The 110,047-nt window shown below is 42.5% G+C and overlaps 1 protein-coding gene across 1 annotated transcript; it reads right to left on the reverse strand.

Annotated features, from left to right (window-relative positions):
• Positions 1–6,181: 6,181 nt before the first annotated feature.
• Positions 6,182–54,340, reverse strand: LOC120051130 (nuclear receptor-binding protein 2-like). The gene is made up of 17 exons (XM_038997818.1): positions 53,800–54,340; positions 23,277–23,399; positions 22,527–22,628; positions 22,244–22,333; positions 21,914–21,954; positions 21,472–21,566; positions 21,195–21,218; positions 20,998–21,084; positions 18,548–18,603; positions 10,786–10,881; positions 10,460–10,592; positions 9,961–10,114; positions 9,637–9,772; positions 7,718–7,771; positions 7,455–7,518; positions 7,295–7,350; positions 6,182–7,190 (listed from the first exon to the last, which is right to left on the reverse strand). Exons 1-17 carry the CDS (start codon positions 53,917–53,919, stop codon positions 7,104–7,106), a joined length of 1,518 nt encoding a protein of 505 aa, XP_038853746.1. The 5' UTR covers positions 53,920–54,340; the 3' UTR covers positions 6,182–7,103.
• Between the last annotated feature and the right edge of the window lie 55,707 nt (positions 54,341–110,047).

Below are 110,047 nucleotides of genomic sequence, written 5' to 3' on the forward strand. Positions count from 1 at the left end.
AATACTTATGCACGCACCACTTTTGTTTAAAAAAAAATTGAAACAAGTAATTTTTTTCCATTTCACTTCACCAATTTAAACTATTTTGTGTATGTCCATTACATTAAATCCAAATAAAAATGTATTTAAAATACAGGTTGTAATGCAACAAAATAGGAAAAATGCCAAGGGGGATGAATACTTTTGCAATGCACTGTGAGTATTGGCCAACAATGATGGCAACCCTTTTTCACAATAGCTAAATTGTAAAAAAAAATTACTGATCTACAAAATTAAAATGAGTGCTTATTTATGATGCAAGGTTTTTTGTAGATAAGTCAATTGGCAGTTGCCTGCACTGTCATTGGCTGCAATGAATAGAATTGAACTATGCTCCTACGAAGGTTCTAACAATAAACTAAAGCGCTTTTCAGACAGCCAGCCGAATATTGCCATGTACAGTACACCACTTGTCCCTCTAGTCAAAGCGGCTAGTGCCTTCACACACAAGAGTGACAGCCACTGAGGTATAATAACAATTGGAGACTGCATTCAAGATGTCCGACTGTTGTTTTCAAGGTAATCTACTCAAGTTCGCATATGACGATTCATGGACCTTCTAAATCCGGGTTGCATCCAGTTTATATGGACCAACATCACAGGTGCACTAGCACTCAGTAAGCACAGGGAGCAGAGCGATCAGTGACTTTGTCATCACATCATCCAAAAACATTACAGACTTTAACTTTGGAAAGTATTCAGACCCCTTGACTTTTCCCACATTTTGTTACATTACAGCCTTATTCTAAAATGTATTTTAAAAATCCTCAGCAATCTGCACACAATACCCCATAATGAAAAAGCGAAAACAGGTTTTTAGAAATGTTTGCAAATGGATTAAAATTAAAAAACATAATATTACATTTACAGGGGGGGGGGGTTTCACAGGGTTTCAGCGGCAGGGACTGCGGGACTAGTCACAATCGAGGCAAAGATGAATGGAGCAAAGTACAGAGAGATCCTGGATGAAAACCTGCTCCAGAGCGCTCAGGACCTCAGACTAGGGCCAAGGTTCACCTTCCAACAGGACAACGACCCTAAGCACACAGCCAAGACAATGTAGGAGTGGCTTCGGGATAAGTCTCTGAATGTCCTTGAGTGGCCCAGCCAGAGCCCGGACTTGAACCCGATCGAACATCTCTGAAAATAGCTGTGCAGCAACACTCCCCATCCAACCTGACAGAGCTTGAGAGGATCTGCAGAGAAGAATGGGAGAAACTCCCCAAATGAAGGTGTGCTAAGCTTGTAGCGTCATACCCAAGAAGGTTTGAGGCTATAATTGCTACCAAAGGTCCTTCAACAAAGTACTGAGTAAAGGATCTGAATAACCTAACAAAATGTGGAAAAAGCCAAGGGGGTCTGAATACTTTCCGAAGGCACTGTATATGAAAATGTTATGTCTTCGGCTGTGAGTAATGGGGGAAAAATTGGCTTCTGACACATTTGAATAAATCAATAGATGTTTTGTGCACGATGGTGATAACTAAAGTGTCTTATTAAGAATTTTCAAATCTGACTTCTCTATGTGGCCATGTATGGACATTGTCTTTCTGGGCGGGGCGTCAGTTAAACTGCAGTACCGAAGCAAAACTGTAGGAGCAGGAGAAACCGTGCTTCTAAACCAGAACCCTGGCCCCTTGGTGAAAGCCCACAGTCCATGTGACAGCCACTGGTGAGCATAGCAATGAAATTAACAAACATTATTGACGTGCGAAAAAATAGTCGCTAGCATGCATAAAAATGTGTTTACATGCAACAGAATTTTTATAATCCAATTTTATAATTAAATGTGACTGTAAACTGATAGGGTTAGACTCTAGGCAGTGGTGTAAAGTACTTAAGTAAAAATACTTTAAAGTACTACTTAAGTCGTTTTTTGGGGTATCTGTACTTTATCATTTATATTTTTGACAACTTTTACTTTTACTTCACTACATTCCTAAAAAAAAACAAGTGTTACATTTTGAATGCTTAGCAGGACAGAAAAATGGTCCAATTCATGCACTTATCAAGAGAACATGTGGTCATCCATACTGCCTCTGATCTGGTGAACTAACTAAACACATGCATCATTTGTAAATGATGTCTGAGTGCTGGAGCGTGCCCCTGGCTATCCATACATATTCAAAACAAGACAATGGTGCAGTCTGCTTTGCTTAATAGAAGGAATTTGAAATGATGATTCTACTTTTACTTTTGATACTTAAGTATATTTTAGCAATTACATTTACTTTTGATAAGTATATTTAGAACCAAATACTTTTAGACTTTTACTCAAGTAGTATTTTCCTGGGTGACTTTTACTTGAGAAACGTTCTATTAAGGTATCTAGACTTTTACTCAAGTATGACTTTGGGTACTTTTTTCCACCACTGCCACTAGGCATATGAAATGTCACTTGAACGTGGCATAAGTTCCTAGGATAGTGGGCAAGTTAGCTGGTCCTGCTGTTGGATGTACATTCTGATGTCTCACCACGCAGGCTACGTTTTCTAATATGATTGGTCAACAATGGGCTTGAAAAATAGAGCAGAATCCTATTTTCTCTGCCTCGGCTGGCTAGGCAGCTTCCACTGAGCACCGCTGACCATCCCGCCTGAATAGAGGCCTAGGCTTCATTGAAAATGAATGGGCCACCCTGTCCGCAGGTGCTGTCTGTCAGAGGGTTTGGCCTTAAGATGCTTTTGGGGAACCGGATGTTCATCCACAGTTCAGGGTAGCCAGGTTTTGTTTAATTTTTATTTTGCCCATTTTCTTTGACAAAAGTAGCCAGGTGCTTTGAATTACGCAGTGTAGTGCTGCTGAATTTTTGTTGTTGTTGTCATATTCAAGACAGATTAAAGCTAGAATCCGTAGTTGAAACAATAACAAAGCATTGACCCCACCTCAGTTTTGCTAAAAAACTGAGGGATGGGCCTGAAGAAATACTAACTCTCAAATTCATAGACAGAGGTATGGATGCCTCTGTCTGACCATCCATGATATAAAAAATGTGAGTTTTAACCGGAGCCAAATATATATGGCTATGGTTTTAACCATGTTTTGAGGCTATACAGTATTTGTTTACATTTACATTGTTTATTAATATTGGAGTAAAATACGCTTGTATTTTGGGTTCTGATGGGGTACGACAGTTGAACTAAGCTCACACGGCATTTAAGTTATATTCTTCAAGAATCAATGTGTATATATCATTAATTTATAAGTTCAAAAATTGAGCAACAAGGATTCTAACTTTAAGTGAAACTGTTTTAATAAGTAAGGACCCCAAGATTCAATAACGTTAAAAAAAAACTCTGTAAACCCAGTCTCACCATGATGTGACATCACATTGTTTTATTGTCATTCATTGCAGTACAATATTTTACAGAAGGATGAGTAGAACACGTCCAGTACAATACAGAGCCGAAATACAACAGAATCCAGACTCGGGAGAAAGAAGTGATAGCTACGGAAAAAGACTAATGGATGAATGGGCTTTGCTTAGTCTGAACATTCATTTTTCTTGATCAGGTCCCCCCGGAGTCAGTCAATGGAGCTCCGTCAATGACTAAGGCAATCTTGGAAAATAAGTGTCTGAACAGTTTGGAGCTATTATTAAGACATGCATTGCAGACTACTAGACAACAGTAGCACCACTCCGAGCATTCATACTTCTGTTCAAGGGAAACACCTTTGAACAGACACAGACATATTTATGTACACCATATCCTACAGATAAATGACCGGGAGAAGCGCTTTCCCCAAGAGACTAGCTGATAAAAGGCTTGACATTTTAAGAGCAATGAGCATATTATGCAACATCTATACAGGAGTGTAATTGTAATAGGACCAGTGTTTTACAGATAGCATAAGAACCAAAACGTCATATTGTTAACAGATGCAGATACTGAAGAATATACACTGAGTGTAGAAAACAATAGGAACACCATGACAGACTGACCAGGTGAATCCAGATGAAAGTTATGATCCTTTATTGATGTCACCTGTTAAATCCACTTCAATCAGTGTAGATAAAGGGGAGGAGACAGGTTAAAGAAGGATTTTTAAGCCTTGAGACAACTGAGACATGGATTGTGTATGTGGGCCTGCCATTCAGAGGGTGAATGGGCAAGAGAAAATATTTAAGTGCCTTTGAACGGGGTATGGTAGTATGTGCCAGGTGCACTGGTTTAAGTGTGTTAAGAACTGCAACACTGCTGTGTTTTTCATACTCAACAGCTTCCCATGTGTATCAAGAATGGTCCACCACCCAAGGGAGATCCAGCCAACTTGACACAACTGTGGGAAGCTTTGGAGTCAACATGGGCCAGCATCCCTGTGGAACGCTTTCGACACCTTGTAGAATCCATGCCCCAACGAATTGAGGCAGTTCTAAGGGGCAAAAGGGGGTGCAAATCAATATTAGGAAGGTGCTCCTATTGTTTTGTACACTCAGTGTATACTGTTCGAGATTGATTAAGAAAAGTTGTTTTCCATTTAAAAAAAATAACTTTAAAGCAATCGATAAATTACTAAATCCCACTGCAATAGATCTATTATTGACTTTTGCTTGCTTTAGAATGCATCGGACATCTGTGGACACTTACGCAGAATTCAGCTTCAACCTCCAGAAGTATACAATGCTTTTTTTGTGTTGTGTACTGTAGTAGTTATATCGTTCAGTAGAAGAGTAATTAATTGCTTTCCCCAAAAAATATTCTGAGCTTTATTTATTTGAAAACCCTTCACTATTCAACAAAACCCTCCATTCATAATCGCGTTCTCAAATGGCTCAATCGGAGTGGACTATATTCTATGTGTTTAGCTGATCCATGTTCTAGAATGGATTTAGACATTCCCAGGGTTCAAGCTGTGGCCCCTCAACACATTCACAAGCTGGTTTTCAGAATAAATGAAAAGTATAGCATTCTGTTGACACCAACCCAATAGACTGAATCGTTGACTGTCAGGAGTTTTTGTCATTTCTGAAGTTGCATTATGTTGCTGTGGCGTTTTGTATTATGGGTTTTGTACATAGTGGGTTGCCATCACAGGCACTTTGCAAGTTTTTGGCTTACAGAACACTTTCACAGGGAAAACCCTTAAGAGCACTACAGGCTAAAAGAGAGGCATCATCTCATTGCTCGTTACTACTAATGCACGGAGAGTCATTCAAGCTAGCAAAGCACTGTTAGAATGCACTGCGAGTGTGTTTTGAAGACCATTATACACCATTAAAACGTCAACAGAAAAAGGTCGGTGCAACGCTAATGCTGTTCATAGAACTAAGCAAAAATAATGAAGTTAACTTAAGTGTTAGCATGTTAACCATGCATGTTGGACGGTTCTCATCTTTGTCATCAAATTTGCTCTCTAAGAGCTAGACATTTCTATGGTAGGTATTGCTGGGGCTTATAAAACTAGGGAGCCTTTTTATTTAAAAAAAAAATACGTTTTATAGATTATTTTCCAAAAACAACTTCCAAATGTACATTTCTGGAGTTATCAACTATTAATTAAAAGACTGTAAAATAACATAAAAACATAGCTGTTTTATTGGTTTGTCTTGAATGCACTACATCCATCCATCATTGGAAACATCTCTACTGGCAGTACAGTATAGTAGTGGCATTATGGATGATTACATCTTAAGGCGTTACAGCCCTTTTAGGCAGAGGACTTATCAATCTTCCACTGCATTGTGGGATAGCTGAACACAGCCGGGTAAATCCATTTGAATTCAATCACTTTTTGACAGCATCTCTTTTGATTTAAACAAAACTTTACATACATGTTTGCCCATGGAAGAAGTGGTCAGAAAGAACAGATTTTTGGAAAGATTTAAAACAACAAATATTCCCATTCAAGTCAACATTCTCTGATGATCTTTGTGGTACCATTTGAAAGTTGACATTTTCATTTTATTCCCATTTTAGTACATTTTTCTGCCAAAACATGACACTCACCCTGTATGCAACCCTTTACCTTAGAGGCTTCTGCCCTATGTACATAGACATGGAATCACTGGTCACTTTATTAATGGCACACTAGTCACTTTAATCATGTTTACATACCGTTTTACTCATTTCATATGTATATACTGTATTCTATTCTACTGTATTTTAGTTAATGCCACTCTAATATTTATATATTACTTAATTCCATCTACTGTATTTTAGTTAATGCCACTCTAATATTTATATATTACTTAATTCCATCTACTGTATTTTAGTTAATGCCACTCTAATATTTATATATTACTTAATTCCATTCTTCTACTTTTAGATCTGTGTGCATTGTTGTGAATTGTTAGATACTACTGCACTGTTGGAGCTAGGTATACAAGCATTTCACTACACCCGCAATAACATCTGCTAAATATGTGTATATGATTTAGATTTATTCAAGAGCATGTTGTTTCTCAACCGATGGCGGGCATAACACAAAACCTTAGATGATGTCAAATAGGGTCTAAGTTACAACATATGCGAAAAGATAATTGACGTTCGTTAAAAGGTTAAAAAAAAAGGACATTTGTATAAAGTTTTTATATTATTGCCAGAAATGATAAAATATTTGACAACCCTGTTTGTATGCATTTAAATGATATCAATCTCAACTGACTATATTTTCCAGTGATGAAGATATGGAAGTCTCATGGTATGGTGGAGTTTGCAAAATCAGTCAACTTTGAGCACCTTTATCACTTGAATGTCACATTCGGAGCCTTCTACAATGGGAAAATATGTATGGCAGATTTTGTTCAAATCAAAAGGGGTGTTGTCAAAAAGTGATTGAATTCAAATGGATTTAACAAGCCATGATGCCTCTGAGTCATCCAACCGGAGATGCTTTCAGTCCCTCTCAGTCCTGGCCTATCCTAGCCCTCTTTGGGATGATCCACCAATCATCAGGCCCAGTCCCAATCACCACTCATCAGGCTCAATCCTTCAAACCCTCACTGGAGCCAGCCCCTCTGATCCTGGCTGAGTCATCCTGCCTTCTAGCCCCTGTCTTGCTCTGTTTGAGTGGTCAATGCCCGAGGCCCCTCTCTGTGGGCCAGCTTCCGTAGCGGCCCCTTCTCACTGTGTGATCCCAGAGGCCAGCGCTTTGCCCTTGTGTCTGGTGAGCGCGTCCTCAAGGAATCCTGCCAGCTTCCCACAGTCCTCCTGCATGGGGTTACACAGGGTTTGAGGTTAGAAGTTAGATCATTACAGGTTATTGCAAATGACTATGGCTGTTTGCAATAACATTAGGCGACAAGGATACCTACCTCACTTATGAAGGCGTAGTGAACAAGTTCATTGGCAAGGTCTTTGGAGCTGTCAGCTGAAAGATTCATACAAAATAGTTCAGCCTCATACCACAATATGTAAAAAAATAAAATAAAATAAAAACATAATAATGGACATGAAAGTGTCCATTAGACTCACTCGGAAGGATGTCACAGCTAAGTTGTCGATGGAGCTTGTCGTCCATCTTAAGAAACAGAGAGAGCTAAGGAGAGGACAGGATAGAGGAATATATTTTATCAACACAGAACATGCTTATCCCCCAAATGCAATGAGGATCAGAATGGATTAAAAAAAAAGTACCGATGTTATGTCATGTTATGATAACTCCAAAAGGCCACGTGACCTGGGGGGGTTGTACACATTGACACCATTATTTAAAAGAAGACGATAGTCAAACTCACATGAGTTTTGGTCCCTTCTTCATTTGACTCCAAGTTACAGTGCATCTGAATCACCTGCAACACACCATCAGACCAACCATCAGTTAGAGTGATAAGCGTACTTTAACATGCACTATTCTCTTTAAAGCCCTATTCAGACGGGACTAGTATTATTACAGACGTCGGTTATGTAATCATTATCTCAGCATGTGCATTATTTTAGAGGAAGATTGCACAGGATTCTTTTTTTCCTTCTTTTTTTCAATTGAGTCTACGACGGAAGCCTGGAGTGGAGACTTTTATATTCTAGACATGAAGATATTTCAACATCATGTCTAGACGATAATAAACTGCAATTATAACTTGTGCTTAGCTGCCAAATATATACAGTAACAGTCAAAAGTTTGGACAAACCCACTCATACCAGGGTTTTTCAAGAATGTGCAAATCTGTCATCAAGGCTAACAGTGGCTACTTTGAAGAATCTAAAATATACAATATATTTTGATTTGTTTAACACTTTTATAGTTAATACATGATTCCATATGTGTTATTTCATAGTTTTGATGTCTTCCCTATTATTCTACAATGTAGAACATAGTAAAAAATAAAGAAAAACTCTTGAATGAGTAGGAGTGTCCAAACTTTTGACCGGAACTGTAGGTGTCCCCATAATATTTAAAGTGTAATTATAATGATTATTTTAGCGATCCACGGTAGACGTCCCTCTGAATAAAAATTTGAGCGTCTGGACAGTATTTGCTTGAGATGATTTTATGGATGATAAACTTGCTATTTCCTAAAAGTTTAGCTCAGTGGGGAATCCGGGAATGCCCTGCTTTGTCATCTGTTGCCTAATTCATCAACAGCCAGGGTTTAATTAATTAAGATTATAGGCACTTTTTTTTTTTTATTCCACAGTTAGGCCTACTTAAACTGACACATTTGGCGATGTTCAATTTTAATTCTATGGCACAAAACGTATAGACACAAGAATTCACTGTGAAAGTTGCTAAATGCAGGTCATTCATATGAAATAAATGCAGCACTTTGTTTAAGCATTAATTCTATGTTTTCTTGCTCAAACTTCCAGCAGTACCTGTCAAACGCTGTAATGTCTCGGTAAACACAGAGATGTCGATACGCACGGAAACTAGTATTATGAGAGGACCGTGGAGTTTGCTGAAAAACAGTAGGCTATTCTGTCTGGAATTGTATATTGGCACGAGACTAGTATTACGTTGAGAGAACGTTGATTATGTAATTATTACCCCAGAACGTCCGTTATTCCAGAGTACGATTCAGACAGGATTCGTTTTTTCCAAACATGCCCCCTGTAATTCGTTATTTTTTTCTAGGCGTGATAATATTTCAACAAGTCCAGGCGATAACAGGTCTACACTGACAACTCAAACCATACCAAACCATCTTTGATATCATGTCGGCATAATATTTGAATTGAGGAAGTGTGATCATAAATGAATTCCACAATAGACGTACTAAATGCCCCCCATCATTCAGATGTGAGCTAAACAGGGCACTTGCACTTGAGATGCGTTTTAAGGCGTTGAATGAGAAAGTGAACTTATCATTTCCAAAAGTTTAGGTAAGCTGTATGCTGCTTTGCCATCTATTAACAGCAAGGGTTACATAAAATGTAAACTTTTTTTTTTTACTTCGGCAATATTAAATTAATATGCACAAAACATATAAATAAAAGCATTCACTGTGAAGGTATATAGGCTATGCGCAGCACTTCGTTCAATTTATTGAATCACATTGTTTTCTTGCTCAAATCATGAGCAACACCTTTTTTGTAATTATTATGTAATTACATAATTACGTTACCCGACCTCCACCAGTAAAATTAATCCTGTCCAAATAGGGCTTAACACACACAAACAAATAGAAAGACAGACAGACAGACACCTAACCCTCACCTTTCTGCTCTCTGTCTCTTGGGGCTCAGGGGTGGGGGACTTCGCCGTCTCCACCTGTTCGTGGGACAGGGATAGGGCACGGGGTACGGGGTGGGGCCGCGACGATGCAAAGTTCATGAGGGGGTATATCCCATTCCTGAAGAGGGATGAGTCAGAATGATGTCAGGGGTCACAAGGCCATCTCTTAATGACACCCTACACAAAGCCCATAAGAGGCAATGACCAAGGCAGCTCTTTAAGGCTGCATCCTAAATTGCACCGTATTCCCTATATAGTGCACTACTTTTGACCAGAGTCCAATGGGTGAATGGAATTAGCCCTTACTTGACGTCCTCCAGGAACTTGTCCAGCTCCAAAGGAGACACATGGGAATACTTGAGCTGAACGCCAGGCCGGTTGCCATGTTTGATTTCTGCCATGAGACCGTTGGGGTCAAAGGACTTGGTCTTCTCCTCCACACAGTTCTCTGGCAGCAGGTCTGCAAAGAGAGATGGGTAAGGGAGTGTTACATGGATGCCATACCAGTTTGGCATATAGCAAATCAAATCAAAAAACGTTGTAACAACAGACGTTCAAAGAAATCCCACAAAATCCAATAAAGGATTTCAGTATTTTTCAGCTGTCCCATAACAAAAAGGAAATAAGACGTGGAAACATTTTCTCTCTCCCACACAAATGGCTAGCCTGGTTTGCATTTTGTTTGTGCCATCATGCCACTCCTTGTCATGCCAAACAGACTGGTGCCCAGGCAAAAAATTGGCAGTTGTCAATCCACAGATTGCATGCCATGTGCATTGGGGACTTCAGAGATGGAGACACTCACACTGGTTGCTGATGAGGCAGTGGGCAGCCAGTAGCTTGAGGGAGTGAACCTCAAACAGCACGCGGTGGAAGAGCAGGTCGTGGGCTGTGGGACGCTGCTTGGCCTCGTGACGCACACACGACTGAGTAAACTCCTGCAAGAGGGAGTGGAGGTCAAAGGTCAAAGCTATGTAGTGTATTAGTTAGGGTTTAATTAGTGTGTTGGGATCCTTTAAAATGTACATTCAATAAACTTGATTTCATAAGGTGTGGGTTTTAATCAAATGTGTTTTTGCTGTGATGCTTTGCTATATTTGGGCCATGGATGGAAACATGAGTGAGACTGACTCTCATGAGGGGATCCTCCAGAGACTGGCCTGCGTTGGTGATGGCCTCCTTGGACACAACAGCATCTCCATTAGCCTGGATTTCCAGGACAGCCATCTATAAATAAATACAGAGATTCCATTAAGAAATGAACATGGGTGTATTAATGGGGCCTCTGGGTGTGTGCTGGTATACAGTCTGTGTGATCTATTAGACTGAGATAGGACGTGAACATATGAACACAACTTGTACGTCATTTTTTTACTTTAGTTTATTTAGGAAATATTTTTCTTAAAACTGCATTGTTGGTTAAGGGCTTGTAAGTAAGCATTTCACTGTAAGGTATTCGGCGCATGTGACAAATACATTTTGATTTGATTTGATACAAAGAGGACAATGCAATTAGGGCTGTGGCGGTCATGAAATGTCAGCTGGTTGTTGTCACGCAAAAGACTGCCGGTCTCATGGTAATTGGCCGTTAATGAACATAAACACGTTAAGCATCTCCAGCCCTCCACACATACAAGCCGCTGATGTGCGCCTTTGGAACATCTATATTTTAAAAAAAAAGTAGAATAAATCAATTTAATATACACCATCACAATAAATTCATTATTAATTTTAGGAAGGTATATAGAAACATTATGATATTAGTATTTATTATGCATCCCCATTAGCTGCTGTCAAGGCAGCAGTGTCACGCCCTGGCCTTAGTTATCTTTGTTTTCTTTATTATTTTAGTTAGGTCAGGGTGTGACATGGGGGATGTTTGTGTGTTTTTGTCTAGTCGAGGGTGTTTGTATTGTCTAGGGGGTTTTGGTAGAGTTTATGGGGTTGTGTTGAGTGTAGGTGTTTAGGTATGTTTATGGTTGCCTGAGTGGTTCTCAATCAGAGACAGCTGTCTATCGTTGTCTCTGATTGGGAGCCATATTTAAGGCAGCCATAGGCATTAGGCAGGTTGTGGGTAATTGTCTATGTGTATGTTGCATGTGTGCACATAGTTTGTATAGCTTCACGATCGTTTGTTGTTTTTGTATTAGTTTGTAAAAGTGTTTGTTTCGTCTTCGTTATAATTAAAGAAGATGTATTCGTATCACGCTGCGCCTTGGTCCTCTCTTCCACATAAAGACGATCGTGACAAGCAGCTAGTTTTCCTGGGGTCCAGCAAAATTAAGGCAGTTATACAATTTATAAAACATTACAATACATTCAGATTTCACAACACATTAAGCGTGTGCCCTCAGGCCACTACTCTACTACCACATATCTACAACACAAAATGAATGTGTATGTGTGTGTATAGTGCGTATGTTATCATGTGTGTGTATGCATGTGTCTGTGCCTGTGTCTCTTCACAGTCCCCACTGTTCCATAAGGTGTATTTTATCTGTTTTTTACATATAATTTTAAAGCTTGCATGAGTTGCTTGATGTAGAATAGAGTTCCATGTAGTCATGGCTCTATGTAGTACTCTGCGCCTCCCATAGTCTGCTCTGGACTTGGGGACTGTGAAGAGACCTCTGGTGGCATATCTTGTGGGGTATGCATGGGTGCCGGAGCTGTGTGCCAGTAGTTCAAACAGACAGCTCGGTGCAACATGTCAATACCTCTCACAAATACAAGTAATGATAAAGTCAATCTGTCCTCCACTTTGAGCCAGGTGAGATTGACATGCATATTATTAATGTTAGCTCTCTGTGTACATCCAAGGGCCAGCCGTGCTACCCTGTTCTGAGCCAATTGCAATTTTCCTAAGTCCCTCTTTGTGGCACCTGACCACATGACTGAACAGTAGTCCAGGTGCAACAAAACTAGCGCCTGTAGGACCTGCCTTGTTGATAGTGCTGTTAAGGTAGAGCAGCACTTTATTGTGGAGAGACTTCTCCCCATCTTAGCTACCGAGTGGCGCAGCGCTCTAAGGCACTGCATCTCATCCGGCTGTGATTGGGAGTCCCATAGGGCGGCGCACAATTGGCCCAGCGTTGTAGGCCGTAATTGTAAATAGGAATTTGTTCTTAACTGACTTGCGCAGTTAAATAAAGGTTAAATAAAATTTAAGAAATACTCTTGTATCATGTTTTGTAGATGTATATGCTTTGACCATGACAGTTTACAATCCAGGGTTATTCCAAGCAGTTTAGTCACCTCAACTTGCTCAATATCCACATTATTCATTACAAAACTTAGTTGAGGTTTAGGGTTTAGTGAATGATTTGTTCCAAATACAATGCTTTTAGTTTTTTTATATTTAGGCCTAACTTAATTCCTTGCCACCCATTCTGAAACTAACTGCAGCTCTTTGTTAAGTGTTTCAGTCATTTCCGTCGCTGTAGTAGCTGACGTGTATAGTGTTGAGTCATCTGCATACATAGACACACTGGCTTTACTCAAAAAGTAAGGGGCCTAGACAGCTGCCCTGGGGAATTCCTGATCCTACCTGGATTATGTTGGAGATGCTTCCATTAAAGAACACCCTTTGTGTTCTGATGGACAGGTAACTCTTTATCCACAATATAGCAGGGGGTGTAAAGCCATAACACATACGTTTTTCCATCAGCAGACTATTATCGATAAAGTCTAACAAAACAGCCCACACAATCTTTTTATCATACATTTCTCTCAGCCAATCATCAGTCATTTGTGTAAGTGCTGTGCTGGTTGAGTGTCCTTCCCTAAAAGCGTGCTGAAAGTCTGTTGTCAATTTGTTTACTGTAAATTAGCATTGTATCTGGTCAAACACAATTTTTACCAAAAGTTTACAAAGGGTTGGTAACAGGCTGATTGGATGGCTATTTGAGCCAGGAAAGGGTGCTTTACTATTCTTAGGTAGCGGGATTGACTTTTGCTTCCCAATTTCTAGTAGGCTTTAATTGAAGATATGGCAAATAGGAGTGGCAATATCGTCCACTATTATCCATCCAAGTTGTCAGACCCCGGGGGCTTGTCATTGTTGATAGACAATAATTTTTTACCTCTTCCACTCGCATTTTATGGAATTCAAAATTAAAATGCATGTCTTTCATAATTTTGTCAGATATACTTGGATGTGTAGTGTCAAAGTTTGTTGCTGGCATGTCATGCCTAAGTTTGCTAATCTTGCCAGTGAAAAAATAATTTAAGTAGTTTGCAATATCAGTGGGTTTTGTGATGAATGAGCCATCTGATTCAATGAATGATGGAGCGGAGTTTTCCTTTTTGCCCAAAATGTAATTTAAAGTGCTCCAAAGATTTTTACTGTCATTCCTTATATCATTTATTTTTGTTTCGTAGTGTAGTTTCTTATTTTTATTCAGTTTAGTCACATGATTTCTCAATTTGCAGTACGTTTGCCAATCGGTTGCGCTGCCAGACTTATTTGCCATACCCTTTGCCTCATCTCTCTCAACCATACCATTTTTCAATTCCTCATCAATCCAAGGGGATTTAAGTTTTTACAGTCATTAGCTAAATAAAATAGAAAATATATTTGTTCCATTCTGGAGTGAGTGTGCATATGAAGTGGCTATGATGAGCATTTGAAACAGGTCCTATACGCAAGATTTTTAATTATTTGTCAACTTTAGTTGTGAATGATACAAACCTTAGAATATCTTAGAAATGAAAACATATATGACCTACATGATGCGACTACAGGCTATTGATGACTTGAGAAAGTAGCAAAAAAAGCGTGCGCTCTGTTCCTTGCCTCAAGAACAGCGTGTGTAGCCTATCTCAATTTAATCTTGTCTTTACTAATATGTAAAATTACTTGAGATTTAGGATGGCCTATTATCAAATGGGCAGGAACAGGGGCAGGGGAAAAATACATGTCATCCGTATGCACTCGGATAGCGAATGGAGGCTGCTTTCCCGCTGGTCGTTTTTCAATCTGGCTGTTTGGCTTCTCCGGTTATTTCACTCCATGCATAAACCACTGTTTGAGGAGCATGCAGCCTCTCACTGCATGACAGGTGATATTATGCCCAAACTCTGTATGCCATGGTCTCTCCAACCCTGTTCCTGCAGCTACCCAGTGCTTAATTTGGAAAACCAAGTGAAATCTGTTCGGGAACATTGATAGCAACATGTTTTCACAACGAAACATATTTCATTAAATTGTTGACCTCCTCTCTCTCTGCACGCTGGAGAAAGGAATGAAGGAGAGAGGGGAGATTGAAATACATGGTGGTGAGATATTCTGTAGCTAAAGGTAATTTGTCAGCCTATTAATTATGACAATATAAAAAATGCCCTATTAGGCCCTACTATACTTTTATAATGAAGTGCTTTGTAACACCAAAACTAGTGGCAACTGAACTGCCACCAACTTCAAGGAGATGAAACCTTAACTTTCCTGGAGTATTGAAACACATCATCCTGAGATGTTTTGAAACATTACATGGTGTGTTGTAACGCCACTTAATCAAGTGTTGTGTGCCAGGGACTGGGAGCACTACCCAAAAAGATTGAAAACACTATTATGGTGTTTCAAGTCCTGTCTAGTTGTAATGTCTGCTTCCAACTCACACACTCAAACACATAGATCCCGTGAACGCAGCTCACTCTCCAGATCCCAATCACCTGAACTCTGATCACCTGTTCACACACCTGTATGTCATTATCACACACTATTTAGTTCAGTTCTTTGCACCCCATCATTGTGAGGTATTGTTTGTTTTGTGACACACTTCTATTCGGAGCTCTGTTTTTCCCCATAATTTACTCCTCCCGTGTATGATTGTTTTTTCCTGCCTCCCTAACGACGCCTTTTGCCTATTCCCTGCCTGTACTTTAGCCTATCGGATTTCCTGTTATCAACCTATTGCCTGATCTCCCGGACGACGTTAGTAGCATTTTCCCTGTCTGTACTATTTCCTTTTTGGACCCCTGTGTATGACCTTCTTCCTGCCCCTGGATCCAGCTTCATGTTAACATCAGAAGCCTCCTCCTTAAGTTTGTTTTACTCACTGCCTTAGCACATTCCGCCAACCCCGATGTCCTTGCCATGTCTGAATCCTGGCTTAGGCAGGCCACCAAAAATTCTGAGATTTCCATACCCAACTACAACATTTTCTGTCAAGATAGAACTGCCGAAGGGGGAGGAGTTGCAATCTACTGCAAAGATAGCTTGCAAAGTTCTGTCATACTTTCCAGGTCTATGCCCAAACAGTTCGAGCTTCTAATTAAAAAAATGAATCTCTCCAGAAATAAGTCTCTCACTGTTGCCGCCTGACCCCCCTCAGCTCCCAGCTGTGCCCTGGACACCAGATGTGAATTGATTGCCCCCCATCTATCATCAGAGTTCATTCTGTTAGGTGACCTAAACTGGGATATGCTTAACACCCCAGCAGTCCTACAATCTAAGCTAGATGCCCTCAATCTCACACAAATTATCAAGGAAACCACCAGGTACAACCCTAAATCCGTAAACATGGGCACCCTCATAGATATTATCCTGACCAACTTGCCCTCCAAATACACCTCTGCTGTTTTCAATCAGGATCTCAGTAATCACTGCCTCATTGCCTGCATCCGCTATGGGTCCGCGGTCAAACGACCACCACCCATCACTGTCAAACGCTCCCTAAAAGACTTCTGCGAGCAGGCCTTTCTAATCGACCTGGCCCGGGTATCCTGGAAGGATATTGACCTCATCCCGTCAGTCGAGGATGCCTGGTCGTTCTTTAAAGGTTTTTTTTCGGGCTTGGGCTCATAGGCCTATGCGTAAGCTCTAATATGCGTATGGGGGGTTTGAATTAATTATCACCTTAGAAAGCGCTGCCCATTTAGTTATGTTAGGCTTTGAAACAACATTTGAAGCTGTTGTTGAACTTCTTTCTTCAAATTGATCAATCACAGTGACGTGAGTTTTAAAAGCACGTTATTGTTTTGATAATGTGTTTGATGTGCTTTTCGATTGGATTTCTATTGATGTCAGAGTGGTTTGAGGGACAATAGAGCCCTGAGTACCAGGCCATTAGGGTAGTTAGCGAGTTGGGTACTGCCAACGCATGTAAAGAGTAGGGCTGTTGCGGTGACCGTATTACCGCCACACTGGCGGTCACTAGTCATGAAGGTAGTCAAATTCCACGTGACTGTTTAGTCACAGTAGTTAGGCTTCTCCAAGCTCTGATGCTGCTGATGGTCATTAGTAGCCTACCAAACTTGGTAACTCCCTGGAACTCAGCACTCTATTGTCCCTCTAATCACTCTGACATCAATGCAAATGTGATCAAAAATCTAATCAAACACTTCATGAGAGCCCGTGAGCTCATGTTGCGCTACATTTCTATAGGCTATGCAATTGCGCAAGAAAGCTTGATGGCCTCTATTAAAAAGAGGAGGCTCCCATCAGCTTTCTATAGGCTAGGCCTACTATATTTATTTCTCAACTTCATAATATTAAGCACATTGCTTATCTTTACAACAGCAGTATAGCCTACCTGGCTGGCATGAAAATTAACCATGGGAAAAGCGTTCTCCATTCGCTATTTAAGTGCATAGATGACATGTATTATTTCCCGCTGCCCCTGTTTCAAGACAGATGCATGATAATGGTCCATTCTAAATCAAAACAAATTTCCCACATATATTATTTAGTATATGTAAAGACAAGATTAAATCAAGAATAGTCTGATGGGTGATAATATTAGCCTATCACTTGTGAATGGGGTCCAGCATAAGGCAAGAAACAATGCATTATTTTGCGACTTTTTCAAATCATAGTCGCACACCTGATGTAGCCTAGCCAATGTAGCCTAGTCAATATTTTGATAAGGATCTATCAAATCTATCTATTTGGGATCTATTGCATCCTACAACTGTCCCAGACTATGTTTGGAATATTTATTTCTCGCACAGAATAGGTCAACTTTTGTACTATGGAGGATGGTAGATTGACATAGGCTAGTGCTTTTGCTGTTCGTTAGGGCTACTCATCTTTTTGGCAGATTAAAAGTAAATGTGGACAGTTCTTCCAATATCTTCAATATGCACCTCGGAATTGGATAAGGACACACGCAGTTGCATCCCCGATATGTCGGACTTCACTTGTAGCCTGTGAGAAAGACCCGATCACGTTATGGAGAGCCATGTGAGTGAGAGGGGCTTTGGAGCATGCAGCACTCAGGGAGAAGGGCACAACGCAACACTCCGGGCCAAGGGCACAACGGTCACTGGCGGCAAAAGGCATGGATTTTTTTAGGGTGCATTATGGCCACACAAAGGGGATGCCACTGTGAAATTCGAGGCATTATCAAGTGCTTGTCAAATTGTGAATGAGAGGCTGATAAAGTGTGTACAGCCTGCGCAAAAAAAAGAAAGCAGAGCTCATGCCTTTCAAGCAACTTGGAGTCGCATCATGTAGCCTTACAATGTATTAAAAATCAAAACATATAGCCCAACGTTTGTAGAACAACTAAACTTACATTAACTCTAAATTAAGCATATAGGAGTACCTATTTATTTTTGAACACCTAAACACAGAATAGCCGCATGTGTGCACTCCCTCAAATCGTTTGGATAAAATATCCATTCAATTTTATTCAGATTTGTTCAATTGTATTCTTCATCAAATAAAATAATATAAAATAATGCCACGCAATTCTAAGTTATTTCGTGACCGCCACAGCCCTAGTCCAGAGTGCATAAAAGGAGATTACCGTAACTCAACGGTCACGTGGAATTTTACTGTGGTCATGACTCATGACTGCATGTGTGGCGGTAATAAGGTCACTGCAACAGTCCTAAATGCAACACATAAGGTTTATAATACATTTATAAACCATGGCAGCTGGATTCTCACCTCCAGAGCACAGATCCCGAAGGAGAAGATGTCAATAGCATAGTCATCCTCAGCCACTAGACATAAGAGAAGAGTTGGAATCAATATGTAAGATAATGACTGTCTAGTCACAGCATGTTGAGAAATTCCATAGATGCGGTAAAGAGGTCAATGGAACTCAGACCATGGGGGATAGAAGGACGCTGTATTAGCACACATTCAACAAATCTGACCGAAGAAAGTGGATATTCGTCAAATCCGTCATGATTGATGTATTGTAACAGGTCCGCAATGGGGTTACTAAAGTCCGATTTGGATATATTTGGCTGTTTTACAGAAATCGGTGGTGGTAGTCAATGCCTTTTTTTTTTTTTTACCTATAATGCAGTTGATTGATGACGATGACATGAACATGTATTGGGGTTGACATCCAAACAAGCATTATACACAGATTTTCACCTCAACATAGTGGGAAATACATACAGTGGGGCAAAAAAGTATTTAGTCAGCCACCAATTGTGCAAGTTCTCCCACTTAAAAAGATGAGAGAGGCCTGTAATTTTCATCATAGGTACACTTCAACTATGACAGACAAAATGAGGGGAAAAAATCCAGAAAATCACATTGTAGGATTTTTAATGAATTTATTTGCAAATTATGGTGGAAAATAAGTATTTGGTCAATAACAAAAGTTTATCTCAATACTTTGTTATATACCCTTTGTTGGCAATGACAGAGGTCAAACGTTTTCTGTAAGTCTTCACAAGGTTTTCACACACTGTTGCTGGTATTTTGGCCCATTCCTCCATGCAGATCTCCTCTAGAGCAGTGATGTTTTGGGGCTGTTGCTGGGCAACACGGACTTTCAACTCCCTCCAAAGATTTTCTATGGGGTTGAGATCTGGAGACTGGCTAGGCCACTCCAGGACCTTGAAATGCTTCTTACGAAGCCACTCCTTCGTTGCCCGGGCGGTGTGTTTGGGATCATTGTCATGCTGAAAGACCCAGCCACGTTTCATCTTCAATGCCCTTGCTGATGGAAGGAGGTTTTCACTCAAAATCTCACGATACATGGCCCCATTCATTCTTTCCTTTACATGGATCAGTCGTCCTGGTCCCTTTGCAGAAAAACAGCCCCAAAGCATGATGTTTCCACCCCCATGATTCACAGTAGGTATGGTGTTCTTTGGATGCAACTCAGCATTCTTTGTCCTCCAAACACGACGAGTTGAGTTTTTACCAAAAAGTTCTATTTTGGTTTCATCTGACCATATGACATTCTCCCAATCTTCTTCTGGATCATCCAAATGCTCTCTAGCAAACTTCAGACGGGCCTGGACATGTACTGGCTTAAGCAGGGGGACACGTCTGGCACTGCAGGATTTGAGTCCCTGGCGGCGTAGTGTGTTACTGATGGTAGGCTTTGTTACTTTGGTCCCAGCTCTCTGCAGGTCATTCACTAGGTCCCCCCGTGTGGTTCTGGGATTTTTGCTCACCGTTCTTGTGATCATTTTGACCCCACGGGGTGAGATCTTGTGTGGAGCCCCAGATCGAGAGGGAGATTATCAGTAGTCTTGTATGTCTTCCATTTCCTAATAATTGCTCCCACAGTTGATTTCTTCAAACCAAGCTGCTTACCTATTGCAGATTCAGTCTTCCCAGCCTGGTGCAGGTCTACAATTTTGTTTCTGGTGTCCTTTGACAGCTCTTTGGTCTTGGCCATAGTGGAGTTTGGAGTGTGACTGTTTGAGGTTGTGGACAGGTGTCTTTTATACTGATAACAAGTTCAAACAGGTGCCATTAATACAGGTAACGAGTGGAGGACAGAGGAGCCTCTTAAAGAAGAAGTTACAGGTCTGTGAGAGCCAGAAATCTTGCTTGTTTGTAGGTGACCAAATACTTATTTTCCACCATAATTTGCAAATAAATTCATTAAAAATCCTACAATGTGATTTTCTGGATTTTTTTCCTTCTCATTTTGTCTGTCATATTTGAAGTGATGAAAATTACAGGCCTCTCTCTTCTTTTTAAGTGGGAGAACTTGCACAATTGGTGGCTGACTAAATACTTTCTTGCCCCACTGTATATGTAACCTTTATTTAACTAGGCAAGTAGCCTAAATGTAGGCTTAACTATAAACAATAGCTTAAATGTAGGCTTATTTTGCTGGGGGGCAATGAGGAGATTTGGGATCTTTCCCCAACGCGTTTCCATGGCATTTCTATTGTTTTGGAGTTCCAATGACCTCTTTTCCCGCATCTATAGTGAAACTGGCAACCCATAAAAGCAAGAAAGGCCCATATTCATTCAAGCGCCTAGGATCAGTTTAGCCTCTTAGATGATAATGAATAAGATTACATGAATAAAAAGGACCTGATCCTAGAACAGCACCCCTACTCTGAGATGCTTTATGAATACGGGCCCAGACATAATAGATATAGAAATAGAGGAAGGATCAGTAAAACACTCACAGCCATATTCAGGAGAGAAGAAGTGCAGGTTCCTCTGTTCGTCTCGGTTGGGGCGGACTTTACCATGAACACTGGCCTCCGGAAACACTAGGAGGGCAAGATAGACAGATACAATTTTATAACCCAGACACCCGACTACACAGAATATTGTGACATTCACTGAGAATAAGATATGCAGCATGTTATATGGTTCTTACCATTCACAAACAGCCGGTGCCATACTGTGGATAGAAAAGAGCAGAGTATCCAGTATTAACTTCAGTGGCATAGAACGACAACAACAATGACAATACACCTTCGGGTAATTGTATTACACACAATGTAGAGGAGTTTGCTAGCATGCAATGCTAACTGTTATTACTACCATTTATTCAGATAAAGCTGTCAAGTCACAATTGAGTTGTTCCTAAAGGCCATGCTACGACAGGGTTAGGTATATGTTAGGTTAGGTAGAAAGTCTTTACTGTATCAGACCTGAGCCAATCTTGATGAGGCCATTGTGTTGGATAAAGATGGTGTCACAGGTCAGGTTGCCATGGATAATGGGCGGTTCACAGGAGTGCAGGTAACTGGTGGTAAATAACATGGCAATCAAATGACTGGACACTTTGGGTCTCTAATTCCAACTCTTGCCTCCGGAAAACTACTGGACAATGATTAGTAGAATCCCGGGACCATCCATATGTAAAAAAATGTATGCACGCATGACTGTAAGTCACTTTGGCTAAAGGTGTCTGCTAAATGGCATATATTATTATTATTATTATTATTATATTAATCAGATGTGTTACTGCTGGACTGGAACAAAAGTCTGCATACCCATTAGCTCTCCACGACAAGAGATCCCCAGTACTAGAGTAATAGTTTACGCTGTCACTGAAAATAATAGTGGGGACGAGAATGTTATTGGTCTTACCTGAGGGCAGAGAGAATTTGGGTACACCATCGCTTCCAAGCCTGGAATACATAACAGTGAACTGCAGACACTTAAAAAGTGGGATATGATTGAAGTTTTGCGAAGGATAGAAAACGACTTAAGTATAATCCCCTAACGTCTGACCAGGGACGGGTTCAGTACAAGGTAGCAAAACATTTTGGAATGTACAAAGAAAATGTGTGTTTTTAGTGGAAATATAGTGTTCATGTAGTACCTCCCTGTTTTAAGTGTTTCAAAACGTATAACTCACTGACTCGTGTCACAGCCAGCGGTCAGAAGTTATTTCCCCAATAGGAGAAAGACACTGACCTTGACGTTCATGGTCTTATGGTTTTTCTTGGTTTTCTTGAGAAACTGCTTGAGGCTGCCTGAGGACATGTACTCTGTGATAAAGATGACCTGTCCAGCAGATAGCAGAAAGAGATACTATCAGGGTGCAGACCAAAGCAATCGATCCCAGTTCAGAGATACTGTCAGTGTGCAGACCAAACCAATAGATTCGGGTTCCAGAGATAAAGAGAGAGAGAGACATTTCCTAAGAGAATGAGTGAGAATGACAGGCCATAGAGATTGATCTAGATAGCAGACTTACCCGAGCTCGACTCTCTTTCATGTCCAGCCAGTACTTATGGAACTTGACTATGTTTGGGTGCTCAACCTGCATCAGGTTCTCAAACATCTCTTTAATCTTCTCCTGAAAAAGAGATGGAGTGGGGAGAGGTTTGAGTACTTACGAGTAGCACAGATGGTTCGCCAAAATACGCACTTTTAAACCATTGACTCGTACTTCCATTTGTGTGCTCGCTCTGGAGAATGGAAGTACATCGAATGGAACATACAGCCAGTGACAATAGAAACTCTGTCTGTGTCCCAAATGGCACCCTATTCCCTATATACACTGAGTATACCAAACATTAGGAACATCTTCCTAATATTGAGGTGCACCCCCTTTGGGTGGTGGACCATTCTTGATACACGTGGGAAACGGTTTAGCGTGAAAAACCCAGCAGCATTGCAGTTCTTGACACAAACCGGGTGAATGGCAAACATACACAATCCATGTCTCAATTGTCTCAAGGCTTAAAAATCCTTCTTTAACCTGTCTCCTCCCCTTTATCTACACTGATTGAAGTGGATTTAACAGGTGACATCAATAAAGGATCATAACTTTCACCGGGATACATCTGGTCAGTCTATGTGATGGAAAGACAGTGTTCTTAATGTTTTGTATACTCAGTGTAGTGCACTACTTTGACCAGAGTCCTATGAGCCCTGGTCAATAGTGCACTATATAGGGAATAGGGTGCTATTTGTGACACCCCCATGTCTAACTTTGCCGTACCTCCTGTGCCTTGAAGACCTTCCTGTCATTGAAAAGCACCTCATTCCACACCACCTCGACTCCCTCCTCTGTGTCCATGGCCAGCGACGCACTCTCAACACCGGGGACATTACCTTGACTGATCTGCAGGGGGAGACAAACACACATGAGAGATCTCACAAGCACCGCAGATGCTATAACTGAAGAGGAACAACCATAAATATGGCATGTGTGTTGTTGCAGACACAATTTACTACATGTAGCCGCTATCATGAATAATTTAGATGTTTCCGAATCAGCTCTGTATGGCCGCAAAACCTCACAGGAGATCTAGAATGACCCTGCATGGGTAAGATTCCCATCTATTTTGAAAAGCTATAGATCCCGATTTCAAATCCTAAATGGAGGTTTTCATTCATTAAATGGACGGACATGGATCTTATGTAAAAAGCACTGATAACGTCTGACTACTAAAAACCTTATGCCCTGACCATCTGTGTCAGGATGATGTAAAAAGACAAGGGGGTGAGGATCAGAGATTCTGTCAGAGTGAAGAGATGGATTAATGAAAGAGCGAGACAAGGGGGGGATGGGACAGAGAGCAAAAGGCAGAGATTGGGAGTAGGGGATTGGGAGATGAGCGATAGAGAGAAAGAGAAATTGGGAGTGAGGGATTGGGAGAGGGTGAGCCAGAGGATGAGATAAAGACAGAGGCAGAGAGTGAGGGAGGGAAAGATTTGTGAGAGATGGAGGGGGAGGGCAGCCGGCTGCCGGGAGCATGTGCTGCTATCAGACTTATGAGGACACTGAGTCAGGGAAAAGGCCAGACTGACTCGGAGCGGAAACAGCGCCAGCACTGTTTGCGGCTGTGTTCCAGAGTCTGGCAGAGCTGACAGAGACAGACAAGCCCTGGGCTCCCATTCATTCCCCCTCAGATTAGCAGGGAGTACGCATTGACACAGCACTGAGATGACTGCTCAACCCAGAATACAACCAAAGAACAGTTAGTCACACACCGCAGCTCAAAGCCTGAGCTAAACACACACAAGCTAACTTATCCCAATCTTTTTCCCCCTGATGGACAGATAACACCAAAGAGGCAAAAGAACATAGGTATTGGTCAAACCTGTTCTTTACAGATACTGGTGGGCATCCTGCTCGTCTCTACAGAGACCGAAGAATTCCGAGCAGTAGAAAGAACATCCGTTACTATGACACCAAACAGCTACACATCTGGTGTAGCATTCATTTTGGGTGTCCTGTATTAAAGTTACTAGTTAAGTGTTCATAAGCAGTCAAGTTATGATTGAATGAACTATTAACGTATTGTTAAATAGTAATTACATAGTAGTAGCGCATTAGACATTTTCATAGGCGCATTTTCACGAAATGAAAAAGCTCACACAGTTATAAATGGACTAAAAATGGCCTCTTTTCAACTGCCAAAAATAAACAGCCCAGATGACAGCAGCCTGCCACATTGGTATCCTTCCAGGCTGCTTCGGCCCAAGTGAGGTTGCAACACAGTGTGACCACACAATGCGCTTTTAATATCACTGTTATGTTCCTGGCTAGAGCAAACCATTATCTGAGGTGTACTGTACTATCCATTTCATAGTTAAAACATTATTGTAAACACTGTTGGCTTTGTCCACAACACAACCAGCTGTGAGGTTCCAATACTCTCCTACTCGAAGTACGGAGAGGCCTAATCGAGAGGGGCTGCAGTGGGGAGATCTCTCTCTCTTTGTTCTACTCCTACTCAGTGAGGTATGATAAACTGATTATGGGGCAATACAGGGCAGGAAGTAGGAACACAGTGCTCTGACATAGTGACCCTAATGGAGAGCCAGGGCTGGCTGGGAATTCTCAGCTAAACCATGTCTACTGGGGCTACACAGGGACTCATGTTTGGGAGCTGTTGTATATTTTCTCTGGGTGTTACGAAACAGTTAGGCCCCTGTGCTGGACTTGGCTCCCGGAGTGTTTGGTGGGGTGGAGGGGCTGGGTGTTCAGTCATGGTAGGGTGAAACTAGTAAACAGCCTGTGATTGGCTGCCGAAGGGAGGTGGGTTAAGCGTGGGGAAGAGGTCGGTGGGTTCACGTCAAAACAACACAAACATCTACGTTGATGTTTTGCTGATCAGACAGATTATCAGATAACAGAGGTAATTTCGGTAAATCTGTCTGGAAGGCTTTCTGTTGTTTGGAATATCTATTTAGTCTGATAGATTTACTACATGCTTGTTTATTTACATTATCCGTACCAGTCCATTTCCTGACACTAATAAACAAGGAAACTGGTCAGCTACATTTTAGACAGCTTTCAGTTATGTTAGTATGGATAAAAAAATAGATCATGATCTCTCGCAAGTTGATAAAGAAAAGACGATGTCGATAACAACATGAATTTTTACATTGCTTGCAGTTCAGGAGGAGTAGATCCTACCTCTATCTACAGGAATCCACAGACAGTCAGCCACAGGTAAGCCTTGCGAGTGACTGTCTGAGCTCAAGTGATCAGCACAGATTACCCGCAATCCTCCGGCCCGGGGCGTTACCCCTAGGCCACACCGTTAATACACACTGTCCGTATGAGGTCAGGGGCTGTGCGTCCCCCGCGGACGTTGGTCTCCGACCCGCAGAGCTATGTCACAACGGGACACAGACTATCGCGTCTCAGGACTATGATTTATACATTATAGTAGGCATAAATAGGCTTGTGGAGGCCCATCTCCGGCTCCACTCCAAACCCTACGTGAGGGCTGCCTCCCAAATGACAATCTAGTCCCTATAGCGCATTACTTTTGACCAGAACCATATGGCTATGGGCCCTGGTCAATAGTAGTGCACCAAAAGGGAAGCGGGTGCCATTTGGGACGAAGTCCGGTTGACTAAAGATCTGATCTCAGACCTCCCTGGACATAACCTGATTACAGATACACTCCCTGGGAAACCCACCACTAGAACCATCCCCAGTACACACAGAACGAGGAGGAGTAAAAGCTCATTCACATGTGGCACAAGGCCAGCATATTGTCTCTGTGTGTGTGTTAGAGACAGGGTGCTAGAATTAGTGGGCTGAGTCAGACAGAGAGGAGATAATGGAGGGAGGCTTAGGGGAGAGTTGGAAGGGAGGATGTTAAGGCCCTCTACAATGTGTCAGCTCGTCACTATCCCTGGCCCTGCAGTGGGCGTCTCTGTCTCTGTACTGACCTGTAGTCTCACTGTAGCAGAGAACAAATGAAAGAGTGCCGTTGTCTGAGGGAGAAACAATGTAAGCGTGTGGGTCCTGACAATAACAAAGCACTCAGTCTCCCCACTCATGTTTCTCTTGCTCTCCGCCTCCTCCTACACCAATTTGAATACCAGATGACGAATCAGAGTAGGCCTACCGCACGACTACATTTAGTTACGTCAACTTAACATTAATGGTAGACTTGATACAGACCATTGAGACTGCTGCAGCCAGAGAATCTGCATTACACCACACTGTGTGGCGCTGCCGTACAGTAGAGTATGTACATGAGGGAGTCTGTTTCCATGGTTTTCTGCCTTCACTCTCTGAAGGTTGGCTGGGACCAAAGCAGAGCACGCATCAAAGAAGTGCCTCGACTCCTTTGCTACGGAGATGACTGTTGATGTGTGGCACACAGAACAGTGATTCCCAACGCCCTGGCAATGCAGATATAGAAGAACGGGTGGAGAGGTAGAGGAAGTTTGGCACTCTTTTTGTTCTGTGATTCACTGGTTTTCCAACTAACAATTCCAGTGATATTCTTTACTTTGAACAAATATACAATAGTTTGTAATAATACAAAATGACTTCCATCACAACACTGCAAACCAAGGAATAACTTGAATGACATATGGAAAGTAAAACCATTTCCTAACATTGAATTTGTCATCGCTTAGCTCAGTCTCATTGTAAAGCTCATGTTCCTTCAAGAGAAAAGGCCCATTGCCAGGACCCACTACCAATTACCAAGACCCCCTGCCTTACTCGGTGACCTTCACAATCTGGACAGGTCACTGCGAATTTAGTCTAATGGCCCCGTCCAAATAGAAGACTCTGTCCCTTTCAACTTCACGAAGAGATGTTATGGAGATAAGCTGACATCAAGTTTCACTTGTTCATTTCCTTAGAGGCCATGTCAAGAATGGAATGTAGGAGAGCAAGGCAGGCTGGGAGATCTTAAGTCCTGAGTCAGTAGTACCAAAGCTGTACCAAAACACAGAGCCGTTATTACACTCAAAACACACTGTATGACGGAGGAAGCCTTGTTGATGTTGCCTGGAGAGCTTGAGTGGGAAGTGGAGACCATAAGATTCCTAATCATTCCCCAAATGGAAAACGGTCTATTTGTAACACCACTCAAATCAACTATTTGAAAACACACAACTTCATATGTGCTTGGACTTGCAATAACATGTTGCAAGAATGTTGACAGAACAGCCTTTCTGAGTTCTTTAAAAGGTTCCCAGAACATTTTATTAAGTTGTGGGTACATTACAAGAGATAGGTTCCCAAAACACAAAATATGCACAGTTGTGATGACATTCATACAATGTTTAAATTAGGTTGCACAGGACATTCCCTTAATGTTGTAAGAATGAAATATGTTCGTTTTTAGGACTGACATATTTCCATATTTGTTTTAGGTTGAAAAAATATTCCATTGATGTTCACGCAATATACATTTGAACTTGTCTTGGAGGTCTTCAGAACAAAATATATTTAACAACATTTTCAGCATGCAAATTTGTAGTTCTTTAAAGTATAAGAAAGCAGATTGGAAAACACCCCCATTATGTTTCTCTCAAGATTTGAGGACTGTATTGTAGGTGATATAGAGACACAATGCATTTTTATTTCATTCACAGGACATTTAATCATACAAACACAACCATAATTTTGACACGTCATATGTTGACAATCTGCACGTGGGGTTTGAACCTGCAACATTTGGTTCCCAAGCCAGGTCTTTAATCCTCTGCACCACTAGGGAAGCTCTTGTATATCTTCTTTTTTCAGTATATAGCCATGGCATTATGGTCAATCAGGAATTCCATGCTTCCTTTTTTAACCTTCTTAGACATAAGTAACCCAGGACAATACTGGTAACTGGGTTATTCACCATCACTTCCCCCATCCTCTTTATATACTGCATACTTCCGGGTCCATATTTACAAAGTATCCAAGACTATGAGTGCCGATCTAGGATCAGTTTTGCTTTTCTGATCATGACCATATAAAGTGTCTCAAAGTAAGAATTATATTGGGAGCATTTGACAGTCGAGAGTTTTTGTGTTTTGGGAACATATCTTTTGCGATGTCCCCACAATGTTCCCACCAGACTCTTCCCTAAACCCTAATGAAACATTCTGGGAACCATTAAAGAACAGACGAAATGTGCTCTGGGAACGTTCTCGTAACATCAGGTGAATGTTTCTTTGCACCCTAAAAGAAACATTGTGGAATCATCTGCATCATTCCCTCTCTTTGTCCGCTGTCTCCAGTGTGTTGCGCTTCCTTCAGTACCAGGGTGACAAGATTACACTAGCCACATTGTCCTTGTTCCCCTTGTCTGCCTTGTGACAAAGCTCCGTATTTAGAGCGCCAGTGGGGAGAGAGATGACTAAAACACAATCACATTCTAGAAGTTAAAAGTCATCTGGTCTATGATGTGATAAGCATTAGAACGAGTGTTGAACAGCCTCTTTATATAAGCTAATCTGCTCAGTCTGGTGAAAAGGAGTCTTTGATCTCATCTCCACCTCTAAAAGAGATGTGGGTGTCTTCGTTTTCGCATATGATGTGTGTGCTTGTGTGTGTGTGTGTGTCTGAACATACCCGTGTGTGTGTGCTATTGCCTCTCACCTCTGGTTTATTCATGCGAAGGCCTTCCTTTCCATTCTAACACTGTAACCTCAGTGCTCTACTGCTCACTAGACACATCCAGAACAGAGCACACCAATCTACGCAGCTTTTACTGCGGCCAAGAGGAAAATACTCAATAAAAAGAAGGGTTGTAATCTAGTTGATTCCTTTTCAGGGTAGACCTCTTGAGTTTGGACTGAAGAGATCAGGTGCTCTTAATTGATTGCAATCATCTAGGCCGACAAAAAGAGCATGGACCTAAACACAAACACTCTCGCACTCACAAACAGTCTGGCTAGAGTAGACTGCCAGTACAGTATATGGATTTGCGAATCATGTTCACAATTGATGATTGTGTCTGATGTGGCATACACATTAACCCCTTATCTGATGAAGTTATTAGAATTTTTTGATTTATAGTCTCTATGTTGCTCTGAGATCCATCCTTCCCTGTGACTCGACCATATTGGGCATGATGAATTGGTGGTACCAGATAAGCACCTTAGTCACCAGCACCAGGGCATGTGATAGAAACACAACTGTCATCAAGAGACAATTTACAGAGAATAGGCTATAGGCATAACCTACTACAGACAGAAAACACCCTGCCTTATCACAGAGAAAACCTATAACCATGCTTGGATTTCTTTGTGGAAGGCCATCGTGATAGGGACATTGCTCTTTTGTACAAGGGAGAAATACCGGTTGGCCTATGTACTATTACGACTAAACTAGGTATTGATAATGAGGCCTAGGCTATGTGCTCGAAGAGGCGACGCGAGAGGGATAACTGGGCCCAAAATCTGTCTTCTCCAGCAGGTGGCGTTAATTTATTTATTTTTCACTCACCAAAGAAGGAGTTTTTGTATGGAGGCCAATGAGAGAGTGTCGAATTTGGTCGACAAAACATGTAATGGCTTATTTACTACGTGTGATTTATTGGATCAAATAGAAGTTTAGTAATGCTTAGGTTGTTATTAGTGTACTGACATAAGTAGGCCACCTGACATCCCGGCAACTTTTAGAAAAAACACTTTATATCGGAAATTGTGCCTGTTGTTCACACGCATATCTGCCCTTCCATTGGCTTGAATGGTCCCACCTGATCTTGCCTCCTCCCGACTGCCTTCCATTTTTAAAGCGGCCACTTGAGTATCTGGTCAATTTAATGGATAATCTGTGGTGCTCGTCAAGACTCCAAAATGGAGGTTTCGGTTATCCTATGTGCTTTAATCAAGGATTCCATTTAGATTCCACAGACAAAACGAGGTGTTGATGATGATTAGGCTTCTGTTTGTGCTCGTCAAGTCTCAAAAATGGAGGTTTAGATTGTTGCTCCTGCTGTGACAACTCAAGGGTAATGAGCCTGACTCTTTGAGCACATGTCGTTTTTAATGAAGCAAACATTTCCCAAATCAAAGGGGTTTCATCGTTCCAGCCCCCACAGGATTCCCATATACCAAGTAATAGTGATAGTCATTCCGAGTCTTTTCGTTGAGCCGGATCTTTTGGCTCTATTCACCTAAAAGAGACGTTTATTAGGCTCCCAAATGGCTCTTTGTTCAGAAGTCCTTAAATATATGAAAAACAGTACATTTCTAATGTAATGCCGAAAAAAGTTGGCTATTACATTTAAGTCATTTAGCAGACGCTCTTATCCAGAGCGACTTACAAATTGGTGCATTCACCTTATGATATCCAGTGGAACAACCACTTTACAATAGTGCATCTAACTCTTTTAAGGGGGGGGGGGGGGTTAGAAGGATTACTTTATCCTATCCTAGGTATTCCTTAAAGAGGTGGGGTTTCAGGTGTCTCCGGAAGGTGGTGATTGACTCCGCTGACCTGGCGTCGTGAGGGAGTTTGTTCCACCATTGGGGTGCCAGAGCAGCGAACAGTTTTGACTGGGCTGAGCGGGAACTGTACTTCCTCAGAGGTAGGGAGGCGAGCAGGCCAGAGGTGGATGAACGCAGTGCCCTTGTTTGGGTGTAGGGCCTGATCAGAGCCTGAAGGTACGGAGGTGCCGTTCCCCTCACAGCTCCGTAGGCAAGCACCATGGTCTTGTAGCGGATGCGAGCTTCAACTGGAAGCCAGTGGAGAGAGCGGAGGAGCGGGGTGACGTGAGAGAACTTGGGAAAGTTGAACACCAGACGGGCTGCGGCGTTCTGGATGAGTTGTAGGGGTTTAATGGCACAGGCAGGGAGCCCAGCCAACAGCGAGTTGCAGTAATCCAGACGGGAGATGACAAGTGCCTGGATTAGGACCTGCGCCGCTTCCTGCGTGAGGCAGGGTCGTACTCTGCGAATGTTGTAGAGCATGAACCTACAGGAACGGGTCACCGCCTTGATGTTAGTTGAGAACGACAGGGTGTTGTCCAGGATCACGCCATATCATTATGAAGGATTGTGAAATGTGATATCTGACGATTGTGAAAAACGTCCCTGACGAAATTAAATTGCTTGCAAAAAATAAAATCTGATTTTGTTTTTACACATAGCAAAAGAGCGTGGATAGAATGAGGCTCTCTCCCCACTAGCTACTGTTCCCGCAGTGAAGAATGACCATCTCCAGAGAATCTTTTATAACTGATCTACAGATAATCGTTATCTGGAGCAACAAAAAAAGACTGTATGCAAATCAGGGTGCCAAATGAAAGGCTCTTTCACAGATGCGATTCAGTTCTCGATGTTCACCAAAAAGGTCTGTTCAAAAAAAGCTGTTCGCGAACGACCCATCACTTCCAAGCACAATGGGAGATCTAAATATACGAAGTCTGGAGTGGATTATTGCACACAAAATCAAAGTTTATTGGTCGCATACACAGATTTGCAGATTTTATCGCAGGTGCAGCGAAATGCTTACATTTCTGTGTCACCAGAGGATTTTAGCTCCACATAAATTATTAGACTGTATTAGTGATTTAAATACTTGGATGGCTCACAACTTCCTCCAGCTAAAGAGACAAGATCGAGGTACTTATTATTGGAACCAAAGCACAGAGAGAGAATCGGGCAGTACATTTTAATTCACGGTTAAAGATACAACACCAGGTAAAAAACCTTGGTGTCATTTTAGATTCTGAACTAAATTTCAAATCACTCATTAGGAATGTGACCAAAATAGCTTTTTACCAGCTGAGGAACATTAACATGGTGCAGCCGTTTCTATCTCAGGCTGATACAGAGTCTCATCCATGCTTTTATTACAATCAGGCTTGGTTACTGTAATGCTCTCCTGTCTGGTCTACCCAAGAAAGCCATTGGTCAATTCCAAAACATGCAGAATTATGCAGCAAGGGGACTGACCAAGACCAGACGGAGAGCACACATTACACCAGCTTTAAGGTCTCTGCACTGGCTTCCTGTGAGTTTTAGAATTCATTTTAAGGTTCTTCTATTGGTTTTTAAATCAATCAATGATTGTGCACCCCAATACATATCAGACATGCTTTTAAGTTAAGTACCCAGTAAGTCCCTCCAGTCCTCTGTCACTGGCCTTTTAACTATCCCAAAGCCTAGGACCAAGAGGCATGGAGAGGCAGCCTTTAGTTACTATGACCCCTGCCTCTGGAATAGCCTGCGAGAGAAACTCAGGGGGGCCGAAACACACCTTTTAGCTTTGCTGTTCCTTAGGGTGCTTTTAAAAAAATGTTATCCTCTTATGTTTGTTGTGCAGTATATATTCCTGTTTTTATTTTCACCGTTTTTTATTTATATTTCTTCCTACAAAGCGCATTGCGTTGCATTCATGTCTAAAATGTGCTATGTAAATAAAGCTGGATTTGAGCAGTGCAGTAATACCTTGCAATACAAAACAATATCCCGAAATATAAAAAATATAAAAATAAATATCAGAACGAGCAATGTCAGAGTCTGGAATATATATGAACTCAGCAAAAAAAGAAAAGTCCCTTTTTCAGGACCCTGTTTTTCAAAGATAATGAGTAAAAATCCAAATAACTTCACAGATCTTCATTGTAAAGGGTTTAAACACTGTTTCCCATGCTTGTTCAATGAACCATAAACAATTAATGAACATGCACCTGTGGAATGGTTGTTAAGACACTAACAGCTTACAGACGGTAGACAATTAAGGTCACAGTTATGAAAACTTAGGACACTAAAGAGGCCTTTCTACTGACAAACACCAAAAGAAAGATGCCCAGGGCCCCTGCTCATCTGCGTGAATGTGCCTTAGGCATGCTGCAGATGTGGCCAGGGCAATAAATTGCAATGTCCGTACTGTGAGACGCCTAAGACAGCGCTACAGGGAGACAGGAAGGACAGCTGATCGTCCTCGCATTGGCAGACCAAGTGTAACAACACCTGCACAGAATCGGTACATCTGAACATCACACCTGCGGGACAGGTACAGGATGGCAACAACAACTGCCCAAGTTACACCAGGAACGCACAATCTCTCCATCAGTGCTCAGACTGTCCGCAATAGGCTGAGAAAGGCTGGACTGAGGGCTTGTAGGCCTGTTGTAAGGCTGTTCCTCACCAGACATCACCGGCAATGCTATGCGCACAAAACCACCGTTGCTGGACCAGACAGGACTGGCAAAAAGTGCTCTTCACTGACGAGTCGCGGTTTTGTCTCACCAGGGGTGATGGTCGGATTCGCGTTTATCGTTGAAGGAATGAGCGTTACACCAAGGCCTGTACTCTGGAGCGGGATCGATTTGGAGGTGGAGGGTCTGTCATGGTCTGGGGGTGATCTCAACGCTGTGCGTTACAGGGAAGACATCCTCCTCCCTCATGTGGTACCCTTCCTGCAGGCTCATCCTGACATGACCCTCCAGCAGGACAATGCCACCAGCCATACTGCTCGTTCTGTGCGTGATTTCCTGCAAGACAGGAATGTCAGTGTTCTGCCGTGGCCAGCGAAGAGCCCGGATCTCAATCCCATTGAGCACGTCTGGGACCTTTTGGATCAGAGGGTGAGGGCTAGGGCCATTCCCCCCAGAAATGTCTGGGAACTTGCAGGTGCCTTGGTGGAAGAGTGGGGTAACATCTCACAGCAAGAACTGGCAAATCTGGTGCAGTCCATGAGGAGATGCACTGCTGTACTTAATGCAGCTGGTGGCCACACCAGATACTGACTGTTACTGTTGATTTTGAACCCCCCTTTGTTCAGGGACACATGATTCCATTTCTGTTAGTCACATGTCTGTGGAACTTGTTCAGTTTATGTCTCAGTTGTTGAATCTTATGTTCATACAAATATTTACACATGTTAAGTTTGCTGAAAATAAACACAGTTGACAGTGAGAGGATGTTTCTTTTTTTGCTGAGTTTATATATATATATATATATATATATATATATATATATATATATATATATACACAGTGCAATCGGAAAGTATTCAGACCCCTTGTCTTTTTCCCCAAAAATGTATGTTACAGTTTTATTATAAAATTGATTAAATTGTTTATTTCCCTCAATCTACACACAATACCCCAGGATTACAAAGCAAAAACAGGTTTTTAGACATTTTTAGACATAAGTATTCAGACTCTTTACTCAGTACTTTGTTGAAGCACCTTTGGCAGAGATTACAGCCTGAGTCTTCTTGGGTATGACACTACAAGCTTGGCACACCTGTCATTGGGGAGTTTCTCACATTTTTCTCTGCAGATCCTCTTAAGATCTGTCAGGTTGGCTGGGGAGCATCGCTTCACAGGGATTTTCCGGTCTCTCCAGAGATGTTCGATCGGGTTCAAGTCCAGGCTCTGGCTGGGACACTCTAGGACATTCTCGGATTTGTCCTGAAGCCACTCCTGCGTTGTCTTGGCTGCGTGCTTAGGGTTGTTGTCCTGTTGGAAAGTGAACCTTTGCCCCAGTCTGAGGCCCTGAGCGCTCTGGAGCAGGTTTTCATCAAGGATCTCTCTGTACTTTGCTCCCTTCATCTTTCCCTTGATCCTGACTAGTCTCCCAGTCCCTGCCGCTGAAAAACATCCCCACTGCATGATGCTGCCACCACCACGCTTCACCGTAGGGATGGTGCCAGTTTTCCTCCAGACATGACACTTGGCATTCAGGCCAAAGAGTTCAATCTTGGTTTCATCAGACCAGAGAATCTTGTTTCTCATGGTGTGAGAGTCCTTTAGGTGCCTTTTGGCAAACTCCAAGCAGGCTGTCATGTGCCTTTTACTGAGGAGTGGCTTCCATCTGGTCACTCTACCATAAAGGCCTGAGTGCTGCCGAGATGGCTGTCCTTCTGGAAGGTTCTTCTATCTCCACAGAGGAACTCTGAAGCTCTGTCAGAGTGACTATTGGGTTCTTGGTCACCTCCCTGACCAAGGCCCTTCTCCCCTGATTGCTCAGTTTGGCCATGCGGCCAGCTCTAAGAAGAGTCTTGGTGGTTCCAAACTTCTTTAATTTAAGAATGATGGAGGCCACTGTGTTCTTGGGGACTTTCAAAGCTGCTGACGTTTTTTGGTACCCTTCCCCAGATCTGTGCAGACATTTTTTGGTACCCTTCCCCAGATCTCTGCCTCGACACAGTCCTGTCTCGGAGCTCTACGGACAATTCCTTCGACCTCAAGGCTTGATTTTTGCTCTGACATGCACTGTCAACTATACACTACCGTTCAAAAGTTTGTGGTCACTTAGACATGTCCTTGTTTTTGAAAGAAAAGCACATTGTTTTGTCCATTAAAATAACATAACATTTATCAGAAATACAGCGTAGATATTGTTAATGTTGTAAATGTCTACATAGGTGTTCAGACCATCCTTTCAAAGCACTTCATGGCTACAGACGTGTAGTCATTTAGGCAGGTTATCTTGGTGTTCTTGGGTACAGGGACTATGGTGGTCTGACTATGGTGGTCTATTAAAGACTCGGCCAGAGACAGGTTGAAAATGTCAGTGAAGACACTTTTAATGGGCTTACTCACATCGGCTACAACGAGCGTGATCACACAGTCATCCGGAACAGCTGGTGCTCTCATGCATGCTTCAGTGTTGCTTGCCTCGAAGCGCAAATAGAAGTAATTTAGCTCGCCTAGTAGGCTTGTGTCATTGGGCAGCTCGCAGCTGGGCTTCCCTTTGTAGTCCGTAATAGTTTGCAAGCCCTGCAACATCTGATGTGCATCGGAGCCGGTGTAGTAGGATTCAATCTTAGTCCTGTATTTATGCTTTGCCTGTTTGATGGTTCGTCTGAGGGCATAGCGGGATTTCTTATAAGCATCTGGGATAGAGTCCCGCTCCTTGAAAGCAGCAGCTCAACCCTTAGCTCAGTGTGGATGTTGCCTGTAATCCATGGCTCCTCTGGATGAGCATTTTCTTGTTTGCTTATGGCTTTATACAGCTCGTTGAGTGTGGTCTTAGTGCCAGCATTGGTTTGTGTTGGTAATTAGACAGCTACGAAAAATATAGATGAAAACTCTCTTGGTAAATAGTGTGGTCTATACCTTATCATGAGATACTCTACCTCAGGTGACCAAAACCTTGAGACTTCCTGAATATTTGATTTTGCGCACCAGCTGTTATTGACAAATAGACACAGACCACCATCCCTTGTCTTGAACGGAGCTCATAGTCTTGAACGGAGCTTATCCATTTTATTCTCCAGCGATTAGACGTTACCCACTCGCCAACGAATTCTCACAAGGCAACCGGACCTGCGTCCCCTGTATCGGCGTATTTTCTTCATGCGAGCGATGGGGATTTGGGCCTGGTCTGGTATCTGGAGTAAATCCTTTGTGTACGACTCATTAAATAAAAAATCTTTGCCCAGTTGGAGGTGAGTAATCGCTGTTCTGATATCCAGAAGTTATTTTCGGTCATAAGAGACGGTGGCAGAAACATTATGTACAAAATAAATGACAAACAACACGATAAAACGCACAATAGCACAATTGGTTAGGAGCGCGTAAAACGGCAGCCATCTCCTCCGGCACCATTCTTCTCTCATGGTCAGTCTATGTCAGGGTGCACTTTCATTTTTTGGCCCTACCACTACACAGCTGATTCAAATAACCAACTCATCAAGCTTTGATTATTTGAATCAGCTGTGTAGTGCTAGGGCAAAAACCAAAATGTGCACCCAGTGGGGTCCCGGGAAAGAGTTTGGGAAACCCTGGTCTATGTCATGGAAAGAGCAAGTGCTCTTAATGGTTTCCATACTCAGCGTATATTTAAGCACAAAGGCCCGAGGGGGTGTGGTGCTGTGATGTGGTTGGACCCAGTTGCAGAGAAGGGACCAGACGAGGAATCGTTAAGGATAGACATAAATACTTTACTGATAAACAGTAGCCGCAGGATCACAGTACACTGGGGAAAAACAACAAACAAAAAGTCTCAAAAACTCTCGCAGGACGGACGCACGCACGCACGCACGCACGCACGCGCACACACGCACGCACGCACGCACAGTAGACAATTTAAGCTCCTGCAAAGGAAACCAGAAAACACATCTCTTTTAACAGGGAACTCATGAGTAATAAGACACACCTGAGTGTCATTAATGTCTCTAGGACGGTGTCTGCCGCCCTCTGGTGACAGGTGGAACCATGACAGGTACAGTATATGGCCAATATACCATGGCTAAGGGCTGTTCTTAGGCACGATGCAACGCGGTGTACCTGAATACAGCCCTTAGCCGTGGTATATTGGCAATGTACCACAAACACCCGAGGTGCCTTATTGCTGTCATAAACTGGTTATCAATGTAATGAGAGCAGTAAAAATAAATGTTTTGTCATACCCGTGGTATACGGTCTGATATATAACGGCTTCCGGCCAATCAGCATTCAGGGCTCGAACCACCCGGTTTATAATAGCTGTTATACAGCTCGTTTCACACATACTTCAACGAGCATGACTCCAATGATTAAAGAATGTCATGCATGGGGGATTTATGAAGATCAATGTGACTGTTATCCTCTAACAGGCCAGTTGCAACGCAACATTATGGTGATCATGTGTACGGCATACCACTTTTAGCTGTATTTCCAAATCACCACTTAAAGTGAGGAACTAGATCTTCCACTAATGCAGACAACAACACTAAATCAAATGGATGTTTATAGCTTCCAAGACCATAAACATAATTTCATGAGAGAATCAGAAGCAGGGCCTCCATTTTAATTATTATCTTTGGGTGGAAATCTGGTCCTGCTTTGCTCAGCAGCTGGAGCCCTTTCAGGCAAATACATTCATTTGCACCTCTACAATGCTGGCAGCAGCCAGTCGTGAGAATAAAAAACATTACAATGGCAGGTTTACAAAACAAAGATGGAGAGTGTTAAAAAATGTGTCATTTTTGGTGAACAAAAACAGTCCAATTCCAGGAAGAAGGATTAGAACTGGGTGAGACTTTTTCACAACACAGTCAGTCAGTCGGTCGGGCAGCTGGGCTAATGGGATATGTGTTTGCTTTGACCTGAATCTGGCACCTGTCCCACTCCTTCAAAACATCTGGGATTGACTTGGTTCCCGGAGAGGCTTATTAGAGCCTGGCAAAGTCCACCCATGTATTAAAGTTCTCCATAAAGAGGGGTAATTGCTGCCCACTGGATTACCCAATTCATGCTTGTAATCACACATACTGCTTGTTTAAAGGGCTACGGCAGAACCAGAGAGAAGGAACAACAGGGTCTCAGTCTGAACCTCCTGCAAAACCTCAGAGGTCGAACAAGTTCAGCACTGTGCCAGGAAGAGTAAGTAAGAGGTAACACGGGGTGAAAGCGAACAGCTTGGCTTGATTTGGCCAGTTTAGCGAAGACATAGTTTGCACTAGTTGACACATAAAGGCTTGTTTCGTTTTGACTAGCGCCTAGTGCCCGCATACTCCCTTAAAAGGCCTTTGCCTGAAAAATGAGAAAAAGCAGCAATAGTGCTGTTTGTCCATCTTAAGATGCCGTAGGCAGTATACACTTCAACAAAATAGTCAGAACTGAATGTCGGACACATCCAATGGGCATTATCTCACACCTAGAGAAGATTGTAAAAGGTCAGCACAATATCTGGTAAGGGATGGAATGCACTTAACTCTTATTCTCTTCATGAATTCAATTAAAGATTAACAAAAGGTGAGCACTTAATTTCTCTTAACACGTCTTAATAGACCACAAATATCTGAGTGTGTCTAGGACAATAGTTAACTTGACATATTGTCATTTTTTTATAAGGTTGTAATTAGTTAAGTGGTTGGTGTTGAGCTTGTTAAGTTGACCCCATGCAGAGAAAGAGGGAGAAGAAAAGGGAGGGGGACAACGAGGGAGCGAAAGAGAGACACAGTTTTAAGGGAGAGAGTGTCCTTTGGCAGTGTAGTGTTTGTGCTCATGATTGACAGGTATCTGTTGTATCTCTCTTACCCAGGGACTCCAGGGAGGCAGTGTGATGACTGAGTGACACACTGGACTGACAGCTGGGAGTCTGACTGGCTCTTTGGCAACGTGTTAACATCTGCATGTTGGCTGAAGAGCACCATTACTTCAGACTGTGTGACAGAGGAATGTCCATTCAATTAGGGTTATGAAAGACAAAGCAGGATCGAAGTGTCTGTGCAAGCACGGGCCAAGGTACACTACATGACCAAAAGTATGTGGACACCTGCTCGTCGATCTCATTCCAAAATTATGGGCATTAATATGGAGTTGGTCCCCACTTTGCTGCTATAACAGCCCTCTTTAGGGAAGGCTTCCCACTAGATGTTGGAACGTTGCTATGAGGACTTGTTTCCATTCAGCCACAAGAGCATTAGTGAGGTCCGGCACTGATGTTGGGCGATTAGGCCTGGCTCGCAGTCGGCGTTCCAATTCATCCCAAAGGTGTTCGATGGGGTTGAGGTCAGGGCTACTGTGCAGGCCAGTCAAGTTCGTCCACACCGATCTCAACAAACCATTTCTGTATGGACCTCGCTTTGTGCACATGGGCATTGTCATGCTGAAACAGCAAAGGGCCTTCCCCAAACTGTTGCCACAAAGTTGGAAGCACAGAATTTTCTAGAACGTCATTGCATGCTGTAGCGTTAAGATTTCCCTTCACTGGAACTAAGGGGCCCAGCCCGAACCATGAAAAACAGACAGCACCAGACCATTATTCCTCCTCCAAACTGGTGGTAAAGCGTGATTCATCACTCCAGAGAACGCGTTTCCACTGCTCCAGTGTCCAATGGCGGCGAGCATTACACCACTCCAGCCAAAGCTTGGCATTGGACATGGTGATCTTAGGCTTGTGTGTGGCTGCTCGGCCATGGAAACCCATTTCATGAAGCTCCCAAAAAACAGTTACTGTGCTGACGTTGCTTCCAGAGGCAGTTTGGAACTCAGTAGTGAGTGTTGCAATCGAGGACAGACAATTTTTACGCGCTCCTCGCTTCAGCGGTCCCGTTCTGTGAGCTTGTGTGGCCTACCACTTCACGGCTGAGCCGTTGTTGCTCCTAGACGTTTCGACTTAACAGCACTTACAGTTGACCGGGGCAGCTCTAACAGGGCAGAAATTTAATGAACTGACTTGTTGGAAAGGTCGCATCCTATGACGGTGCCACGTTGAAAGTCACTGAGCTCTTCAGTATGGCCATTCTATTGCCAATGTTTGTATATGGAGATTGCATAGCTGTGTGTTCGATTTTCTACACCTGTCAGCAAAGGGTGTGGCTGAAATAGCCAAATCCACTAATTTGAAGGGGTGTCCACATACTTTTGTATATATAGTGTATTTACTACAATCACTCTTTAATAAATATCCAATGCCACTTCCCCTGAGCTGTCCACAAAGACAGCCTACTGCACTAGTAAAGCTATGTCTCATAAGCTCATAGCAGGAGGCCATTCACAGAAGCCAGAGCCATGTTAAATTCATGAAGAGTCGATCGGTGTTGAGTCACATTTTATTCTTCTCTGGCCCCTGCATGCAAAAGACCTGCTCACTTCTTGCCAGGCTGCTGAAACAAGAATGAGATGCATTCAAATTTGAAAATGCAAATCTCCTATAATCCCTTAAGCATGGAGGACAGGAGTTATTTTTATTGAGGCGGTGGTGAGATTTCTTCCGCCATGGTAATGATTATGGACAATAATGCGAGAGAGGATATGAACTTGGAGGGATCTGAGGGATTGACAGGTAAATAATAAGGTTAGATGTTCATTGATCACATCCCTGACCTAAAACTCTTCTGGTAGTTTCACATTTGCCTTGCTTTGGGGTTTAGGTAAAGAAGCCTAAACCTCTAACAAAATGCCTCTTGGGTTAAGGTTGCATGACATCTCTAGTTTTTGGAAAGTCTGGTTTTAGTCTGAGGGGAAAAGTATTTGAAGTAGGAATGTTAATGTTTTGTTGGCCTCATGACCTTGCTCCTTCCTGTCGGCCCCTTAATCCTCTCATGCTGCTGGTTGGGGGGAGGGGGATGACCTTTGGGTTCAATAATGAGACTGCAAGGCTGTTATTCTTCGGGCTTGTAATAGTTTTGACCCTGTTGCTATGCTTTGAGGCATCTTGGCAATACAATTGCACATACTGTATCTTCAGTTTATAGAGCACTGATAGGTGAATACAGTATATCCTAGACTGTCACCCCACCGCTATACGTCAAATGCGACTGAGAGCGTCCAACACAGCGAAGCAGAACACATCGAGCACTCCTCGCGTTTGCCCAACACTGTGAGTCAAAACCTGAATTTCACAAAGGGACTCATACAGCGGTGAATCAGCTGCGAGCTGTTGCTCAGAACCAGAATACCTCATAAAACTACAGGAGTAAATGCCTTACATGAGTCATGACATTTATTCTCTCAGACACTGCGCAGATTACTAAAAGCAACTTTTAAAGAGAGCGGCGCCATCTCCTTTGCATCGAACAAGATGGATATTAATATTTAATGCAGAATAGGAAAATGGAGGCCAATTGAAAAAGCTCTACTTCTCCCTACTGTCAATGAGAAATGGATCGGCGGATGCCTTATGCTTTAAATTATGCAAATCTTAATGGCTCTGTCAGTAGTAATATGCACTTTTCAGATGTATCTCTAGTACTCAAAATTAGCATGTCAGAATGAAGGAAGAAGTAGGAAGAATGTTAATCAAACCAACCATACAAAACAGGGCTAAAATCAACATTTTGCCACTCAAACGGCTGTAGGCCAAAGAGTAACGCTTGAGTTTTGACATTGAGAATTACACACCGGTGGCACTCTCAAACTGCGTAGTGACACTGCGGCATGGATCCAAGGTGGCAGGGAAGTCATGACATTTAGACAACGGTAACATCTACGGAGGAGGCTTGCAGGAGCCATTCCTCGAAGATTTCGTCCCATGCCAGCTCCCTTGTCAGAGGGAGCGCGAGAATGAGAAGACTCAAGTGGAAAACGGTGATGGATACCGCACTGTATACGATGGCCCTAAAGGGCCTCATCAATGAACGCTCTCACATGTTGTCAATGGCTTAATAAAGTCCTCCGTTACCATACAAATGTCCATACTCATGACCTACCAAGGTAATATAGGCCTAATCAGTTCAGAGATTACACTAGCACAAAGGCAGTATCCATCAGTGCAACATATCAAGCATTACAAGTGAAAACGGTTTAAAATTGCAGCACTTTTTTCAAACAAGAGGATCGAGAGGATCGCCGCCCCTGTTAACGACAGACTCGAATTGGTTGTGTTGGACCCCATCTGGTCTGTTGTTTGCTTTCACGGAGCTCCTGCCTCGTTCAGATCTCAGCCCCATGACACTGGGCGATATGGGTTCACACCGTGTCCTGGCAACATGATCTATCCACACTACTGCACCTGACAGACACTATTCTTAGCCCAGGCCAGGAAGACCTTTCTCTTTCTCCCGTTGCACTCCTCTTGGTACTCCGGGGCCATGTTCATTCGGCAACCAACGGGGGGGGGGGGGGGAGAGACTGAACCAGGGTGAGACTACATGGACTTGTCCAATGAGAAATGCTCATTTGCGTTTTCCATTGCAAAACATTTTACATTGTGTGCCCTAATGTACACAACCAGGCTGCAGTGGAGAGAGACTGGGCTGAGGCCGTTAGTGGACTTGGTTTAGGCACAGCAGGCAGCCAGCCACTCCAAGTCTTCCCTACCAGGTGGCCAGAGGGTAAATAATACCTGGAAATGCCATGTGCTGTGCTGTGTGAAAGGCTGACAGCCCAATGTAGACACGGACTGGCAGTTGTTTGGATTACATCCTTTGTTTCTGCTCCCGGACATCAGACAGTAATAGGCCACTTAAGAAGATTGATCACCAATGTCAGTTATTTCATTAACGCTTTTGTAGCGTTTATTAACACCTCTGAACTATCCATCTGTGTTTGCTAGAGTAGGAATGTGCATGTCAGCATATCTTCTATATGTTTGTTTCAAAGGCAAACACACCGTCATTTCGTGAACGTTTATGACAAATGGCTGAGATAAACTGATTTGTGTGGCAACAATGTTTTATTATTAGTTAGGAGAACGTTTAAAAGCCAACGACAGATCAACTCGATACTCGATATCTGGAGTGATGTGAATATTAACTAGTGTGGTAAAATGCAGAGTTGGAAATAGGATTACTGTACAGTCGTACTAGCATACTAGCTGCTGGTGTAACAAACTACTCTCATGTCTGGCAGACCCATAAAAGGAGGGCCATAAAACATGTCTTCACAACCAATAAAGGTCAATTACAGTGGGGTGTGAAATTATTGACACCCTTAATAAAGATGAGCAAAAATGACTATATCAAATAAATAATTAAATTACTGAGCTATATTGTATGCTCCAAAGAACTAGGAAATTATATTATTTTACACTAATACAATTGCTCAGAGGAAGAGATTTTGTTTAACAAGTACTACATTTTTTTCTTTCATTTAGGTAGGGGTCAAAATGATTGACACCCCTGTTTTCAATACCTTTCAATACCTCACCGTGCGAGGATTGGACTGAGATTGAGACTAATGTTGATTTTGTGGCCAATTAACCATTTATTTGTGGATTTTGATGTGTGCTTGAGGTTATTATCTCGCTTTAAGATCCTCTTATGATCAAGTTTCGGCCTCATGGCAGAGGCAACCAGGTTTTTGGAAAAAATATCCTGTTACTGGGTAAAGTTCATGATGCCGTTGACCTTAACAAGGATGCCAGGACCAGTAGGTATGGGGTTCTTTTCTGCTGATGCATTCTCATTTCGACACCAAACCCACCACTGGTGTATGTGGCCAAAGAGCTCTATTTTCATGGCATCTGACCAAAGCACCGGTTCCAATCCAAGTGCCAATGCCATTTAACATACTCTGCCCAAGCCTAAACAGTGCTGTCAATAATTTTGACACCTACTTTTTTGAGAGAAAAAAAGTATTACATGTTGAACAAAATCTCTTTCTCTGAGCAATTGTATTCGTTTAAAAGAATATCATTTCCCATTTTTTTGGGAGCATATAATAAACTCAGTATTTATTTTATACAGTCATTTTTGCTAATCTTTATCAAGGGTGTCAATCATTTCAGACCCCACTGTACATTTGTAAAGGATGAGAAAGTACAGTACCCCTTCGGTTTGGACTGTGGATTATGCCCAAGGCAAGATTCCCGTGCCATCTGAACTCCTCTGCTTTTCAGTGATACAGGACACTGTCTGCCTGCCACAATGTCATAAAACCATTCATTCATAAATCTTCTGATGCGCCCAAAGGAGGAGGGACATTATATCACTACTTCATACAAACAGTGGCCATCATTCCAGGTGAGAAAACCTCCTGTCGACGCACAGATATGAAGCCAATTCTGAGACCAGGTCTTGTGGTAACGGTAGCCAGGTGTGCTACACTTTAGTAAAGTATGTTGGGTCAATGGGTTGTTATGATGAATCAGGTTTAACTGCAGTCTTATTCTATATCTTCATTAAGGAGGTCCTCCCTTAAAGGCAAGATATTCCAACACGAACATTGGCCATGCGCAGAGGGTGACCATCCTATCGCCTCTGGCCACAGAACATCGGACGTAATTTCCCAACGATTCTACATTGAATCGTTATCATTTGTCGACACCCAGCAGGTGATCTACCTCGCATGGCTGATGTTCGTGTGGGTCTGTCTTGTTTTTTGGAATTATATCCAACAGGCCTTACCAGATAGATTCGTAAGCAATTCTTGAAGACTAACGTAATACTTTTTTGCTATTTTCATCTTGATGCTTGCTTTTTTATTTTGTCTGAAGTCTATGTGTTCCACAATGACAGATAATCCAACAGACTCTCCATGAAAGTGTACATGTAATTCAGTCTGATTGGATATCATCCATGGCCATTGTTATATCTTAACACCCCTGGACTCCAACGATGTGATGAGGGGGGATTCATTTCTGTTAAGTACTTTTGCATAACAGCGAGTGTTTATTTAAGACAAGACATGACATGACCGCTTCCCATGCAGGGGACATCGCGGTGGGTGTCATTCCACATGGAGCAGCTGTTACCCAGGCCCGGCGAGAAAGTCTGCATCAGGAAGCCTGATCATCAGGAAGCAGCGGTCATTAGAGAGATCTCTTTAAGCAAGGCAGCACTTACACCCAGCCGGGACATGACAGGGGCTTACAAGGGCTAGCTATGCCTGTGTCTTGGACTGAGCTGAGGGCTTGGTGGCCATTAGGATAATTGTTTGCTTGAGGACGTGTGTCAGTTACAGTAACCGCATGAATTTGATCACTGTAATATCATGTAGGCCTACTGTAAAGTACTGGAACTGTAAAGTTAAACTATTCTTGTTTTTTAAGATACATCAACGTTCTCCATGACGGGCATGTCAAGCATGCACCTTGTAATAAGTTGCCATGGAGAAGCAAACATGTGCGTAAAGCCGTAGGTGCACATTGGTGGCCCCTGTTCCCCCCTTCTGTCTCACAACAAAGACTTGGAAGTGCAACAGTGAGCAGTGACACCTGTACAAAACTATGCAAATATATGTGCCTGTCAATCATCATTCTCACACAGACCCTCAACAGTCATGAATTTACATTGAAACAACAAGAGATAAGATGTACTTTATTGTCCATTAATTTACAGAGAACGGAAATGTGTCTTTATGCTCACAACCCCCAACCCCCGAGACACACACCCACATACCACGAGGGGCTGGAAGCAAAGGGTCAGCCGCAGTGCAGTGCCCCTGGAGCAATTATAGGGGGTTAAGTGCCTTGCTCATGGGCACAACGACAGGCGATGGTATCTAGCATGATGCCAGCAACCCTCTGGTTGCCAGGTCACTTCGCACAAGATAATCTGGTCTGAGCTGGGATTGAAACCAGCAACCCTCCAGTTACTTTCCCGCTTGTCTAACTACTGTCATTCCATCCCTGTAGTCCCATCTTCACCGCTACTACTATTGCTGTAATAGTGGATACAAGCATGATATGATGGAAAATGTGTCTCTCTAGGGAGGATTATTTTGGCAAAGATCTCTCCCCTGCCCCCCTGGGGTTAAGTGGTGAAGGGGCGTTGGGCTGCAGGGGGCGGAGGGCTCACTCATCGATGGGCTTCTTTCATTATCCGCTGCTCCCTGGACTATTGATTATCTCCCCAGCTAGGCAACAGATAAAAGGTCCCACTCTTACAGGTCAGGGTAGAGTAGAGTCGCTTCACCAGGGCCCTTGGGGAAGAATAGAACTCCAAAGGGCATGGAATGGAATGTACACTCCTTCCGAATAGGATGATAAGAAACCAAGGATGGGCAAGAGTATTCATTTTTGACGGGGGGGGGGGGGGGGGGGGGCTTTGTCTCAATTAAATAAAATGATCTATGTGGCATTGGTACACACAAGGATATACCACAACATTTGAAATTCTTAATTTCATAAAACGACAAACTTTTGAATGTAGTTTTTAATGATGTACACACGTTTCATGCTTGTAGATTGTTATTTTCTGCCAATAAAAGTGGCGCGCACTATAGTCAGAGTCCCCATGTGTAGCAACGTGAAGTGGGAGATCTCAAATCAATGAAAAATGTAAATCAAATTACGTAATTAAGTTAGCTAAAAGTGAAGGAGTAGGCTACAATGAGCAACTGACAGGTAGGCTGTTGTTTAATCTGAATGGAGTTGTTGTAGACAAGGATAGGGAGCACAGCAAAATAGCCTCAACTAGCTGGCTATCTTAGCTAGCTTCTTTACATCAATTTGATCCAGTAAAGACCGGCACTGTCAGATGGGATGACAGGTAACGTATGGTATTTACAAGTTTGTCTAACTAGCGCGCAAATCAGTGGCTACTTTCTCTCTCCCCTCCCTCCCGTGTCATACACACCAGCCCCCGCCCATCACCCGCCCTGCTGCAACGCACAAGTCTCTCCAGAGTCGCGCAGGCTGTGCAGCAAGTAATTGTCTAAGTTTAAACAAAAGTTACCAAAAAATACATGTATTTCAACTGTTTTTCAAAACATTCATGAGATTATTTGAATAGTGAAATTATTTCAAATGCCTATCCGTGTTTTATCTTAAAAAGGGATGGAATTTTGTGATGACTCAACACATTGCTTTGGTCATGCTTTCTGAGGTCCAACTGGCTGCACAAACACCCAAACCAGACACTAAGATTGCCCCAAATAAGCAGTGCACTAGAAAGCTTTGAAATCAAGTAGCCGAGTTGGCGACTACTTAGCCTGGGTGCCAGTCTGTTTCTGCTTTCTTGCCAACTCCTTATGGAATTGCCGTGTTTGGCATGACAATGAGTGACAAGGAGTTGGAAAAGTAAGATAACACAAACAGACCTGGGACCAGGCTAGTCACTGCTAGCTAGGGTTTTTGCAATGATGTATAAATTGACAGCGATTGCTAATAAAAACATGACACACAATTGACAAAGAGGAAACAAGGCCTGGAAAAACCAACATGAGCCAATTTAGTACAAATCTGCTCCTCGTTCACTCAGCCTATCCCCATCACACAGAACTACCCTACGTCTTGACCTCTTTCTCCCCTCTCTATCCATATGAAATCCTGCGACTAGTGAGGACCGGCCGCCTGACAACTTGCCCGCTCGACTCCATCCCCTCATCCCTTCTCCAGACCATCTCTAGAGACCTTCTCCCATTCCTCACTTCCCTCATCAACTCATCCCTGATCACTGGCTGCTTCCCGTCTGACTTCAAAATGGTCCGAGTCGCTCCTCTCCTCAAGAAACCAACACTAGACTCGTCTGACGTCAAAAACTACAGACCAGTATCCCTTCTTTATTATCTTTCCAAAACACTTGATTGTGCTGTCTCTGACCAACTCTCTCGCTATCTCGCTCATAACAATCTTTTTGACCCTAACCAGTCAGGCTTCAAGATGGGTCACTCAACCGAGAGTGCTCTTCTCTGTGTCACAGAGGCTCTCCGCACTGTCAAAGCTGACTCTCTCTCCTTTGTTCTCATCCTCCTAGATCTATCCGCTGCAATGGACACCGTGAACCATAAGATCCTCCTCTCCACCCTTTCAGGGCTGGGCGTCTCAGGCTCTGCACACTCTTGGATTGCATCCTACCTGGCAGGCCGCTCTGACCAAGTGATGTAGAGAGGATCTGTGTCTGCACCACGTACTCTCACTACTGGTGTCCCCCAGGGCTTGGTTCTAGGCCCTCTCCTCTTCTCTCTATACACCAAGTCATTCCGCTCCATCATATCCTCACATGGTCTTGCCTATCATTGCTATGCGGATGGCACTTAACAACTTTCTCCAGGTGGCGACACGCATCTCTGCGTGCCTGGCAGATATCTCAGCTTGACCTCGACAAGACTGAGCTGCTCTTCCTCCCAGGGAAGGCCTGCCCACTCCAAGACCTCTCCGTCACGGTTGACAACTCCACAGTGTCCCCCTCCCAGAGTGCAAAGAACATTGGCGTGACCCTGGACAACACCCTGTCGTTCTCTGCAAACATCAAAGCAGTGACTCGCTCCTGCAGGTTCATGCTCTACAACACTCTTAGAGTACGACCCTACCTCACACAGGACGCGGCGCAGGTCCTAATCCAGGCATTTGTCTTCTCCCGTCTGGACTACTGCAACTCACTGTTGGCTGGGCTCCCCGCTTGTGCCGTCAAACCCCTACAACTTATCCAGAACGCTGCAGCCCGCCTGGTGTTCAACCTTCCAAAGTTCTCCCATATCATCCCGCTCCCCCACACACTCCACTGGCTTCCAGTTGAAGCTCGCATCCACTACAACACCATAGTACTTGCCTACAGAGCAACAAGAGGAACTGCCCCTCCCTACCTTCAGGCTATGCTCAAACCCTACATCCCAACCCGAGAACTCCGCTCTGCCACCTCTGGTCTTTTGGCTCTCTCACCCCTACGGGAGGGCAGCTCCCGCTCAGCCCAGTCCAAGCTCTTCTCAGTCCTGGCACCCCATGGTGGAACCAGCTTCCCGCTGAAGATAAGAAAGCAAAGTCCCGGCCCATCTTCAGAAAACATCTGAAACCCTACCTCTTCAAAAAAGTATCTTAAATAATCCCCCCGTGATATGTGGTTGTCCCACCTAGCTATCTTCAGATGAATTCACTAACTGTAAGTCGCTCTGCATAAGAGCGTCTACTAAATGACTCATATGTAAATGTAAAATAGATTACATCAAAAGCGTGTCTCTGCCTGCCACAGAATTACTGTCTTCCTAATGCCCACATTGATTTCTTCCCATGTCTAGGTGAAGGGGCAAGGTAGGTTTAACCTAATCAGTCACTCCAACAAGCAGGATTGATCTGGCTTCCGACAGACACCAAATTGTTTCTGCCTGCTTGAGACACATGACAAAAGCTTCGGCTTAACGTCTTGTTCTGCCTTTCACATGGATGTCAATGGAAAACAACACATGGATATCGGATGTAATTGATGACAGAAAATGTCTTCCTTTGGCTAGTATTTCAACCTCTGGAGCCCTGCTTACCTAGTCTGTCTCTGAAAGCAATCAAACCACTGTTTGATAAGGTCTGAGGAGTAATATTGGCCAACTAACTCCTAAGGATATAAAACCAATATACTTAACATTGCCTATAGCTTGTTCTGCTTAGGACAGAAACAAACTCTTATAAGCATTTGGTTCACCATGAGTAAAGACAACAATAATACCATGTGCTGGAATAGAAAGATGTGTGTCCAGCCAGACTAACCTTTCCCCTATTGACTTCTTTATTGACCATCTAAATGCACTCAGTATGCTGCTAGCCTGGACACACCTAGGGCTGCAGAATGGTGCAACAGGAATTCTAAACAACGTGACTCCGTGGATAGCAATGTGACTCAGTGGATAGCACTGAGCACTTACTCAAAACAGTCCAGTTTTTTTATTGTATCAATGAGCTCATTGTCCTATAATTTATGATTCAGCTCGAGCTCATAAAAAAAAAATCACACAATAGAACAAAAGCACTCATGTAGCTTGATAAGTGTTCTGTATTATAACCATGTAATAGGCCAATCATCATTCATACATATTAGAGAAGCAGTCAACAGTAAAGGTAATAGCGTGATTCCATGGAAAGGTCAACCTGAGCATGTACAGATAAAGTTAGTCATTTCCAAATGAAACCACGCTCTTAAGGTTTACACACTGTATTTGTGCCATTTAGAGGTTGAATGTAAAAGACAAAAGATTTAAGTGCCTTTGAATGGGTAGGTGTCGGTTTGTGTCAAGAACTGCAACGCTGCTGGGGTTTTCACACTCAACAGTTTCCCCTGTGTATCAAGAACGGTCCACCACCCAAAGGACATCCAGCCAACTTGACACAACTGTGGGAGGCATTGGAATCAACACTGGCCAGCATCCTTGTGGAACACTTTCAACACCTTGTAGAGTCCATGCCCCAATGAATTGATGCTGTTCTGAGCGCAAAGGGGGGGGGGGGGGGGTACAACTCAATATTAGGAAGGTGTTCCTAATGTTTGGTATACTCAGTGTATGTTGGAGTTCAGGCTTTATTTGACAAGTTTAATTAGGAAATTGCATTAATTTGGTTGGACAATTACAGAGTGGGAGGCCAAGTCTCAAAAAAGGTTTATCAGACAACCAAATTTCATGGCTTTTAGAAAGCTGTTCCACGGTGCTAGATATGACGATGAGATGTTATGAAGCAATACAGACCAAATTGAAGGGTCTTGAGTTTTGTTTGCATGTTCTGCTATCTTGTAAAGAATGGGGGTGACTGGGACAGGCAATGTAACATCCATAATGTTTTTTAGGAAAGGTTTTTGTAAAACAATCACCTTACATGTTACACCTTAAACCTCACCGTGCACCTTATTGTTCTGGATTATGTGTGTATATTGTTTTGAGTTTGTATTGATCGGTATTACTACACTGTCGGAGCTAGAAACACAAGCATTTTGCTGCACCTGCGAAAACATCTGCAAATCTATGAACGCGACCAATAAACTTTGATTTGATTTTACATTGGATCATCTTGAAACTTCCTCTGTAAAGCCAACTTTCAGCAAGGTTTTATATGGTCTATAATTGGTTTCTCTCTTTTCATTGTCAGTATCCTTGTTCAGCGTTATGATATGCGTAACATCCATAAAGGCTGTGGATGTGATGGATTTTGATGTATCGTGACTTAGCTTCAGCAGCTTGCGCATCGACAGAATTTTGTTCTGAGAAGTATTCTTCAGACTTTTCCTGAAGCAATTGTTGATATCTCTAAAATCATGTGTTCTAGCTAAGATTCTCTTGGAAAATATATGCTGAAATGCATGTGTCAAACATGGCAGTACTGTTTTTTAGATAGAAAGATGAGAAGAGTATTTATCAACTATCTGTGAATAGATGGTGTTTATTAAGTCACACGCACAGGGTCGCAGATGTAGTTGCAGTGTATGGTGAAATACAGTGCAGGTGTGAATGAAACATTAATACAAAATGAAATAATAATATATACATATTTACAACTGTGAATGATAAATAGTCCTGGAGTGTATATTGTAAATGAAAAGCCTCCCAAAATATACTGACTTCATTCAGGGTCCAGAAAAGTGGATTAGCAATAAAGGCACATGTATAGTCTAATTTACATATTTTGTTACAATATTTCAGAAAAATGTTGAAACGAAAACATCTCATATTTGTGTCTACATTCAACTGGTAAAGGTTATTTGTTATATACACTACCACAAAAGTTTTAGAACACATTCAAGGGTTTATCTTTATTTTTAAAATGTTCTACATTGTAGAATAATAGTGAAGACATCAAAACTATGAAATAACACATATGGAATCATGTAGTATCCAAAAAAGTGTTAAATAAATCAACATATATTTGAGATTCTTCAAATAGCCACCCTTTGCCTTGATGACAGCTTTGCACAGACTTACAAACTCACAGACTTTTGCTAATATGTTCAGTCTCCCCAAAAAGCTTGTCCATTTCATGTACAATCCATATCTTTATTTCGCATACATGCCAATATTTAGAAGTTCCGTTTTTGGGGGTACTATAGACACACACATCTATATTTAGTTTTTCTATTCTGTGAGACATTAAAATTGTGATTTTGCATGCAAATGTAATGTCCATAACGCTGGAATCGCCCAGTAAAAGGTGAGATGCTACATGCTACACATGAATGAAAGTCTCATTCATGAATTGTTGCATCCTATCGATGTGCCCTCCCTCTCCTCTCCTAGAAGCATTAGTACCATTTTGAAATGAGAACATCGTCAGAGTGTCACTTTCGGGTTTATGGTAATGTATGACAGACAAAGTGACCCAGAAACCAGCAAACACACTGATGTGTAATCAATGAGTGGAAAAACACTGGGAGCGACGGTGGGAGGTGGTGTGTGTATGTGAGTGTTGTTGGCCAACCGTGTCTGTCATGTGAAGTACGCTGTGTTGGAGAGAGATAGGAGGGAGGTCAGGCAGTTGTGGGAAGCACGGTGGAAGCTACGGGTGTTCCACAGAGATAACCTTCACTTTCAATGCTGAAGCCTTATCTTCTCTAGAACTATTAGAAGCGGCACTTGCTACTCACTAGGCAGGGCCATTCTGTTCTGATGCAGTTGTTGATGATGGAGTTGGTTTTTCTAACTGTCTTCCAGACAGGTCTGATGAACTACATTGTATTGTATTAACCATATTGGGCACACCATTGTGGTCAGCATTGCCTCTGTGTTGCCCTTATCATTAGTGAGACAGATTGTATCTGCAATGTGGCTAAATATCATATTCATACAATTTTATTACTGTATAATACAGCAAGTGCAATTTCTTAATAGTCTAAAAATCATAGATCAACACAGATCATTTGGAAAAATATAATAATTGTCAAACCATTGCCAGTATAAGCTCTTAATGATATGAGGGCTCGGTTCAATAAGTAGTCCATCACTCCACAATAATTGTGTGTTCCATGCTATTAATTTGATAAGGGCCCACGCCCTTTTCTGTTAAAGAATAGAACTGAGGGGCGGTTTAAAGACTACTGTAGGGGTTGCACCTGCTGCTGCTACAACAATACAGACATCCAGGCACCACCATCCAACCCCCAATAATAGGTTATTAGATACATTACGACTGATAGGCCTAGCAGACGTCTCATGTTCCATACGGACTGATGTTTTTTTCTTGTCTCTTTAGCTGTTAATATGTGTAGCCTACAAGGCAGCAATGGAAATGCCTACAAGGCAGCAATGGAAATGCCTGCAGCAGTTGATTCACCGGCGTAACCAAATAGATAAACCAACCTGCTCCTTTCGCTTTTGCCAGCGACCGCATGGGCTTTCTTCGAGGATTTCACTCTCATCTTCACTCTCCTCCTCCTTCCCCTCGGACCCTGAATTCCTCTCCGGGACGGACATAGTCATTGTATTCCGTGTTTTATGTTATTCCCCGTTGGTTTCACTCGAATGTAGCGCAGACGTCGCGCGCGAATAAAGGTTTCACAAAACACCTTAGAAATGTACGCCGTATAAAGTTCAAATAAAAAGCTTCAATAAATTATGTAATATTCATGTTATTATGTTAAACAAGGAAAAAGGTTCCAGTCTAGTGCGCGCACTCAACTGTATGCAAAATAGATTGCGAAATGTTGCCCCTACTATCCGTATTCACAGATGAAGAGCAAAACCACTCGTATAGAAAAAGCCTGTATGGGAAAGACGAAGTTGTTTTCCGATGCCTCCCTTTGTTTCGTTATTTACTTTTACCATTTACGGTATGAAGTATTTGTTTTTTACATATTTCACCACCATGCGTCATGTCGGTGTTGTTGGTTCAGTTGCTTCACCTATGTGAAGCTAGACACTAACGATTAGCCACAAAAGTGGAATTGTCGGTTTGCCTTCAAAATAAAAGTCTCTCATTGAAAGTGCTGCAAACGGATATAAATCAGTCTACTCAGTGACACCCACACAGAACACAACCGTGAAGAGCTTACACAAATATTAGCGTCATAGCTCTTATTGTGGAACTTTAACTATGCGGAATCAACTCACTATCCAGGCTATTGGACCCTGAACATCTACCTCCAGCTCGCTGTTTGGTTAACTGCGCATTGACCCACCTTTGCACTCTCTTTAGACTCATCACATTGCAGTGCATTCGGAAAGTATTCAGACCCCTTCACTTTTTCCATATTTTGTTATGTTAAAATTGATTAAATAGTTTCCCCCCTCATCAATCTACACACAATACCCCATAATGACAAAGCAAAAACAGTACAGCACATGTATTATTATTTTTTACCCGGAAATATCACATTTACATAAGTATTCAGACCCTTTACTCAGTACTTTGTTGAAGCACCTTCTGCAGCAATTACCGCCTCAAGTCTTCTTGAGTATGACGCTACAAACTTGGCACACCTGTATTTTGAGAGTTTCTCCCATTCTTCTCTGCAGATCCTCTCAAGCTCTGTCAGGTTGGATGGGGAGCGTTGCTACACAGCTATTCTCAGGTCTCTCCAGAGATGTTCGATCGGGTTCAAGTCCAGGCTCTGGCTAGGCCACTCAAGGATATTCAGAGACTTGTCCTGAAACCACTCCTGCGTTGTCTTGGCTGTGTGCATAGGTTCATTGTCCTGTTGGAAGGTGAACTTTCGCCCCAGTCTGAGGTCCTGAGCGCTCTGGAGCAGGTTTTCATCAAGGATCTCTCTGTACTTTGCTCTGTTCATCTTTGCCTCGATCCTGACTAGTTTCCCAGTCCCTGCCGCTGAAAAACATCCCCACTGCATGATGCTGGCACCACCATGCTTCACCGTAGCTTCACCGTAGCTTCATCCCCACTGCATGATGCTTCACCACCATGCTTCACCGGTGCCAGGTTTCCTCCAGACGTGACACTTTGCACTCTCCTTTTACCAAGATGGCGTAGCAGTGGGGATGTCTGTTTTGATTGTCTTGTCCCTTGTATATATCGTTTTAATTCGAATATATTCAGTATATATATTTGTATTATTTTTTAAATCTCATTTTCCATATACGGACTGAACATACTCTCTTGCAACCCGCCTCACCCAATGTGGTAAGGATCTGCTATTTTTACACTTTTGAACCGGAACCCCGTTCAGAAGCTAGCCAGCTAACTAGCTACTAGCTAGTAGTCAGTTAGCCACTGCTAGTGGTCATCACCGTTAACCCGGACTGCCAACCTCAGCCCAGGCAACTCCTGCCAGCCTGCACAGCGCGATATCTACCCAGAGCATGTCAAACTGCTTTTCTCTACCACATCCCCGGATTCCTACCGCAAGCTCTGAACCTTTACTCCGGATCATCACAGCTAGCTAGCTGCTATCCGAGTGGCTACTCCTGTCTAACGTCTCTGTCCCGAAGCAAGCACCAGTTAGCCTGGAGCTAGCCTCGAACTAGGCCCATCTCCCGGCTAGCCGAAGAGATTCCATCAAGCTATCCCTGGGCTTCAATTACCTCTTTTGCCAATTGACCTGGACCCTTTGCTGCCGAAACGGAGCCCAACCGATCCATCACGACTGGTCTACCGACGTAACCGTCCGAGGGGGTTTCTGTCCCGAAGCAAGCACCAGTTAGCCTTGAGCTAGTCTCGAGCTCTTCTCCCGGCTAGCCGAAGAATTCCATCAGATAATTCCTGGGCTTCAATACCTCTTCTGCAAATTGGCCTGGACCCTTTGCTGCCGACACGGAGCCCCGCCGATGCATCACGACTGGTCTGCCTACGTAACCGTCTGAGGGGGTTTCAACAGACTCTCCCATTGCAACGTTCCCCTGAGGCCCATCTGCTAGCCTGCTGCTAGCCCCAGCCTACTAGCTGTCTGAATCGCCGTGCCTCCAGCTCACCTAGCTACTCACTGGACTATGATCAGTCGGCTACACATGCCTCTCCTTATTGTCAATATGCCTTGTCTATTGCTGTTTTGGTTAGTCATTTTTTTATTATTTCCCTGCTCAATATGCCTTAGCTAGCCCTTATGTTCCACCCCCCACACATGCAGTGACTGCACCTGGCTTAAATGGTGCCTCAAGAGACAAAACCTCTCTCATCGTCACTCAATGCCTAGGCTTACCTCCACTGTACTCACATCCTACCATACCCTTGTCTGTACATTATGCCTTGAATCTATTATTCCGCGCCCAGAAACCTGCTCCTTTACCCCTTCTGTTCCGAACGCACTAGACGACCAAATCTTTTAGCCGTACTCTTATCCTACTCCTCCTTTGTTCCTCTGGTGATGTAGAGGTTAACCCAGGCCCTGCAGCCCCCAGCATTACTCCCATTCCCCAGGCGCTCTCATTTGTTGACTTCTGTAACCGTAAAAGCATTGGTTTCAAGCATGTTAACATTAGAAGCCTCCTCCCAAAGTTTGTTTTATTCACTGCTTTAGCACAGTCTGCCAACCCGAATGTCCTAGCCGTGTCTGAATTCTGGCTTAGGAAGGCCACCAAAAATCCTGAAATTTCCATCCCTAACTATAACATTTTCCGACAAGATAGAACTGCCAAAGGGGGCGTAGTTGCAATCTACTGCAGAGATAGCTTGCAGAGTTCTGTCATACTATCCAGGTCTGTGCCCAAATAATTTAAGCTTCACCTTTTAAAAATCCACCTTTCCAGAAACAAGTCTCTCACCGTTGCCGCTTGTTATAGACACTCCTCGGCCCCCAGCTGTGCCCTGGACACCATATGTGAATTGATCGCCTTCCATCTATCTTCAGAGTTTGTACTGTTAGGTGACCTAAACTGGGACATGCTTAACACCCCGGCCGTCCTACAATCTAAGCTAGATGCCCTCAATCTCACACAAATCATCAAGGAACCTACCAGGTACAAACCTAAATCCGTAACCATGGGCACCCTCTTAGATATCATCCTGACCAACCTGCCCTCTAAATACATCTCTGCTGTCTTCAACCAGGATCTCAGCGATCACTACCTCATTGCCTGCGTGTGTATTGGGTCCGCGGTCAAACTACCACCCCTCATCACTGTCAAGTGCTCCCTAAAACACTTCAGCGAGCAGGCCTTTCTAATCGACCTGGTCCGGGTAGAGGATGCCTTGTTGCTCTTCAAAAGTGCTTTCCTCTCCATCTTAAATAAGCATGCCCTATTCAAAAAATGTAGAACTAAGAACAGATATAGCCCTTGGTTCAGCCCAGACTTGACTGCCCTTGACCAGCACAAAAACATCCTGTGGCGTTCTGCATTAGCATCGAATAGCCCCCGCGATATGCAACTTTTCAGGGAAGTCAGGAACCAATATACTCAGTCAGTTAGCAAAGCAAAGGCTATCTTTTTCAAACAGAAAATTGCATCCTGTAGCACTAATTCCAAAAAGTTTTGGGACACTGTAAAGTACATGAAAATAAAACCACTTCCTCCCAGCTGCCCACTGCACTTACGATAATCAATCATTTCAATAAGCATTTTTCCACGGCTGGCCATGCTTTCGACCTGGCTACCCCTACCCTCGCCAACATCTCAGCACCCCCTGCAGCAACTTGCCCAAACCCACCCCACTTCTCCTTCACCCAAATCCAGACAGCTGATGTTCTGAAAGAACTGCAAAATCTGGATCCCTACAAATCAGCTGTGCTCGACAATCCGGACACCCTCTTTCTAAAATTATACGCTAAAATTGTTACAACCCCTATTACTAGACTATTCAACCTCTCTTTCGTATCATCTGAGATCCCCAAAGATTGGAAAGCTGCCGCGGTCATCCCCCTCTTCAAAGGGGGAGACACTCTAGACCCAAACTGTAATAAACCTACAGTTGAAGTCGGAAGTTTACATACACCTTAGCCAAATGCATTTAAAATCAGTTTATCACAAATCCTGACATTTAATTAGAGTAAAAATTCCCTGTCTTAGGTCAGTTAGGATCACCACTTTATTTTAAGAATGTGAAATGTCTGAATAATAATAGAGAGAATGATCTATTTCAGCTTTTATTTCTTTCATCACATTCCCAGTGGCTCAATTAGTACTTGGGAGCATTGCCTTTAAATTGTTTAACTTGGGTCAAACGTTTTGGGTAGCCTTCCACAAGCTTCCCATAATAAGCCCATTCCTCCTGACAGAGCTGGTGTAACTGAGTCAGGTTTCTATAGGATTAAGGTCAGGGCTTTGTGATGGCCACTCCAATACCTTGACTGTTGTCCTTAAGCCATTTTGCCACAACTTTGGAAGTATGCATGGGGTCATTGTCCATTTGGAAGCTTTAACTTCCTGACTGATGTCTTGAGATGTTGCTTCAATATATCCACAATTTTCCTCCTCATGATGCCATCTATTTTGTGAAGTGCACCAGCCCCTCCTGCAGCAAAGAAGCCCCACAACATGATACTGCCACCCCCGTGCTTCACGGTTGGGATGGTGTTCTTCAGCTTGCACGCCTGTTTCATCAGACCAGAGAACATTTCTCCAAAAAGTACGATCTTTGTCCCCATGTGCAGTTGCAAACCGTAGTCTGGCTTTTTAATGCCGGTTTTGGAGCAGTGGCTTCTTCCTTGCTGAGCGGCCTTTCAGGTTATGTCGATATAGGACTTGTTTTACTGTGGATATTGATACTTTTGTACCTGTTTTCTTCAGCATCTTCACAAGGTCCTTTGCTGTTGTTCTGGGATTGATTTGCACTTTTCGCACCAAAGTACGTTCATCTCTAGGAGATAGAACGCGTCTTCTTTCTGAGCGGTATGATGGCTGCGTGGTCCTGTGGTGTTTATATTTGCGTACTATTGTTTCTACAGATGAACGTGGTACCTTCAGGCGTTTGTACGCCATACAACACTCCTTCCGTGGCCTCCAACTGCTTTTAAATGCTAGTGAAACTAAATGCATGCTCTTCAACCGATTGCTGCCCGCACCCTCCCGCCCGACTAGCATCCCTACTCTGGATGGTTCTGACCTAGAATATGTGGACAACTACGAATACCTAAGTGTCTGGTTAGACTGTAAACTCTCCTTCCAGACTCACATTAAGCATCTCCAATCCAAAATTAAATCTAGAATCCGCTTCCTATTTTGCAACAAAGCATCCTTCACTCATGCTGCCAAACTTACCCTCGTAAAACTGACTATCCTACTGATCCTTGACTTCGGCGATGTCATTTACAAAATAGCCTCCAACACTCTACTCAACAAACTGGATGTAGTCTATCACAGTGCCATCCGTTTTATCACCAAAGCCCCATATACTACCCACAACTGCGACCTGTATGCTCTCGTTGGCTGGCCCTCACTACATATCCGTCGCCAGACCCACTGGCTCCAGGTCATCTATAAGTCTTTGCTAGGTAAAGCCCCGCCTTATCTCAGTTTTCTGGTCACCATAGCAACACCCACCCGTAGCACGCGCTCCAGCAGGTATATTGCACTGGTCATCCCCAAAGCCAACACTTCCTTTGGCCGCCTTTCCTTCCAGTTCTCTGCTGCCAATGACTGGAACGAATTGCAAAAATCTCTGAAGCTGGACTCTTATATCTCCCTCTCTAACTTTAAGCATCAGCTGTCTGAGCAGCTTACCGATCACTGTACCTGTACACAGCCAATCTGTAAATAGCACACCCGACTACCTCATCCCCATATTATGACTTACTCTCTTGCTCTTTCGCACACAGTATCTCTACTTGCACATCATCATCTTCACATCTATCACTCCAGTATTAATGCTAAATTGTAATTATTTTCACCTCTAGGGCCTATTTATTACCTACCTCCCTACTCTTCTACATTTGCACACACTGTACATATTTTCATTTTCTTTTGTGTTATTGACTGTATGTTTGTTAATGTGTAACTCTGTGTTGTTGTTTTTGTCGCACTGCTTTGCTTTATCTTGGCCAGGTCGCAGTTGTAAATGAGAACTTGTTCTCAACTGGCCTACCTGGTTAAATAAAGGTGAAATAAAAAAATAAAAACAATTCAGGCCAAAGAGTTCAATCTTGGTTTCATCAGACCAGAGAATCTTGTTTCTCATGGTCTTAGAGTCTTTATGTGCCTTTTGGCAAACTCCAAGCAGGCTGTCATGTGCCTTTTACTGAGCAATGGCTCTGTCTGGCCACTCTACCATAAAGGCCTGATTGGTGGAGTGCTGCAGAGATGATTGTCCTTCTGGAAGGTTCTCCCATCTCCACAAAGGAACTCTAGAGCTCTGTCAGAGTGACCATCGGGTTCTTGGTCACCTCCCTGACCATGGCCCTTCTCCCCCGATTGCTCAGTTTGGCCGGGCGGCCAGCTGTAGTAAGAGTCTTGGTGGTTCCAAACTTCTTCCATTTATGAATGATGTAGGCCACCGTGTTCTTGGGGACCTTCAAAGCTGCAAAATTGTATTTGTACCCTTCCCCAGATCTTTGCCTCGACACAACCCTGTCTCAAAGCTCTACAGACAATTCCTTAAACCTCATGGCTTGGTCAACCTCATGCACTGTCAACTGTGGGACCTTATGTAGACAGGTGTGTGCCTTTCCAAATCATGTCCAATCAATTGAATTTACCACAGGTGGACTCCAATCAAGTTGTAGAAACATCTCAAGGATTATCAATGGAAACAGGATGTAGCTGGGCTCAATTTTTGAGTCTCATCGCAAAGGGTTTGAATACCTATGTAAATAAGGTATTTCTGTTTTTTAATTAGCAAGAACTTTGAAAAACCTGTTTTCGCTTTGTCATTATGGGGTATTGTGTGTAAACTGCTGAAGTTTTTTTTATTTAATAAATTTTCGAATAAGGCTGTAACATAACAAAATGTGGAAAAGCTCAAGGGGTCTGAATACTTTCCAAAGGCACTATATGCTGCTGCTACTGTTAATTATCTATTCCGTTGCCTAGGCACTTTACCCCTCCCTATACTGTATGTATATCCACCTCAATTACCTCGTACCCCTGCACATCAACTAAATACTGGTCCCACGTGTATATAGCCAAGTTATCGTTACTCATTTTGTATTTATTCCTTGCATTATTATCTTACTATTATTGTTATGTCTCTCTCTGCATTGTTGGGAAGGTCATGTAAGTAAGCAATTCACTGTTAGTCTACACCTGTGACAAATACAATTTGATTAGATTTTTTATTAGATTGAATATTGTGCACATTGACATTCATGTTGCAATGTACAGCCTTACCTATGGATTGTGGATCCATATACTGGGGTATTAGTCGGCTCCGTGACACCCACAGAACACAACTGTCAAGAGTTCCCACAAGTATTAGCATTGTAGCTCTTATTGCAGGACTTTGACTATGGGAAATCACCTTCCCAGTTAGCCTATTGTGCGTTTGTACAGTCTTACCTATGGATTGTGGATCCATGAAATTGGGTATCAGCCTACTCATTGTCACCCAAAGAACACAACTATGTAGAGTTAGGTGTTATCCAACAATTATTTAGGGCAAATATAACATGACTCCATTATTTGTAGCCGTTCAATGAAGGACTTTTATTTGGAAATTAAACCGACAAATTACACTATTGTGGCTAATCGTTATTGTGGCTAGCTTCACATAGGTATCTGCTTCAACCATGCATGGGCTTCAGCATTGTGAACGTAACAGCAATAAAGGTCACATAAACATACTTTTTAAAATATAAGTCCCCCTGTAAAACCTTTTTACTTAACCGTTACAGAACGTTTGTCTGATTTAAAATCAGAAAAATTATAGTTTAAAGTTACTTAAACATACATTTATCAAAAAATTCAAACAATATTACATTTACATAATTTAGCAGAGCTCTTATCCAGAGTGATTTACAAGAGCAATTAAGATTAAGTGCCTTGCTCAAGGGCACATTGACAGATTTTCACCTAGTCGGCTCGGGGATTCAAAATAGCGACCTTTCGGTTAGCTCGCCCAATGCTCTTACTTGCTAACTGCATATTATTGAAATCAAAGATCGATTTACTGTTCTTTTTTTTTTACTATTATGATGATGTTTTTTGTTATAGTCCCGTGTAAAAAAAACAACAACAACACAATAATGGAAGTATTAGTGTTTTTTTAACTGCTGTCAACTCGTAACAGAACAGGATTTAATCATATTTTGAAGAGATCATTTTCAAATTGGCCCTGTCAATGGGTAACAATGTCCCCTGAACCCCCCTGTCTTAGACCCCAGTATCTATGCTACATTAGCCTATATTCTGGGGGGCCTTGGGTCAGTCTGTCTTATCTGGTGTACTGTTTGATCTTAGGAACGCTCTCTCTAATTCCCCTCTATCTCTCTTTCTCCACTCCTGGAGGACCTGAACCCTAGGACCAAGCCTCAGGACTACCTGGGCTGACGACTCCTGGTTGTCCCTGTACCCAGTCCACCCGGTTGTGCTGGCGATCCAGTTCTGAATGTAGCCTTGGACCTCTGACCTGATTAACCGGTCGTGCTACTTTGTCCCGAACCAGCTGTTTTGGTTTTGACTCTGACTCTGACACTCTCTGACTCTCTCTCTAAACCTCTCTCTACCTCTGAATGCCTGGCTATGAATAGCCAACTGACATTGATTCCTTTATAGCCACCATGGTTACTACTTGACCCTGCTGGTCATCTATGAATGTTTGAAAGTCTTGAATAACGTATTTATTAGGATCCCCATTAGGATCCCCACAAGGCAGCAGCAACTCTTCCTGGGTCCAAACAGGAATATAACAATACATCATAGGCCTCCCGAGTGGCGCAGTGGTCTAAGGCACTGCATCGCAGTGTTGCGGCGTCACTACTACCTGGGGTTCAATCCCAGGCTATGTCACAACCGACCGTGACCGATAGGGCGATGCACAATTGGTCCAGCGTTGTCCGGGTTATGGGAGGGTTTGGCCGGGTGAGCGTAACTTGGCTCATCATGTTCTAGCGACTCTTTGTGGTGGGCGGGCGCCTGCAAGCTGACTCAGATCGTCAGTTGAACAGTGTTTCCTCCGACACATTGGTGCAGCTGGCTTCAGGGTTAAGCGAGCGGGTGTTAAGAAGCGTGGCTTGGTGGGTCATGTTTCGGAGGACAGATAGCTTCTCCAGAGCCCGTTGGGGAGTTGCAGCGATGAGACAAGATTGTAATCACGAAAATGCAGAAAAAGGGGTTAAAAAATATTGGTTAAAATTACAACAACAAAAAAACAATAGTAATCTCAGCAAAAAAAGAAACGTCCCTTTTTCAGGACCCTGTCGTTCAAAGATAATTCCTAAAAATCCAAATAACTTCATATATCTTCATTGTAAAGGGTTAAAACACTGTTTCCCATGCTTGTTCAATGAACCATAAACAATTAATGAACATGCACCTGTGGAACGGTCATTAAGACACTAACAGCTTACAGATGGTAGGCAATTAAGGTCACAGTTATGAACATGTAGGACACTTTCTACTGACTCCTTTCTACTGACTCTGAAAAACACCAAAAGAAAGATGCCCAGGGTCCCTGCTCATCTGCGTGAATGTGCCTTAGGCATGCTGCAAGGAGGCATGAGGACTGCAGATGTGGCCAGGGAAATAAATTGCAATGTCTGTACTGTGAGACGCCTAAGACAGCGCTACAGGGAGACAGGATGGACAGCTGATCATCCTCGCAGTGGCAGACCACGTGTAACAATACCTCCGAACATCACACCTGCGGGACAGGTACAGGATGGCAACAACTGTTCGAGTTACACCAGGAATGCACAATCCCTCCATCAGTGCTCAGACTGTCCGCAATAGGCTGAGAGAGGCTGGACTGAGGGCTTGTAGACCTGTTGTAAGGCAGGTCCTCACCAGACATCACCGGCAACAACGTCGCCTATGGGCACAAACCCACCATCGCTGGACCAGACAGGACTGGCAAAAAGTGCTCTTCACTGATGAGTCGCGGTTTTGTCTCACCAGGGGTGATGGTCGGATTGGCATTTATCGTCGAAGGAACGAGCGTTACACCGAGGCCTGTACTCTGGAGCGGGATCGATTTGGAGGTGGAGGGTCTGTCATGGTCTGGGGGTGATCTCAACGCTGTGCGTTACAGGGAAGACATCCTCCTCCCTCATGTGGTACCCTTCCTGCAGGCTCATCCTGACATGACCCTCCAGCAGGACAATGCCACCAGCCATACTGCTCGTTCTGTGCATGATTTCCTGCAAGACAGGAATGTCAGTGTTCTGCCATGGCCAGCGAAGAGCCCGGATCTGAATCCCATTGAGCACGTCTGGGACCTGTTCAATCGGAGGGTGAGGGCTAGGGCCATTCCCCCCAGAAATGTCCGGGAACTGGCAGGTGCCTTGGTGGAAGAGTGGGGTAACATCTCACAGCAAGAACTGGCAAATGCAGTCCATGAGGAGGAGATGCACTGCAGTACTTAATGCAGCTGGTGGCCACACTAAATACTGACTGTTACTTTTGATTTTGACCCCCCCCCCCTTTGTTCAGGGACACATGATTCCATTTCTGATAGTCACATGTCTGTGGAACGTGTTCAGTTTATGCCTCAGTTGTTGAATCTTGTTGTTCATACAAATATTTACACATGTTAAGTTTGCTGAAAATAAACGCAGTTGACAGTGAGAGTACGTTTCTTTTTTGCTGAGTTTATATATCATAAATGAAACAGTACATCATACTAGGCATTGTGCATTATACTCCATTGCTTTATGGCATGCATGTTATTGATATCAGCCCTCCGTGTACATTTAAGGGCCAGCTGTAATTTCAAATCAAATTGTATTTGTCACATGCACCGAATACAACAGGTGTAGACCTTACAGCGACATGCTTAACCAGTTTTAAGAAAAAGGAAAATAAATAGTTAAGTAAAAAATAGATCAGTAAAAAATGTAAATAACAAATATGCTCTGTTCGGTCATAAGAGACGGTGGCAGAAACATTACGTACAAAATAAGTTACAAATAACACGAAGAAACACACACAATAGCACAATTGGTTAGGAGACAGGAAAACGGCAGCCATCTCCTCTGGCGCCATTGATAACCATGATAGTCCTTCTTTGTGGCACTTGACCATATAACTGGGCAGTTGTCCAGGTGTAACAAAACTAGGGCATGTAGGACTTGTTTTGTGGATTGTGATGTCAAGAAAGCAGAGCAGCACATTATCATGGACAGACCTCTCCCCATCTTAGCTACAGTTGCATCAATATGTTTCCACCATGTCAGTTTACAATCTAGGGTTACACTAAGCAGTTCAGGATACTCAACTTCTTTCTCAATTGCCACATTATTTATTACAAGATTTAGATGAGGTTTAGGGTTTAGCGAATGATTTGTCCCAAATAGAATGCTTTTAGTTTTTGATATATAGTATTTGGGACTAGCTTATTATTAGCCACCCTTTCTAAAACTGACTGCAGCTCTTTGTTAAGGGATGCAGGGATTTCACTTGCTGTGGTAGCTGACGTGTATAATGATGAGTCATCAGCATACATAGACACACGGGTTTTACTCAAGGCTTGTGGTAAGTTAATAGTCAAATTTGAAAAAAGGGGCCAAAACAGCTTCCTTGAGGTATGCTAAACTCTACCTGGTTTATGTTAGAGAGGCTTCCATTAAAGAACACCCTCAGTGCAGACTTGCAGACTTGTTTACGTGCTGCTGTGCGTTTTGTTGCCAACCTTACTTTGCTACCTGACAACTTTACGGTTTTTACTTTTTAATTACCGTTTATATTTTTAGTTTTTCCCCTCACTCAACTTTTTTTCATTCAACTTTTTCACTCCGGATGTTTTATCTGGACATGGTTTGTCAGGACTTCCAACAGCCGAAGCTAAGTAGTAACATTAACATGATGCCTTCTAATTGCAGTCGCTGTACTCATAATATACAGGAGAACGATCGCCTTATGGCGAGGATAGCTGTGCTGCAAACCCAGCTTCAGACGCAATCGTTAGGTAAGGGTAATTTCAGTGTAGGAAAGGATGAAACAGCGTAGTAAGTTTACAGATAGTAACGTTAGTATAAATCCCCTCGCATGGGCCCCGCAGCCGGACAACTTTCTCATGGCTTCTGGAGGGAAATGCTGTAGGAATGCTCAACCGGTGTCGCTCATTCAGCCGACAGAAACTTTCAACCGGTTCTCCCCATTAAGCAGCGAGTCGGAGTCAGAGGCCGAGCCTTCTCTGGTCTCTACTCCTCCCTTTACGGGGTCTGAGACGCCGAAGGCTCCCACCATTAGCTCTGACAAATTGAAAACCCTAGTCATTATCCGCAGTATTAGACTTAAAACGAATCATCCAGCACTGTTTACATGCACTGTTTACCAGGGGGCAGGGCTACCGACGTTAAGGCTAATCTGAAGATGGTGCTGGCTAAAGCTAAAACTGGCAAGTGTAGAGAGTATAGAGATATTGTTAACCACGTCGGCACCAACGATGTTAGGATGAAACAGTCAGAGGTCACCAAGCGCAACATAGCTTCAGCGTGTAAATCAGCTAGAAAGATGTGTCGGCATCGAGTAATTGTCTCTGGCCCCCTCCCAGTTAGGGGGAGTGATGAGCTCTACAGCAGAGTCTCACAACTCAATCGCTGGTTGAAAACTGTTTTCTGCCCCTCCCAAAAGATAGAATTTGTAGATAATTGGCCCTCTTTCTGGGACTCACCCACAAACAGGACCAAGCCTGGCCTGCTGAGGAGTGACGGACTCCATCCTAGCTGGAGGGGTGCTCTCATCTTATCTACCAACATAGACAGGGCTCTAACTCCTCTAGCTCCACAATGAAATAGGGTGCAGGCCAGGCAGCAGGCTGTTAGCCAGCCTGCCAGCTTAGTGGAGTCTGCCACTAGCACAGTCAGTGTAGTCAGCTCAGCTATCCCCATTGAGACCGTGTCTGTGCCTCAACCTAGGTTGGGCAAAACTAAACATGGCGGTGTTCGCCTTAGCAATCTCACTAGAATAAAGACCTCCTCCATTCCTGCCATTATTGAAAGAGATCGTGATACCTCACATCTCAAATTAGGGCTACTTAATGCTAGATCCCTCACTTCAAAGGCAGTTATAGTCAATGAACTAATCACTGATCATAATCTTGATGTGATTGGTCTGACTGAAACATGGCTTAAGCCTGATGAATTTACTGTGTTAAATGAGGCCTCATCTCCTTGTTACACTAGTGACCATATCCCCCGTGCATCCCGCAAATGCGGAGGTGTTGCTAACATTTACGATAGCAAATTAAAATAGCTCTAAAAATAGCCCTAAGATCCAAATTAGAGCATGACAGACATAGGTTTACCATGTTGAGAAATAAGGTGATGAAAGAAATCAGACAGGCCATGGCAAACTTTTTTATTAACATAATTGGTGAAGCAAAGGGAAATTCTAAATTGATCTGGGGGAATCTAAAAAAGTTAATAGGGAAAGACCATAGTAACATTGCAAAAAGACTAGAAATCATGGTGAATAACAATCTAACACAGGATGCAGTCGAAATAGCAATCGCCTTCAATTCCTACTTTATTGACTCTGTCAGGGTACTGACACAGAACCCCTCCACTGGTTTCTTGGACTCAGTGCTAGTGAATGACGCTCAACCTGTCTTCATCATAAGGGAGGTTTCTGAGTCAAAGGTGAAGGTGATTAGCTCACTAAAGAACTCTAAAGCCAAAGATGTGTTTGGGCTGAACTCTACCTTTCTTAAAAACTACAAAGGGTCACTCATTGGCCCCATTACTAAGGTCACCAACACATCTATTGTTCTCGGGGTGTTTCTAAGGGTATGGAAGTCGGCCATAATAGCGGCCATCTTTAAATCGGGCGACCCTGCTGACGTGAGTAACTACAGGCCCATTAGTATACTACCTGTGGTGTCAAAGGTTGTTGAAAAGTGTGTAGCAGAACAACTGATTGCCCACCTCAACAACAGCCCCTTCACATTACAAGCCATGCAGTTTGGCTTCAGAGTGAAACACTCCACAGAAACGGCCAACTGCTTTCTCCTGGAAAATGTGAAGTCCAAGATGGACAAAGGGGACGTTGTTGGGGCTGTGTTTCTGGACCTAAGGAAGGCTTTTGATACTGTTAACTATGAGATTCTCATCACAAAATTGTCCAAGTTCAACTTTTCCCCCGATGCCTTGATATGGTTGAAATCATACCTTGAAGGCAGAACTCAGTGTGTCAGAGTGAGCAATGAGCTGTCGCCCACTCTTAGCTATGATGTGGGCGTGCCCCAAGGGTCAATACTGGGGCCCCTCCTGTTCAGCCTGTACATTAATGATCTGCCTTCTGTCTGTACTGGGTCTGAAGTTCAAATGTATGCAGATGATACAGGGATATATGTGCATGCAAAGAGCAAACAACAAGCTGCACAAGAACTCACTACTGTAATGGTCCAGGTTACAAAGTGGCTCAGTGACTCGTGTTTGCATCTCAATGTGAAAAAAACTGTTTGCATGTTCTTCACAAAGAGGGCAACAGATGCTACTGAGCCAGATGTCTATGTGTCAGAGGAGAAGCTCCAGGTGGTATCTAATTTTAAGTACCTTGGCATCATACTTGATTCCAACCTCTTTTAAAAAGCATGTGAAAAAGGTAATTCAGATAACCAAATTCAACCTAGCTAATTTCTGATTTATACGAAACTGTTTGACTACAGAGGTAGCAAAACTGTACTTCAAATCTATGATACTCCCCCACTTAACATACTGCTTGACTAGTTGGGCCCAAGCTTGCTGTACAACATTAAAACCTATTCAGTCTGTCTACAAACAGGCTCTCAAAGTGTGGGTATTCATTCAAGCCTCCTTTTTCCTCCAAACATAACAATGGTCATTATGGCCAAACAGTTCTATTTCTGTTTCATCAGACCAGAGAACATTTTTCCAAAAAGTACGATCTTTGTCCCCATGTGCAGTTGCAAACCGTAGTCTGGCTTTTTTTATGCCGGTTTTGGAGCAGTGGCTTCTTCCTTGCTGAGAGGCCTTTCAGGTTATGTCGATATAGGACTCGTTTTACTGTGAATATAGATACTTTTGTACCTGTTTCCTCCAGCATCTTCACAAGGTCCTTTGCTATTGTTCTGGGATTGATTTGCACTTTTCTCACCAAATTACGTTCATTTCTAGGAGACAGAATGCATCTCCTTCCTGAGCGGTATGACGGCTGCATGGTCCCATGATGTTTATACGTGGTACCTTCAGGCATTTGGAAATTGCTCCCAAGGATGAACCAGACTTGTGGAGGTCTTGGCTGATTTCTTTTGATTTCCCCATGATGTCAAGCAAAGAGGCACTGAATTTGAAGGTAGGCCTTGAAATACATCCACAGGTGCACCTCCAATTGACTAAAATGATGTCAATTAGCCTATCAGATGCTTCTAAAGCCATGACATAATTTTCCGGAATTTCCCAAGCTGTTTAAAGGCACAGTCAACTTAGTGTATGTAAACTTCTGACTAGAGGTCGACCGACTATGATTTTTCAACGACGATACCGATACCGATTATTGGAGGACCAAAAAAGCCGATACCGATTAAATCGGCCGAGTTTCTTAATTTATTTGTAATAATGACAATTCCAACAATACTGAATGAACACTTATTTTAACTTAATATAATACATCAATAAAATCAATTTAGCCTCAAATAAATAATGAAACATTTGGTTTAAATAATGCAAAAACAAAATGTTGGAGAAGAAAGTAAAAGTGCGATATGTGCCATGTAAGAAAGCTAACGTTTAAGTTCCTTGCTCAGAACATGAGAACATATGAAAGCTGGTGGTTCCTTTTAACACGAGTCTTCAATATTCCCAGGTAAGAAGTTTTAGGTTGTAGTTATTATAGGAATTATAGGAGTATTTCTCTATACGATTTGTATTTCATATACCTTTGACTATTGGATGTTCTTATAGGCACTTTAATATTGCCAGTGTAACAGTATAGCTTCCATCCCTCTCCTCGCCGCTACCTGGGCTCGAACCAGGAACACATCGACAACAGCCACCCTCGAAGTAGCGTTACCCATGCAGAGCAAGGGGAACAACTACTCCAAGTCTCAGAGCGAGTGACGTTTGAAACGCTATTAGCGCGCACCCCGCTAACTAGCTAGCCATTTCACATCGGTTACACCATCCTAATCTCGGGAGTTGATAGGCTTGAAGTCATAAACAGCTTGCTTGAAGCATTGCGAAGAGCTGCTGGCAAAACGCACGAAAGTGCTGTTTGAATGAATGCTTACGAGCCTGCTGGTGCCTGCCATCGCTCAGTCAGACTGCTCTATCAAATCATAGACTTAATTATAACATAATAACAAACAGAAATACGAGCCTTAGGTCATTAATATGGTCGAATCCGGAAACTATCATCTCGAAAACAAAACGTTTATTCTTTCAGTGAAATACGGAACCGTTCCGTATTTTATCTAACGGGTGGCATCCATAAGTCTAAATATTCCTGTTACATTGCACAACCTTCAATGTTATGTCATAATTACGTAAAATTCTGGCAAATTAGTTCGCAATGAGCCAGGCGGCCCAAACTGTTGCATATACCCTGACTCTGCGTCCAATGAACGCAAGAGAAGTGACAATTTCACCTGGTTAATATTGCCTGCTAACCTGAATTTTTTTTAGCTAAATATGCAGGTTTAAAAATACAGTATATACTTCTGTGTATTGATTTTAAGAAATAAATTGATGTTTATGGTTAGGTACACGTTGGAGCAACGAAAGTCCTTTTTCACGAATGCGCACCGCATCGATTATATGCAACGCAGGACACGCTAGATAAACTAGTAATATCATCAACCATGTGTAGTTATAACTAGTGATTATGATTGATTGATTGTTTTTTATAAGATAAGTTTAATGCTAGCTAGCAACTTACCTTGGCTTCTTACTGCATTCGCGTAACAGGCGGGCTCTACTTGAGGCAGGTGGTTAGAGCGTTGGACTAGTTAACCGTAAGGTTGCAAGATTGAATCCCTGAGCTGACAAGGTAAAAATCTGTCGGTCTGCCCCTGAACAAGGCAGTTAACCCACCGTTCCTAGGCCGTCATTGAAAATAAGAATGTGTTCTTAACTGACTTGCCTAGTTAAATAAAGGTGTAAAAATATAAAAATATAAAAATGTTTTAAAAATCGGCGAAATCGGCGTCCAAAAATACCGATTTCCGATTGTTATGAAAACTTGAAATCGGCCCTAATCGGCCATTCCGATTAATCGGTCGACCTCTACTTCTGACCCACTGGAATTGTGATACAGTGAATTATAAGTGAAAAAATCTGTCTGTATACAATTGTTGGAAAAAGTATTTGTGCACAAAGTAGACGTCCTAACCGACTTGCCAAAACTATAGTTTGTTAACAAGAAATTTGTGGAGTGGTTGAAAAACGAGTTTTAATGACTCCAACCTAAGTGTATGTAAACTTTTGACTTCAACTGTAAGTATTCAGACCCTTTACTCAGTACTTTGTTGAAGCACCTTTGGCAGTGATTACAGCCTCGAGTCTCCTTGGGTATGACGCTACAAGCTTGGCACACCTGTATTTGGGGAGTTTCTCCCATTCTTCTCTGCAGATCTTCTCAAGCTCTGTCAGGTTGGATGTGGAGCGTCGCTGCACATCTATTTTCAGGTCTCTCCAGAGATGTACAATTGGGTTCAAGTCCAGGCCCTTGCTGGGCCACTCAAGGACATTCAGTGACTTGTCCCAAAGCCACTCCTGTGTTGTCTTGGCTGTTTGCTTAGAGTCATTGTCCTTTTGGAAGGTGAACCTTCACCCCTGTCTGAGGTCCTGAGCGCTCTGGAGCAGATTTTCATCAAGGCTCTCTCTGTACTTTGCTCGGTTCATCTTTCCCTCGATCCTGACTATTCTCCAAGTCCCTGCCACTGAAAAACATCCCCACAGCATGATGAAGCCACCACCATGCTTCACCGTAGGGATGGTGCCAGGTTTCCTCCAGACGTGAGGCTTGGCATTCAGGCCAAATTTTTCAATCTTGGTTTTATCAGACTAGAGAATCTTGTTTCTCATGGTCTGAGAGTCTTTAGGTTACTTTTTTCAAACTCCAAGCAGGCTGTCATGTTCCTTTTACTGATGACTGGCCACTTTACCATAAAGGCCTGATGGTGGAGTGCTGCAGAGATGGTTGTCCTTCTGGAAGGTTCTCCCATCTCCACAGAGGAACTCTGGAGCTCTGTCAGAGTGACCATCGGGTTCTTGGTCACCTCCCTGGCCCTTCTCCCCCGATTGCTCCGTTTGGCCGGGTGGCCAGCTTAAGGAAGAGTGTTGGTTGTTCCAAACTTCTTCCATTTAAGAATGACTGAGGCCACTGTGTTCTTGGGGACCTTCAATGCTGCAGAATGTTTTGGTACCCTTCCCCAGATCTGTGACTCGACACAATCCTGTCTCAGAGCGATAGGACAATTCCTTCAACGTCATTTAATGTAACTAAACATGGCCATTAATAATACAAGGCAACAACAACAACAAACTGAAGTTATAGGATATTTATTGAATCTGTTTGCCAGCCCCAGGTAGGCTACACAAGTGGCACAAATTGATTTTCAATAACTCCAGCAATATCTTCATTTCAACATTCAACAGCCTATTTGTTGTATCAAATGGCAGGCTACATTAGCCTACAATGGCATATAAATGAATAGCCTACTTGATGGCCAACAGATGCAAATGTTTAATTCTCCACATTTCATGTCAGTTTCCTCGTGGAATTTTTCCCATAACAGAAGCACTTGAGGGAGTTAAATAACTTCCATTTCAAATTTCTGCTCGTGCAGCGCGCTCGGAGATCCAATAATTGAGTAAAACCTTTCCCTCGATATGGTTTTCCATAAGAAAGTCAACATTAGAATGCAGTTCACTTTGAACCACCTCTGAGCGAATTTATCTAAAGCACTCTGGTGCGCCTTAAGTCATTTTCCAAAGCTTTGTCGTGTTAATGTTTTATGGAAAAGGGGTTGGAAATAGGTATCTCCATAATGACAATCTAAATAGCCTAGTTACAGCTGCTCTGTCTCCGTGACTCAGCTGCCTACTGCAGTGCTCTCTCAACACACACACACACTAACCCCCTCCCCACCACTCACTCAGTAACAACAGCCTGCTCACTGCCTGATAGTCAGCAGCAGCAGGGCACATAAAAAAAAAAATATACATATATTTAAGACAAAAATATATATATTTTTTGAGAGAAATGCCAGCCGTGGTGCAATTTAGAAGTAGCCCCCCAAAAACGCAACCCGCGAACAATACATTTTCACCCGCGACATCGTTTTCAAAGTAGCCCAAATTCAGGAAAACCACGGACATGGCAACCCTGACAATGAGTCCTAAAACAGGATTAAAACACCCGACTACCAGCTGTCTGTCATATGGGGGCAGGAAAATAGATAATGAGTTTAGAGAAGAAAAATACATGTTTAGAACTTAGAATTGATGCCATGGTGCAAGAATGACTACAATTGATTGATTTATTGAATTTTATGGGCACAGCCTCTGCTCAACAAACTCGAACTCGAGAACGAATCATTTGAGGGGCTGCAGTTCGCCAACGACTGCTTATCACATTGCCTGTCTACGCCACGCCCACTGATGTTAGTTGAGGTTAGTTTCCACAATGAGAAATATTCTATGTAGCGAACGACAGAGCAGTGGAAGAATAGTGTGTCGTCAGACTACTTATTACCCTCACGGCAGTCAAGCAATGCATTCCGCCAAGAGTCGTTCACAATCTCTAGTCTGATTCCGGCCACAACTAGACCTCGTTTCAAATGTATCAAGAAATCGTCTAATTTGTATGCCTAACAATCAACAAATGTACATTGTTTAAAACACACGTTTTACAAGTCTCAGTCACAAATGACAGCTCCAATAAGCTCCTATGGTGAACGACATGTGAAGGAGAGGCTCATAGAATCATGACTATTTTGAGTTTGAAGTTAATTGTTCGCCGGTAGGGTGTCTGTCGTGCCAAATAATGTCCCCCTGTCTGCTACTACTGAGGTAAAACAGCCAAACAATCAGCATAGCAACGGAGGCTTTGGTTTATTAAGGGTGTGTTCCTAAATTCAATCTGGAGTGCCAGACTGCGCTCATTGCGCTCTGGGCTTCGTAAATTCAGAGCGTTGTCAGATTGTCCTTTAGTAAATTCAGAGCATTTCGCTCTTGGAGCATTTTGGCTGAGGAGTAGGGTTGATCCGAGCGTTTTGACCTCACAAGGGCAGTCAGGTACCCAAGCTAACTGGCTAACGTTGGCTAACTTGCTAGCTACAGTTGGAGTCGGAAGTTTACATACACTTAGGTTGGAGTCATTAAAACTCGTTTTTCAACCACTCCACAAATGTCTTGTTAACAAACTATAGTTTTGGCAAGTTGGTTAGGACATCTCCTTTGTGCATGACATAAGTAATTTTTTACAACAATTGAGATTATTTCACTGTATCACAATTCGAGTGGGTCAGAAGTTTACATACACTAAATTGAATGTGCCTTTAAACAGCTTGGAAAATTCCAGAAAATGATGTCATGGCTTTAGAAGCTTCTGATAGGCTAATTGACACCATTTGAGTCAATCGGAGGTGTACCTGTGGATGTATTTCAATGCCTACCTTCAAACTCAGTGCCTCTTTGCTTGACAGCATGGGAAAATCAAAAGAAATCAGCAAAGACCTCAGAAAAAAAATTGTAGACCTCCACAAGTCTGGTTCATCTATGGGAGCAATTTCCAAATGCCTGAAGGTACCACGTTCATCTGTACAAACAATAGTACGCAAGTATAAACACCATGGGACCATGCAGCCATCATACCGCTCAGGAAGGAGATGCGTTCTGTCTCCTAGAGATTAACGTACTTTGGTGAGAAAAGTGCAAATCAATCCCAGAACAACAGCAAAGGACCTTGTGAAGATGCTGGAGGAAACAGGTACAAAAGTATCTAAATCCACAGTAAAACGAGTCCTATATCGACATAACCTGAAAGGCCTCTCAGCAAGGAAGAAGCCACTGCTCCAAAACCGGCATTAAAAAGCCAGACTACGGTTTGCAACTGCACATGGGGACAAAGATCGTACTTTTTGGAGAAATGTCCTCTGGTCTGATGGAACAGAAATAGAACTGTTTGGCCATAATGACCATCGTCATATTTGGAGGCAAAAGGGGGAGCCTTGCAAGCCGAAGAAAACCATCCCAACCGTGAAGCTTGGGGGTGGCAGCATCATGTTGTGGAGGGTGCTTTGCAACAGGAGGGACTGGTGCTTTTCACAAAATAGATGGCATCATGAGGATGGAAAATTATGTGTATGTATTGAAGCAACATCTCAAGACATCAGTCAGGAAGTTAAAGCTTGGTTGCAAATGGGTCTTCCAAATGGACAATGACCCCAAGCATACTTCCAAAGTTGTGGCAAAATGGCTTCAGGACAACAAAGTCAAGGTATTGGAGTGGCTATCACAAAGCCCTGACCTCAATCCTATAGAAAATGTGTGGGCGTAATTGAAAAAGCGTGTGCGAGCAAGGAGGCCTAGAAGCCTGACTCAGTTACACCAGCTCTGTCAGGAGGAATGAGTCAAAATTCACCCAACTTATTGTGGGAATCTTGTGGAAGGCTACCCGAAACGTTTGACCCAAGTTAAACAATTTAAAGGCAATGCTACCAAATACTAATTGAGTGTATGTAAACCTCTGACCCACTGGGAATGTGATGAAAGTAATAAAAGCTGAAGTAAATCATTCTCTCTACCGTTATTCTGATATTTCACATTCTTAAAATAAAGTGGTGATCCTAACTGACCAAAGACAGGGAATTTTTATTAGGATTAAATGTTAGGAATTGTGAAAAGCTGAGTTTAAATGTATTTGGCTAAGGTGTATGTAAACGTCCGACTTCAACTGTACTTCCAGACACAAATGAGAGAACCTTACTCTGACCATTTTACTCACCTAAGCAGAGCTGGTTAAGCTGTTTTTTCCCCAGTACCACAAAAATCACAACAAAGTGCCTAAGCCCTCACTCTATTACTTTGAAACCTATTCCAGCAACTGCCTGCCAGCTGAAAATCTTTGCCAGAGGGTGTGGGTGTGTGTAGGTTACCTGCACCTCCGCTCTGAAGCATAGGTTACTGTTTTTAATGGTGCGCATACGGCATAGCAGCATATAATCGATTTTATCTCCAATTTCTAACAAAAAAGGGTGAAATATCATATTGATACATAGCTATATACACGCTACACATTATTGTTTGGGGGTTGCTAATGTGGCAAATGGCCTTTAAATGTTGAACACCATTCTGTCATACTGAATGCAATCGAGCAACGCGCTGTGGCAATGTAGATACCACCCATATACGTTTGCTTGACACCCTCTTATTATCATATTGGAGCAAGAAATACAGAAAATAAATGAAAAAATTATATAAATTAATAAAAAGTTAAGTTATAAATTAAATAATTACTTGTCTATTTGTGTGCATTCATTTATGTATCTATATATGTGGGCATTTATTTATCTATATGTGCATTTATTTATTCATGTATTTATTTACCTAACTAACAACTTACCTAACTTCGATGGTTAACATATATATATAAAAAAAAAGGAAACTGCAGAGGTTGTGAAATATGAACACAAGACTCACATGCTTTTGATAGGATTGCTATTATTTTCTATTGGTTGCATGATGCAGATCCTAACAAAGTGGAGTGAGGGTAGGAAAGAGATGGTGGATCAAAAAAGCATGGGCTTGGGCTCTGTTTCAAAACACCACTTTTTTTGGCCTCCCGAGTGGCGCAGCGGTTTAAGGGCACTGCATTGAAGTGCTGAGGTACCACTACAGTCACAGCCGGCCTTGACCTGGAGCTCCATAGGGCAGTGCGCAATTGGCCCAGTGCCGGGGGAGGGGAGGGTTTGGCCGAGAGGCTTTCCTTGGCTCATCGTGCTCTAGCGACTCCTTGTGGCGGGCTGGGCACCTGCAAGCTGAGTTCAGTCGTCAGACCAACGGTGTTTCCTCCCGCTTCCGTGTTTCCTCCCGCTTCCGCTTCCAAGAAGCAGCGTGTCTTGGCGGGTCATGTTTCGGAGGACACATGTCTCGACCTTCGCCTCTCCTGGGCCTGTTGGGGAGTCGCAGCAATGAGACAAGATTGTAACTACCAATTGGATATCACGAAATTGTGGAGAAAAATTGTGTAAAATAAATACATCAAATATTCACTTTTTTATATGACAGCGGTTCCACATGTTGCCGTGACACAAGTTGTGGGAAAAATATTATTTGTCTTTTATGTTCCATTATATTCTTACTGTTGACTGTAATCGGGTAGGTGTGTCTTGTCTGTTTAGTGAACAAAATAACAAACTATTGATTTCATTTGGAAGGCTCAGCCATGCTGAAAAACATCCCCACAGCATGATGCTGCCACCACCATGCTTCACCGTAGGGATGGTGCCAGGTTTCCTCCAGACGTGACGCTTGGCATTCAGGCCAAAGAGTTCAATCTTGGTCTCATCAGACTAGATAATCTTGTTTCTCATGGTCTGAGAGTCTTCAGTTTCCTTTTGACAAATTCCAAGCAGGCTGTCATTGGCCTTTTACTGAGGAGTGGCTTCCATCTGGCCACTCTACCATAAAGGCCTGATTGGTGGAGTGCTGCAGAGATGGTTGTTCTTCTGGAAGGTTCTCCCATCTCCACAGAGGACCTCTAGAGCTCTGTCAGAGTGACCATCAGGTTCTTGGTCATCTCCCTAACCAAGGCCCTTCTCCCCCGATTGCTCAGCTTGGCCGGGCGGCCAGCTCTAGGAAGAGTGTTGGTTGTTCCAAACTTCTTCCATTTAAGAATGATGGAGGCCACTGTGTTCTCTGAGACCTTCAATGCTGCATTCATTTTTTGCTACCCTTCCCCAGATCTGCGCCTCGACATAATCCTGTCTCAGAGCTCTACGGACAATTCCTTCGACCTCATGGCTTGGTTTTTGCTCTGACATGCACTGTCAATTGTGTGTGTCTTTCCAAATCATGTCCAACAATTGAATTTACCACAGATTAACTCCAATCAAGTTGTAGAAATATCTCAAGGATGATCAATGGAAACAGGATGCACCTGAGATAACATTTGAGTCTCATTGCAAAGGGTCTGAATACTTATGTAAATAAGGTATTTCTGTTTTACATTTTTAATACATTTGCAAAAATGTATTTCGCTTTGTCATTATGGGGGTATTCTGTGTAGATTGCTGAGGGGGAAAAAGTATTTAATCCATTTTAGAATAAGGCTGTAATGTAACAAAATGTGGAAAAGTCAAAGGGTCTGAATACTTTCCGAATGCACTTACAAACAGGCCCATTTTTACCACATTCTTGCCTGCATATGCCTTTTATACCTCCTGTGCACATGCCGGCATGCCGGTGACGAGTAGTAGTGGTGTGCAGATGTGGGTGCAGGCGTCTATTCAATGGATTTACTAAAATAGACGCCTGCACCCGCTGTGTTCTGAATTACATTTATTTTGCGAACATAGTTGGTTGAAGACGGTCTTGCCCTGGGCCCCATCATTTGTTAGTCCGGCCCAAATCGCTCTGGTCCGGTGTATATCAGAACAATGTTAATGCTTTGCTTATTGGTTATGAAGGACATTGGCATGCACAGAAAACTGTTGGTGGAAGATTAGTTGCATATATTTTATATATCTATAAATAAGCCTGGTCATAGTCTTGCGCCGGCTCTAAGGCTAGGGAACTACAAATGACAAATAATAAATGCGAAAATTGTGCAAAATGCACAGTTCAACTTACTAAAACAAATGTAAGGCTTGGCTACATACAGCCCTAAACATAACTGAATGACAACCAGTCCAGAATGAGAAAAGAAAGACAACACATATCTTATCAAGTCCATATCTTGAGTGGAAAAAACATATCACGGCTCCATGCCTTTACTCCATCTCCGGTGTCCCTCGTCTGATTCCAAATCCTGCTACACTCACACACTTTCATATTTGAACTGGGAGGTGACAAGAATAGAATGGTTCACGTTGTCCAGTTTTAGGCTGTGGCTCAATGTATTGGATGGACTTTTTCAGCCCACAAAAAAATACTAAAATCACAGTTCACACCAGAGTATGTTAGCGGAGTGTGGAGCGAGATTCCCAAAGGCTGGAGTGTTGGTCTTCTCGCCCGCACCAATAGCGCTCATTTCACAAGCTCAGGGCATGCCCGCCCCGGCATGCATTTGTAGTCTACTTGTGTGCTATTATAGCCCTTTGCTTTTGCTACTTTCATGGAGTTCCCTAAATATTTTCATAAAGAAACTGATTAAACACACAGGGGCTTAATCAAGATGACTTACAAAGATGAGGACCAAGAGCAAGAGAGGTAGTGCGGTGATGTAATGTCCACAACTAAAGAATCATTGTGGAATCTGAAAAGACAGGTATCCCAAAAGCATGATGGTGTACTAACTACATGCACATGCTAAAAGAAAGGAACGAGGTGGGTAGATAACTAAGTGCTTTCTGTTTTGATTGGGTTATTTTGCCTAAAACCCTTTTTGGCCTGCCTATAGAAAAATAAAAAATAAAAACTCTGCATCTCCGCCCAGCCTGGCAAGAGTGGCCAAAAGGGTGTTTAGCATCCCCAATGGCTCTGCAAGTGTGGAGAGGATATTCTCCGCTGCTGCCCGGCTCTCCAGGCACCATCGCATGACGCATGAGCCTGAAGCCACAGACGGGCCAAACTCGTGTTTAAAAAAATATATTCTAAAAATGAATTCAAAGGCTCTAATAAGTCATTTTTCATTTAATTTGTATTTAATTCTAAGTAAGTCACAGCCTATATGCGCAATTCATAGACTATAATGATTTAATACAACAGAAACGCTTTATGTCCCTACCAGCCTATTGTGTCCACTCAGAAATGCTTAACAATGTATTTCTTTGTAGGCTATAGCCTTGAAATAATATAAATAATATAGCCAAAATAATACATTTTCGTTCCTTCTTAGGCTCCCTGTCTAGCTCCTGACCTATTTAGAGTGTTTATATGCTGTTTAATATGACATGTAGCCTATTTGAATTGATGTTCGCTTCTTACATTCACCTTTTCATGTTTATTCAAATACTTTTCATTCAAATCCATATGATTTGGTTTCAATACTTAAACACCAATTGATAGGTAGTCACAAAAAAAGATGTGTTGGTTAAATTGTGATTTTAATGAATGGAGCGAATTCGGAGCAGCAGTTTTTTTTCAGTGAGCGCAAATTGGTTTTTAGCGGAGTGGGTCGCAAGCACTGCTCCATGAGTGATGGGATTTCCAACCGCTCAACTCCGCTTACATGTTCTGGTTCACACATACACAAAACATAATATTTATTATTATTTTCATATTTTTTCCGCTTTTAGGCGGTCACACATTCAACATGGTATTCAGTCGCCCCCTTTGGTTCATTTATGGCCTTTATCACCCCTCATACATATACACATGCATACTGACACCCTGCATGCACACAGGCATGCACACACATACACTGCTGCTACTTCTTTTGTTACTCTTATTATTATCCTGATGCCTAGTCGCTTTATCCTTGCCTACATGTGCATGTCACATGTTGCCCTCCCTTATATTTTACCCTTGGACTACCAGCCCTTGTGTGCATTTTGTTGTTTAACTTTGGTTTGCAGTGACCTTTATTTAAGATAGTGTGTGCCTTATTTGATACTTTTACATGATGTCTTATGGTTTGCTGTGTTTCTGCCTCTTGTGTTTACCCCTTTGATTTATTCTATACTCCTTGCCTGATCTCCTTTCAAGCAGACCATAGTCCCTGTGCTCAAGAATGCCAAGGTAACCTGACTAAATGACTATCGCCCCGTAGCACTCACATCTGTAGCCATGAAATGCTTTGAAAGGCTGGTCATGGCTCACATCAAAATCATCATCCCAGACACCCTGGACCCACTCCAATTTCATATGATATATTACAAATGGTATGATATGTAAGTTATGAATTGCAATTTGTACAATGTTACAAATTTGCAAAACGTACAATATGTTATGAATTTGTGTATGATATGTTAAAAATTCCAATTGGTTGTGGCTAACATTAGCTAGGTGGCTAACGCTAATGTTAGCTAGCTCTAGGGGTTAGGGTTAGGGCTTAAGGTTAGGTTAAAGTGTTAGCTAAAAGGGTTAAGGTTAGGGTTAGGGCAGCTTTTCCTAAACTCTGTCTATGGGACCCCAAGGGGTGCATGTTTTGGTTTTTGCCCTAAAACTACACAGCTGATTCAAATGATCAAAGCTTGATGATTAGTTGATTCTTTGAATCAACTGTGTAGTGCTAGGGCAAAAGCCAAAAGGAGGAATCACCAGCAGCAAGAGCGACATCATTGATATATACAGAGAAAAGAGTCGGCCAGAGAATTGAACCCTGTGGTACCCCTGTAGAGACTGCCAGAGGTCCGGACAACAGGCCCTCCGATTTGACACACTGAACTATATCTGAGAAGTAGTTAGGCGAGGCAGTCATTTGAGAAACCAAGGCTGTTGAGTCTGCAGATAAGAATTGTTTTATTTAACCAGGTAGGCAAGTTGAGAACAAGTTCTCATTTACAATTGCGACCTGGCCAAGATAAAGCAAAGCAGTTCGACACCTAGAGCAGCACAGAGTTGCACATGGAGTAAAACAAACATACAGTCAATAATACAGTAGAAAACTAAGTCTATATACAATGTGAGCAAATGAGGTGAGATAAGGGAGGTAAAGGCAAAAAAAGGCCGTGGTGGCGAAGTAAATACAATATAGCAAGTAAAACACTGGAATGGTAGATTTGCAGTGGAAGAATGTGCAAAGTAGAAATAGAAATAATGGGGTGCAAAGGAGCAAAATAAATAAATAAATACAGTAGGGGAAGAGGTAGTTGTTTGGGCTAAATTATAGATGGGATATGTACAGGTGCAGTAATCTGTGAGCTGCTCTGACAGCTGGTGCTTAAAGCTAGTGAGGGAGATACGTGTTTCCAGTTTCAGAGATTTTTGTAGTTCGTTCCAGTCATTGGCAGCAGAGAACTGGAAGGAGAGGCGGCCAAAGGAGGAATTGGCTTTGGGGGTGACCAGAGAGATATACCTGCTGGAGCGCGTGCTACAGGTGGGTGCTTCTATGGTGACCAGCGAGCTGAGAAAAGGGGGGACTTTACCTAGCAGGGTCTTGTAGATGACCTGGAGCCAGTGGGTTTGGCGACGAGTATGAAGTGAGGGCCAGCCAACGAGAGCGTACAGGTCGCAGTGGTGGGTAGTATATGGGGCTTTGGTGACAAAACGGATGGCAATGTGATAGACTGCATCCAATTTATTGAGTAGGGTATTGGAGGCTATTTTGTAAATGACATCACCGAAGTTGAGGATCTGTAGGATGGTCAGTTTTACGAGGGTATGTTTGGCAGCATGAGTGAAGGATGCTTTGTTGCGAAATAGGGAGCCAATTCTAGATTTAACTTTGGATTGGAGATGTTTGATGTGAGTCTGGAAGGAGAGTTTACAGTCTAACCAGACACCTAGGTATTTGTAGTTGTCCACATATTCTAAGTTAGAACCGTCCAGAGTAGTGATGCTGGACGGGCGGGCAGGTGCAAGCAGCGATCGGTTGAAGAGCATGCACTTAGTTTTACTTGTATTTAAGAGCAGTTGGAGGCCACGGAAGGAGAGTTGTATGGCATTGAAGCTCGTCTGGAGGGTTGTTAACACAGTGTCCAAAGAAAAGTGTCGTCTGCGTAGAGGTGGATCAGAGACTCACCAGCAGCAAGAGCGACGTCATTGATGTATACAGAGAAGAGAGTCGGCCCAAGAATTGAACCCTGTGGCACCTCCATAGAGACTGCCAGAGGCCCGGACAACAGGCCCTCCGATTTGACACACTGATCTCTATCAGAGAAGTAGTTGGTGAACCAGACGAGGCAATTATTTGAGAAACCAAGGCTATCGAGTCTGCCGGATATGGTGATTGACAGAGTCGAAAGCCTTGGCCAGGTCAATGAATACAGCTGCACAGTATTGTTTCTTATCGATAGCGGTTAAGATATTGTTTAGGACCTTGAGCGTGGCTGAGGTGCACCCATGACCAGCTCTGAAACCAGATTGCATAGCGGAGAAGGTGCAGTGGGATTCGAAATGGTCGGTGATCTGTTTGTTAACTTGGACTTTAGAAAGGCAAAGACTTTAGAAAGGCAAGGCAGGATGGATATAGGTCTGTAACAGCTTGGGTCTAGAGTGTCACCCCCTTTGAAGATGGGGATGACCGTGGCAGCTTTCCAATCTTTAGGAATCTCGGATGATATGAAAGAGAGGTTGAACAGACTAGTAATAGAGGTTGCAACAATGGCGGCGGATAATTTTAGAAAGAGAGGGTCCAGATTGTCTAGCCCAGCTGATTTGTACAGGTCCAGGTTTTGCAGCTCTTTCAGAACATCTGCTAGGGGAGAGGCGTTGTGCCACAAGGTGTTGCTTTATCTGTTTTTTTTAAACCAGGTTTGCTTTTTATTTGAGCAATATGAGATGGAAGGAAGTTCCATGCAATAAGGGCTATATATAATACTGTACGCTTTCTTGAATTTGTTCTGGATTTTAGGACTGTGAAAAGACCCCTGGTGGCATGTCTGGTGGGATAAGTGTGTGTGTGTAAATAGACTATGCAAACATTTTGGGATTTTCAACACATTAATGTTTCTTATAAAAATTAGAAGTGATGCAGTCAGTCTCTACTCAACTCTTAGCCAAGTGAGACTGGCATGCATAGTATTTATATCAGCCCTCCGGTTACAATAAAGAGCAAAACGTGTCGCTCTGTTCTGGGCCCGCTGCAGCTTAACTAAGTCTTTCCTTGCAGCACTGGACCACACAACTGGACAATAATCAAGATTAGACAAAACTATAGCCTTCTTAACTTGCTTTTTGGAGTGTGGTGTCAAAAAAAACACTACACTCCAAAAGATAGCATTTATCAGGCCAACAAACAGTATTAACACAACATGTAAAGTGTAGCTCCAATGTTTCATGAACTGAAATAAAAGATCACAGAAATACACCCAAAAACCTTTCATCTCAAATTGTGTGCACAAATTTGTTTACATACCTTTTAGTAAGCATTTCTCCTTTGCCAAGATAATCCATCCACCTGACAGGTGTGGCATATCAAGAAGCTGATTAAACAGCATGATCATTACACAGATGCACTTTGTGCTGGGGACAATAAAAGGCCACTAAAATTTGCCAGATACTGACTGATTTTCTGATCCACCCCCCTACCTTTTTTAAAGTTATCTGTGACTAACAGATGCATATATATATATATATATATATATATATATATTTACCTTTATTTAACTAGGCAAGTCAGTTAAGAACAAATTCTTATTTACAATGATGGCCTACACAGGCCAAACCCAGACAACGCTGGGCCAATTGTGCGCAGCCCTATGGGACTCCCGATCACAGCCGGTTCTGATATAGCCTGGATTCAAACCAGGGTGTCTGTAGTGACGCCTCTAGCACTGAGATGCAGTGCCTTAGACCCGCTGCGCCACTCGGGAGCCCATTCCCAGTTGTGTGAAATCCATAGATTAGGGCCTAAATAAATCCATTTCAATTGACTGATTTCCTTATATGAACTGTATCTCTGTAAAATCTTTGAAATTGTTGCATTTATATTTTTGTTCAGCTTAGATGGCCAATTCAAAACATAACTTGAAGCAGTTATCTTGCTAGTTAACTATAGCTAACTAAGCATTAATATCGTTGTCGCCTTTCCACCGGCACTGTAGATCCTAAATTAATCTGCATCGTTGGAAAGCTGGCCTCTATTAAAGAGTAGCATGTAATTGCGACAACACTAAACATATTCTACGAATAGCCTAATTGACAAATAACTCGCTGTGCATAGATCTCACCTAAAACATGAATATTCGAGCCTTATATGTAAACATGTCTGGTTAAATACCTTGCTTTGAAGTAGCCTGCCTAATTTCATCCCTGATTCATTGAATGGCGGAATACGTTTATAAAGACAAAAGTCATCGTTGGTTCGCTGATGTTTTTATTACCACTATGTACCGTCCTCACACAGGTGTAGGCAATTGTAATTATCACCTAGGCATCTGCATATGAAAAACTATAGCTTTGGCACATCTCTTGATGCTCTGATGAAGGTATAACTGCCGAAGCGCGTTAGGCTGCCAGCCAAAAATAAAAGGGTGAAGTGAGGTGACGTCTTTTTGTCCTTTAAAAAAAAAAAGTTTCCCAATGTTCTTGAACTAGGAATTTAATTTGAATGCCACACCTGTTGTTTACAAAGCATGTGACAAATAAAATTTTATTTGGTATAGAAAATGGGAAATGGCTGTAATCTTAGTCATGACACTAATTATACCAGAGATTCTGACAGCCAAGTAGGCCAGAGGGTGACTCACAAAAAGCCTGAACACATACTTGACTGTGTGTGTGTGTGCGTGCGTGCGTCTTTTGGAAACGTAGTCTCCTCATCCTACCTCTTTTCAGCCTTTATAAGAAGCTCAGGGAAAAAAGAAAAAAGAACTGTCATGGAAAATTTAGCGGTGTAAATGTGCTAGCCTTGGCAGTTATTTCCAGAACTGGACACAGTCTTTGACACAGTCTTGGCAGGTCTTACAGTGTTCATTGTACTGCCTTTTTGGACATTTTGTTTTTTTTCCATCGTTTATAAGAAACCAATTGTCTGTATGAGACTCATGCAGAATGATAAACTGACAATTGATTGTGGTAAAAACAATGTCCTAGGGCTAAGTTAGGACAAGTTAACATAGGACTAACATATGTTATCCATTTGAAGTGATGAAGGACCAATATATTGGGTGCATTTGGGTTGTTCCAGCTCCAAACAGTCAGTATCTCAAGCCCAAACTGCTCTTGCAGCTCTGCATCAGATTACATTTACCAAGTCAGAAAAAAAGTTTTCCCTAGTAAAAGCTTTGTCTGCCATCTAGTGGTCTCTTGACAGAACCTCATAGAAATGGACAGATCAGATTTGAAAAATGTGAATCATCATTAAAGGCTGCAGATCATGATCAGTTTAATTTGACATTTTAAGACCAAAAATAGATATTAAAATATATTTTGGTGTTTGCCTCTTAACTTTGACCACAGTTGTTACTCTCCACTGATCATTGGTTGGAGGTCAAGGGTAACAATCCTGTTTTATAAATTCAACATAGCAGAAAATATGCCCAGATACACTGTATATACAAAAGTATGTGGTAGGCCACACAAGCTCACAGAACGGACCGCTGAGTGCTGAAGCACGTAGCGCCTAAAATTTGTCTGTCCTCAGTTGCAACACTCACCACCGCGTTCCAAACTGCCTCTGGAAGCAACGTCAGCACAAGACCTGCTCGTCGGGAGCTTCATGAAATAGGTTTCCATGGCCGAGCAGCAGCACACAAGCCTAAGATCACCTTGCGCAATACCAAGCGTTGGCTGGAGTGGTGTAAAGCTCGCCGCCATTGGACTCTGGAGAAGTAGAAATGCGTTCTCTGGAGTGATGAATCACGCTTCACCATCGGGCAGTCCGACGAATGAATCTGGTTTGGCGGATGCCAGGAGAACACTACCTGCCCCAATACATAGTGCCAACTGTAAAGTTTGGTGGAGGAGGAATAATAGCCTTGGGCTGTTTTTCATGGTTTGGACTAGGCCCCTTAGTTCCAGTGAAGTGAAATCTTAACGCTACAGTATACAATGCCATTCTGAACGATTCTGTGCTTCCAACTTTGTGGCAACAGTTTGGGGAAGGCCCTTTTCGGTTTCAGCATGACAATGCCCCCATGCACAAAGCGAGGTCCATATGGTTTGTCTAGATCGGTGTGGAAGAACTTGACTGGACTGCACAGAGCCCTGACCTCAACCCCATCGAACACCTTTGGGATGAATTGGAACGCCAACTGCGAGCCAGGCCTAATCGCCCAAGATCAGTGCCCGACCTCACGTATGCTCTTGTAGCTGAATGGAAGCAAGTCCCTGCAGCAATATTCCAACATCTAGTGGAAAGCTTTCCCAGAAGAGTGTAGGCTGTTATAGCAGCAAAGGGGGTACCAACTCCATATTAATGCCGATGATTTTGGAATGAGATGTACGACGAGATGTACGACGAGTGTCCACATACTTTTGATAATGTCGTGTATAAACCCATTCACCTTGCCTCTCTGTAATCACATTCTGGCACTATTTTTAGTGCACAATAGGTGAGGAGAGCCTTTGAGCCCGCACTCCGCCAATCCCTCTCACTGCTAATGAGATTTACTCTTGGCACAAGGAACGACTGGGACAATGGTGGTGTCTAGACGGGCCATGTGTCTTGCTCACTAAGAATGGCGCTTCAGAGAAGCCTGTGCTAATGAAGAGGAGGGGCTGCCAACAGAATGAGCCCTCAGCCTCGCCATTTCAATAGAGCGATTGAACTTTTTGGTGCGATATGTACTGTGCTAAAAATATCAGCTCAATGAAACGATTCTTCATTGTTCTTATCTGACAGATACTGATGGGCTCACATATCCCAGATTCCCCAATGTGCTCAAGAGACACCATGTTGTTTTCTCCTCATATTCATGGCAAGAGAATATTTTCAAATGCTATGATCATTTCTGGTTGTTCCTATTTAACTTGAATTTAGCTATCTAGTACATCAACATATAGGTCAGGATAATGCAAGAAGATGAAAAAGTTCAGAACACAACAGATCTTTTTTTTTAACCATGCTCTTTATTGAACATAGGTCAAGGGAGACAGTCATGCAGCACAGATGAAAAGTGTGGGTATTATCAGCATGAGCTGATCCCTGGTAGAGCTACAGGGGGTCGGCTCACTGCTTGAAACCCTTAGACTGAGCAGAGGACCACACCTCCTCTCCGTCCCTCTCCACCACCATGGTACCATCGTTGCGCAGCCACATGCGGCACATCTTGAAGCCACCGGACGCTGAACACTTGGTCTGCCACATCATCTTGTTGTCCCTCTTGTACATGACAAAGTTGCAGTCGTCCTGCATACACAGGCGGTGGGCGTCGCGCTGGCCGGCGGTGTCGGAGTTCCACATGGGCTTCCAGCCGTAGATCACAAAGTTTCCATCCTCCTATGGAGATAAATAAAATGGATACATGCATGTAACTACATAGCTCCAACATAATGGGAAAACGTAAACCTTACATTTTCTACGGACTTCCCAAAAATAACACTTTCAAGTAGGCCCATAGTGTTTCACAAGTTCTACACACGTACCTGGAAGCAGGCTTTCCACTCGTGGTTGTTGGACATAAGGTAGTCTCCCTTACGCATCTCGTCAAACTTGGACATGTAGTTTCTGCTCATGATTCTGAAATGAGAAGTTCAGCAAAGATGACAAACGAGCAGTTGGAGGCATTGCTTATGTCAGTTTCCCAACAGAAACAGTTCAGGGCTGATGCACTCTCACACTCAACAGATTGAAAGTCCTCAGTGGTAGATGTAGGCCTAGGACACAAATAGAACAGAGATTATGAGGTGAGATAGAGAGAGAGAAAGAGAGCGCGAGAGAGAGAGGGGGGAGATAGAGATAGAAAATAGAGACTGATGAGCGAGAGAGAGGAAAGAAATGGAGACTGACGAGAGAGAGAGAAATAGAAAATAGTGAAACGGTTTTGCATAAGGAAAAACTGAGAGGAGAGAGCAGTCACAGAGAGAACATCACGTCAGTCTTGATACTCACAGGCCGGTTGTAGAGTGGACGTTCAGTAGAGTCGCTGATGAGTTTGCAGCTCTTGGTGAAGTGTCATCTCTTCAGAAACCGTGTGCTTTTATAGCCGAAAACCCAGAGAAGAGACTAGTGAGAAGGATAAAACTCTCTCTGTCAAGACCTAATCAAATCTGTTATGCATAAGACATGTCTTTAAATGTAATCTGTAATGTGATTTTCAAACTCGAGATAAAAAAACGAAATACTTTCATTTTGCGATTACATCTTAAAAAAGGGTTTTAATTGTGGAGGATTCGGCTAACTGTTTGCACCTGGGGTGTCTGAATATAGACTGTGTTAGAAGGGATTTCATCTTCAACACATTATATTCAAGCCAAAGACAAATTATACTGAAAATAAAATGTCTACTACGCTGGTTTCCATGTAGAGTGAGGCCATTTTGCTTGTGTATGGAATCTATATTCACCCCAAAATCACATATACATTCGTAATACACTTAACTGTTATAAAGAACTAAAAATGTTACTTTAATGTGGTGTCTATTTCAACACTACTGCTGACCCTATCTGTCCAATTAATGTCAACTGAGGTCATACATATACGTATGAAAATGGAATTAAACTATTACAGCTCTGTCTCGCTATAGGTTATGAAACATACTATATTGGGTGTATTGATTCTACATTATTAATGCATTCAAAAAAATAAGCTATGATCTTTGAAAGTATTTTACCACTCAGAGCAGGATTGGATCTACTCAGTACTTGGGTGGGAGACTGCTGGGGAAAGACAGGCTGATGGAGGTGGTGTCAGGGTCAGTATAGCATACCATTATGCTGGCATAGTAGCTATAGGGACAACTAACTACCTGTAAGTTCTGGATATTACATTAAATCAAGCTCCTGACTTTTTGTGTTCTAACAAATAAGTCCCATGGAACTTATTGCAAGAGTAGGGATGCTAACCATGTCTTCCTGGCTAAATTCCAGGTCTGACCCCTCACCATATCATAACCATACCATAATGCCAAGCTTCATATTGGCCCATTGCCTTCTCATTGAAAGGCAATGTGGGATGAGTGCTCTGGAGCAAAATGGCTGCCATGTATCATCCAGATGAGTGGTGCTTGTGGTGGATGGAGTGGTGAGGCCCCCATTCATAATTTGTTATGGATTTATTTAACCTTTATTTTAACATGGAAGACATATTAAGACCTCGGTCTCTTTTACAAATGTGACCTGTATGTACAACATAAATATACACATTATGCCCAAACTATATATACACATTAAAATACAAAAACACAGTCACGGGAAGCACAAATAAAACATACCAAATCACCCAGAAAAACAGTTACATTCTTCCACAAATAAGTCCCCAATCAATAGTTTAAATTGCCCGAACAGCACCAGAACATCAACATGAAATTTTAGAATTTTATTCCAGCAATACGGTGCATTAAAACTTAAAGCAGATTTACCTGGCTCGGGGGAGACCCTAGGAACCGCAAGAGTTAACCAATCCTGTGAATAGGTTATGCAACCGCAAAGTTAGATAAGAGTGACATTTATGAAGTAGGGCTTTGTAAACAAGAGAGTAATGTGGAGATCTACGGGTCTTTAGTCCAGCCAACCTTTTGATACAGGATACAGTGATGAGTATCAAAACTGTCACTATGGGCACTATGGTAGATAACATCCAAAAGGTTTAAGAGTAGGAGCAGCTGCACCGATAAATAACATCACCATAATCAAAAACAGATAAAAAGGTTGACTGAATAATCTGCTTTCTACTGCTTAGAGAAAGGCACAATCTGTTTATGTAGAAAAATACAACTTTAAATATTAGATTCTTAACCAGCTCATTTACATGTTTTTTAAACATCAAATCCATATCAATCCAAATGCCTAAGTATTTATATGCGGGAACACATTCGATTGGAGAACCATCTAATGTGTGTGGACACCCCTTCAAATGAGTGGATTTGGCTATTTCAGCCACAGCCATTACTGACAGGTGTATAAAATTGAGTACACAGCCATATAATCTCCATAGACAAACATTGGCAGTAGAATGGCTCGTATTGAAGAGCTCACTGACTTTCAACGTGGTAACGTCATAGGATGCCACCTTTCCAACAAGTCAGTTCGTCAAATTTCTGCACTGGTAGAGCTGCCCCAGTCAACTGTAAGTGCTGTTATTGTGAAGTGGAAACATCTAGGAGCAACAACGGTTCAGCCACAAAGTGGTAGGCCACATAAGCTCACAGAACGGACAGCTGAGTGCTGAACCACGTAGCGTGTAAAAATCGTCTGTCCTCGGTTGAAACACTCACTATCGAGTTCCAAACTGCCTCTGGAAGCAACATCAGCACAACAACTGTTCATCAGGAGTTTCATGAAATGGGTTTCCATGGCCGAGCAGCCACACACAAGCCTAAGAACACCATGCCCAATGCCAAGCGTCGGCTGGAGTGGTGTAAAGCTCGCCGACTTTGGACTCTGGAGCAGTGGAAACATGTTCTCTAGAGTGATGTATCACGCTTCACAATCTGGCAGTGCAATGGACAAATATGGGTTTGGCGGATGCTAGGAGAATGCATAGTGCCAACTGTAAAGTTTGGTGGAGGAGGAATGTATGTGTAGTTCATCTGAATCAGTTTGAAAACAACATGTATTTAATTTTGCCCGTATTAAGCACAAGATTTAAATCAGCAAGGGATTCCTGCATAGCTATAAAATCTGACTGTAGTTTTGACATGGCCAGATCAACATTCGGGGCAGTAGCATACATAATAGTATAATCTACATAAAGTTTTTATTTTTAACAGATTGACCAATGGTATTTATATAAAATGTATTCATTATCTCAGCCAATCATGGCTAGCGGGAAGGTTGCTGGCTTTTTCTGTGGCTAAACCAACTAGGCTCGTAATTTAACAATTTTATTCATATTTACAGATGGCATACAAGCTTGTTATTAAGGCACATGAAAGTTCACATGTTCCAGAAGGCATTTCTGCCTTTTTGATTTAAAAAAAGTTTACGTTCAAATGGCTATCCTGTGAATTAGTGGCGGCAACATACGCCTAGTTTCCTGAAACGAGTCACAAATAGTGAGGAGAACAGGTCCCAAAATCGACCCCTGTGGTACACCTTTATGTACTTCAAGAAATTCAGACTTAACCCCATTAATCACGATGGCCTGAGTTCTGTCACTAAGATAATCATGAAACCATGAAAAGGCGTCTGATCTCAAGTCTATCAAGGACAACTTATTCAATAAAATAGCATGATCAAACAGTGCGAAAAGCTTTTGACAGGTCCACAAATAAAGCAGCACATTTCATTTAGTGTCTAAAACGTAATAAGATCATTAAGAACTAAAGTGGTTGCTTTAATGGTGCAAAGTTGTACATTTACCAAGGATCTTAGCTAGACAAGGAAGCCTTGAAATGGGTCGATAATTATTAAGATCACTTCTATCCCCGCCCTTATGGCAGAACAAGAGCTGATTTCCATACTTTTGGAATATTTCCTGATAACAATGCTAAATAAAAAATGTGGGTTATTGAGCCAACAATGATGGGCTCTGCTCACTTAAGCAGACCAGGATGTAATTGGTCGGCCCTTGTGGATTTCTTGTTGTCTATTGCTAGCAAAGCATCCAGGACTTCTTTTCTGCAAATAGCTTAAAATTGCGGGTTCTAGACCATAATTAACATTTGATTCAACTTTTACAATAAGTAACCGATGGACCTTTTTTTAATTACCTGTACCATTTTCAGAACTACAAAATGCAGTCTTACTGGCATAGAAATACACAGCAAACAACAGCTTATCAGACTTGTGTTGTTCAGATATTCCTCTCAGTCAACATGAAAAGTTCACCAAGTTCATGGGCGTCCTGAGGTACTGGACAGACTGAGCTTTGAGCTCACAGTACCGTATGTTTCATAGGTTCTTAATGTGATTTCAAAATGTGATATCATGTTCACTCAATTACAGTAGACCTGAGTGGTTTTAGGTGTCAAATAGTGTTTTATTTAGTGTAGAAATGAGATGGATTGTGCTGGGTTGTCTAATCATGGATCTAAGACAAGTGGCTGCATAGTAAGGTTCAGAGCTCTGCTGACTCCAGTGCTGAGTCAGTAATTAGGTCTATGTTGTACTGTTTGACTGGGCCATCTTAGTTCACCTTGTCTCTCTGTCTCACAAGACATAATTACTAAGTAGGCTACGGGCATATGGCCTGACCATGTGACCTGATCCTAACTGTAGTTATAGGCTAGTTATAAGTTATAAATAGGGCCCAGAGTTTGGTCAGGAAAAAACTATAGAAATTATTGAAGTGAGACATTTGGGTCAGTTTATGCACACCCAGTCTATACTGTTTATACAAGGGGTGTGTCTAATCCTGAATACTGATGGGTTAAAACTGCATTCCAGCCGCTGTCTATTCCACAAATTACCACCGGCTAAATCTATGACGTTAAAATGCCTATTTACTCTGTTACATCTGACTGCACAATCCACTGTCTCATCAGCCCAGCCAGGCACTTTATAAACTTGCTCTTCACTATAAAAAGCATCTAGACATGATTTCACATTTCTTTTAGACTAACATTTAGTTTTCAACAGCGGAGATTTGTATAAACCTTGCTGTCTGTCTCTCCGACATTTGCAACGTTGTTTCTGTAATATTTGTGTTGTGGAGAAATGACCAGGCAGGAGACGGGAGTACAGTTAGTTTTCCTTTAGTCAAAACCTCTCGTGCTCTACAGTTCCCGGGCACACTAGTGCGCATGTGCATTTCCTATTAGGTGTAGTAACGTAACACTGTCGTAATACATCACCACTTAGTAACAGCATAGTAACTAATATAAACAGATGTAGATCCCAGATACTACAGTTTCAATATTCAAATTCGATCTCCGGCTGTCCCATAGTAATGAACGTGTCGGGAATTGGGACGAGACAGACAGGCAGGCAGCATTTCTCAGTCAGTCGAAATCATGAATCAGCTGGCATCATTTTTATGGATATATACAAAGATATACAAAGGTAAAACAAAATGAAGTGCAGCTAGTTTGCAGTCTTTCCAGCTTCAGTTTGTAGTGATTGTGTTAGCTGTGTTGTTGGCTAGCTCCTCTGAACAACAGTGTCCTGACGAGAGAGCACATTTTCTATGCCAGGCAAAATCATGCCGCATTAGCTTGTTATGGATGTATCCAAATAAATGTCACTAGAAAGCAGCTTAAACAAATGCAGATACTTTGCTGTTATTCTGGCTGCACTGTCTGACGTGACTGTAAGTTAGCCGTAGTTGGATAGCTAGCAAGCAAGGGATAAGAATGTTGCCAGCCATTATGGCAATGGAACATTTAGAACGAACGACTGTGTCGCGTCCGTATATACAGAACAAAAAGACTGAAGACTGGGTCGCATCTCTTGCAACCGAACCGATAGAACGAACGACCAGTCGGCTTGGGTAGCAACCCTAGATTTGTGTCGGGACTATATCTTGCGGAAGGATGAAATAGTATGAATAAATGAATCAAAATAACGTTTTTAATCAATGTGTTGCTAACTCGTTGTATAAAAGTGATAATGCCCGGGGCCTCCCGAGTGGCACAGTGGTCTAAGGCACTGCAGTGCTTGAGGCTTCACTACAGATCCGGGTTCGATCCGGGGCTGTGTCACAGCCTGCCGCGACCGGGAAACCCATGAGGCGATGCACAATTGGCTCAGCATCGTCCGAGTTTGGGGAGAGTTTGGCCGGCTGGATTGTGTTTGTCCCATCGCGCTCTAGCGACTACTGTGGCGGGCCAGGGGCATGCACGCTGACATGGTTGCCAGTTGTACAGTGTTTCCTCCGACACATTGGTGCAGCTGGCATCCAGGTTAAGCAAGCAGTGTGTCAAGAAGCAGTGCGGCTTGGCAGGGTCGTGTTTCGGAGGATGCATGGCTTTCAACCTTCGCCTCTACCGAGTCCGTACAGGAGTTGCAGCGATGGGACAAGCCTGTAACTACCAATTGGATATCATGAAATTGGGGTGTTTTTAAAATATTTTTTTAAAGGGGATAATGCCCTCGAAGCCAGTGTTTGGAGGATATAGCGGCACGGTTTTCCGGCCCTCGACGAACAACACCCGTGCCAATATATCCTCCAAACACCGGCTTCGAGGGCATTATCACTTAAATATATTGTATGTGTCAGTAAATGACATACGCTTGTAAAATGAGGTGGGGTGGGGTGTGACTGAGCTTTACAGTATATCAATATCTTGTTAAGTTATGAGTTAAGCATGTTACCCTAATAACCTTAGTTCAATCATTTCAGGTCTTGGCTATATTTTCTGACACTGTGAATGGAAAATGATATCTGTAAAAAATATGTAAAAAAACAAGCAACAATGGACACAAGAACAGAACACCAGAACTTCAGATACATTTGATGAAGTTTATTTTCCTCCACAGAGTGACTGAGTGACATTAGATCACAAACTGCTTCACTTTGATCCCCTGCTCTGGGCGGAGTTCCACACCTCCTCTCCGTCCTTCTCAATCACCAGGTTGCCGTCGTTCCTCAGCCACATGCGGCACACATTGAAGCCATTGGCCTGAGTGTTTGTCCCTCTTTTCTCGGCAAAGTTACAATCGTCCTGCATGCACAGGCGGTGGGCGTCGCGCCGGCCGGCAGTGTCGGAGTTCCACATGGGCTTCCAGCCATAGATCACAAAGATACCATCCCCCTATAGAGACAGACGGGGAGATATATAGAGATATACTGATTGGACCCCTGGATGTTGATAATGAATGTTGTCACAAGGAAATCTACACTAACACTAACTCTAAGAACACTTTAAGAATCGGCCTTGTATACAAGTTCTAGACATACTGTACCAGGAAGCAGGCCTTCCACTCTTTGTTGTTGGACCGCTCCCTTACACATCTCATCATACTTGGACATGTAGTTCCTCAACATGATTCTGAAATGACAGAGGATGTACAGTAGTTAAAGTGAGAATGTGGAGCATTCTCTGAAGTAAAGGATGACTTGCACCCAAAAAATAATCACCAAAATCTACCAGTGAAGTACGATAACACTTTTCATAGCCACATGTCAAGCCTAGTTCTCTCCTAATAATAGTCTGTACATGCAATTAATGTACTGTTTTCTTACAACCTTCCTCCTTGTCTCTCTAATACCTAGAACTACATGCAATGATCAGAGGAATCCACTGACAGAGAGAACCAGTGTCAAGTGGAATCAGAGACCATTAACATGTCCAAGCTAAGGAGGCGGCAGATACATAGTTGTAAAACATGACATACATCATTGATGGGATACTTACAGGCTGGATGTGGTCTGTGGAGGAGAGGAGAAGATGATGAAACTGGTGAGTTAACAATAGGCAAGAAGGCTCTCTTTTAGAATAAAATAGATTAGAAATGTCACCCCCCCCCCCCCCCCCCCCAAAAAAAAATGTATTGCCCAGTTTATCTTATCCAAATAGCGTCCAGACAGTGAGTTTAGTGTGACGTGACAAATACAGCCGAATCCCTTTGAAAAGTTTTGTCTGGACATCTGGGTGCTTGGATGTTTGGGATCAGTCATCTTAGCAATTAACACATTGTGCACTTTGTGCGATTTTCAATGACATGGTTGCGTTGAATAAGTGTTTTCAGATGAGTGTATTCAATTATCAAGAATAAAGAAGGACAAATCTCCAGATCATACTGACACACTCTCTCTAAAAATTCCACATCCAATCAAATAAGTCTGGAGTGTCTCCTCAAAAAACACCCTTCAGATCGTTAAATGAACACAAGCAGGCCTAAATGATTTCACATGACCAGACATTTGGAAAAATTCAAGGGAGATATCAAAACAGCGGTGTATTCAGAAACTGAATTGAATGTGTACATAGTTTAATATGGCAAGAGTGTGTGTAACTGTACTGACTGTACAGTGTGATTTATGTCATTATGCTTAATATGAAATAACTCAAGCAGTAATTCAGCACTGCTCTATCCCTATTGGTCAAATGTTCCCAGATTCTGTTGGTAAACTGCCTGGCAGCTAATCAACCTGGTACTGATTTGAAATGAGTTCACTTGATTTGACTTGACTGATTCACAGACGTGATCAATGTGGCTGCTGCTTTTTCTGTTCAGCTGAGAGGTGGTGCCCCTGGACTGGAAAAACAGCACAATAGTAGCAATTCTAGGCTCTTTCTCAATAAATGTTTCCTTGATTCCTTGCATCGTCTCTCCTTGCCTCCTTTTCGAAATGCGTTGGAGAAGAAGGTGACCATTCTCTTCATGGTGATTTATACTGAATAGCTACACAAAGGTAGAAACATTTAATATCCTCCTTTGCATGTTTGTGTATTATTCTTCACACTGGTTAATATTCTAACGAGCTCTGCCCCCAAAACAAACCCACATTTGGTTGGTCCAGACCGGATCAAATCTGTACCAATCTTAGATGTCTTTGTTGACATCACAATACAGCACAGCACACACTACAGTAGAGTAGAGCACAGTACTGTACAGTAGAGTAAGTTCAGTACAGTAGAGTAGATTAGTTCAGTACAGTAGAGCACAATACAGCACCGTATAGTTAAGTACAGTACAGTACAGTATAGTAGAGTAGAGCACAGTACACTAAAGTAGAGTAGAGTTCAGTACAGTACAGTAGAGCACAGTACACTATAGCAGAGTATAGTTTAGTACAGTACTTTAAAGTCCAGTCCAGTAGAGTAGAGTATATTACATTATACTGTACTCTACTAATGTGTGCTCTAATGTACGCTACTGTACTGAACTCTACTGTACTGAACTATACTCTATTTTTCTTTAATGTACTGTACTCTACTGTAACTGTGGATTGTGACTAACTACTATGAGTTCCCACTGTGGCCAATTCAATTACAGTCATTGTGTTACAGATCTTTTGGTCACTCTGTAACCGATTTGGTAACAGAGTAACACGTTTTAATCACTTAATAATTCAAAAACAAAATGTGTATAATTAAAAGCACTAGAACTAATTGTTAAGTCTACCTTTACTTGTTGCTTCTGTGAACTTTCATAATCCTCACTCCTCATGAGGGAGTGAAATGATATACTGAACTAAAATATAAATGCAACATAAAGTGCTGGTCTCATGTTTCATGAGCTGTAATAAAAGATCCCAGAAATGTTCCATATGTATAAAAAGCTTATTTCTCTCAAATTTTAGCGCAAATTTGTTTACATCCCTGTTAGTGAGCATTTTTATAATTTGTCAAGATAATCCATCCACCTGACAGTTGTGAAATACCAAGAAGCTGATTAAACAGCATGATCATTACACAGTTGCACCTTGTGCTGGGGAAAATAAAAGGTCACTGTATGCCCTCCGAGCTCCACCCACGGCTGCGTCCCTGCCCAGTCATGTGAAATCCATAGATTATGGCCTAATTTTAAATTTTTTATTGACTGATTTCTTTATATGAACTGTAAAATATTTGAAATTGTTGCATGTTGGGGGCTCCCAAGTGATGGAACGGTCTAAGGCACTGCATATCAGTGCTAGAGGCGTCACTACAGACCCTGGTTCGATCCTGGGCTGTATCACAACCGGCCGTGATCATGAGTCCCATAGGGCGGAAAACAATTGGCCCAGCGTCCGGGTTAGGGAAGGGTTTGGCCGGGGTAGGCCGTCATTGTAAATAAGAATAAATAAAGGTTAAAAAAAATAAATGTTGCGTTTATATTTTTGTTCAGTATAAAATATCTTAAAGATATGTGGGTTTTTGGTGACAGAATGACAAGACACTAAGCAATATTTCTTAAACTTACAGAAGGCAAACAATTTCTGCAAAACTAAATGTAAATGTTGATATTAGTTGACATGGGCCATTACTTAAACATCATTGACTTTTGATGTATTTCTAATACCTTCACATTTTTCAAGAAGATGTTTTTTAAGACCTCTTTTCCATCCTTGTGACCAGAAATCAAATGCTTATTCCTAATTTTTAGGATGGAAAATGATTAGAAAAATGAATCTATGCCTTCATAACCCAGAAATATGGACTCTTAGCTTTCATTTGACACCAGATTTGATATTCACATGTTGGTGCTCATGCGTCCTTTTACATGGAAACGACCATATATATTCCTGCTATGGATACATTCATGTTGTACTGCTACCTTGGAATCTAAAGACGACATGATTTAATGCTCTGTTAATTACAATCCTATACTGACACAATTAAAAGTGACTGATTGTTTTATTGGTTACACTTAAAAAGTTACGAGATTGCCCAATTCAGACAGTCAGAGATATACGCACTGTAGTAACCGACTTTTAAAAAAGCGTCACTCTTTGTGACTTCATTCATTTCATGGCGAAGGATTCGTTGGAGCTCCAGATGTCTACTCTGTTCTTCTCCAGCACAAGGGTGTCGTCGTCTTTTAGGTTGATCCAGCACATCTTGCAGCTGAGCTTAGAGGTGTTGGTGTGCCACATGGGGGAGTCCTGCTGTGTGTACATCACCAGGTTGCAGTCGTCCTGCATGCACAGGCGGTGACGGTTGGGGCCGGCCGTGTCTAGCCGTAGATCACAAAGTTGCCATCATCCTACAGAGATAGACACACAAATACAGTATTATCACAAAACTACTATTTAACAACACACTCTTGATGTTACCCAGAACCAAAGCCAATATATGAATGTAGACTAGCTTATTGTCACGCCCTGACCATAGAGAGCTGTTTATTCTCTGTTGGTTGGGGCGTGATAGTGACTAGGGTGGGTCATCTAGGTGATTAATGGTTTATGTTGGCCTGGTATGATTTCCAATCAGAGACAGCTGTTTATCGTTGTCTCTGATTGGGGATCATATTTAGGCAGCCATTTCCCCTTTGTGTTTTGTGGGATCTTTTCTACAGATAGTTGCCTGTGTGCACACCAGTAGCTTCACGTTTCGTTTGTGCTTGTTTGTTTTGTTTGGTGAGTTTCCATTAATTAAAAGATGTGGAACTCTACGCACGCTGCGCCTTGGTCCGATCATTACTATGACGAACGTGACAGAAGATCCCACCACCAAAGGACCAAGCAGCGTGGCCAGTGCGCCTCCACAGTTCAGTGCGTCCTGTGCCTCCTCCCCGCACTCGCCCTGAGGTGCGTGTCATCAGCCCGGTGCCACCTGTACCGGTCCCACGCATCAGGTCTCCAGTGCGCCTCCACAGTCCAGTACGTCCTGTGCCTCTTCCCCGCACTCGCCCTGAGGTGTGTGTCATCAGCCCGGTGCCACCTGTACCGGTCCCACGCATCAGGCCTCCAGTGCGCCTCCACAGTCCAGTACGGCCTGTGCCTCTTCCCCGCACTCGCCCTGAGGTGTGTGTCATCAGCCTGGTACCACCAGTGCCGGCACCACGCATCAGGCCTCCAGTGCGCCTCCACAGTCCAGAGCTTCCGGCGACAGTTCCCAGTCCAGAGCTTCCGGCGACAGTTCCCAGTCCAGAGCTTCCGGCGACAGTTCCCAGTCCAGAGTTTCCGGCGACAGTTCCCAGTCCAGAGCTTCCGGCAACAGTTCCCAGTCCGGAACCTCCAACGACGACGGTCCACAGTCCGGAATCTCCAACAACGGTCCATGGTCCGGAACCTCCAACGACGGTCCACGGTCCGGAACCTCCAACGACGGTCCACGGTCCGGAACCTCCAACGACGGTCCAAGGTCTGGAACCTCCTGAGACAGTCCACGGTCGGGAACCTCCAACGACAGTCCACGGTCGGGAACCTCCTGAGACGGTCTACGGTCCGGAACCTCCTGAGACGGTCTACGGTCCGGAACCTCCTGAGACGGTGTGCGGTCCGGAGCCTCCAGCGACGGTCTGCGGTCCGGAGCCTCCAGCGTAATTTCTATTTGTATTCATTATGGATCCCCTACTCTTCCTGGGGTCCAGCAAAATTAAGGCAGTTTATCCAATTTTAAAAACATTACAATACATTCACAGATTTCACAACACACTGTGTGCCCTCAGGCCCCTACTCCACCACTACCACATACCTACAGTACTAAATCCATGTGTATGTGTGTGTAAAGTGCGTATGTTATCGTGTGTGTATGCATGTGTCTGTGTATGTCCGGATGTCCAAGCTGTGTGCCAGTAGTTTAGACAGACAGCTCGGTGCATTCAACATGTCAATACCGCTCATAAATACAAGTAGTGATGAAGTCAATCTCTCCACTTTGAGCCAGGAGAGATTGACATGCATATTATTAATATTAGCTCTCTGTGTTCATCCAAGGGCCAGCCGTGCAGCCCTGTTCTGAGCCAATTGCAATTTTCCTTTTTTGTGGCACATGACCACACGACTGAACAGCAGCAGACTATGATCGATAATGTCAAAAGCTGCACTGAAGTAATTTGTGCAAGTGCTGTGCATGTTGAGTGTCCTTCCCTATAAGCGTCCTGAAAGTCTGTTGTCAATTTGTTTACTGTGAAATAGCATTGTATCTGGTCAAACACAATTTTTCCCAGAAGTTTACTAAGGGTTGGTAACATGCTGATTGGTCGGCTATTTGAGCCAGAAAAGGGGGCTTTAATATTATTGGGTAGCGGAATGACTTTAGCTTCCCTCCAGGCCTGAGGGCACACACTTTCTAGTAGGCTTAATTTGAAGATGAAATGTGAAATAGGAGTGGAAATATCGTCTGCTATTATCCTCAGTAATTTTCCATCCAGATTGTCAGACCCCAGTGGCTTGTCATTGTTGATAGACAATAATACTTTTTTCACCTCTTCCACACTGACTTTACGGAATTCATAAGTACAATTATTTTCTTTCAAAATTGGTCTGATATACTTGGATGTGTAGTGTCAGCGTTTGTTGCTAGCATTTCATCCCTAAGTTTACTTATCTTGCCAATGAAAAAGTCAAATAAGTAGTTGGCAATATCAGTGGACTTTGTGATAAATGAGCCATCGGATTCACTGAATGATGGAGTCAAGTTGGCTTTTTCCCCAAAATGTCATATAAGCTGCCCCAAAGCTTTTTACTTTCATTCTTTATATAATTTATCTTTGTTTCATAGTTTATTTGTATTTAATTTAGTCACATGATTTCTTAATTTGCAGTACGTTTGCCAGTCAGTTGGACTGCCAGACTTATTTGCCATACCTTTTGCCTCATCCCTCTCAACCATACAATTTTTCAATTCCTCATCAATCCTACGAGATTTAACAGTTTCTACAGTCATTTTATTAATGGGTGTGTGCTTATTGGTAACTGGAATAAGCAATTTTATAAATGTGTCAAGTGCAGTGTCTGGTTGCTCTTCATTACACATCACAGAACAGCAAATGTTCTTTATATCATCAACATATGAATCCCTACAAAACGTATTGTATGACCTCTTATACACTATATTAGGCCCAGCCTTTCGAACTTTGGTTATCCTAGATATGGCTATTGTGATCGCTACATCCTGGATTTGGATACTGCTTTAAAGGAAATTTCTGCAGCATTAGTAAAGATGTGATCAATACATGTTGATGATTTAATTCCTGTGCTGTTTGTAACTACCCTGGTAGGTTGACTGATAACCTGAACCAGGTTGCAGGCACTGGTTACAGTTTGACGTTTTTCTTGAGTGGGCAGCTTGATGATAGCCAGTAAATATTTAAATCACCCAGAAAATATACTTCTCCGTTGATATCACATACACCATCAAGCATTTCACACATATTATCCAGATACTGACTGTTAGCACTTGGTGGTCTATAACAGCTTCCCACAAGAATGGGCTTTAGGTGAGGCAGATGAACCTATAGCCATATTACTTCAACAGTATTTAACATTAGATCTTCTCTAAGCTTTACAGGAATGTGGTTCTGATTATAGACCGCAATACCGCCCCCGTTGGCATTTCTGCATTTTCAGTAGATGTTATAACCATGTATTGCTACCACTGTATCATCAAAGGTATTATCTAAGTGAGTTTCAGAGATAGTAAGAATATGAATGTCATCTGTTACAAGCAAGTTATTGACTTCATGGACCTTGTACCTCAGGCTGCATATGTTAACATGGGCTATTTTTAGCACTTTTAATGCTTTACTGGGAAGCTTATCAGCAGTAGATTTACTCATGTTATTTATATTGGAGCCGATGCAGGGTGAGCTGCAGAAAGTGGTCTTCCTACTAGGGCACACCCCCTCAGTGCTAACAGTGTAACTCTGGTTCATAGGCTCATGTTTACTGCATACAATAGCTGTAGGATAAACAGAAGTATTCGGTGCAATTAGGGGCACATAAATTAAGTTACTTACATTGTGTTTGCCAATGCCCCTAGGATCATGTACATTTGATGCAACATTATGACGACTCATTGTCACAATGGTAGGGATTAACTGAGCTGGTCTTGGATCATTGACCAGTCATTGTTTCAACGCAGCCTTGAAATGCGTGGACAGAGTCCAGGAGCCAAGATGATTTGGATGGACTCCGTCATTCTTGTAGAGTATCTTCTGTTTCCAGAAGGTGTCAAAGTTATCTATAAAAGTGACTCCAGCAGAGCTACAGTAGTCTTTTAGCCAGATGTGTAATCACTGCATGTAATCACTACTAACTTGATGATTGCAGACGACATATGTCCACTCAGTCATGAGTGAACAGGGAGTACAGGAGGGGGCTGAGCACACACCCTTATGGTGTTGAGGATCAGCAAAGTGGAAATGTTGTTTCCTACCTTCACCACCTGGGGGTGGCCCGTCAGGAAGTCCAGGACCCAATTGCACAGGGTGAGGTTCACACCCAGGGCCTCGAGCTTAATGATAAGCTTGGTGGGTACTATGGTGTTGAAGGCTGAGCTATAGTCAATGAACAGCATTCTTACATAGGTATTCCTCTTGTCCAGATGGGATAGGACAGTGTGCAGTGTGATGGCAATTGCATCATCTGTGGACCTATTGGGCCGGTAAACAAATTGAAGTGGGTCTAGGGTGACAGGTAAGGTGGAGGTGATATGATCCTTGACTAGCCTCTCAAAGCACTTCATGATGACAGAAGTGAGTGCTACGGGGCAATAGTAATGTAGTTCAGTTACCTTTGCATTCTTGGGTACAGGAACAATGGCCATCTTGAAGCACGTGGGGACAGCAGACTGGGATAGGGAGAGATTTAATATGTTCGTAAACACACCAGCCAGCTCGTCTACGCATGCTCTGAAGACGCGGCTAGGGATGCGGTCTGGGCCGGCAGCCTTGCGAGGGTTAACACGTTTAAATGTCTTACTCATGTCGGCCATGGAGAAAGAGAGCCCACAGTCCTTGGTAGCTGGCTGCGTCGGTGCCACTGTGTTATCCTCAAAGCGGGCAAAGAACGTGTTTAACTTGTCCAAAGAACGTGTTTAGCTTGTCCGGAAGCAAGATGTCAGTTTCCGCGACGTGGCTGATTTTCCTTTTGTAGTCCGTGATTGTCTGTAGACCCTGCCACATATGTCTTGTGTCTGAGCCGTTGAATTGCGACTCCACTTTGTCCCTATACTGACGTTTTGCCTGTTTGATTGGCTTGCGGAGGGAATGACTACTCTGTTTGTATTCTGCTATATTCCCAGTCACCTTGCCATGGTTAATTGCAGTGGTTCGCGCTTTCAGTTTTGCGGGAATGCTGCCATCTAGCCACGGTTTTTGGTTAGGGTAGGTTTTAATAGTCACAGTGGGTACAACATCTCCTATACACTTCTTGATGAAATCAGTAACCGTCTCAGTGTACATGTCAACATTATTCTCGGAAGCTACCCTGAACATATCCCAGTCTGCGTGATCAAGTGTGGATTCCGATTGGTCAGACCAGCATTGAATTGTCCTTAGCACGGGTACTTCCAGTTTGAGTTTCTGCCTATAGGAAGCAAAATGGTTTCCGTGAAACAGAGTATGTTACAATCCCTAATGTCTCTCTGGAAAGAAACCATTTCCCTGATCTCGTCAACTTTGTTATCCAGGGACTGAACATTAGTGAGTAATATACTCTGAAGCGGTGGGTGGTGTGCGCGCCTCTTAAGCCGCTTCGAATCCCTATTTTTTACCGCCATTGTTTTGGGTTGACCTCTGGAATCAGTTCAATTGCCCTGGGTGGTGCGGACAAAGGATCTGCTTCGAGGCTATTTTCTGGGCCAACAATGTAAGAAATAATAAATAAATAAACGAAATACTGCAAAGTTTCCTAAGAACTAGAACTGGAAGTGAGGCAGCCCTCTCTGTCACAGCCATCTTACATGCTTTGACCATAGTCATCCCTACTACCTCTCATCTGGTGGACTCACTAAACACAAATGCTTCGTTTGTAAATTATGTGTAGGCGTGTGACCCTAGCTATCCGTAAATTTAAAAAAAACAAGAAAATCGTGCCGTCTGGTTTGCTTAATATAAGGAATTTCAAATGATATATACTTTTACTTTTACTTTTGATACTTACTTTTGATACTTATTTTACTGGGTGACTTTCACTTTTACTTGAGTCATTTTCTATTAAGGGATCTTTACTTTTACTCAAGTTATGACAATTGGGTACTTTTTCCACCACTGGTCTAAAGTGCATTACTGTTGCTTGGAAACATGATGACATTTCAAAAGGAGGGAAATAATTAGTAGGACAAGCTTTTGTCATCATTGTGACGTCTCCAGATAGACGTTAGAAAAAGTATAACTTTAGCTAACTAAGATTGAGGGTAGAACACCTACATTTTAGCTAGCTAACGTTAGCATTACTAGATATTTCTGACAAACTTTGCTAGCTCATGGTAACATTGCCATCTCTCTAAAGTAAACTTGACAACATCATAATGATGGCAAAGTTGTTTATGACTAATTATTTGTCTACTTTAGCGATGTCATCTTATTCCCAGGCCACTATAGTGTAAAATTTACGAAACATTAATTTGCCCCCATTCAGAAAGACTTGGCATTAACCATCAGTCAGACATCAATATGCTGCGAAATTCGTAGAACATTGACAACAATGGCAACTATGTGCTGAGTGACGGAGGTGCAACCCATGAATAGGTAACCAGATTGTGACTACAACTAAGTCTTTAACCACACTGTGTTGTTACATTGGCGAGTAAAAACTCATGCCTCCTACCCTTTCAGGGTCTGTATGGAAATGTGAGGATAAATGTCAAGGTGCAGGCTGTCACTAGCCTGGCATGAAATGCTACATACCATTTCAACACCTTATGTTGTAGGTGAGAATGGAACAGTCACAAGTAAAATACAGTGCCTTCAGAAAGTATTAACATCATCATACCTCAAATGATCCATAAAGGGACCACTCTGAACATTTCTCAGAATACTTTTTACACCACTTACGTACATCTATGTGTGGGGGTGCAAGTTCTATATTATTATAATTTTTTCTACTGTTACTTCATCAGATCTTACATCACAAATTCCTCCTCAACAACAGTGTTCTATTCATACAGGGGTATGAATACTCACTCTAGTTTTCTATTTTACAGCATATTCGGGAATAATACTCTCCTCTTTCTTATCTCCACATACATAATAACGTTATACATCAAACCACTGATGAGTCATGTTATCCTCATGTAATCTAAAGTCATGTTAACCTCAGAGACATGTTATCCTCATTATTAACCTTTACTTAACACCCATCCCGGATCCGGGAGCATCCTCATCAGTAAAAGCTGACTAGCATAGCCTAGCATAGCGCCATAAGTAAATAATAGCATATAAATATCATGAAATCACAAGTCCAATACAGCAAATGAAAGATAAACATCTTGTGAATCCAGCCATCATTTCCGATTTTTAAAATGTTTTACAGCGAAAACACAATATGTATTTCTATTAGCTAACCACAATAGCCAAACACACAAATGCATTTATTAGCAGCAAAAGGTAGCTATCGCAAAAACCAGCAAAAGATATCAAATTAATCAGTAACCTTGGACAACTTCATCAGATGACAGTCTTATAACATCAGGTTATACAATACACTTATGTTTTGTTCGAAAATGTGCATATTTAGAGCTGCAAACCGTGGTTATACATTGTGAAAATGTAGCAACATTTCCCCAGAATGTCAGGAGATATTTTGGACACTCACCTAATCTGACCAAAGAACTCATCATAAACTTTACTAAAAAATACATGTTGGACAGCAAATGAAAGATACACTGGTTCTTAATGCAACCGGCGTGTTAGATTTTTTAAAATAACTTTACCATAACAAACAGCTTGCGTTATTGCGAGTCAGCACCCGCCAAAACGGCAGAGAATAGAAATAACATTTTCCACAGAAATACGAAATAACATCATAAATTGTTCTTACTTTTGCTGAGCTTCCATCAGAATCTTGTACAAGGAGTCCTAGGTCCAGAATAAATTGTTGTTTGGTTTTAGAATGTCATTTTCTTCTGTCAAATTCGCTCCACAAGGCTAGCCAAGGTTGATAACGTTCCCATATTCTCTCGACGCAAAGAACGTAAATCCCCAAAAGTCCAAATAAACGTTGAATAAACTGATAGAACTCGGTTGAAAAAACCTGCTTTACGATGTTATTATCACATGTATCAAATAAAATCAGAGCCGGAGATATTAGCCGTGTATACCGAACGCTTATCATAAGACAATATGGAGGTGCTTCCCACACCTTGGTAGACAAAGGAAATTCTGGACACGTCATTCCAAGAGCTCTTGTTCGACCTCAGATCAAGCTAGACACCCCATTCCACCTTCCACTGCCTGTTGACATCTAGTGGAAGGCGTATGCAGTGCATGCATATCGATAAATATAAGGCAATTTAATAGGTAGGCCCTGGAACAGAGCCTCGTTTTCAGATTTTTCACTTCCTGTCTGGAAGTTTGCTGCCAAATAAGTTCTGTTTCACTCACACATATAATTCAAACAGTTTTAGAAACGTGAGAGTGTTTTCTATCCAATAGTAATAATAATATGCATATTGTATGATCTAGAAAAGAGTACGAGGCCGTTTAAATTGGGCACAATTTTTCCCAAAGTGAAAATAGTGCCCCCCTATTGACAAGAAGTTGAGACATGTTATCATGTTATCTCCAATGAGACATATTATCATATTATCCTCTGAGATATGTTACGTATGAGATTTCTGAAACATGTTATCCTCTACCTGTATATCCAATGGCAGTGGTGGACAGAACCCTAGATAACGTTACAGATCGGAAAAACTCAGCTCACAGAACAGGTTGGGGCATTCATTCACCTCTTTCACACGTGAGCTAGTCCCCTGACAGCGCTCATTCACTCAGTAATTTATAGCTACATTTCAATCTTATTATCAAATTTCAACTTTTTATCCATATTTCCAAATTTAAATCAGTTTAATATCAACATTTCAATCTTAATAATAATACTTTCAATCATCTGTAGTGGAAATTCTAATCAAGTGAGAGAGACTTTGTCATTTCTTCAAACAATCAATCTTTATTTGATATTGGTTAATTATTGCAATAATGAAGCTGGTCAACGAACCACCCGTAGGTGATTTGTTGAGAGCTCAATGATACAGAAAATGCTGAGGTTTTATATAGTGGACCTAAAAATGCTTAGTCATGGCTGGTTCCACCCCTCCCCGGCAAATCAGGGCATCATAAGCTACCTTGTTTTCTTCTGGTGGCTTTGTTTTGTGAGGTCACAGCGCACAAACAAGTGATAACACTACTTCTTTCTGCTGATAGAATTCTTAAAAATGCTCAAGTCAGCCTCTGTTCACCTCATATCTCCACAGCCGTGCCCTTGAAAGATAAAAGAAGAACAGGATGGACCGAAGAACTGTGGTCACTCTCAGAGGCTCTTGACCAAGTTACTCAGAGACAGAAAATGATTTTGTAACAATACAGGTCCATTTTGTTCCTCAAGTTCTCTATCCCAAGCTGCAAGTTATCTCTGAGTCGCCCCATGTCCTTGACGATACATTTAAACCAGCTGCAGGGAGCAGAGAGGGGGGAACCATCCTTTCTCAGAAGCACAGTATTGCAAATGAGGAAAATCTCTTTACCAATGTTAAGAATTTAATTGTTAACTATTAACATCAAACAAAGCAGGTAAATACGTAATTTTTCTCTCACACATCTTAATATGTCATATCTCACAATCACACAATGATCACATCCAGATTTATTTAGTACTATTACCAAATACACCCGGTAATCTCCCTTATTACCCATGTGCATCTTCAACGATTCTCTTGTCATTACTTGCTATGCACCATATGTTTACTGCTATACATTTAAATAACACCCCATACTCAAAATTACCTTGTGTTATTTGTAGTGGCTGCAGTCCACGTAGATGTTTCTTATGAATGTCTACAGACAGCTGTCAGTGGGGCTTTCCATGGCACTGTTACGCCCTCGCTCTAGTCTTCTCATAAAACTAGTGAATAGCCTTCTCTCTATAAGACTATGGGTACCTATTTATGCGTTACTCGCCTTGATTTTATTTTTAATAATTTGTGTTATTTTTATACAGATTCATTGAAATTTACTTACTGAAATCAGTTGCCGTCCCTCAATTGTTCGCGGATGATGTGTCTCCTACTGGGCAGCTCTCAGTAAGGGTCTGGTCTGGGCGGGTCTGGTCATCTTTTGGTCAGATGGGAATTTCTCTCACGCTTCATAAAACGCGCCACCGGTTTTCCTCGCAGACCCCCACTGGAAAGCTCTGCAGGCAGAATCAGTAATCGGGTTTGTGACGCTAAATTGTAGTCAATCTTAAAAGAATCAAACTTGATGCACCATGGTGAACGTCTGTCAGGAGCTCTCATGGGGCAGTACCGTTAGTTCTCTTATTTGCA

The sequence above is a fragment of the Salvelinus namaycush genome, chromosome 7 (genome assembly GCF_016432855.1).
Source record: "Salvelinus namaycush isolate Seneca chromosome 7, SaNama_1.0, whole genome shotgun sequence".
In the NCBI taxonomy this organism is placed as follows: domain Eukaryota; kingdom Metazoa; phylum Chordata; class Actinopteri; order Salmoniformes; family Salmonidae; genus Salvelinus; species Salvelinus namaycush.

Bases quoted from the DNA above. Each gene is read 5' to 3' on its own strand.
- LOC120051130 (XM_038997818.1), bottom strand. From the start codon at position 53,919: ATGACTATGTCCGTCCCGGAGAGGAATTCAGGGTCCGAGGGGAAGGAG. The intron at 22,334-22,526 runs GTAAGTCTGCTA...TCTGCTGGACAG, and splicing joins TGAAAGAGAGTCGAGCTCGG to GTCATCTTTATCACAGAGTA. The intron at 7,772-9,636 runs GTGAGGGTTAGG...GGTGTGTTGCAG, and splicing joins AAGAGACAGAGAGCAGAAAG to GTGATTCAGATGCACTGTAA.